At 39.9% G+C, this 144,179-nt stretch overlaps 6 protein-coding genes across 7 annotated transcripts; 3 read left to right on the top strand and 3 right to left on the bottom strand.

Moving 5' to 3' along the window:
* Positions 1–2,465: 2,465 nt before the first annotated feature.
* Positions 2,466–22,879, bottom strand: LOC139301730 (putative cytochrome P450 120). The gene is made up of 11 exons (XM_070925196.1): positions 22,508–22,879; positions 20,994–21,071; positions 20,711–20,795; positions 20,540–20,575; positions 20,019–20,158; positions 19,672–19,795; positions 18,825–18,969; positions 18,459–18,563; positions 15,331–15,458; positions 7,110–7,197; positions 2,466–2,916 (listed from the first exon to the last, which is right to left on the bottom strand). The coding sequence occupies exons 1-11, from the start codon at positions 22,695–22,697 to the stop codon at positions 2,755–2,757; spliced, it is 1,281 nt and encodes a 426-aa protein (XP_070781297.1). The 5' UTR covers positions 22,698–22,879; the 3' UTR covers positions 2,466–2,754.
* A 15,338-nt stretch (positions 22,880–38,217) lies between these two features.
* LOC139301230 (5-hydroxytryptamine receptor 4) lies at positions 38,218–66,539 on the top strand. The gene is made up of 6 exons (XM_070924567.1): positions 38,218–38,303; positions 38,755–38,937; positions 39,669–39,869; positions 40,384–40,537; positions 42,256–42,920; positions 66,284–66,539. The coding sequence occupies exons 1-6, from the start codon at positions 38,281–38,283 to the stop codon at positions 66,375–66,377; spliced, it is 1,320 nt and encodes a 439-aa protein (XP_070780668.1). The 5' UTR covers positions 38,218–38,280; the 3' UTR covers positions 66,378–66,539.
* Positions 66,540–76,568: 10,029 nt separating this feature from the next.
* slc26a1 (solute carrier family 26 member 1) lies at positions 76,569–86,948 on the top strand. The gene is made up of 8 exons (XM_070924571.1): positions 76,569–76,626; positions 80,732–81,215; positions 81,741–81,947; positions 82,302–82,548; positions 82,860–83,091; positions 83,550–83,733; positions 84,202–84,489; positions 84,705–86,948. Exons 2-8 carry the CDS (start codon positions 80,808–80,810, stop codon positions 85,284–85,286), a joined length of 2,148 nt encoding a protein of 715 aa, XP_070780672.1. The 5' UTR covers positions 76,569–76,626; positions 80,732–80,807; the 3' UTR covers positions 85,287–86,948.
* A 4,276-nt stretch (positions 86,949–91,224) lies between these two features.
* Positions 91,225–94,483, bottom strand: LOC139301743 (progestin and adipoQ receptor family member 3-like). Of its 2 annotated transcripts, none has more exons than XM_070925210.1 (6): positions 94,287–94,483; positions 93,975–94,137; positions 92,965–93,120; positions 92,568–92,765; positions 92,189–92,279; positions 91,225–91,405 (listed from the first exon to the last, which is right to left on the bottom strand). In XM_070925210.1, the coding sequence occupies exons 1-6, from the start codon at positions 94,481–94,483 to the stop codon at positions 91,263–91,265; spliced, it is 948 nt and encodes a 315-aa protein (XP_070781311.1). In that variant the 3' UTR covers positions 91,225–91,262. The 2 variants fall into 2 exon arrangements, with proteins under 2 accessions (XP_070781311.1, XP_070781310.1); XM_070925209.1 differs by having other exon boundaries at positions 92,965–93,128; positions 93,959–94,137.
* A 3,561-nt stretch (positions 94,484–98,044) lies between these two features.
* LOC139301742 (anthrax toxin receptor 2-like) lies at positions 98,045–109,843 on the top strand. Its single transcript, XM_070925208.1, has 17 exons — positions 98,045–98,335; positions 99,154–99,225; positions 100,209–100,280; positions 100,480–100,561; positions 100,894–100,998; positions 101,548–101,616; positions 102,785–102,865; positions 102,997–103,057; positions 103,710–103,805; positions 104,733–104,802; positions 106,289–106,367; positions 106,610–106,705; positions 106,892–106,942; positions 108,141–108,236; positions 108,458–108,628; positions 108,825–108,905; positions 109,680–109,843. The coding sequence occupies exons 1-17, from the start codon at positions 98,211–98,213 to the stop codon at positions 109,716–109,718; spliced, it is 1,446 nt and encodes a 481-aa protein (XP_070781309.1). The 5' UTR covers positions 98,045–98,210; the 3' UTR covers positions 109,719–109,843.
* A 1,478-nt stretch (positions 109,844–111,321) lies between these two features.
* On the bottom strand, positions 111,322–124,944 carry LOC139301741 (ras-GEF domain-containing family member 1B-B-like). The gene is made up of 15 exons (XM_070925207.1): positions 124,836–124,944; positions 117,692–118,219; positions 117,434–117,556; positions 116,827–116,964; positions 116,130–116,345; positions 115,373–115,447; positions 113,689–113,781; positions 113,226–113,328; positions 112,667–112,746; positions 112,417–112,512; positions 112,216–112,311; positions 111,765–111,888; positions 111,577–111,649; positions 111,425–111,495; positions 111,322–111,339 (listed from the first exon to the last, which is right to left on the bottom strand). Exons 2-14 carry the CDS (start codon positions 118,211–118,213, stop codon positions 111,462–111,464), a joined length of 1,773 nt encoding a protein of 590 aa, XP_070781308.1. The 5' UTR covers positions 118,214–118,219; positions 124,836–124,944; the 3' UTR covers positions 111,322–111,339; positions 111,425–111,461.
* Positions 124,945–144,179: the final 19,235 nt, after the last annotated feature.

Raw genomic sequence — 144,179 nt, forward strand, 5'->3', positions numbered from 1 at the left:
TTTTTACTTTTTATAGTTTTTTTATTGACTAAACAAACAAGGTGTAACATGTTAATTAGTGAGCTTTAAAAGGTGCTGGTAAGCAGAATTTACATTTGGACAGAGCCATGCTACCTGTTTCCCTCAATTTCGAGTTTATATGCTAAGCTAAGCTAACACACTGTTGGCTATAGCATCATATTTAACAAAAAACACATGGAAAACCATGAGTATGGTAAGTCAACTGTTTAGTCTGCTAGTGTCCTGTCAGTGTTTGAACAGAATAAAGAGAACAGTTAAATAGCTCTACGAAGTAAATTACACGAAAAAAGCTAAAATAAATAAAACATAAGAGGATTCACAGTAAGTTGCGTTGCCTGTTGTAAATTGTTGTGAGTAGGAGCATAAGCTAATGGACACGTGCAGCAGTGAGTCATCCCTCTCTGTTCACAAGAACCCCGCTTTCTGCCAGACCCTGTGTGATGTATGTCTGCAAGTGTGTGTGTGTGTGAGAGAGAGAGAGGGAGAGGGAGGGAGAGGGAGAGAGAGACAGAGAGAGAGAGAGAGAGAGAGACAGAGAGAGAGACAGAGAGAGAGACAGAGAGAGAGACAGAGAGAGAGACAGAGAGAGAGAGAGAGAGAGAGAGAGAGAGAGAGGGAGAGAGAGAGAGAGACACAATGACTGAGTGAGTAAGAAATATGCATGTCGGCAGCACAATTCAGTGTGTATAGAAGGGAGTATAGTTGTGTGTGTGTGAGAGGAACACAGTAGGTTTGTTGAGCAGCTCTCTGCAGGACAAAAGCATCTTTCTGAGATTCACATGCCTATAGCTGATTCTGCAGACTGTGTTAACAGCATAGCTCACATTTCATATATGCTGCACACTCAGGCTTTATTCACACTGTAGCTGAACATGTTCAGATTGAATATTCTTACTGCTGGGATATGTTAAAAACAGCATTAATGTTGCACGTTTATTTCTAAAAGGTCCTGAAACTGTATTTTTTGTCTATTTTTATCCCTTTGTATTTCATTTTATTGTACTTGAATTGGATTTTACTGGAGAACAGCAATTTCTTGTATTTTAGGATTAACTTGCTATCTTCTTGTTTGGATACAAAGCAATGAGAGAACATGTTATTCTTTATTTTAGCTGGCTTGTGAAACCTTAAAATGAATCACTTGTGAGTCCTCATCATAAGTTGTGCACATAAGTTGTGACCAGTTAAACCAAAGAGGGATTTTTTCTTTCTTAGATGGTGTCATTTGAAGGACTTTTGCAGGTCTTAAGAGGTAAAAGTATCAGTATTTCAAAAGAAAACATTTTGCGTAACATTTAAAAAATTTTTTTTCCTAGAATCATCTGATGACCCCTCAGATTTAGTTTGCGAACCCTGGCTCCGATGTTGGGGACCACAGCCTGGTGGCACCAGAAATCTTAACAAAGCTCAAAGTGAAAACGAGGCCAGGACACCTTAAGAAAAGAAATCAGCAGCGTTTAAAATGACTATGAATATTTCACCTGTAAATTTGACAGCAACAGAAGCAACTACAGTGAAATACTAAGAGATTACTTTTTTACTAAATGTTATGTAGCACACAGGCTCAGAACATAACAATGTAGCGTGATAGTTGAGATGTTGTACATTTACATTACATGAAGTTAGACACTGTCTCATACGTCAGACCATGAGACATTATAAAAAAAAGATATTTAACAATTACAGCACTAAATGAAAGACAAATGCAAACATACACAACATGTAACATAATACAAAGAAAGCATACTACACTTTAATATCAATAAATTATAAGCTAAAACAAATTTCTTACCAATGCAGCAGACAGAATAAGTCTAGTTTGGTTTATGATTCAGGTGCTACGGTTATTTAAAATTTAGGCGTGCACTCTGAAACGCCTTCAGGCATCGTTTCATGAGATTCAGTTGGTGTGTGTATCGCTGCCAACTGCTTTCAAAAATAACCAGGTTAGTGTGTGTGTGTGTGTGTGTGTGTGTGTGTGTGTGAGACTTGCATACTAAAAGGAAGCAAGTCAGTGTCGGTATGACGAACTGTTGCTAAGCAGTGGTGGTTGCTAGGGGGTGCAGGGGGGAGGGGAGACAGGTTTGCAGTCAGTGATGGAATCTGAGGGCTTACCTCTGCGTGCGTGTGTGCACGTGTGTGTGTTCCCTTGGATTTGCTTGGTTTAAATATTGATACTGCAGTGAAGGAGGAAAAAAAAATGCAATTTCTACCATATCACAGCAGCAGTTTTGGAGGTGATTTCAATTTCTGCTCACAACAAACACCACCATAAAAAACGAATATAGGAAGGCGTAACTCAATTCAACCTAGAGGCGACGTCTGATGTATAAGACTTCATGGTGAATCTAATTTTAATAAATGACTCATTAAAAAACAGACCAAAGAAATGCTGTCTAGCAGTGTCAGATTCGACAATGGAAGAATGATTATGAGTCATTTATTTTGTCCTCCATTGCAGATTCATCAAGCAAAGCTGCAGAATATCTGGCAGAGGAACACAGAGTGAAACCAGCACACTCCCCGGCTTTCCCCAGGACAATTACTGTATTATACGCAGCAGGGGAAAGCCTCGCAGTTTGCTGGCTTCCCTCTGTGCGTGTTCACGTTTTCCAGCTCTTTCTGCATATTCTAGACAGGCATATTTGGCCTCCACAGTTTTTAGCGCTCATTTCTTTTTCTTTTTTTCCTCCAACTTATCAGCAGGTATATCACTAAACATACTGTGAATCCCTAGCCGGTGTCGCTCCTGTCAGATCCGGTGCGATCCAGTCGGGTGAAGGAGACGGTGGGGGGGTTGGCGGGGCGAGACACAGGCAGCCATTTGTACTCAAGGTCCTGCGAAGGAGGGTCCAAACACCAGTCGTACTGCTTTAACAGGTACATGCACGCTTCCTGACAGCAAAACAAACACAAAAATAACGTTTTCTGAATGTGTGAGTACTTTGGGTACTTTCTGCCTGATGATATTTAGAGTTGAGAGGTGTAAGTGACAATTTACTATTTTTTTACAGCAGTCCAAGACAAAATGTTAAACGAGAAGGCACTTGGCAGAGCAAGAGCCTCCGCCAACGCTGAGTAAGTCTCCAACTTGTAAAGCTTCAGCCTCCATACCACTTTATGTCTGTTTGTATGTTGTTTTCCAGGTTTGAAAATAGCAACGCAACACCTTCAAGCAGCCAAGTTGAAACAGAACATTAGGTCCAAAGGACTTTTGTTGGCGGCAGAAATGACTCAAATCATAAACACTATTTATATCTGCGCTCATTTGAAAAACTAGCAGAGCTCAATAAGAGCTTTTTAACTGTGTACAATTCTCATTTTACGACAAAATGTCACAAAATTGCACTCCTTCCATCTCCAGTCTTTTGTGGAAAAGTTGAAACTACGGTACCACAAGACAGGAAAAACCTAAATGGTCTGTTCTATTTTATTCCACATACTAAGTGCACTCAGAGCTCCACAGCTGGTGATATCATAGCCAGCATTCCCCATTGGCTGACACTCTGCCACAGAACCGACCAATCGAATCCATCTGTCACAGTCGGTTGCCCCGCCTCCCTCCACTTTATGAATGAAGATTTTCCTGATAGAGGGGGAGGAGTAAGATGAATGAACAGTGATGGAGGAAGGGAGGAAAGAAGTGAGGGAACAGAGGAAGGATGATGAGGGTTGGGGGTGGGAGGAAGGAGGAAAGGGGGAAGGATGAAGCAAGGAGGAGATGAGTCACATCTCTGACCTAGATCCCTGCGGTCTACTTTTTACTCTGGTCACGCCCTCCCGTGTGTGTGGTGGTATGTGCAAGTGGTCAGTCTGCTGAGAACCAATCAGACACACTTTAAACAGCCAAATGCTCTGGTGTTTTAGCCACGACGGAGCATGTTAGAGTGAGAGATGAGGTTCGACGTGAGCATCATTAATGCAAAATGAACCTGAACAAGGTGGCGGATGGACTGTATGTTTCTTATTATTTTATTATATTATCACACAGCAGTGTGGCTGAGGGACTGAGAGAACTCCTCAGCTAAAAGAAAGAGCGGGGTTGACCCTGTTGCTATGGATGACATCACCTTTCAGAATTAATTTAGTCTACAGTGATTGGTTGACCGGCCTGCATCAGTGAATGTGAAATAAAATATTCATCAATGCAAAGGAGTGTGAAAAGGAACGAGACTGGATAGATTAGATTTAAATAGATGAGATCAAAAAATGTTAAATGTGAATAATTATAATTTAATGTAATTAAAATAAAATAGAAATAAAATGAAACATTCAATCATATCAAAAAAGTAATTTAGTTAAAAATGTAATTACATTTCATTCATTTAAATTTAAAAAATAATTAAAATAAAAATTTCTGAATCAAATGAAATCACATTCATATCAGAATTCACCACTACACTTCAGCTGTTTTTCTGTGCAAAGAGGGATTATTAACAACATCACAGGTGTTCTCACTTTTGGTTTTATCTCCAAATAAAGTTGGATAATCTGGATAAACTGTTTGTTAACAACCTGTCTGAGCGTCTGACTGATCATGTTTGTTGCCCGCTTGGACCATTGTTGCCCACCATTTTAGTTCCAAGATCAAATCCACCAGATCTTTCTCATATCTACAGTATAACCTGCTGGGTATTGATTACTTAATATGTGCCCACTATTGACTAAAGCATGACCATGAATTGCTATAATAGTGGTACAACATGGGTTAATGAATCTCAACCTCAATTACAGCTTCCCTATATATTTACATATGCAAAGGGAAGATCATTACCCATTGTCCATTTGGAGAGCAATGTTCTGCCTACATTATCCCATTCATGCCACTTGCTTAAGCAATAAAAACAAGCAGCCTCTGGTTATCTAGAATAAGTAATCCAATTCTAAATAATGAGATGTGATTGTCCTGCTGAATGCGGAGAGAGCAGATCATTAAACCGCTTTGGACATTTCACCTGAGCTCCATTCAATCAGGCCCAACATTTACAATGACTCATGAGTGTGTGCGTGTATGTGTGTGTGTAGGATTGAGTCATCCCTCACTGTTGCATTTTGGATAGCTTGCAGTAACACCCTCCATCCATATTATGTTTGTGTGCATGTGTTGCTGTTTTTGCTCTTTAATAATCTGAGAAGAAAAACCTATAAATGCCGTCCTAGTGACTGTAATATACCAGCCAAGGTTAAATAACATGCACACTAAGTGTGTTAGTTAACAGTCTGACTCAACGGATGTGAACTGCTGAGATAAGCCCCTCATTGGCTGACTGGTGCAATCTGCTTCCCTCCCTCTGCTCTCTAGTCTGGTCTTTCTTGCCGTGTTCATTGAGAAACAGCAACGATAAGCAGTTGAACTGGCAATGAATGAAGTCATGAAAAAAAGGCAGTGTAGCCCATTGACTCAAAATACAACAGAACTACATTTTCTTTTGTACAAATCAAGCCGTTGGAGGTGAAAAACCAGAATAACTGGTTGAATCAGGTTAGCATTACAACATAAAATACATGCTCTGTGTCCTACCACCTCCACACTGCAGTACAAGAACAATGATTCTTCCACATGGATCATCAGCTTGTGAGGATGCCGACTTTTTGCCTTAGACGTCCAGCTTTAGCTCTAGCCTTTTAGCAAGATGTCATCTATGTAGCTATCAAGAACATATTTAAGATGTTTTTAAAGGGTTCTTGTTTCAAAAGGAGTCACCTCACCGGAGTTAGCTTAATTAGCTGGCTAGCTGCAGCTGATAAAAACTGCTAGCAAAACCTTCAGTCAGTCAAATTGACAGCCACTGGCTAGAAATGAGAAGTCTGCTTTTATCTACTGCTGTCTGAAATCAGGAAACGCTTCAAAAAACATTTGCTCCTGTTATCATTGTAAACTGCATATGTGCTTTGCGAGAACAGAATGCTTGCAACAGTTACTGAGTCCATTAAGTTTCACTTTGGTGCTTGTAACAAAGAAAATGAAATATTCAATCATTTCATCACAGCTGTTTAACCGACAAGAGGTTTGGCTGTGATTACTGATAATCAGAGGGGATGCTTACGACCCAGTTTAAGAAGTTTCCAGTTAAAGCCTTGGCAATCCACTGACTCACAGTGGTTGTTTTCTAGTTGGTGTTACCCCCCCCCCCCCCCCCCCCAGAGTCAAGGCTCACAACACACAGCTGTTTCTAGAGGGAACATCCTCACAAGGGAAATAAATCTCCCACCTTCCTGTTGTCACACCTGTGACACACCTGTCTTATTCTGGTGCCTTCCATAGGCCTTGTATGCGTGTATGTGTGTGTATGGTGGCTATGGTGAGTGCTGCCGTGGGGACCAGCAGGTGGTTTAAACAAGACAGTCTGTACCTGGGTACTCTGGCTCTCCGTCTGATATCTCTAATAAACACACACACACAGCCAAGTATTTCATCATTCCCATGAGTAGTACTCTCTTCCTAATTTTCACTTCCCTCCGCCAGCGTCCTCTTTGTTGCAATTTCCCATTTTTATCCCTTTGGTGAAAACATTCACAATTATTAATCATTAAAAATACAGTGTGTATTATCTCCCATACTAATAATGGCATCCTTAAATCACACTATTTTTTTTATGTACACAGCTACAGTAAGCAGTATCAGAAGAGTTTAGTTGTACTGGTCTAATTACTGTGGACAAATGGGAACAACCTAAGTGGTACAATTTCTACAAATTTAGACTATATTTTACATCAGCTTTGTTGCACCCTCTCCTCCATCTCTAAAGAGGATAAACACATTGGAAGTAAATTTTCCATCAGTCCAGTAGACTTCCCCCCAAATGTGACCAAGAAGCTCAAAATGAAAAATGCAGAGCTGAGGCTGCTAAACCACAAATGTCTCAACATCTCAGCATTTTAACTTCTTCTTTGTGTCTGTTTCTGTGGCTTAAGAACATTAATTAAATGCAACAGAAAGTCAGAAAGGAAGTGGAAAGGACAATCTTTTACCTCCCTCGTTCAAGAAGAAGACAATGTCTCAGACTAAATGAGAAATGGCACTAATGAGAAAGTGTATTTATGGGTGTTTCTGCATGGCAGTGTTGTGAGCAAAGAAATGGAGTCACCTTAAGGAAGACATCTGTAAGTTTAACTCCAATGCAGCCTCTGGGCCCGCTGCCGAAGGAACACAGGAAGTGCTCCTGGCCTGCATTCCTGCACATACAAAAACATCATTACATGGTTACACACTAACGCAAAATGTGTGCAAAGAAATCAATACTGACAAAGCTTCAAGAGTTAGAGGAACACAAAACTTAAAAAAAATGATTATCTTCAAATCAGAGCTCAATTGTATTGTTCAACAGGACTTGATTTGAATTCCATTCATAGTCGGCCCCTCAGCAGAATAATGACCACTTCATGACTCTGTTTCGTGCTTCTAACAAAACTGTCAAAGAAGGCGCTGTTATCCTCAGGATGACCATCAGATGTGACATCATAGAGAGACGTCTCTCAACCAATGAAAGGACCCGAATAGTGGCCAGTTATACATGAATGCAGATGTGATCAAATCTGGCACTGTGGAGAAGGAGACTGAAACAAAAGCGCTCTGCTTTGGCTGTTCAAATATTTCACTTGTCATCTGGAATACAGTGCAATATTGTCTGGGTCTGTTTGTCTATTCATTTCTTCACTGATTTACTTACATCTTATACTGACTTTTGCTAGCGTCATGGCTCTAGGCAGTGATGGTTTGGTCCAGACTGAAATATCTCAACAACTGTTGGATGTACAGACATTCATGGTTCCCAGAGGATTAATTTTAATAACCTTGGTGATCATTTAACTTTTCATGTGGCGCCACCATCAGGTCAAAATTAAATCTGTCCAATACTTAATGACCAAATGCCAGCAAATGTAATTACATCCCCATCAGCCTCAGCTGTATTTTGTGTTTATTGCTAATTAGCATGCTAACATTTGCTAATTGCCTAAACTAAGATGGTGAAAATGGTAAATATTATACCCAGTCAATATCAAGCACATTGTCACTGAGCTGCTGGCAAAGCTGTATACTCTTAGTCTTGTTTTAAGATTAACATGTTTACATTTTATACTTGATACTTATTTTACATTTTGTGTTTCCTAAAAAATACTAATCTCCTACATTTGTTCATCTAAAGGCTTCATAAACTACTTTTTAAAATTGGTTTTGTGTTTTATGCTGACCTTTAGTAGCAGTCCATCAAGTTCGTGGCACATGTGAAAAGTCAAAATTGCCTAAACTCCGGATAGAATGAAGTCATAAGGTGCACGACAACACAACATGGGCCTGAATCATTGTCACAACTTCACACATGTTGCCTGTCTGACTCTCTCTGCCATACCTGCTGTCACTTTCCAATGCAACTCCTCTAAAAATATACTTAAAATAAAGAGATGCTGGTTGCTTCCAGCCGACAGGTTTGTCAACAGCCTCCTAATGCAGGCCATCTCTCCCCTCTCACCACTAATGCATCCTGTCTTCCTGAAACCTGAGCTCTGATTAAAGGCAAGCAGGAAGCATTAGTGGTGTGTATAGTCTGGGTCCAGTGTGTGTGAGAGGCTTTGTGTGTGTGAGAGTTGGGGACAGACAGAGAAGGTAGAATATTAGTGTTCTCTGCAGCATCTGTCTAATGGTTTAATGTACTATTAGGCCCATCCTGAAACAGTAAGACGTGTAGTGTACAATACAAATCTGTAATACTGAGACACGGAGAGAGGGAAAGTCTTACCAGTCCAGCAAAAGGCTATATCAAATGTGCTGAATGGATGGGAAGTAAATTTAAGAAGTATAATCTATTGTACAGTATAATTAATTTTTCTACTGTTAAGTGTAATGAGAGAGCAGTCTGAAATGCCATGATTGAGCTCTCAGGCCAAGAAGACATTTAATACATCAAATAAAGTATTAGTTTGAAAAGAAGGGCCTCTGAAATAAGAAAAACAGCACTGAAATATTCTATGTCTGGGTTTATGCTGTTGTTTAGTGGTGTATTTCCTTATATCTTCATATTCCAATACATAACTTGCTGAACGTGGATGCATCACATTGACATTTATTTAAGTTTTACCCGTGGAGTTCGATAACAGAAAATGTTTCAGTGATCTAAAACATCAATGGTAAATGGCAGATTTTTTTTATGTCAGGTTTTGGTGTCACTCAGCAGCACAGCTTCAAAACAAGTTGTTTTGAACACTTATCAATGTTCAAAACAAGGTCTGATGTTGTGCCCATTGATGGATTTTGCCCCCAGTTAGCGAAACAGTTGGCCAATCAGAGCTTAGTAGGCAGCTAGCCAGCTACCTAGCTACATTCATGAAAAAAAAGAAAAACTGAAAAGGGGGTGAAAGTGCGGATGAGATCAACGCAGCTGTTTAAGTTGTTGTAAGTCAACTTGCTGAAGTAACAACTCATACATAAAAGATATTTTTGCCAATTAGTTCATGCGTTTTCGCACAAATTGAGCATTTTAAAAACAGTTTTTCATTTTACCAGAAAACCTTTTTCTCTCCAGCCGTGGGTTTTAATACAACCAGTAATGCAGTAATTTTAAGACTTCCACAAATTCCTAGATTTACACATAATTTCTGAGGAACCTTGTAATTTGAAATTATAAAGGATAAAATAGAGAGTCATCAGCTAGTAGTCTTCCAATAATTAATTCCAAATGCTAAACTATTACTAGTGCACAGCAGGTCAGGAAACATGCAACACTTCCAGTTATAAATGAATAATGAAGACATGTTTACAAGGGTTTAAATGGAGCAGCTCTTTCAAGGAAATCAATTCTAAAATCAACAAACTAATTGAACTAACTAAAATAACTTGCACTGTACCAAATTACATTCTTGTTTCCAGGAAACCATCAGGAAATCATAGGGAATAACTGATAAAATAAAGTTACCAAAACATTCAATCTGCTATCAAGACTTTAGTGTGAATGAATTGAACAAGTCCATTAACACACAGACCATGACAAACAGACCTGAAGTTATCTTCAGGGACTTCTGTTGACTAATATGATTTCTCAACAGTGGTTGATGTGTTGAAATAGGGAATATAATACTGATCTCGAAGCTGCATTCTAATCTGCAATTTAACACTTCAAATGAAAACAGACGCATGTCAGTATTTCTTGTAGACAAGCAGGAAACTCCCTGTTCTCAGATTTATCTAAAACTAGCAACATAACCCGCTGCAGTAGTGTGGATTTTTATCTGTGTTTGGTAGCATTTCCGATTCATTTATCTACGGCCGGAGCCTGCGTGGGCTGATAGGATGTTAACTTGCCAGCTCTGCTATTTGTTTCCAACTGGAAAAGCACACACACACACACATACACGCACACACAGGCTATACAGTATGTACAAGGACACACACAGCGGACAATATACGCAACTATCGCACACACACACACACACACACATAAACAGACAATGTGGTTAAACTGTCATTATTGTAGGTGGGCTTGTTATGTAACACGACTGCAGTCATTACATTAAACAGCCAGGTGGCAAGGAAAGGAGCCAGGCAACTATCAAGGCAGACAGGAAAATAGTCTCCAGGAAGAATGACAGATGGAGAAGCAGAGAAAGAAGCAGGTAGGAGGAAAGAGAAACAGAGCGGAAGATAAATGGAGGGCTCGAAGAGTAGATACAGCAAACACACACACACACACACACACACACACACACACACATCGACAGATAGCTCATTTATTCATCCTGGGGATAATTCACTAGTTTGAACAGCAGTTAACACACATAACTAATACACATATATAGATAAATCCAAACATCGAATCTCCTGCAGCTACAATTGTCTCTCAGCAGAAAGCCAATTGGTTCCTACTGAAGAAGTAAATCTTTAGAATCGTGTCACAAGCACAGTATATAGTTTCATCTTAAAAAAAGGCTAAATAATTTCCTAAAACAGCTGGGCACTGTAGTTTTCAGTAAAAGATACTCCAACAGAAGTAAATAGTGCATTTTTTGGTCACTAAGCCACTATGAAGCATGTCTCAGTGCATGAGAGCTACTGCGTGGCATGATGAATAAGATATATCAGGGTTAGCTAGTCAGACAATACTTATCAGTAGGAGCAATTAATTGTTAGTTTTAGTCTTCATTGGGATTTGTTGACTGTAAGAAAAATATTAACAGATTACCAGACTTATCCTTTAAGGCTCAGAATCCATGTATACATTAGACGCATACATTTCATACTTTATCTTTCTTTGTCTATTTTCAGAATATGTTTGCTAGATTTTACATCATATTGTCTCAAGGAAAATCTCCTCTGACTCATTCCTTAACCCCATCCCATCCTGCAGTGGATGTACACACACACACACACAAAGTGCACAGGGAATCCCCATTGGTAAAAACGGGTGTGACGGGTAGCCAGTTACCATGGCAGCAGCTACCTGTCTATTCATTCATAGAATAGTGTTCTGTTGCTTTTACGCACTTTTCAGTCAATTTTAAATGGCAGCCAGTACTAAGTTAAAATTGTGTTGTGTATAAGTAGACCATCAAAAACATGCAACTATTTAATTTAATTTAATTATGTAATTATTTTTACTTTGTTAATAACAATCTAATTTGATCTCCTTTTGGCATTGTAGTGTTTCCTTGAAGTGAATTAATGGTTTGACCATTGAGATTTCTTTGAATGAGGTAAGAGAATATAGTTTTAACCTTGATAAATCCACAAGGTTGCCCAGTGGATGTTTCTGCTGTCGCAAAAATAAAATAATATATAGGTATGCACATCTAAATCCTCCCATCAAGACAAAATATACTGAGACACTGAGAGTTTGTCTATGAAAATGAATAATGTCTTGACCTTGAAAAATGTTCCTCGTCACCAAGCAGTGCAAGATGATCAGAGACTGCTTTATGATCATGTTTGCAGCAGCAAACAAAAAAGGACAGAAAAAGGGGGTAATCCGTCCGGTAAAATTGCTTAAACTGATGCAGTTAAACGTGTGTGTGCTTGAGTGTCTATTTTATTTATCTTCACTGATTCAAACTGTCCGTTCCATTAAAAAGGGGTTTCATTATGGTGGTTATATTTAACTGATAGAGGGAAGCCCCAAACTAAAAGAGGACATTTTAGAGGAATCACCCTCTTTTTGTTCTGACACACACACACACACACACACACACACACACACACACACACACACACACACACACACACACACACAAAGCAGGATAGGATCTTCTCTGACTCATTTTTCTGAATCCCATCCCACTCCACAGGGCATTTCTCCCCCACCCTGCACACACACGCACACACACGCACACACACACACACACACACACACACACACACACACACACAGAGGGAATCCCGATTGGTAAAGACGGTGTCAGGTGACCGGTTTCCATGGCAGCAGCTACCTACATACATACATTCATAGATTTTTTTCCCTGCTCTGCTCTGCCTGACTGAATGAAGAAGCATGAATGAGAATAAACAGGTGAATGGAGGAAGTGGATGAATAGAAAAACAGTTGACAGAGAGAGTGAATTAGTGAAGGAGGAAGATCAGGTTTCATTTTACCAGAACAGGTAGCAGACAGAGAGGGGGGGGTGCCGACCGACGGATGGCGACCCACAGCACTTCTTCAACAGTTTCTTTGTGGATCTCTTTTGCGTTCAGAAGCCAAAAAGTCTGTTTTTTTTGTCTCTGTCTGTGCTGGACAGTATACGTGAAAGTGATCAGGTTAGATTTGTGTCCTCAGGCGTTGTTAATCTGTCTGCATCGGTTGCTATGGTAACAATGTAGGAGTATGTATGTGCGGTGCTAAGCAGCGTGATTTTCCAAAACAGAATCATATAGTAAGCTGCAGTCTAGACCCCCAGACAAAGTTGATTACTAATCTGCAGTGTATGGAAGGATTAATAAGACAAAATATATCTATTTTTTTAGTAATAGTTAGTAATAGTTAATAGCTTTATTTATTTATTTAGAGAAAAGCACAAGAGAACATATTTATTTAGAGAAAGCACAACTCTGCAAAAGGATCTCATGATTAGGTCTGTTTCAGCACAGCTGGATCAGACTGCACCAGCTACTCGTGAATCCATCACTAGATCTGAGTGTGAAGTACTTCCTTAGTTCTTGGTAACTACTAGCAAGTCAAAACCAATCAACAGCATAAACAGGAAGTCAGTGTAGCATCACAAGCTTTAGCATAATTTATACCAAGCAGTCTAAACGGCTCTTACTATATTAGCAAGCTAACGTTGGCTTTGTCATCAGTTACACCTGGCAGTTAGAAGGAGTGAAGATTTAGTCTCTATGTAAGAACTAATGTCTGTGCAACCTGTTTTAATTTAGTGAACAGTTTAAATCTCCACTTAATAACACTTGTTACTAAAGCAGTATTACTGTTGCTACGGTTACTTGCAGTTTAATACATACTTTTGACTCCTGCAAGTCAATTCAAAAAGAAGTACCCTATTTTCTGTGGCGATGGTATAACTGTGGTTCACGGCTACCACTCTTAGCTGTTCAAAGGTTCTCCTTCCGGGTGGAATATTGTTAATGTTAATTCAGGTTTCAATTTAAGTAGCACACTGCACCACGTACATTTTGTGGTTATTCTTCCTGTCTAATGTTGGAAAATGCTGTAGGTCTAGACTGTCACCTTCTCCTGTGGTGAAAACTGCATTTCAAACCACCATTGAATGTGTATTGTTGTGTACTGTATTGTCATCCATCCCTATGCATCAATATAAATTAATCCATCATCCATTTGTTCATCCTTCTCTGTGTTTTCTCTTCTCTCCAGCTTAATTCCTTTTCTTTTTAAATGTTATCCAGTCTTTAAAAAAACACTATGCACTATAATGGATATTGATTAAAAAAAATGCTATATTTGTCTTCTTTTTTTCTTTCTGGTTTTTATGAAAATGGCTTTTGTGACGCATTTCCTGGACCCTTAATGTGTCAGGCCACTGAAAGCTTCCTCCCACTTACTCCTTCTAATGGTCAGTGTGTTTGTGTGTGTGTGTGTGTGAGATACCACAGTTAGCCGGAGTGAAAGGTAGGGTGTGGGAACAGAGCTGCACACACTGCACTAGATGTGTAGGTGAACACAACAGCGTCAATAGTAAGAAGCAAAACTTTTTCCAGTTTTGAGACAAAGTTGAACGACTTACTCAAAAATCATTATTTCCTGAATTTCATTCTGGTGTATTTTCTGTTCCTGAAGGTGTTGAAATTCGTCTCTCTGCCTCTTCTTTAATATTTGTTTCTTGTTTTGTGATGATTATCTATGTAAAATGGCAGCTCTAGACAGAAGCAATTCGTCATTTTAAAAGGACTGAAACCAAAACCTGAAGTCACCAGTGATGAGTTGAAATTGCGGCAAAGTTTTTGACTTGCTGTGACTCCATGAATGACCAAAAAAACATGACATGTTAGCAAGCCAGGAAAATGCAAGTGCTAGTCAGCCACAACGGCTCTCAGTGCTTCTTTCTTTTCTTTGTACTGTGTCGTTTAGCATTGTACAGCTACGATAGCTTCCTCCATTTAGGACTCTCTGGCTTTCCATCAAAGGTCAGCACTGTCAAGACAGCCTGCTATTGGTAAAGGTGCAAATTTGCGTGTCGAATTCCACCAAAGTTGGACAAAAGTGCACAAAAAATGTGCACATATTTACTTCCCCTCCACAAGCAAATCGACTGAAAGTGACGATTTCATTGAAATGAATTGATTTCACTGAAATGAATTGATTTCACCATGAAATTTCACAATTTAAAGTGCCTTTTTGGCCATGGTGCACTGAACACGCAAATCCAGCATACAGCAAACATCAATTTCAGACGGCTATAAAAAGGAGAAGGAAACGATGACTACCTAAAACCCAGTTGAGTTGGGTTGTGGTAACACAACAGACAGACAAAACAAACAAAACAAAACAGAGAGACAAGTTTTTTTTTTCATGGGTCAGAGGGTTCACTGGCTGTTAGAAATGGAGTTTATATGCAAAGCATTGCCATGTGTGGGGACACAGCCTCAGCATGAATACATGAACAAAACCACACATACAAACCCACATTATACTGTACACATAAATACACCTTGTTTTCCTAATTCCTTTTGAATTTCTCCCCACTTTTTTCTTCCTTTTCATATACTTTTCATATATATTTTCATTCGAGAATACAACTTGTGTATGTTCTGCTTCTTATTCATTTTCTGAACCTCTTTACTATAAGAGGGAAGCACACAGTACACTTAAGTATATTTCTGCAACAACATCTAAACTGAATAAAGATCCTCACCTTCCGCTCCATCTCTCCGGCAGGAAGCTGTCCGGCTGCTGGAACACCTCCGGGTCGCGGTGGACAGAGTGGCTAATATAGATCACACCATAACCCTTTGGGACATGAAACCCTGCGAGGTTGGAGTCCTACACACACAAACACACAGAAAGAGACATCACAAACATTTAGTTGACATTCACTTTCTCTTTCTCTGCGTTTCTTTAATATTGGATATCTGGATTGTAAAGTCAGAGAAAGTCCTAGTCATGATCATTTTTGTGATAATCTCCATCAATGTTATGCAACTTTCATTTTTTCATGCATGTCACCCTGTCCCAAATATGTTCTTTGGGGCTTTGAAGCATCAATTTAAATGATGACTGAATATGCAATTAATAAATAACAATAATAAATCAATTTTCAAACTGGAAAATCATGCAAATGCTAAAATCCTGCTTCACATTTACAACATCAAACACCTATCTGCAAACTGTTGATCAGGAGGTTCAGGATTTTAAAGCAGATTTGTGAGCAGTGTCATTGCACACAACTGGGAACAGTGAAATACGCAACTTTGAGAACATGCTATTAATAACCCCTTTGAACCAAAATGAATGGGAGACTTATTCAACCCTGATGTTTGGCTCAAATGAAAATTGCGATTCCATTTTGAACAAAATTTCCTGAGTTGGTTTTTCACTAAGCTCTGGTGAAAGGAGCCACCTTGGGGCAAAAAGACCACTTATCCAATTGTTGCCCTTTTAATTCATCTTTTCACTACATCCATTACTCGCTGCACTAATGGGCTGCCAGAGAGCATGATCACTGTTTCTCTTTCCTCCACCCTCTTTGTCATTTTTCTCTCTGCCTCTCTCTGCTGGAGAGGAAAATCTTTTACAAATCTCTTTCTTCCTCACTGAGAGATGTCTCTGCCCTCGCTGAGTTAATTCTCTCTCTCTCACACACACACACACACCAACACATTCAAGTTGCTCAAACCATTGCATATCTTAGTTCCACCTGGATGGAGCTTCTACTTTTTCCACCTGATCGTGAATACTAATAATCTCTCTCTTTCTGACACCCCCACCTGCACACGTAAACATCTCATCAACTCTTTTCACTTCAGATGCAGCACTTCCCCCTTGCTTATTTTTATTAGCAACTTTTCCCTCTTCCTGGTTGTGTTCCTCGTTAATTATCAAATATTAAAACATCACAGAAGTGTCATGATTTGATACATTTCTTCAATAAAGCAAAAGAAAGGACTGCATGAGATAGTGCCATACATTTCTACATTGAACTCATCATAACATTCAACTTAAAGAGTATATTATATGCGACTTCAGAATGAAACATAGGAGTTTAGTACTCATTTTGATGTAGTTACAGTCAGGATGCCAGTGGATATATGTCACTAATTAAGTACTTGAGTATATTTTAACACAAATAATTTGGTCTGCTTGAGTCAGAAAACATATTTTATTATCCTCTGCATTTTGTTTCTTTGTTTCATGACCTTTGTGGATTTTATGGCTTCAAATGAAACAAATCTATTCTTTGAATTCTTTTCTGAAGTTCTCCCACACGTCATGACCCCGTGTCCCACTGAGGCTAACAGCAATCGAAGTCTGCTGGTGCGTTTCCTAGAAGTGACGAATGACTTTCCACTCGGCTTCACAGTGTCACCAGAACACATCACTCCCACCGCTAACCCCCCCCCCCCCCCCCAAACTCCCTTCCTTCCTTCCTTCCGGGGGAGCGGAGCCGATCAATCGCAGAGACGGATCAATGCCTCTGATTGGGCTGTTGCATAAGGCTGGTTGATGAGGTCACAGTGATCAGTTGGTGTACGAGGAGGCGGAGACGCTGTTACCGCCCCGCCCGCGGAGTAAGCAGCCAATCGAGAGTTGGGACTTCGAGTAAATGCGGGATTCTATTGGCTGACAGTGCTGATGTCAAACCGGCAATCTTTTTAATGAATGACAATCGATGTTGTAACAAATACGGTTGACCTACAGGATATAAGATGATTATGTGAATGGAACACAGATTTACACAACAATAAAGGTTATAGACTATTTAACAAACCTGCCTAGATAACAAGTCACCAGTAAATGGAGCATGTGGAAATGATGCCTGCAAGGGGTGTACGATATAACATGTAATAAAACAGTCCTGCTGTAAATACCGGTTCAATGAATGTCAGTTGAATGCCTCTGTAACTGGTCTAATGACATTTCATGTGTCATGTTGCCGTTAGTAATAGGACTCACTAGCTGTCTTTGTCTTACTGGAGTTCTGTCTCACCTGCAACACTGCTCAAAGTCTCAAAAACAAAGACTTTGTTACAGGACACCCACCAACAGTAGCTGTAAGACACTTGATGCAAAATGACCATCAACACAAACTGAACATTACAGGATTGACCAAACTGGTATTTAGTGCAGGGCTAATATAATGCACTGTAAGGTGTCTGTGACTCTTAGTACTGTACAGTGCACACCAGAGAGAGGACCATCTACAGTGATATGTCGCCATCTAGAGGAGAGAAGTGGTAGAGGATAGGAAAAACAAAATCCTGGTCTGTTATCTCTAAATAACCCTGAGCTAAAGAAAATACTTTTTGTCATATTTCTTTCTGTAAAATGTTTTCCATACACCTAACATGCTATAATAGATAGGTTGTACTATAGTTTGCTCTTGTCTTGCTCTTATTTTTGCTCTTTATGTCGCTTAAAATGTTAATAATCCTGGGACTGGTAGCTTATTCTACTTTTGCACTGACTGTTACGATGTTCTACTATGTGCCAGAAATGTGAAGCATGAAATGCTTGGAGTCCTATTTCATTTGGCCCTCTACACAACAGCTCAGTGTTTTCTATTAGCTGGAAACACTTTTTCAAACTTTTTAAAACCCTGATCTTCTGTTAAAACAACTCAGCATCACATATATAATGTCTGACTTTTTCAGATTAGATTACTCTCTGGACATTTTTGTCAGAAACCAGTTCATATTTGTCCATATTGGAGACCTTTAGAAAGGACCCTGTGACGCTGACTGATCTCTCAAAATCAGAACACAGGACGAGAAACACGGAATACTCACTCAGGATTCAAACCAGTCCCCAGGTGAACAGTCCTACCTGATCAGCTATTCTGCGTCCACCGATGAAAGGAGGCCAAAGTCTCTGAACCTCCAGCAGAACTCTGTGCAGGTAATCAGGGTCTTCCATCGCTCGCTGGCGTGTCTTCTCATGGACATGTAGAAAGATTTTGGTTTGCTTATTTCATCAAAGCAGTAAGAACTGGGCAGGAAATGTTATAGTACATAGTTATAGTTATTACAGACGCCTCATTGTTGCTCAGGAAGAAAAGAAACACAATGTATAGCGCTGCTGTATTAACCCACATTTACATCACAGGGTTTTCTGCAGGATAAGTGTTGATTGATTGAGTTGTTGAATGTTACTTACAACCCAAAGAGCCACAAGCGAGCAGTGTTTGTGTACCTGTTTGTTTCCACCGAGTGCCAGTGTGAAGGAGGTGAGCAGCGACGCCAGAGCTTTGGGGATCAGAGCTGAGATGAACAGCAGGAGGTGCTGGGAGGCAGAGCTGGAGTCGGGCAGTGGCAAAGAAGCAAGAGAGCCGACAAAACTACAGAGAGCCGACGACGCGGAGAGAGAGAGAGAGCACCATCGAGATTAGGCTGCCAAGTTCAACAGATCATTAATAATTAACAGCATGGTTACTATAAACAACAAATCAGCACATAACCAGAGATCAACAGCCTCTATCATGATTTTCAGTGGGTAATGCTGCTGCATTCCAAAGGTATGTCTCAAAGGTATCTGGCCTGACCAACAGGGGTTGAGAGAGTAGCAAGTGTCGCATCATGACGTTGTGATAACCGCATTTATGCTATGCTCCCACATACCGTTACATGCCTCTACTAAATAATTATAGATTTGGAAAAAGGTAGTTGACGGAGACACATTTTATTTTGAAGAACTTCCAGAAATGTACTTAAAACTTAATGGAGACATAACTAGTGGCAATCTTCAGCAAGCAGAAACGAGAGGGAGAAGCTGAAGAGCCCAGATGTGCTCCCGCTTCGAACAACAGAGCAAGTTAGAAAGAAAAAAGGGCGGATGCAAGAGACTGAGGGGGGAGGAAGAGAAAGAGTGGGGTGGTTCCTTCTGTCTATGCTAGGAACTGTGTGTGTGTGTGTGTGTGAGTGTGAGTGTGTGTGTATGTGTGTGTGTGTGTGTGTGTGTGTGTGTGTGTGTGTGTCTGCCTATGATGACACAGAAAAAGACAGAGAGACACACAGGAACAGAGAGACATACTCATCCTCACCCCTGTGTGTCATTCTCCAGTTTGTCTTTGATGATGTCCATCAGTTTGTCTCTGGCATCCAGAGCGGTGGAGAAACCCGACGACCACAGAGGAACCTTCACGTTCACCGGAGCAGAGATCAGACCTGGAGGTGTTGAAACATGCAAAGATGGTCACAACCACTCAAAAGGTAGTATTCATTCACTTGAAGTGAAAGAGGAAGTGGGAGATTTTGCAATACTGTATTGCAGAACAACAAAAGTGACTTACTTAGAGAGTGTCTTACAATATACACATTTACATGTTTTTGGAGCAGTTCATTTGAACTGAAAGGAGTGTGTGTTTTTACCATATGTGTGTGTTCCTACCGTGCCAATGCTGGGTGCAAAGCTGCACGATCTCCTGGTAAAGTTCAGGCTGCTCCTCCGCTCGTACGTTCAGGAAAAGGCCCAACACCAACTCTGTCCCCAGACGCTTAAAGGCAGAGTACACACACTCTGGCTGGCCACTACACACACACAGGTCACACATTGATTAGCTGCATACATTACCTTTGCTGTCCCATAACAATTAGTCTGTAATGTAAATATGAAGAGACCTGAATTGAATGCTATCAACAATCCCACAATGGGCTGAAAATATAAAAACATACATCATGAAGCTGTATGAACATATAACTGTTGTGTGGCTGCTGTAACTTTTCTTCATTGTGTACGCACTCAGTGAAACACATCCTCTCCAACCTTGCTTTTGTGTCACTACTTGTAATTGTTTTTCCAAATGTCTTTTATATTTAGTTGTATTGCTTGTGAAACAACTTGTAATCCTGCTTTGTAAGAAAGAAGAAATGTAAATAGTTTGAGTGTTGCAGTTTTATGTGAAGTGTTACCTGAGTGAGAGGTCCTTGAGACAGCGCTCACATACACTGTGGAGAGAAAGAGGCAGACAAACACACACACACACTTTAGGCTCAAGATGAAGTAATTCAAAAAATCCACAACAACAAAATATAATATGAATGAATGCGGGGAAACTATTGTGATAACATCACTTTGCCCACCTGGTGATATAATCACTCGATGATTCCAAACAACTTCCTGTGAACAGGCTGGTGAGAGACAGACGCAGGAGACACGCCTCCTCACCTAAAACACACAAATACAAGTTAGTCCCGTTTATATTTGCAGAGCTGACTTTAAGCACATTTACAGTTAATATCTTGTATTACACAAGCGTAGGGTTCATACTGTAGCAATCACCGGTGGCTGCAAGTGTTAGCGTTGTTTACTTTAATATATTTGTTGTTATGGATATCTTTTGTTTCTGTGGGTGCGTGTGTTTACCGTTAGTGGTGACGACAGTGTCACCATACACGTTGGTCATCAGGTCAGTCGGATCCTTCAGAAACAAGTTGGACTTCTCTGAAACACACAACGTAAACTTTATTACAAACCACACACATATATATATATATATATACATACTGTTCACACACACTCCGTACACAATCAAACACACAATGTCCATCGTCTGGGTTTGATTCAGTCTGCAGGGATGTGGGTGCTAAAAACAAAGCAGGCTAGCAGGAGGGAAAGAGATACTGATGATGCTTCGCTGGAGGTGTAACAAGTTATCCAGTTACAACGTAACAAAATACCACGATTCAATAGTGAAAATAAATCCTCTTATCAAATCCACAGGGTAAACAACACATCACTACAAAATGACACAGGGAAACTATGAAATCAGGGTTGGAAATATTTGTATCTATCAGTGTATGTTCAAGACTCCCGCAGTATATTCCGAAGTCTATTTCCCCCATGTGACATCTGCTAGAAAAATAAAAAGTATTTAAAGTCTAGTTCATTGTCTGAATGCTTTTTCATATCTCAATATAGTGTTGACCATTTCTTTAATTTGGGTATTTCATCAAGCTATATGTGCAGAATTCTTACATGAGATTGTCTTTTTTGGCATATTCTGTTAAATGAAACATGTTTATATTCCTCAGACTATGGTACAGGTAAGCAAATAACGTTTTGGTTTCGGTACCGAAAGTCAGGTATAGTATTAGCACCGATATCTAAAACTTCATCCTTCTTTAAAGGCTGTGTCCAGTGACAATCAGTATAATACTACTTATAATAAGTTACATTGTACTTTAAAGGTGAGTTTATAGCAACTTTATTGACATTGAATCTCTTATTTCCCCCTTATATTCCTAGACGCTTTTCTACAGCCTCTATTATATTACAACTTCTGTTGACTTCACAATTAGGAAAATAATTAATATATCATACAGTTATTATATTCCAAAAGTGTTAATAGTGCAACTGTTGGTGTTTCAAGGGGTAGCAGATTATAATTAGACTATAATAAAACTTCATCTCAGTAACATCCTCCCTTCCCCCTCTCCAGCAACATCACGAGTCTTTCCCATGACTGATCATACTAATCCCGGGGTGGTTTTTTTACTCCATACAGAGGAAAATTTGCTTTTGTTCCTTTGCCTGAGAGCAAAATCTGACTCATTACCCTGATGCAAAGTAGACAAGGTCACTATGAGATCACTAGAAACTACAGATAGGCCTACACTTATTCCACTGTAAAAATATACCTGTGTATTGACATACATGATTAAAACAAAAGTATCACATCTAATAAAGTCACCAATAATTCAATTAACCACCACAGACTATTACATTTGTCACCACAAGAATATTAATGACCTTGTGTGGGTTTTTTTCCTCACTGGGAATAAAACATGGCCTTTGAGCTGAACTGTGAGATGCTGGTGCTCACCTGTGCACATACACACTAATACACACACACACACACACACACACACACAACATACCACACAGCAGCTCTCTCGTGCCCTGCACGGAGCAGATGAATGCGGTCGGTCTGTTCAGCAGGCGGCACTGAAACACTCTGCTCCGGTGTTTCTCGATCCTCTGCCGGCAAAAGCTCACCGGGTCCCGGTAAAACTCCAGCGACTTGTCCCCGAGCACCGACACACCTGCATTTCCTGGTAGTTTAGACATTCAGGGCCGAGGCTGGAGACGCAATTTCGCCGGGTTTTTTTTTTTTAAGTTGAAGGGGGATTCAATCAATCGATGTGACTCTAAACTTTATTAAGACTCGATCCAGGTTCAGAATAAATCCTGCTTTCACCGCCTGTTAATTCGTTTAATCCGCGTGGCTCTGCAGGAGCGACCTGTGTCAAATTACTGCTATCTCACTGCTGCCACTGTGTTCTCTGAGGGGAACACAGAGAGTGACGCGTTCAGGTGCTGCCCGTAATTTAGGTCTACGTCTGTTCTGTCTTCGCAAATGCAGTGTTACGTATGCCGCTACGTCTGGTACTGCACTACAACAGCTATAAGCCACTGGCACTACCATGGCTGGATCGCCTCTTTAATGGGCACCGATGTGTTCTGGTTTATCTTAAAGGTGCAGAAGGATTTTAAAATTGATCAATAGATTTTATTATTTAAGATGCTTTAAAAGGCTGCATAAGTAAGAATTGGGAATTACATGAATTTGAGTGTTAATTATATTTAAAGAGTATCTTCCCCAACACTTGCACCTGTTAGCAGAACTACAACTACAATACTGCTGCGACTATTACTGCTACTGCTGTTGCCAACACTGCTCTTATTGTAACTGTACTGCTGCCAAGGCTCCTGGCAGTGCTACGCCTAACTGTGCTGCTGCTACTACCTCTATTACTGCTGCTGGTCCAAAACAGATGACAGATGGTAATACTGAAGCCTTGAAATGCAAACACAAAAAAGGAAACAAATAAATAAAATGTTTTTTTGTCCTTTGAGCGAGTCTCATTTCCTTCTTTTCATCTAATTCTAATGACTCAGCAACATTAGGAAAGAGTCTGAATTAGGACAGTATATTGTGCCCTTACACTGGCTGTGCCATGTTGGGATGAGGGCGGACAAAGAAAAGTCTTGCAGCTGGTCTGGATGCTTTGGGCACTGCTGTCTCTGGACAGGCAGCTTCAGAGGCACAGCTGATGGGGTCTTTGCCTGGGCTCCTGTGCTCTGTGGCAGGTGATAAACATGCTGAATGCCAGCTGGTTGAGGGGCAACAGCCGAATGCAAGATCCTGCCTCTTGACCTGTTATACCACTGCATAGGTGTAGTTTAGTTCTCAGGACACTTATCCTGCAGAGCCCAACAAAAAAAACCCTGGCAGAGGAACATAGGACATAGTTCTTCAGGCTCTAATAATTTGCTCATTTCAATATTTAATATATAGTAATATAATATTAATATTTGCAGTACACAGAAGCTCATGACAATAATTAACATCTACAGCAATCTAGTAATAAGTCATGGCTAATGGGCATTTAAAATCTGAAAAAAAAGTTTAGATGAAACAATGGCAACCATTACAAAGATACATTTTATTTGACAATTTTGATATTGAACAAACATTTAAATAATTGAATAAAGAACTAATAAATTACCAATAACAAATTTGACAGAAGTTCGTATTAATTTGAATAACACAACACTGAAACAGTAAAACAAAGAAGTACACATTCACTCCTCGATGTTTCAGTTACAGCCGTCAAACTGTAGCTTCATAGCTGTCTCGTTTGTGTCATTGCATTATAAGGCCACACGGTGGCAGCATCGATTACTCTCTCTCTCTCTCTCTCTCTCTCTCTCTCTCTCTCTCTCTCTCTCTCTCAATGGCACGAGGCAGGCTGTCGCCCAGTGTCACTCCTCCACAGCTCGTGCACACCGGGCACACAGCATTTGTTTTTCCTTTTCTTCATGAGAGCCACCAGTCCGCACTGGGGCGTCTGGGTCGGAGGTGCGGAGGCGAGGAGCCCGGCACAGGTGAGCATGTTACATGAAATGTTGTTTTTTATTTTTTAAAGTTTGAAATATTTGTAAGAGGAATTATATTGTATTATTATCATTTTTTTGCTGTGTCGAGTTCTCCAAATGATAATGGCAGTTTAACTAAGTAAAATGTAAAGAACTGAAAACTCTAAGTAGACACATTTCTCTGAACACTTGCTTGTAAGAGTCAGCTCCCTGTGTTTTGTCGCCAACCAAGAGTTCTGCATTTTTTTTTTAAATCGTCATCGTCACATTCAGTTGTTGACACTTATACGGCAGCAGGTGAGTTCATCTTATCTCCATCCTTCTCCCTGCTTAATCTGCAGTCACCAAATGCACTGCACTTCATTTTGGCTGTTTGAATTATCATTCACTGCTTGACTCATTCATAGCCCCAAATACCATTTGTTGTCATACTGGTTCGTGAATGATCATTGATGTATGTCAACCCACTTGTAAACAAAGCGTAATTACCTTTAAACTACATTTGATGGTCATTATAAGTACTAGGTTTTTCCCTCTACAGGGTAGGGTTAGGGTTAGTAAGTTTTTGCCACTTGTAGTTACTTCTATTTGTTATTTTATTTAAGCCACAAAAAATGATGAAAATGTACATGTGCCGAGACCTTTATACAGACAGAAATATAGGCTGTAGGACTCTTCTAGAAATGGTATACATGTAGATACATTTAGGTGAGGTTTTATGAAGAAGAAGTTGATTGGTGCACAGGAGCAGAGGTTAATGAGCAGCAGGCAGAGAACTTTGCATTAAGACAGATAGGGTTTTTGTTTTATTTTTAGTACATATTGAAAGAAACCTGGCCTCAGAATAAGTGCTTAAACTGTAGTTGAACTTTAGGTCCTATCACTTGTTTTATGAAGGGTGTCCGTCTGAGAGTATGGATGGGTAAACATACAGTAGATGTGCATAAAAGGGGGACAAGAGGAGGAGGGTTCATAGGCATCTGTTCAGTCGTTCCTGGGTCTGTTGGTCTGCTGAGACATCCATGGAAGGATTAGCAAGAGTTTGTTTCACGTCAACGTCTCCCAAAATGCTTTCAGGCTGACAGGACACATGAAAAGGTCTGCTGTTGTTCAATTATCCCGAACACAGTGAACTGATTGCTGACATTTCATCGCAGACGTGCTGCAATTTCTCCGTCCTTGTTATTTTATTACAGTATAGTTTGTATATTAGGAACAAGAACCACACACACACACACACACACACACACACACACACACTTACTGTATCCACACAGAAGCTCATGTGCACCCACACTCCACCCCGCCTCTTCAGCAGGAGTAGGCGGCTGCTGCTACTGTATATTTGGCTGCTTTTCAATTGATTCAACTTTTAATTGACTGCAAACATTGTAATAGCACTGTACAACAAGATAACTGCTCTGATACACTGTAGATTGTAGACTGGAGTTCACCTCCCGTCACAGACCTGCAGTTCGTGTTCACTTTAGTATTAACCATAACCACAACCTTTCCCTAACCTTAACCAACTGCTTCAGTTGCCTAACCCTAACCATATTGTAACCATATTTTATTTGTCATGACCATGATCTTTCCCTAACCTTAAAAAAAACATAGTTGCCATGGGCAGATGCTTTAGAAAGTGATCACTCTTAAGCATTGGCATTGAACATAATCTTGGGTTTTTCAGGATCGTACAGCATTGATGTTTTTGTCTGATGATGGGGTTGGAAGACAACACATTTCTACAAAATTACACTTAGAACCACTAAAACCACTTAAGGTTGGACAAAGATTTCCTCCGTTTTCTCACCTCTTTTCTCCATTCTCTAAATCACTGTGTAACTACAGTGTGAAAAGTTCTATATACATAAAACTAACCTCCTTACTTACCATAGTTCAGTGCCAAAATACTGTGAACATATATTGTTTGAATATTGTTTATGTGCCTTTTTATGGTGGTAAATGTATTTCTTCTTGTCAATGGAGAATGTTAATTACATTATTGGAGATCATTTCGTGAGATTTCGTCCAGAATGTTGGTTTCAAGTTCGGATAAAATCGGTCTTTGGCTAGTGAAATGGCAGCAGTGGACAATGGATTTAGGATCTCATTCACTGATCTCACTTGAAATATTTCCCATTTCAGTGATGTAATCAAACATCATCAAAATGAAATGGCAGCTCAACAAGACAACCATGACAACCCACAGCCCACTCTGTCTGTTGTGATTGTTTGCCTGCAGTCTTCACTAACGCATGAAGTATTACAGATATTAAGAAGGGATGACTTATATTTAGTTAGACTGGAACATGTCTAAGCTTTCACACAGGATGCAGCATTTTCAAACAAAGCTGATGCAGTGGTGTCACCCAATAATAATTCCCCAGGCCATTGTTTAAGTCCCCTCTCTGGTAATAAATCACTTTCATTGCTTTCCCTTGACATGGCTCCTATTCTCAGTAAATCTCGTCCAAACCAGCGTTAGCTTGCCAACATCTTTTGGCTCGTCCACATGTACAAAACATATTACATGGAGTCCACGCTGTGTAATCTGTTAAACACACAGCATTGGTCCTGTTCACCCACCAATAGATCCCCATCACTCATCTTCCCAAGTTGTTTCCCAGGAATAAATAGTCCCATTTCTGTAACCTTGGGCAACATCTGGGAAGAAGACGAAATAACTAAAAAGCAGTTTGTGAAAGCAAGCGGTCATGGTGATTCACCGTTATTAGACAATTTATTGTATCTCAAATTGAATCTGGATTTAATTTAAATCTGATTTTGATGATCTTCTGCCCCATCCAAAAATTTAAACCCTAAGCAAGGCACAAATCCAACACTGGCTTGCAGCCATAAGCAGACTGGGAGCCCTGTATGAGCATCGGTAAATGAATCAGGCAGGTGAAACAAATGTGGTGTTGAGAGACTGAACGAATGAACTCAAGGTCACTTGCCCCTGGCAAATTAAGATGTGTTAATGTATTAGTCACAGAAAAAGGGATTTTGGGGGATCAGCCCCGGTCTCAGCCTTTACCAGAAACAGTTAACTTCTTGTCCCTGCTATCGCCTACTGTGCTGTCCTTATTAGCCACTCCCTGTAGAGAGCCACCGCCTTCAGGCTAATTTTAGGCCATCTGTACCAACACCAACTCATTAGCCTGATTCCCAGGGCTAGCCAGGCCATATTCATTATCAATGTCACCTCACCCAAAGCAACATATCCGTCTATACTTTTTGAGTATAAATTGTGATGGGCATTTTTCACTATTTCCTAACATTTTATAAATGACTTAATAAAAAAAAAAGTGGATCACCATTAGTTGTAGCCTTAGTGCAAGGTATACAGTGAAATTAGTGATTTCATAATCCCTCTCTGCATTGTACCTGCTTAATTAAACAGGGGTTTCCCACTGAATTAATAAAAAGCAATGCACTTGTGTTGTGTCAAGAAGTGAGTAGACATGTCTGTGATTGACATTGCAGACAGCCAATGAGTGGACCCTTCGAATTCTCAAGGTGAACATTTGCTTAATGGTCAGTAAGTGTCAGACCACCTGAAGCTGAAACTGAGCCAGCATTCACTGAACCCCTCTCCAGTTGTTTCATGTGTCTTTGACATTCTCTGACTTCCTTGTATATGAGCACACGTTGGGTTTCCCTTATACAAGGCTATTGGGGCTCAGCGGTCTATAAATGCCTAAATGTATCTAAGCAGCGAGCATGGCAAAACATATCCCACATACCAATGAACAAACACAACGTTAAGTGTCCAAAGCAGATAATAATCAGCAGTCGTCATGTGCAGAAGTGAAACCCAAACTTGGCTACCAGCCCACCACACTGATTTAGCTGTTTTATGTTTATCTCTTAATGCAGCTGGAGTTCAATTTCAAGCTTGTGTTGGAAATCCCTGAATCATTGTTGACCATCTATTTCTGCTACAAGTCACTTAATGAAAGAAGCAGGTGAAAGTGAGACAGGTGAGGCCTTTTTTTCTACAGGAACAAGGAAGATTTCCCTTTTTCTTTTCTTTTTTTTTTTGGCTTGTACATGAATGGATTGATATCTTTTATTCTGTGAGTTGAGGTGGCGTTTCTCAGACAAAGTTTCTTTGTTTGTTTGTCCATCTCTTCACTGGTGCAAGACAACTTGTAGATAACAATTTTAACAAGAATGCTATGCGTAGATAGAGTTTCATTTGAATAATTGGACCTTATGTATGTTGGAAAGGATGCCATGCAAAACATCAAGTTAACCATTATACATCTGTGAACAAATTAATGAAGAGGGACAGGCAACATTTGAAATAGCTGTTGCTTTTAGCATTTATAATGTTTGATTTGAAGTAAAATCTTTATGGGAAGAAGCTGTTAGTTGTTTTTTTTTATTGGTTGGCATATAATTGTTTCCTTAAACGTATTTTAAGCACAATTTCCCAGCAGCACGTGTGCAGAAGGAGATATTGATGTGGACAGTGGTGCCATGAGAAAGTGGAAAACTGATCAGTCCTAACTAAATCCATGGGGAGGCACACAGTGGGTGATGGCCTTGAGTAGATGCTTTATTTCCACAGCCTGCCTGTCTTTGTGTGTATGTGCTTCCATGCACATGTGTGTTATTCACTTTATTCTGAAGTCATTCTCCGTTTGCCCCCTTCAACCCGTGAGCTGGCACCCTTATTGTGACGAGCCCAGCACGCTCAATTACCCGCTCACAACCCATTACCCTCACCCACACAGCTTTATTCAGAGGACACGCTCCGTCCGCTCAGAGTTGCATCTCGCTTCATGCGTGCAACAGGCGAGTGTGTGATTGAGTGCATCCCCGTGAGCGCATGGAAAAGGCAGCGCCTACTCACCAAGGGAGAAAATTAGGAAGTTTTTTTTTTTTTGTGGGTGACACTATTGATTTGAGGATGTGTTGGAGGTTTTGTTCAACCTTGCTGGAGCAGCAGATTCATTTTGCTGCACAGCGGGTGTACTGACAATTTCTGGGTACAAAAAGTTGACTCGTGGCTTTTAGAGAATATTGTTCATTTGGATTCCCCTTAGGTGTTACCTTGGCAACAACTTATCTTCCTGGGGGTCCATATTAAGAAAATACAGTATAATCACATGCAATTATGTTCACACAGGAAAATATTGCAGATGATAGAAAATAATTTCTGTAGTTCAAAAATTCAGAATAGTTTTGCTCTGATGCTTAAAACTGTAACAGTTTTATAATGAATAATGGAAGGCTTATTGTCAGTATTAATATTCTCAGTCCAAGTAGTGTTCAAGCCTTCAAACATATTCAATTTAAGAAAAGACAATGTCCTCAGTCAAATTAAATGAAATTCAAGAAAGCAAGAATTAGGGGTTTTGTGGCTCTTTTCTGACATTCATGACCGAGCTATAAGTATTTGTTACAGTAAACGCTCTTGGGAATAACTTGGGAAAACTGAATCTGTTCTTCAGCCACGCTGTATGTTCCAAAAATTCACCAATCTCCTTTCTTTTAGCTGCCGACTATGGTCTTTAAACTGGAAAAAGTGTCTCCAGATGTTGCCTGGTTATTCAGCTGCCGCACATACAAGTAGTTTATTCAAACCCACCAGATTAATGCCACATCTGCAGAGGTTATGTGGACCCACAAATTCTCAATACAATGATCTCTAATCTGGTTTGAGATAACGAGTTAATGCTCAGCAGACTTTGTCCAACAGGATCTGTCATTACAGCAACTATTCCAGGCTGATGGCCCAGAAGGTTTTGAGTTCAAGGTGCGCTGCTGTCACTGCAGAAACATCCTCTTGTCCTGCACCTACAGATAAATTATTCCCCACAGGGGTGCTGGGGTACTCCATTCTTGTGTCATGTGTATTTTTAGTGACTCATATAACAACAGTAATTTAAAGAGTACACAGAGTCTCTGTGTTCAGTAGATAGACTGGTCCAGGACGAGTTAGCCTGGTGCAGGGTCTGGAGGTGTGGGGAAGCAGGTAGCTTCTACCAAAAGAGGAGAAATGCGACGCCTGGTAGCAAGTTGTATACACAGTATGTTCTTTGCTGGCTTGCCAGCGTTAGCCACTGGTAAGATCGTTGGCTTACCAAAGGCAGAAAACATTTATTTGACTGACATGTGATCCCTGGGCATTGCAGTGAAGAAAACACAGCAACATTAACAAGTGCCGAGCAACAAAGATGGAGACATAAAAACAAGGATCAGAGAGATTAACACTTAAAGTTGTTTTTCCCCAGAGGGTTTTAGTGGCATTCAGCACAATCTAAATGCTCTTTCCACCGCAGGTTTAAGAATTTAATGTGTACGGGTTGCAGTGGAGAGTTTAGCGTTACATGGTTCTACTGAAGAGGCCTTTCCAACCCAACCAGAGAAAGTGTGTGTGTGTGAGAGAGAGAGAGAGTATGTGTGTGTGTGTGTGTGTGTGTGTGCTGTATGTTGGTGTGCTGGCTGCTGCTGCTGCTGGTGGGGAGTCATTTCATGGTTTTGATTGGCGTCCCAAAGCAATTGGTTCTTGAGCAAACTTTACACGTTTGTCATTTCTCCAGTTCCTCTGTGTCCTGCTGCTGGTTTCAGTTAACATAATACTGTAGAATCATACCTCCCTGGCTCAGTGTGTGTGTGTGTGTGTGTGTGTGTGTGTGTGTGTGTGTGTGTGTGTGTGTAAGAGAGAGAGAGAGACCAGACAGTGTTTTTTGCCGTTGGCTGATCATTGCTGAGTTAAACTGACAGGGGTTCTGCGTTCTGTTTTGTTCTCTTTAAGCTCTGCAGCTGTTAAAAAAAATAGTGGCCAAACATATTTGTCATCTTTCCACAAGCTCCAAGTCAATCGAGGTGAAGAGCCTCTGAACTTGAGAGTGTGTGTTGAATTTGTCGTCATTTATAATGCAATGTTGGTATCAGTTTTAAAAACGTCCCAGGATCAGATTCTGTTGTCACTGAAGTGTAGAAGAGTAGACGTGGTGATGTTTTGATCCCAGTAAGCATCAACAGGGAGCTGGGAAGAAGTTTTGTTTTTATTGTAAACAAATGTTTTGAAATGTATGGTCCTGGTTGATTTGGTGTCACCTTTTTTTTTTCATCACCATTGTGGACCAGTTAGCAGAAACCTGATGAGCAAGAAGTGAACTTGTGCAGGTTGTGTGGATGCGTCTTTAAAGACAAACATAATTCTTATGCACAGACAGACTGTCCTTCTGTGGGAGGCTCCAAGTGCATTTGGAAAAAGGAGCTTGGCGTTCAGCGTTGTTTGCACATCTTAACATGTGAGTAAACAACACCTCCACCAGAGAGTCCTAATCAAACCACCCATTAACATTTGGCAAATGTTTAAAGACACTCTCCAAAAATATTGACAGACCTAAAAGGAAAAAAAAGAATGGACCTTTTTTTGCAGTACAATTTACAAGATTCATTGTAGAAAATGTACTCACTCACAACAGCAGCAAAGTAGACCAAAACGCAAAGCAGCTCTACAGAGCAGCTTGAGGAGTGCTTATTTTCCTGACTGTCTTGCTCCTACTGTGCTGTTGCTATCACTCTCTTCACCTGCACAAACTACAGCCGGACATGTAGGAATCACCAAATGAAGGAGAAGAATAAAGTCCATTGATCCCTACTCGAGATGTAAATCTGTAAAAGCGTGTCATGTTACTTTCATTTGTAAAATAGGATAAATAATTTCCCAAAACAGCACTGTAGTTTTTAATATTATTTGCTTCAACTCACGTGAAAATTATGCGTGTTGCTTCGCAACTTGCGATTGGTCGTTTTCAGTTGACTCTGCCACCACGTTTCGGCTGTTCACTTTCCGAGATGTTTCCAGACATTAATGCTTGTTCCAGCTTCTTGCGGTTAATATACATCAATTTATATGTCTATTTTCCCCACAATAATCAAAGGTATGGCAGTTTTATTTAATGTGCACTTATTTCCCTTGTAGGGATGGGAAACCTGGTATTAAATGGTCCGCGGGGCTAAATTGTTAAAGACCGTAGTATTGATAAGCTCCGACATTACCGTATCTTTTCTCACCAGCACCCATGCCTTCTAATATATATCAACACTGATCAGCAGCTGCTTTACAGACACTACACACACATTACAGCACAGCTTCTGCTGAGAGCATCTGTCCCGGCAGTAGTTTGTTTAAGAGCCAGCCTTCCTTGCTCAAACATTTAAAATTACAGGAGGATAGTCTGCAAAGCATGATACCTCTCAGTCTCCTTGGCAACAGGACCATAGACTCCTCCTCCACATACACACAAACAAATGTGCATATGAGCACGCACACACGCACACACACACACACACACATGCGGTTCAACCCTCTCACAATCTGAGGTGTGAGATTATGTGTGAAGTATTTACTTCCCACCTGACAAGAAAACAAGTGAGCGAAGAGTTAAAGAGTATTTAATTTGCTGCATTTGTTGTGTTAACAGCGGTACAATGGTCACAACATACTACTGTTAAACAACTTTGCAACTTTTAGACTTCTGTTACATTACAAATGATCTCAGCACGCACTAGTGGGCACGTCGTCAAGAGTCAGCACATTGCAAATTGTTCTTGTTTAGATTTCGCTACGCTTGCTGGAAATCATTGTTTATGTAGTGTGGAATTTTGCTTGTGTGTGTGCAGGTTTGTGTGTGTGTGATGCAATAACTATTCATTTTTTTGTAAGTCACATTTCACAGTCAGTGCTAAATGCAGTGCCAGAAAATGATTAGAATCAGGGTTACAGAACAAGAACAAAATGGATGAAATCAGTAAATGTTATTTAACAAAATCCTATTTCAGATAGGAGTGTCTCACAGGAGGAGGAAACACTCAAAAGCAAAAATAGCTTCATAGAGTGATTCCAAGTAAAAGTATCCAAATGGTAGCAAAGAACGAAGTGTCCTCTGGTATCTTAAGGATTGTCTAACATCTCACACTTGGTGAGAGTTGGAGGCTGATATGCTGTATATGAAATAGTCCTTTGACAAACACAATTCAAAAGATGTGACTATGGTGGTCACGTCTTTGATGCTCCCACATACCATTTTTTGAGTCATTATAAAGTGTGCATTATTTTAAGGTGTGCATTTTCAATAACACACTCTTACATCTTTTAACAGCAGCTGTTGCCACTGACTGTCAGCAGAAACACAGTGATGTGGTAGTTGTTGAAGGCAAGGCGAATCTGATGATGTTGTGATAGCATCAAGAGAAATCTACGTCTGTCCAGGGACATCTTTCACAGGAACATGAACTTGAATCAAGTAGAGTCAGGTTTTCAGACATGCATCAGGTGGGCAGTTTGCGCAGCTCAGCACTGCAGATGGCGAGTGAGCATCTTCTAATTACAGCTCACATCAGATGAGTCAGTCAGTCCTCCCACATCGTCTGTCTGCCTGTTTGTTTTTGTTTATCAGTCAATCTCAGTCCGCATCTATCGATTGATCGATCGATTGATCTATCTATCTATCTATCTGAAGTATTACTTTTCAACAGTATGTTATAAACCAATTTACATATAGACAGTATCTAATGACAGATTATTTCCTCTCCCAGAGCACACTGGAGCCACAGTGGCGTGGCTCTAGGGATACCAATGTCAGTGTGTCAGTTGGTTGGTCCACCGCTTTCGTCCAGATTGAAATACCTCAACAATTTTTGGATGATTTGCCTGAAAGTTTGGTGCCCAGAAGATGCATCCTAATGATCCAGGTGATTCCCTGACTTTTCATCTAGCAAGACCAGCAGGTTAAAGTTTTATCCAGTGAAATATCTCAACGCCAATTCGATGGACTACATTTTGTACAGACATTCATGAGGATGAATCCCACTGACTTTGGTGATTCCCTGCCTCGTATTTGTGGTTTTAGATCAAATGTCTCAACAACTATTGGATGGATTACCATGAAATAAGAATGAACAGTAATAAATTTGGCGACCCCCTGCCTTTTCATCTAGTTCCATCATCAGGTCAGCATTTTGACTTGTCCAATACTTTTTTATAGCCTTATGACCAAATGCCTACAAAACTGCTTCAACTGTACTGTGTCTTTAGTGCTAATTAACAAATGCTAGCATGCTAACATGTAGTAAACATTACACCTTCTAAATATCATGTTAGCATTGTCATTGTGAGCATGTCAGCATACTGACATTAATGTTTAGCTCAAAGCACCCCTGTGCTTAAGTAGTCTCACAGAGCTGCTAACTCTCCTTCCATTTACAGTAATGCTATTCAATCAGCTTCACTGACATGAGGCATCATTTAGTTTTAGTGTATACTGTAGAGTTTTGATCATAGTCAGAAATGATGACAGTAAGGATGATTCTGAATGAAATAATAATGAATAGAATCAAAAGAAAATTTGAATGGTAATAATTATAATAACAATGCCTCTGGGCTATACAGGACATAAAGATAGACATAAGACAAAAAGCAACCGAGTCTCTTCCTGCGCCCTGCTCTCCAGAGTTCATCATTCTGTTCAGTTCAACTCCGTGTCAGTCAGATGTGAAATGGACACGGTGAGCTGTGAAAACACGCCTCCCTGGACGCACATCACACAAGAGCACCGCAGCAACATGTCAGAAATACAGCTCTTCTCCCTTCTCGCTCTCACTTTCTATCTCTTTTCTTTTTTTCCTATCGTTGAAATTCAGATTGAGCAAATATTTTCTCATTCCTTAGATTCCGATGTATGAGTAACTGAGTGAACAACGGGTACAATAGTGGGTAGTGTTAGTTTTGTTGTCCAGTAATTATTTCGATGTGTGTGTGTGTGTGTGTGTGTGAGAGAGAGAGATAGAGGATATGCAGTTTACAGTTTCCTCCACGGACCATTCGAGATGCAAACAGTAATCAGTCATTTTTCAGTGTACTATTGAAAACTGGGTGTTGCAATGAGAATGCAAAGCTGAGCATCGTCCAATCTGTGCACCATTGTTGAGCTGAATTATTCCACCAGCAACTTGACATTTAATTATTTTTACTGTGTATAATCAGTGTTTTTGTGTCCTAATCACAGTTGCAGATGCAGGCCCAAATGCCCAAGGGGTCAGGGCCCCCTAAAGGCCTCAGTGTGCTTCAAATTAAGATGCTTGTTAGGTCTTATAGCCCTTGTTTATTGGCCAGGTGTGTGGAGGTGTGAAAGTAAGCAGGATTTACTTTCTCAAGCTCTCGTTGTTCATCCTTCACAAAAACTACTTCAGTCACTTTTCACATGTATCATTGAAATTGTGCGCCGTTATCCCCATTTCTACAATTCATTGCGACTCTCTCTATGATGCAGGCACTTTCCTCCTGTGTGGTCTTCCAGAACAGGTGTAAACACTTTTAAACGTGTTCAGAGGACATGTAATATGGCCACGTTTGTTTAAAGCATACTGAAGCCTTAAGTCAGAGCCTCAGTGTCAAGTGAGTTGATGAAGATTATGTATGATCTTTCCCCTAACCCTCTGGAAACTCCAGAAGTACCTGGTTGGGAATCACTAGATTAAGAAATCATAAAACGTCTGTGTTGGTACTTGACCACCAAAAGATGGTGGTGCTGGGTGGTGTTAGAATCTGTCCATGGTCCTCATGGGTTCAGAAAAAGAACAAAATGTCTTCCCTTCAGATGATATGTACGCTCTTCAGCCAAGAATAGTGAGGTTTTGGTGTAATCTATCTGGTTTGTGTTATCTCACTGCTATCCTTGAGGAAGTAGATAGAAAACACCCTGAACTTTTCTTGTCACCTCTGTTTTGATTTCAATTTCAGCTCGATTAACGAGACGTTTGGAAAAAAAAGCACCACATATTTTCACAACCCGGGGGATGTTATGTATATGTCTAAAACACAAAGACTGGACAAGTCAGAACTGGAAAAGCCATTGACTATATCAGGGGTTCTCAGCCTTTTTGTCTCCGCGGACCAGCAAGCAAATGAAGACCAGGCAAAGTCAAGTCAAATAATTCTGTGCCAAGATTCAGTCCAGTGAATGATGGATGCTTACATAGGAACATGAACAGAACAGTGTCAAGATAAAATAAAGTGATTAGTCAAACTTACATCACAGCCTTACAGCCAACACTACACCAACACCAGGTCAGAGAATTGAGAATTACTGGATTACATGATACGCAGACTTGACAAACTGTAAATGGTGATCTGCCTGCAGGAAGTAGGTGCTGTTGGCAGGATCGCCGGCTGTCACAGTGTGATGATATTGACCCTCGAGTGCGATAAGACCAGACAGTTGTCATAAAAAGGCAGAGATGCAGCAGATGTTGTAATAGGTGCTTAAAGCTGATAAGGCATCTACAACTGTACCAATGAAAGGCTCTCCGCTGTACAATATTTACCGTTAAATGACTCTGAGTGCTTTATGGTCATTTCCTGTTACACTGGTCAGTTTTTACATAATCCTCTCGGTTATTATAAATATAGAGAGAAACAGTATTGGTGCAATACATTTCTGTATATATTTTATAATAAAACAATTTTTAACTATCCTAGCAGCGGCTCTAGGGATGGCAGTTCTGTAGGTCAGTATGTCTGTCGGTTGGTCCACCACTTTGGTCCAGACTAAAATATCTCAACAACTACTGGATAGATTGCTGTGAAATTTGGTACAGACATTCATTGCATCTACTTTGAGATTTTAACATTTATTCTAGTGCCATCATCAGGTCAAAATCAGCTTAATTTCATTTGTCCAATACTTCATTTTTGGTTTATAACCAAATACCTGCAGAACGAACGATATTCCCATCAGCTTTAGCTGCACTTCATTTCTACTAATTAGCAAATGTTAGCATGCACTCTAAAATAAGTTGGTAAACTGCTGCTGAGCATCAACATGCTTATATTGTCATTGTAAGCATGTTAACATGCTAACGTAAGCATTTAGCTCAAAGCACCGCTGTGCCCAAGTATAGCCTTACTGAGTCATTAGCATGGCTGTTTTGTATCTTTTTAAGAGACAAAATCACTAAACATCATGTTTAAAAAGTGATGGTAAAGCAAGCGTAATATAACTATATATGTAAATTATAATAACAATATTCATATACACCTTTTTATCCACACAAGATATGGCTTGGTTCTCTTTCATTTCTGGAGCGTCCACTGATGTTCTTGGACTAAATTAGAGATCTGTATTTAGCCAAGCAAAAACAACAATGAACCTCCTCTGTTTGTAAACTAATTGTCCTCTCTGTTAAAATCAATATGTTTACCTTATTTACCAGGTTAAATAAGGTTAAATAAGGGCTGCAGGGTCAGACAGGCTGTCCCTCAACAGGGAGAACCAGGATCTGCTGAATCTCTGCCAGCCCCAGAAGTGCTGTTCAGGAGCTGATATCTGACCTTTGACCTCCCTTGACAGGGGAATGAAAAAGGAGAATTTCCCTTGTGGTACTCCCTGAAGCATGCTATTATTATTGCATTACAAAGACAAACTAACATGCTGATGGAATCTGGCAGAGACAGCTGCTGCCTGTTGCAGCCTGTTTATCTTATAAATATCACACGCTTTCAAGCAGTTACGTATTTGCAGTACAAATATCACATTTTTTGGCGTCTTAATGCTGCCACAAGATGGGCAAACATGAAGAAATCCATCCCCTTTGTACACACAAGCTGGCTACTATTTTCGGAAAAATGCAGACTCATTGCAAGAGCCAGCACAATGACATCATGAGTGTGTGTGTGTCAACAGGGCCAGAGCATGGGGTGATGAGGACTATCCTCTGCTGACCTCAATGCAGATGACCAGTGATGGCCACAGCATCACCTCGACAGTAAGTCATAAATTCAAACTCTGTTGCATAAAAAAAAAAACTAACCAACCTAAATTATTGACCAGCTTACAAATTACAAATAATAAAACCAGTTTAAATCTTAAATCTCAGACTAAACGTAAAACTCATTTTGTAACTAGTCTTGTTTCATTTAAAGTGCTAATTGCTTCTAGTTGCTAACTATGCTGTGGCTTTCTAATTAAGTAAAGAGTTTGTCCTCACCAGAAATATGACACCATTGGGGTTATTTGTGCAAAACATGTACAAACCATGTTCATGTTCAGTTGAGAATTATAAGGTTGATGTCTTGACCACATGCCATTCCCTCCTCTATCTCTACCTTGTTTCCTCTCTATCTTTCCTCTCTAATCAATATTACCTGCCCCACATAATCTAATATATGAGGAGCTTCAAAATACTAACTGACGAAGTTGTGTTTGTTTTCTCGCAGTGTGTTGGATGGTATAATAGACGTAGGACAACAACAACAACAAGAGGAACAACAGCAGCAGCAGGAATTCCTGAGCTCGCTGGAGACGATTGTTCTCACCATCTTTCTCTCCATCATTATCATCATGACAGTGTTTGGAAACCTACTGGTCATGGTGGCACTCTGCAAGGACAGACATCTACGGTGAGCCTGTTGTCTTTTTCAATGCTGGAAGCAGTAACAGAGGTCCAATCTGGGTCTAAAGTCACAGTGAAATGAGAAGGGTCTGTCTGCGGCCAGCAGGATCCGTACAAAACACACCCAGCCTCAAGGTTTCCTCTTTAACATGAACAAAATATAAGACTAAGAAGGAAAATTGTTGGCATTAAAATCAGATGTAACTTTAATGAGACAAGCACAGCAAAAACAAAGAGACAAAGCCCATTTGTTTCCTGCTATTTGTATTGAAAACACACATGTTCCTGTAAGGCATTCTGGGAAACAGTGTTCAAAAATGCCACATGCAACAATAATTAACAATAACTAGCATTGTCTCTGTCATAAAAGTATCAAAAAACTGCCAGTAGTACTGGAAAATCAGGTTGGGCATGATATTGAGTTTCAGTGTTTTTCCAAGTTTAAATGAAACTTGTTTTTGAAATCACATTACAGGGATTTCTATGGTTTTTTTTTGAGAGTATGTAGTTCAAACCCATCAAATGCCAAAGCACTCACATTACAGAAATTCCTGAAAGTAGATTGTAATTGTTACCTGTGACATTTCAAATCTAAATCAGCTACAAGAAACATTGTATTTTAAGTGAAAAAGTCTTTAAAAGGTACTTAATAGCTCTTATTTAATCATTAACACGTGCCAGTGATTGAGCTGCAGCATGTTAACTTGTTTCTTATTGTCTCCTCTCCTCTCCTCTTAGAAAGAAGAAGACCAACTACTTCATTGTGTCGCTGGCATTTGCTGACTTGCTGGTTGCGCTGGTGGTTATGCCCTTCGCTGCGATCGAGCTGACCACCGGCCAGTGGCGGTACGGAGAGATCTTCTGCCTGGTCCGAACGTCTCTGGACGTCCTGTTGACGACAGCATCCATCCTACACCTCTGCTGCATTGCACTGGACAGGTTTGTGTGTGGGCTTTGAACCTCCTTCTTAAGCTTTGACAAATTACATTCCTTTCAGAGATGCATATCATACTCTGAGATGTATACTTGAAACCTAAAAACAGTCATTTAATACACAGATTGTAGAAATTGCAAATGAAAACACAATCCTGTGCAAACATTGAGAACCACTGATAAAAGGAGAAGCACTTCAAAGAGAGACTCCCCAAACATGTCCAATAAAAAGTTGAATTAAACAAATCTAAATAAGAATTATAAATTAATAATAATAAACGATGAATTCTGCTGTGTTTCCCACCCAAAAGAGAAAATATCATTTTGGATGGGTCATCCAAATAAATTCTTTGTATAAGATATCGTGTATGACAAATGAAACTGAAAAAGATTATCATCTGACGCCATTTGAAGGCTGAATTTGTAAGATGAGGTATGCTTCATTTTGCATCAAACCAGTGTTGACGTGGTTTTGTGTTTACGGTTTATCACTGTAAAGTATATGTGTGTACTATTCCAGGTATTATGCGATTTGCTGCCAGCCGCTGGTCTACAGACACAAGATGACCCCGGTCCGAGTGGCAGTGATGCTCAGCGGCTGCTGGCTCATCCCCACGTTCATCTCCTTCCTACCCATCATGCAAAGCTGGAACGCCATAGGCATCGAGGACATTGTGAGTCCTCAGTAGCTGAGATCAGAAATCAAGAAAGGGGCGAGAGGTGACACAGTAATGAGCTCAAAAAGCAACTGCTGGTTACATTATTATCATTATTAAAAACTGTATTACTATCATGCAACAACAAAAAATACTTTATATTTTAACAAAGTATCACGCTGAAGAGTTCATATACCTCCCTCAAACGCCTAAAGAGAGAGATGTTCTTTCTGTGAAGGCAAATGCAGTGTAAACCTTTCCAGCCTAATATTCTCTGTTTCTAATAACGTTTCCAATCCCTTGAACAATGACAAGGTAATGCAGTGATCACAAAACAATTCCAGTCCCTGTGGAGGTTCTCTTGCTGCGAGCAAAGACAGCACTTCAACAAGCATTTTCTGCTGGTTTAGATATGTTTTGGCGTGAGGTTATTTCAGAGCTGCCTTGAAATGAGCTGCTGGACTCCCAGAGGCAGACGGGGATAGATGAATTTATTCAGCCGGAGTTAATGAAATACATGGCTCTTTTCTCTGTCTTTCAGTCAGGCAGCATCCAAACAACAATCTTCTGTTTTTAAAAGCTGGCTAGGTGTCTTTGAGTAATATGTCACAGACAAGATTGCATAAGACTTGAAATGACTTATGTCTGCACATTAAGGCCAGTTTTTAGTTGATTTTTTTATATGTTGTGTCTGCGTTTGTCTCTTCTTTGGTCCCTCGTCTTTCTCTCAAAAATTCAGAACATTACCATTTCATTCCTGTTCTGCCCCAAAAAGGAATTGTTTGAAACTGAAACTTCTTCATATTCCAGCTGTCGGAAAGCCACAAGAACTGATTCAATAATTGTGACACAAGTTAAACGATACGGTACAGTATGTCTGGTTGGTTTGAACTGTGTCTGTTCTCACAATCGTTTTCACAAAAGAAAGAATGAGGCTCTCTACTCCTGGTGGCATGGTGATTTGCAACTGAGAAGTCTTTGCTCTCTCTTAGCCTTGAAACCAGACTTGATGTGTGTATTATGTGAAAGATACCTTTTAAATGCTTGTAGCGAAGCATTTTATTGCCCCCTTGAACAAAATGACCAATTTATGACCATGCAGAGCTCAGAGGGTAGTTCATCAGCCCAACTACTGCACAAGGGGATGAGATAAAACTCACTTTTCAGTTTGAGGTACTTCTCTACTTGCAGGATTTTCAATTTACTCTGACCTACTCATATTTTCAATTGAGGACAAAGATATGGGCCGCTGGCCAGATGAGGCCAAACCTGTTTTTTTGTAGAAAAATAATTACAAAGCACTATTATATATATATTATTACAGTATTTAGCATATTACCTCTCCAAAGTTCAAAAACACTCCTACCAACACCTCTAAAGCTTATTAATGAACACATACTGTATGTTCTTTGTTTAATACATGCACAAAGAGAAAAGTAAAAATAATTTTTGAAAAACTTGGGTTAGCTGGGCTAGCTGTTTCCCCTTGCTCCCAGTCTTTATGCTAAGCTAGGCTAATCGCCTCCAGCTCTATGCACATGACTGACAGAAAAACTTTTTTTTAATAATTTATACCCTTAACTTCATAGTGATGGAATTGTTATTTATTGATATATATTGATATTTTTTGATACCTATAAAGCTACTACTGGTCACCAGCGTAGGTCAATTGAATCATAGATGACAAACTGCTTCTTCTGCATGTTTGTTATTTTTGTGTTTCCTCTCCATTCCAGATTGAGGAAAGGCGAGCCTTGGCAGGAGGCTCCAACGACACAAGCTGTGTGTTTCTGGTCAACCGGCCATACGCCCTGATCTGCTCTGCTGTGGCCTTCTACGTCCCGTTAGCCCTCATGGTCCTGGCCTACCAGCGCATCTACGTCACGGCCATGACCCATGTGCGGCAGATCGAGACATTACAGCGGGCCGGCTCCGCCCCCGTCACCGGGACGGCTCCGGTGATCACTGTGAGGTCCTCCACCTCCTCAGATCCATCAGAGCACTACCGCCTTAGGACAACAATGGGCTCCTCCTCCTCAGAGCACGCTCCCATAGCCAATAGCCGCATGCGTGTTGAGACTAAAGCGGCAAAGACGCTGGCGATTATAATGGGTTGTTTCTGCCTATGCTGGGCGCCGTTCTTCATCACCAACGTGGTGGACCCCTTCATCCATTACTCAGTGCCCTGGCAGCTATGGACAGCCTGGCTGTGGCTCGGGTACATTAACTCAGGATTGAACCCCTTCCTGTACGCCTTTCTGAACCGTGCGTTTCGGAGGGCATTTCTGGTGATTCTCTGCTGTGGGGATGAGCGGTACGCACGGCAGGGGAGCTTCTCCTATGGACACACCCACAGAGTGTGCTCGGCTGCGTCGGTCAATGGGACGTCTATGGCACTGAGGTAAACACACAGTAAAGGCACATCAACATTTGCACTAGTTTCTGTGAATATTTGCTCAATATTTTATTCAATACAACCAATCAAAGGTTGCTGATGAAATCCAGGTGAGTTCCACTTGGTGTTTGTCAGACTCACACGTCAAAGTAATCTTTTTTCAACTTTGACCAGAAAGTGCATGGTTGGCCCATAGAAACAGTGTTGTGCCATATTAGACTTCAACTACAAAATGTCATATGTGACCTGACCTTAATTAGTGTTAGTGTATGCAGTGTGTATGTGTGTGTTGTCCTGCTGTGAGGAGAAGAAATCAAGGCCTCAGACAGGGAACCAGATGCATCTGTCTCTTCTTTCAAAGAGAGACGGATGTGTATCACCTTCCTGACAGTGACGACCAAGTGCCAGTGCCCACACTCTTCTGTTTTCTGTGTATGTCTTTGGTCGACTTCACTGAAATTGAGAAGAGGATGATAGATTGGACTCTAATTTGTTCCTTTGTCTATTTGACCCGATTCAAAGTGCTGCTGCATTGTACCATTGCTCTGTTGAACTGCGAAAGTCTAATGGATGCAACGAGGACACTGCATTTAAATATCTATACAAGGTGAGTGTAAATTACTGATTAGGTTACATTAGATTACTGCCTTTTTTAAGACATTTAAAATAACAGAAATAATTTGTTTTAGTTTCAGTCATCTCTGTAAATCATATATTGGTGGTACATCAACACCAGCGGCAAGACTAAATATCATGGTGCAACTGTCATCTTATTTGAATTACGTCATTATTTTTCATTTTGGCCATCTGTCATACCCTAATGTGTAAATAATTGATGTGAACGTGCTATGCCTTCTCTAGAAATAAATGTCCATGTGTTCATAATCAAAGCAACTGTGGGATTCTGCAGATGGAACATTTTACCAGAAAAAAGAAAGCTGTCCTGGACTGTCTAAAATGAATGTAATAGCCGAATCAGTCAATTTTGGAGCGTAGGGTGTAGTGTGTTGTGGATAAGAAGTCTGAAATGCTTTTCTTTCCGTCATGTCCTACCAGGAAATCTAAGCTACGATTTAAAGATCAAATTCCAGCTTTAGTCCAGTATGTTCTCTGCATGTAGATGTAAATACATACACAGTTTTTGAACTTCCTTTAACTTATAAGGATATACAGTAATAAGGAACTGGAACAGTAGAAGCTGGGGAGGTGGATGGAGAAATTAACCAACACGGACAGTAACAAAAGCACTAAGCAGTGAGGAGTAACAAACCAGCAGCAGCAACATTACCATCAGAGAGCTGGTCACATTATGAGGATTGTCTTGTTTGAGTGAGATATTTATTTTGGTTAGCAATGTAGCTAGCCTTCTGATGAAAAGTACTGACTATATTAGACATATTTTATTAAGTCTTTTGTTATGTTGATAAATATTCCAATATACACTTAGGTGGTAGTGTGCCTTTGCAATGTCAGTGCCAGTGTTTTAGCCACACTAGCATTGTGCCTCTAGCGCTGGCAATGTCATTCTGTTGGTCCACCACTTTGGTCCAGACTGAAATATCTCAACAACTATTGAATAACTATGGTGGTCCCCTGACTTTTCTCCCAACGCCATCATCATCATGTATCTGATACTTTATCACTTTATCACAAAAATATTAACATTCCCATTAGTCTTACAGTAGCTGTACCTATTGCTAATTAGCAAATGCTAGCATGCTAACATGCTAGGCTAACATGGTGAACATGGTAAACATTACCTATAAACATTACCTGTAAACATTGATGTTAGCATTTAGCCCAATGGCTGGTTCTTGAATAGTGAAATTGTTATTGGCTGAATAGTCAGACCATTCCCATTGTTTAAAATAGTTATTTGAAAATGGAATATTACATTTTACACAAAAGCTGTTTTTAATAACTGAACGTAAAAACGTTTAACTTTATTGAACTGTAATTATCTCTTGTGTTATGTTAACACAATAAGGTCTCAGGTACTTTTCTAAAAGTATTATCCCTGACTTTAAACTTTATTGCCTTTGTGTTTATTGCATTTAAAAAGCCCTCAGTGAAAAACTGACACCCACTGTTACAAATTGCTTGGCTTGAAAGTAAACCTCATGTTGCGGGTTAAAGATATGAGTAATCTTAAATCATTTGTCCATGGAGCAGTAGAGGGCTTTTTTTTTTTCGTCATCTAAGGTGTTGAAACAGTAATGGACTTCAGGAGGGATGGATTTAGTTTTTCCAAATGTTCCAATTTTTTTACAGATCGGAATCTTTAATTGAGTGATGATGTATGATATCACAATAATACTTCAGCAGCAGGGTTTCTGTTGACATTAATGGTGGTGATTTAGTTGACGTCTGTGTTTGTGCTCTCAGCTCCTTCGAGTGGGGATGATGAAGGAGGTGACCTGCTTGTGTCTGCACTGTTTAACTTAACACAAGTACTTCAGTGCCACAGAGAAACAGAGGCAATTGCACTCAAACACACACACACACACACACACACACACACACACACACACAAGCTGACAAATGACTTTATACAAAATATGTAAAAGCACAGGCATGCGAGTGAGACCCACTGATATTGTATGCTCGTGTTGTTTTTTATTGTCTGTTAATCAGTACTGAGTGATTTCTACTAAGCAGTTAGTTCTTCTCTCATTGTTCTATGTTGCTATGTGAACGCAAGTGCATGTGTGTGTCCGCAGTTTGTAGTAAAGAAACCTGCTGACCTTATATCTCTACAACACAACCCACTACGACTGGAGCAATGTGTGTGTGTGTGTGTGTGTGTGTGTGTTTCCGTGGTGTCTGTGTGCATATTTTGGGCTTTCTGACTTTGTGTGTAGGAAACAGAAAGGCAAACAGTGTTAACTCCAATCTTATGTCCTCTCTTAAAATCTGTCTTGGACAGAAAACAGACTCAGACAATCAGATTACAGCTGGCAGGATACTGGAAACTGAAATTACTGGAGGAATCCTCTCAAATGATTTTGTCTAGGCGTTTAGCCACAGTCTGTGGGCGGATGGTGCATGTGTTCATGTGGGTGTTTCTCTGTAGTAGTTTTTAATCACAAGTGTCTTCTGTTTTGTGTATGCGCTTGTGTGCACACATGCAGAAAATCGGTCAGTTTGTAAGATTTGGACCTGATAAAAGGCAGAATTGTTCAATACTAATATTGCTGTGGACCGTTCTCAAAAGTATATGTTTTTAGCATTATTTCATTGCTTTTAATCAGCCATTGATTTTTTTCTTCACTACTAACCTGTGCTGGTTAGAGCACCGTTTTTTCGTAGATTTCGAACAGACTGCACCTTTTAAAACAGCTGTTCGTCTACTTTATTCTGAGGTCAGCAATAGTCTTTTAGTTTCTACTGAAGCCTGGCTACAGATGAATAACATTAGTTTCTTGGTCATTTTCAGCCAGTATCATGGCAGAGGAGGATTTTCACTTGGTGTTTGACATATTTTTGGTATTGTTGGATTAAACGCACAGTATGTCATTTCTGCCGCTAGGGGTCTCTCAATCAAAGCAGTTACAGAAGACGTAGCTTGATGATGTTGGGAAATAGCGTGGGAAGTAGCTCTGGGTTTAAAAGTTGTTGGGAACATTTGTTCAAATGTTACGTATTATATTTTAAAATGTGATTTTGCTTCAACCAGTCATTTTTGCATTAGTTTTGTTTAAAAGACGATATTGTAGCAATGGTTGTGTTTTTAACTCAAACTGTTACTGCCTACAGGGAGGAAAAACAACATAAAACCTCAGAATACTTTGGAAACAGCTATAATGTTGAGTGTACAGGATTTTAATCAATCACTTTTGGGAAAAAATACAAAACCACCAGTATGGTCCTATGGGATGAAAAACACAAAGCTCCAAAGAAAAATGATTGCATCTTTAAATTAATCTTATCTTACTTCTGATGTCTTTTCATTGACAAATAAGTACATTATTTGCAGGTTTTTTAATCAAAAATGTGCTTCACTGCACATTCCTGCTCTACTAATAAAACGTGTTCATGGAAGAAACAGCATTAATGTAATCATTTTCCACTATGAAAATCCTGAGGCCGTTTTCCTGAGTGGTCCTAACAACAAACAGACCAACACACACAGACACACTGTAGCCACTCACAGCCCCAGCAGTGGATAGTAGACACTTGTTTGTGATTAGAGTCATAACAAAGATCTTGTGTTGTGCCCACTAGTAGAGAAAGTAGAAAAGACATCTAGACCATCTGAAACAGGTTAAAGCTGTTGAGTAAATACAGTTGCGCAGTCCCTTGGGTCCTTGTGTAGCTCTTTACAGTATTAAAATCTTTGTTCACCGTTGCCACATTTACAAGCTGATGAGCAGACACACAAGTGGTAATTGCATCTTTAAATAAGGACAGGTGTTTGTCAAATTTAATTTGTGTCAAATATGCAAGAAATTAGTTAGATAATATTGTTGTTATGTTGTGTATTATCTGTTATATTTGCTGAATTATCTGCCATTAAAATGTGTAAGAAACATTCTTGTTATTCAGCTCAGCTTTGAAAGTTTCACTTCGCACCTGTGGGAAGAGATGGAAAGCAAATGGTGAGGACTTATGCACTGATTTCTGTGCATAATAGTGCACAATTTTATTGGTCGTCACAATTATCCATACAGTAACCATCTTGAATGGTGGATGGAACCAATGGAACCAATTAAATACCACCATAGTGGCATAAATAAAATGAAAGGAGAAATTTAAAAGTATGTAATTCAGTTGCATTTGAAAAATAACAACCTTTTGTTGTACAAAATGTACCCCGAACAGTCTCTACCACATCATTAGCCAAACCCCTGGAAGCCCAACCAAGAAAAACTTGTTTTTACACTTTTTTTTGCAGAATAAATAAACAAGATATGACATGTTAAGCTTTAGAGTTGATGGTAGGCTTACCTTTAGAGCCAGGCAAGCTGTTTCCCCATCTCCAGTCTGCTAAACTAATCGCCTGCTAGCTTTAGCTTTATACTTAGCATACAAACACCAGAGTGATATCAATCTTCTCACCCAACTCTCCACAAGAAAATGCTGAGCGACTCCTTTAACTTCTTTTTTTTTCTACCAATGGTGCAACATAAAACGTATAAGTAATGCAGCTGTCCTTTAAGCTAATACTGAGACAGTGACCAGACTCAAGACAAAAACAAAACAATGCAGCATCACAATGACTGTGACTGTAAAATCTAATCACGTTTTACAGGTTTAATCTCACTTCTCCTCTGGTCCTCTGTAGTTTCTCTGTGCTTCTCTCAGCTCTGTCATCTTACCTCCTTCAGAGCAGCTGACATCAGTACCTAAAACAGTGTGGGCTGAATGTGTGAGCTTGAACTAAAAAATTAGTATGGGAGTGAGTCAAACAAGAGTGAAAGGTGTAATATAAGAGGTTGATACAGTCTGGCACAGTCTTCAGTTTTTTCAGATCATATCTCGAAGGAAGAGCCTATGCTGTTGCCATTGGAGACCATAAATCTGAGCAGATCACCATGACACGTGAAGCCCCCCAGGGTTCGATTCTTGGGCTGCAATTATTCAACCTGTACAAGCTTCCTCTTGGTCAAATCATACATGGCAATAATGTTGCTTATCTCAGCAACGCAGACGACACTCAGATTTACTTAGCTCTCTCATCAATGGTCTCTTAGACTCTCTATCAATGCTTAGAGCAAGTAAATAGCTGGAGGCAACTGATTCCATAGCTATAAAGAAGAATCTTGTGTTTTAATAGACTCAGATCTGAGCTTCAGCAGCCACATCAAGGCGATAACTAAATCAGCGTTTTATCATCTCAAACAAATAGAGAAACTCATTCATGCCTTCATTTCCAGCAGGGTGGACTATTGTAACACTCTCTTGTCTGGTCTTCCCAAAAACACTGTTAGGCAACTTCAGCTCATTCAGAACGCTGCCAGAGTGACCTGAGCACATTGCTCCTGTTCTTATATCTTTACACTGGCTTCCAGTTACTCATAGAATAGATTTTAAAGTGCATCCGCTTGTTTGTATATCACTCATTAATCTCTGATCTCCTTTAAGAGTTTAAACGCAGTAGGGCTCTTAAGCTGTCAGCTGGCCGAAGCTCGAGTCAGAACCAAACAGGGCGAAGCTGCTTTTAGCTACTATTATACAAACAGATGGAACTAACTTCGTGATGATCTCAAATGCGCCCCAACTATAGCCACTCTCAACTCTAAATTAAAATATCGCTTGTTCTAATGTGCCTTTGATTTATTGGTTTCTCTACTGCACTTTTATTTCCTTACTGCTTACTGTAACTGTATTTTATCTTCATTTTATTCCATCTTACTTCATTTTATTCAGTTTTTTATTGCTCATTGTTTTGAATGCATTCTCATGCTTTTCTTCGTTTGCCTATGTAAGGCACTTTGAGTTTCCTCTGTGTTTGAAATGTGCTATATAAATAAAGCTGCCTTGCTTTAATGTGCACAAATCAGACCCCAGATGACAAACTAGCTTCTTAGCTTTTACAAGAAAATCTGTACAGGTAAACAGGTATATATAGTACTCTATATAATAATGTAGCGTATAGTTAAACAACTTAGGGAAGCCAAAGTGCTATTATGAAAACATTTTCCCCGCAAGTGTCAAGTGTCCGGTGAGAACAATAACAAGCTACAAATCAGAATGTCCAACTCTTCCTGTATCAGTTAATCAGGTTCAGCGTGATCCGTCCTGAGTTCACCTTCAGCTCTGCATGGAGATCACAAGTCCTGTTGAATGTTAAATATAGCCAATCATCAGCCACTGTTATCAGCTGTGTACGATCAGTGTGATTCAACTATCGGGCAGTCAATGCCAAAGTAAAGTACAGCTGTTAAGTGATTTGAAAACTTGAAATAAAAGAAAAAAAATTTGAAATATCCCTGAGGGTCATGTGGGAGACGAGCAAGTTGACTCTTTGGTTGACTCAAGGCCCTGCCGCCATGCTCAGCCAATGCTGTTTTTCCATCCTGAATGTTTCTGTGTTTTGATTATTAAGATGACATTCAGCTCCATGTAGGGAAATCAGGCCTTTGCAGAAGGATTCAGCAGGAAGAAGACAAATGAGCTATGAGTAATGATGAAATACTAAAATGATGAAACCAGAAAGGTTTTAGACACAATGTTAATGGTTTATATTAAAGGGGCATTCCACTGATTGTTATACACACAGGATCAATTTGCTAGTCAGGAGGAGTACTACTCAGTCCAGGTTCCAGGGTTTGGGTGGAGCTTAATATGCATGCTGCCCCTTGGCCAGGTTATTAAAAATTATGATGTGATTAACCATTTTTATGCTGAAGACACCCATTTATACAGTTATACCTGACGTTAAAACCCACAGATCCTAGCAGCCTAGCAAATATCACAACTTGCCTCTCTGATATTAAATCCTGGTTGTCCGAAGATTTCCTTAAATAAATCTGAGGTCATTCTGTTCGGTCACCCAAATTCCATCAGCTCTTTTGATGCTAATCTTAGCGGTCTGTCAAATAATATTAAGCAGGCTGCTAGGGATCTAGGGGTAATGTTTGATGCTAACCTCTGCTTTGATGATCAAGTCAGAAATGTTTCTTCCAGATAATCTCCAAAATTAGGTCATTTTTAAGAGTTGCTGGGGAAAAAAGTGTCTATTCTCTGCTTGATTATTGCAACGCACATTACTCTGGTATCGTCTCCAGTTGGTACAAAACACTGCTGCTCGACTCGACAAAGGCATGATCACATCACCCCTGTGTTTGCCTCCCTACACTGGCTCCATGTTAGATTTATTTTGCTTTCTATTGCTCACTTTTAAATGGCCTTTCTCCTAAATACATCTCTGATTTATTGACTTGATACGTGCCTCTCGACCACTACGATCTGCAGACGGAGCCTTGTTGGTTTCTTCCAGGTTTCTTCCTCTTTGTGACAAAGGGTGATCAGGCCTTTGCTATTATAGCCACACTATGGTACTCTCTGCCTACTGAACTCAGCCACACTAAGTCTCTAGCTTCAATTAAATCTCTTCTTAAAACTTTTCTCAATGTGAAAGCTGTAGAAATGTTTGATATATGTTTTTATTTATGTTGTTCTTATTCCTATTTATTTGATATTATTCATGATGTTTAGTGTCTTTACTTCCTGTGGTGTGCTCATGTCCCTTGGCCTTATTCTCATTTTATCTGCCTCTGGTTTTATTTCCCTTTGTAAGGCACTTCGTAACATTTTTAAGAAAAGTGCTACATAAATAAAGTTTATTGTTGTTATTATTATAATAGCACATCTGCAGGTGTGTATGAATGAGAAGCAGGTAACTGGTAAAAAAGGAGCATGTTTAGTCGACCTCAGACACTGAGTTTAGACAGACAGGCCGGAGAAGTGTAAACACCCCAGTCTGTGATTTATTATGAGACTTGTAGGATTTATTATTGTTTGATTGAAACCCCAAATCCTCCAGCTGCTCCTCTCTACATCTCACTGTTCTCTGTCTTTTTCTTACTTCTTTTTTTGTTGAACATTGGTGTGAAATGTTTTTCTTGTTTCTATGAGGACCTTCCTTCTCTGACCATTTTTAGCCTGCTGCTTGCCATCTTTTTCTTCCTCTTGATTTTTAGGATTATCTTTAAAAAAAAGAATTCTGATTGAAAGATTTTTCTGGCATTTTGCTTTAAATCGAGAGTAAAGAGTGAGAGAAAACATGGGAAGAGAAACAGAGAGATTATGTGCAATTAAGGTTTCCACTGGCCACTGGCTTACCAGGGCGTGTCTCTGTTTTGTTTACTAGATCAAGAAGATAAAGGAAAGAAAGTAGGACAGGAAACATGAAAAACTCTAAATCTAAATAATACAAAATAAGCAACATAAAAATCTAAAATAAAAATACCAAAACCCATATCACTGTTGCTTCCTGTTCCACTTTGGGTTGAGGACATCAGCTGCTGTTGCGTCTCTTCCGCCTCAGTTTTAGACTCGGTTTGGACGTTCTGAACTCATCTGTGATTCTAAATGAAACTCAACCCTCCCTCAGTCTCTCCATCCATCTCTGCTTCTGCTCTCCTCTGTAATAGAAATGTAGTTTCCTTGGTGACAAATTGGACCGTAGAATGAACCCACATGGGCAAATCAGCTCTTTGAAATTCAATTAAGGGAGTCTATTTTTCTGTGTGAGACAAAAAGGCTTACTTTGTTTTTTTTCTTTAAAAATGATTTTGGGTGCGGAAGACCTTCTGGGTATTATTCAGACACTCTTGTCCTGTTTTACTCAGTCAAGATACAACCTCTGCATGTTGACAGTTTGATGAGAGTTGATCTATTATTTTTAAATCCCCAGGGACTGGCCTCAAATCAATGAATGATATCACATGTTGTTTGACTGTAATGATATAAATCCATAGCGCTTCCTAAATTCTCCTTTAGATTACTTATAATTGTTTTGTCCAAAGAAAGTTATCGTCAGCCGAAACTCCTACAGGACTTCAGCTGACTATCGGCCTGACAGAAATATACTGCTGAACTCAATCCTGAGCAGGAAAATAAATCTAACTGACTTCATTTCAGCACGTTGAAACATTGTGATTGACCATCAGACTCTTGCCAGACTTCTGATGGGGCTTCTGAGGACTTACATTATCGCTCTGTGAGCAGACTCAGTCCCTCAGTGTTACTTTTACAAACACTGGTCTACTGTACATCTTTTCCAGCTGATGTCACCACCAACACAAGGAAGATAAGTGGATAAATACTGCATGTGAGGATGAGTAAGGGTGTGATCACACCGGCAAACAGTCCAAACAATTCTGGAAATGTCAGCTTTGTTGAATTTTGTTTAGTTTGGTTTCTTTAGGTGCTTACGGCCTAAATTTCTTCTTTCTTTTTTTTTGTAGCAGATTTGGACGTGTAAGCCTCACAAGCTGTTTATTTACTGGAGAAAGTTTTGATAACCTGTCATCCTGCCAGGTTGGACATTTTAGCAACAAATCTGATGATTCATTGTATTTCTGCCTAACTTTCAAAGCATAAGCACCTGCTGATAATCACATAAATGCATTGATCTTCTGCTACCCACAATCCCTTGTGTTTTGGGGTAATTTCTTGTAGTTGGTGTGAATCACATGTTCATTCCTGTTATTTTTGTTTTTACTGTTGTGAACCTCAGGGACGTGTATGGACGTGTATTACTCACGTTGTGGGGACATAAATCCATTTACACTGATACATTGTGGGGACACCTTTGGGGACAAAATGCAAGTCCCCATAACGTAAATATATAGTTTAATAACGTTTTAGGGTGAAGACTAGGCAAGCAGTGGTTCGGGTTAGGGTAAGTCTTCAGGAAATGAAATGAAAGTCACTGTAATGTCTTCTGAGGTGATGGAGACGCGACTGCGTGCACATATATAGAAAGAAACTGTTTAGTCTTGTGTCCGACTCCCATATGTCGTTATACAATGTATGTTCAACTTTACAACAGTACAATTGAGTTGTTGTAATGTTGTAAATGCCAGAAGTCTCTGTCAATCTTTACCTGCTGACCTTGTTTTAGCTTCAGGTGAATCACATACTTTACATTTCTCTGTCTGCTCAAAAGAGAGAGAAATAATGGACTCATGTCTGATACAGACGATATAATGGCTCAGTTTAAATCTGACATAAACACTGGCAGTCAGCATGTGCATTGTACAGAGCTGATATTAAATTTTGGGGATGAGGTTCAGACATTCTTAGGATTTGTTTGTTCATTTGTTTTCATTGTTCTGGTCATGTGTTTTATACTTTAAACTCTGTCTGCAGAGCAAATTTCCCCCAGCAGAGCGATGGAGATATAATTCAGTCCAATTCAGTTGAGTTCAGTTGTTTTCTAGAGAACGGTTTGGACGTTGTGTTCTCAGTTAGAGCTTCAGTAGCCTCTCCCTGCATACCAAACATTAAATATGACTTAACTGCCCCTCGTTGGCTGATGAACTGTGTGTGTGTGTGTGTGTGTGTGTTAGTGTTGGAGATATCTGGTAGCCTGTTGCTGTAAGTGTTTTGTGGGTTGTAAAATGTACAGTTGGATAAATGGCAGAAGAAATTGTTCTGAGAAAGAGTGAGAACTCAATCTGAGGGGGCACAGGAATAAAAAAAAAGGACACAGTAAGAAAACACAGATTTAAGAAAGACAGGAAGAGAGGATGGCAGGGATAGAGGCCGAAATGATCTCTGTCAAACAAAGACACCTGTAACTGCTTACAGTACACGTCCAGTTGCCATCTTTGTGCCAAATAGAGTTGAATGTTTTCCTGCATGTGTGAAACCTTTTGCTAGATTTCTCCCCATAAATAAATGAACTTTATTTTTATTATTTTTTGGTTATAAGGGAGTGTATAGCCCTGACCTTTCCCGTAGCACCACAAGTTTGACATTTTTGGCTTTTAGTAACATGTCTTGACAACTATTTGATGGACTGCCAGGACATTTTCTACATTCATCGTCCCAAGAAGATGCAGCCTAATGATTTTGGCAATCCCTTGACTTTTCTTCTAGCGCCACCATGAGGTTTAAACTATTGGATGGATTGCCATGAAATTTGGTTCAGACATTCATTCATGTCTGGATGAATTGTAACAACTTTGGGGATCAGCATTTTAGCCTTTGCCATTTTGAGTAAATGTTAGCATGCTGACATTAGAATTTAGCTCTAATTGCCACTGTGCCTAAATACAGCCTCACAGAGCCACTAGCATGGCTGTACACTCTCAGTCTTGTTTTCACGAAAAGGGAGTTTATTTGCCCGAGACCTCCAGTAAGTACCGGGATCTCAATTACTGGTATTCATCCATGACATTCATATGCAACAACTCTGTATTAGCATTTAGCTTTTGGGCAAAGAAATATGAAATTATGAAATAATGATCATACAAGTCAGTGAAAAGTTAGGGTGTAGAGGTCCGGGTGGTGGATAGAATATAACCATTCGTCATCAGCGGCTTAGAAACTAATAATCTGCTGCATAGTCCTCATTACCTCAATGAATGAATGGTTCTATTTAATTATGTGGTTTTATTTGCCTAACCCTACCTTAACGTTGGCCATATGTTTTTTGGCACACACAATTACAGACATGTCTTCAAATACGCCATGTTGTTTTTTAGACGACCTGCCGTTTCTCATGTTAACTTTTTGAATTGATTTTGATAAAAGCCGCTGCTTATTACTGTGTTTTAAATGTAACCGTCAGGCCTACACACAAGGCAAGGACTTCGTGCAGTTAGACTGCAGCTGAGGCCAAACAGGGTCACCTCTCCTTACAAATCTGATCAGCATGTGTCATGCGTCTTTCATCACACTACCTCAATATCAGCAGCACACACTCACTGTGTAGTGGTTATTCTCCTGTTTTGTGTATGTGGACATTTGATGGTGTGTTTTAGCAACAGCCAGTTTTTCACACAGCTCAGTTCAGCCCTCTGCTGCTGGTCGCTGAGCTGCTCCACTCGTGGTCATGCACTTTGCTAAAATCTGTGTGGCCACTGAGGAGAGAAAGAGCACTTCTTATACACTTTCTTCCTCCAGATTCTTTCCTGCCTTTCTGTGATTTTCTTTGTGCTGCAAGCCCTCCAATGAACCAGACATTCAAAGAGTTTTTGTAAAAATTGTTTTGCCTTGAGTGTTTTTCTACTATTTGTTTCCTTAGCAACAGCAAGCAAGTAGGAGAAAACAGTTTTTCTTAACTCTTGGGTTAGTCATCAAAATGGGTCACAGACAGATTTCACTCATTCAGTGTACTTGACAGATAAGACGGCCTTTAATTATAAAAAGATATATGTCTTTGGGTAAAACGTGAGACATCTGAAATGTAAAGAGCTAATTGCTTAAAGGATAAAGATCATGCCATCTGTCTTTTTTGTTCATAATAGACCGTGGTGTCAGATGATGTTAACTCAATATATAGCATAATAGAATCAAATGTATTCAGTTATGGCTGTCTTATTTAAAACATCAGTAAATGTTTTTTATGTATTAGCTTTTATTCCATCATTTTCCAATAAGGCAAGAGAGAGAAAACTGTGTACCTGGCGTCTTGCGAAATATGCCAAATGCCCTTTTTTCCGTTTTTTCCCTCCTGTGGAAAAGTTTCAGTAATTTGGGGCAAAAATGCATTGTAAGGTGAAAAAATTGTGCAGAAGTGCAGTCCATCTGGAAAAGCTTTGGTGCATGCCTGTGGATTTTGATAGGACAAAGATTTGTTTTCCTTTGTGACAATGCTCTCCATTGGCATTTAATTTTGAACAATTAGTACATGATCTGGCTGCAACATTCAGACATTTTTTAAGAAGCAGATGCTCCAAGAAACCGTGCAATGGAAAAAATTTGTTAAAAAGAAAATGTGACAAACTCTTTCATTGCTGCGGCCACCTGCAGAAACTTGGATAGATTTGGGTGCCATCAGAAATTAGTGGCAGGCAACCCGTCTGTAGAGAGTGTGGATGCATCCTAAGACAGGACAATGGAAGATGATGGGCAGCTTGAAGTGAGGCGTCTCCTCCGCTGTCAGATCTGTAGTAATCCGTCGGCGCTCAGGTTCTTCTGCTGCTGCTTTCCAGATGGATTTTGGCTGCAGCTTTTGCCAAAAGATTGAATCTGAATAGTCGTGTTTTTCAAACTTAAGTTACAGTGACTGACAAGGCTGTGTGTGTGTTTGATTGACAGAAAGATAGTAAGCGTGTTTTTTGTCTGAGGTGCACAGTTGTGATTGGCCAGTAGTTGTGGTGCAGCCAGATAAAACTCTTGCATGTCGATCACTTTATTTTATTTTAATTGAGTTTTATTAAATAAAAACATCCATCACTCTCGGGTATAGATTGATATAACGATTAGATTTCTGAATCAAAGACTGACTGAATCTCAGCTGGAGAAGATTCATGGTGAAGACACAATGGCTACACACACACACACACACACCTAGACTTCCATTTGTAAGAGTTTTTAGATTGATTTCCTTCATTAGAGGCAGCCAATGGTTTCTGTTCATATCACTATTATATGAACACGAGACAGAAAATGTGACAAAAATATTGGGCGGAACATGTATGCTAAACTAAACGCCACATAGCTCCTCCGTAGCATTATTTTTTTACTTCAGGTACTCGAACATGTAACATCGGCGTCGTTCTCCGTTATCGGGCTTTGCTGAACATGCTTTGCTCACACGACTTCGTACATGTTGTGCGTCAGTGCTAGTTCCTGCCAAAAAAATGCAGAATATGTAATTTTAGAAAAACTAAATTGATTCAGTGCTTGGTTTCATAGTAAAAGCCTGCCATTGTCATTTAAATTAATTTATTGTGACGTACACACAGGAAGTGATGAGTAACAACAGTAACTTAATGCATAATTTTAGTAGAAACATTTGGTAAAAATCCTTGAATGCAAACAAATAAAGCCCACATGATGTTGAGTGAGACGGTTCAATCAAGCAGGTTTGAACTCTCTGCAAATCTTTTTTTCAAGATTATTTTCTTGTGGAAATCAGTCTAACCATTAATATTAAACTCAGGGTATAGTTCAGGTGACACAATGTGTCGTTGATGGAGTATAAAAGCACAGGTACCTGCTTTGAGGAGTTCATCCAAATTGGCTGCACATTTACCTCAACTTGTGAAATAAGAATGTGAAAGTGATTTAACTACAGTGAGGTACTGTGAATGAAGTGCATATTGTTGCAGCATTGTATTTGGAACTGTGTAGACAGCGTTACCAGAAATGTTTAATTGTTAGTTTGTTAGTAAGCAGGTTTGAAACATATAATCATTTTCTTTGGAGCTGCCTCCACTCTGTTGAGAATACAAAAGCAAACTGTACTCGACATTGCATAACAACTCTCTAATTGCTGGGATCACAAACAACATCTCTAAAAGAAAAGGCCAGAAGAGAATTAATAATTTGCTATGAGTCACAAGATGAAGTTAGGTTTAATGATTGGGCAAGATTTGAGGGATAAAAAGCATAAAATGTAAAAAAAATAAGAGACAAATGAGATCATCTTTCACTTTGATGGACACACACACACACACACAGACACATATGCAAACACACAGACATACAGAGTCTAAAATAAACGCAGCACCTCTCTATCAGGTCGTCCATCTCTGAACAGGAAGTGCCTTGGTTTAACTTCAATGGGATGGGGGGAGATCAAGTCCAAAACTCAGTCAGATTAAATAATTTTCATTCTTCTCTAAAAAAAACAAGCTCTGTTTGCAGAGAGGAAGGGATTTTCTTTGTTTTCTTAAAGCCAGCGCTCACTATATGATGGGAGTCAGCACAGAGACTGCACCGAAGCTGAGCGACGTCGACAAAATTAATATCACATCCCTTATAAGAAATTCAGTGTTGATATATAACATATGCAGAACCACGCTACATAAATAAGCTCATTCCAGTGAACTGCATAGCCCTATAAAGAATTATTTAAACTATTTTTCTAATAATCTCATCTTTGTTCATATTTAAAAATATCAGATTTAGCTGTGGACACTCCTGTGGATTTCTAACAAAATGACTACGGTCCAGATTTAGAGGAAAGAAGGTCTATTTAACCGGAGTGATTAAAAATGAAAGTCAACATAAAACACTTGCCAGTATGATGCTAATAAAAATGACATCTTATATATTAATCAAGACTGTGAACTTATTTTTTTGTAAGATCTGTTGGGAGTTGGTGTCAGGTCAGTGCATGAAAATGCAAAATACCAGGAAACCAAACATGAAACACAGAGGATTTTCTGTCCTAGAAACCCAGATCAGGCTCAAAAAAGGGGGCTGCAGGACACCAGTGTGGATTGATGCTAAAGTATGCAGTGTGTGGTTCAGTCGGTCAGTGTCAAAGTTTGTTTTCAAAGGCTCATTTGTGATTCAACTTTAACTCTGAAGGCATCTTTTGGGCCTCTGAATGCAGTTGTTGTAGTGATCCTGGACCATAGACTTCAACATACGTGTGTACGTTTGTCACTGTGTGGTCAGTATTTTTAAGCTTCTGGGAAGCAAAGACTCTCCAGTTGAGCATCTCGGGTTTCTCAGAACATGTTTTGATGTTAGAGGAGGAATGAATTTGGACCCTCATCATCCTCTATCAATTTCTATCCTTTCAATGTTTTCATTCGGTTCGGTCTCAGGAGGAGAGACGAGAATCTTCAAGTTGAAATGATTTGAGGTTTTTGGAAAAAGAAACTGCCTCCGAAATGATGTGGGCTTGGACGAGAGGAGCAGATATCTTATGCATTTACCAGCAGAAAAGAAATACATTACAGGGAGGAATTTACATTGTTTATACTGTAGAAAGCAATAGAAGTAAAAATCTGGGACTCTAAAAGCCTGTAATGTATTATTAATATGGCAGAGTGTCCTGTGTTCATTCTAACATGTCAAAACAAAAACAAATCAAACTCCTGTGATATATGGCAGGGTGATGCCTGGTAAAATGTATTTTTGTATATCACGTGAAGAGCTGATATGTCAAACAGAGTGATTCCACTTCTGCTTCCTGTTTTTTGTTCACGTGTCAACAGTTCAGGTGCTCCTAATTTATAAAAACTACATCCCAGCATGCTCGGATTTTGGGTCCCAAGTCTCATCCTTCGACTCCCAGTTGATCTGTCCAACATATTTGTTGTACTGGAAACACTGAAGCCTTACTGGCCCAGATTCCAGGGTATCAGAATGAATCCGTGCTGCCAATTAGCCGATGAATTTCCCTCGAGTGCTGGAGCTGTCCAAGCAATGCTTCAGTCTGTACTTGTCGTTCTATTTATGTGTGGCATTTTTGCTTCAGCGGTCACGGTAATGTTAAGTACACACAGTTTGTGATTAAAGTGAAAACATGTGAAACCTGCAGCGCAGACTCGCAGGTGGAAATCAGCAGATTGTTTAGAAAGAGCAAGTATCTCCTCCAGTAACATCTGCCCAACTGGTCGAGGCTGACAGCCGCCGCTACATCCTGCCACCCTGCTCCTGAGTGTTCCTGCGGGAAAACACGCCTTATCTTCCCTCTCCATCAGCGCTCCCTCCTCAGTACTTCTGCTCCCAAAGCGGGAGATAAGAGTGAAATGTGATTATTTAATGTCCCTGAAAGATATTAGTGCAAAATTAAAGGAATACAAACGTCTCCTCTAAGGTCACGTTACGGATCAGATGATGTTTTCACACAAGTGACTTGGTGTCTGTTGTACGGGACAGCGATGTTGTTTTGTAACTGAGAAGGAGACAGGGATTTTTTTTTGCAATTAGAGTGGCGTACCAAGTAGAAATAGACAAAAAAAAAAAGGACATGCAAGCACGCTGAAGGTAAAAACTGGTTGGATAAAGTTGCTTTGCAGATCATTTCAGCTTCTGTTTTTAAATACACCTGACCTGAACGATGCATGAATCCTAAACAAGGACAGGTACTGAATGCCGCTTTGATACAATTATAAAAATATTGGTTCTTAGTCTTGAAAGAGCTTCCTTAAAGGATTATTGAATTCCTGTAAAACTGAAGGACTAGCCTCTGTTAATTAAAGCTTGTATTTTTTCCATGTTTGTTGAAAACCTTATATCCACGTTGTAGTAAGAGCAGTACATTTACAGGGAAAAATGAAACAGTTTCCCATCTAAAAACAATCAGTAGCCTGAAGTAGAAACTGTTGACACCACACAGTCGGGAGTGGAGAAAACGGCCAACACACATAAACAACTGCGTAAACAATAAATAAAACCATAAATAGAGTTTCAAAATCCTCATCTAAAATGCCTGCTGTCAGTTAAAATCCCCTCTTCCCCCTAAAAGACCTAAAATCCCAATGAGATCAAGGAGTCCAACTCTCCTCCTTTCTCACGATCTTTTTCTGAGCGAGTAGCTTTTTGATGTGTTTTGATCTACTGTTTCAATTTGTCAGACTGGAATTCAGCCACAGATCAAACTAACAGCAGATCTGGCAGCATATAGGCGCCAGATGCAGTTATGAACAGTTAGTTGGATACATGACCTGTACTGGGCTGTTTTTAACTTTCTGAGAGCTGCTTCTCAGGAACTCAGGCACGTTTCCACTGAAAGGTCTCGAGTTTGTGGATTGAAATAAATTAATTCATTAACGCCTTAAATGTATTTAATAGTTATTGGATGGCATTGAAAGTACTGTTCATTTGAATAGCTTACGTCTCTGTTTTTGAATGCATAACATCCTAATGATAGAGGTTTGTGTTAATCCAGCAACAGATTTTTTTTTTCATGGGAATCAAATGGAAATCAGCTCAGAAATATATTATTCAAAAATTATCAGATAAAATAATTAGTTTCGTCAAAGTCATTTCATTTCTTTGATTCATTTCCACAATCAGGACTAAACAAATGAAACCTTTGTGATGTCTTATTTGAACCACCGTCATATCTTAATAAAGTCGTAATCTTTAAGATTTCAGTCCTGGTTGATTTGGCGACACCTGCGGTTACCATGGTAACAGCGAGTGAGGTTTAATACTACAGCTATCAGCCCTTGAGCAGCTGCTTTGTTAAAAGTACACCAGAAGAGCAGCTGGTGTATCTGTTTACAGCGCAGCCAAACAATCTCATGTTGTTTTAGTAAGGAAGTCAGTCAGTAATAATTGCAACTGAGATCTGATTTCATGCTGCACACAAGTAATTTTCCACACAACAGCAGACAGTTAACTTGGTTACCTTGCTGAGGAGATGGAGGTGTGCAGATGTGCCTTCTTGTCTCCCTGCAATATTTAAAAATGATCTACTATCAAATAATGACCAAAATGACCATGTCCTGTTTTGTAAACACATTTTTAATGCTAACCATGGTGACAAATACATTGTGTTTACTGTGGCTGCTTCACAATAAGCGCCACCCCATGTTTCACCAGTTTTAATGCTTTTAATGTGAAGCAATAGAAAGTGTTAGCATTAGCAGTAACTTAATACGGCTGTAGGAGAGTGAACAAGCTGATATCAATGAGAATAAGGCTTGCATTATTTCCTGTGAATCCCTCGTGTGAGTGAAGGCAATTTGAATCTAGCATGGGAATGGCGGACTCTGCCACTCAGTCACAATGAAAACTACTATATATAAAGGTAATGAAAAAAAACGCAGACTAAATAGTGTCAAAAAAGGGGGGTTTGTGTCTTTTTACACAAACAGTTTAACAGTTCAGTGTACATCAGCTCTGCTGTCGTCGCCCCTGCGGTTCAGTTCAGGTTCAGTTGCTGCTCATAGTATCAGAATAGAAACGGAAACATATCAGTAGATCCCATGGGAGGAATGAGTAAAATACCACAAGTTGTTTCTCTCCTTCTGACCATGCAGGAGGTTTCACTGTTTCCCTACATGTTTTTATTTTTTTATTATAATTGACAGCTGACACAGCTTCACGTTTCACTGCGCTCAAACTAAACAAAATGATGGAAAAATTAAGAGGACATGCTTTGCAAGAGAAATCCCTCTCACCTTTTCCTGTTTTTTTTTTCACTTGGACAGTGAAAAAGCAGAAAGCGAGGCAAATTAGAGTAGACACAGGAGGGAAAGCTCTGCTGGGAGTTAACCACTAAACTATCTCTGGACAAAGCATTAGCCCTGCGGTTCCTTCATGAAACTGATGTTATATGATTTGATTTAACTTGTGGGAAAGTTCCTACCCCCCTTTTTAAATTTGGGAATGTTCTGTTGTGGAGGGAAAAAATAGCTATGACACTTTCCAAATTTTCGGTTAAAAGCTGCTATACACTGAACGTCTGAGGGAAGATGTGTGCTGTGCATTAGACAAGTATATTTAATGTGTGTGTGTTTAAGGGTCATATATCATCTGATATGTGCAGTCAAAACATCTGCTTCGGCCTCACGGATAAGATTTAAGGATAACATGCTTATGAACAGTACCATATATGTAAGTCCAGCACAGTGACCTGTATCTCAACTGAATGTGAATTCATTTGCAGTGATAAGAAGTATAAACAACATCTTTACTCTATCAGTGGTATATTAGTGTTTTGGTCAAACTGTACATGTGAATTTAAGTGGGAATCAATCTTAAGCTGCAGGATGAAACTGAATCCCCAAACGCCCCCAGATGCTGAGGAAAGTATTTATTTAATAATGCTAAATGTAAGCATGAATTTGTTTATGATTGAATTAATGCGGTTTTGATCTTCATCCCTGTGAAGAAGTTGCACATACTGCCGTACGGGGTCAGATCTCTGGGAGCAGCAGGGTTTTTGTTTTGCCTCGTAAAGAGCATTTTGCAGGAGGGTCTATTTAAGGATTCCTGCATGACAATTCAATTCAAATAAACTCAATAAACTTCTAATCTTCCTCAAGGCAGGAGGGACGGCTGTTGCTGGCAGAGGTTTGTTGTTGTGGTTCCAGAGAGAAGCTGCAATTATCCTTTTTCAGCCTACTTAGTTACTCAGGTTGAGAGAGTGGTTAAGCAGAGAGTGTGCAGTTCAAACCCAGAATACTCTGGACAGTCGGGTTGAAAACAAATACAAATACATTATTCGAGTACGCACAGATAATGTGCTCTGATACGAAAACCATCTCTTGATTGACACAGTGTACCACAAACGTAACACAGCTTCTTCAGTCATAACTGAGTCAAATCTAAACACACCAACATCATACACACCTTGTTACAATCAGTCACTCTTTATGGTGGTGTTTAGCTAATACTGTATGTTTTGTAGGAAACCTAGTGCTGCCCAGGATTGTTCTCCCTTCTAGATTCCCTCCTGGCAACTCAAAGCACTTAGAAAAGGTCAAGGAAAGACCCGATCGTGGTCTCGGTTCAGTATCGAAGTCAGCTTCAGTTAACTCCAACTTGAAGCTTTTTCACTACTGATTTTACTTTTCTCTTGGGGTAAGAATGTCACACTTCCTGCAATGGAACAAAATGTTGCAATTACATTTCCTCCAAAACACGGTTGCCGTTGCAAATTAGTTGTGTATGAATGTAATTTGTAGAGGACAGGCTCACATTTTTGTGGGGAGACTCTCATTCCATGTTTATTTGTAATCTGGAAGCCTGTTTCCCTGAATTTCCTCCACAATATTTCAGGGTGTTGTTGTCTAATACTGATCCCTCCGCTGGTGGCTGGTCTCATCCAAGACAGTGTGACAGACAGACAGAGCTGTGTTTGGACAGTAAACAAACTCACTGTACAGAAAACACACAAGACAGAGGAGCAGAAGTTACAGAACATTTCTGTTTATGTTTCCCCCGTCGCCTCCTCACCCTGGGCATGCCTCCACATGGGACTGTGTGTGTGTGTGTGTGTGTGGTCATTGTAGTGAATGGTCTGATAACAACTAGCTAATCGTGGGGACTTACCAGAAGGAATCCACCCGGACGTCCGTTCAGGTGTGTGTTTGCTCGTGTGTGTGTTTAGTAGTAGTAGGACTAGTAGTCCCGTGCTCATGAAGTCCTACAGTTACACAGAAGAAGAGATGACTAATTTCCCCCTCAGGAAAGGACTTTCTGCCACACTAGATTAGGGTTTTGATTTGTACTGGGATAGAGTGTAAATTTGAGTCAAAGTTAATTTATGGTTTAACCAAAGACACACTGGTGAAAAGACACGTTACTGTTCACTCTCTGTGAGGAAAGCTCTACTAAGTAAACACTGAAAAACATGTTGGAGTGAATGTGGAATTTTAACCGCAGTATTTTTTTTAAACCTTCAATGCGCTTGTCACTCTGGTACTAATTCTTCTTCCATTCTGTAAATAACCATCACTGTCTCATCAGCACTGAAGGTCTGTTAGTTTCACAATAGTTAGCTAACAGCAACAAATGGAAGTAACATTTCGTCACTACGCACATCATGTATCTCCAAATATCAACTTTTCCTGTACTGTATTTTTTCAGATAGTCAATTGGGTTTTTAGATGTTTTATTTTGCTTAAGAAGCGGGAACATTTTCTCAGCCCATAAAGGATCATTTAATAGTTTTTACTAAGAAATTCAAAAATCTCCAAATGTGGAGGTGCCTGGGTTTCACTGGAAAGTGACGAATTGCTAAATTAATTTTGCTCTAATATATGTTTGGAAGAGACACAAAAAAAAATGTGTATCAGAGGGCAGAAAAGTATACAAATGACTTACGGCCAATGGTAGATTGTCACAAAATCACTGTTTATGACTATTTACTCAAAATTCTAAAGTACTATAGCTTGCTTTTGTGTAATCTGCAAAATTTGCTGACATACAGCCAATATCTTATCTAGTAAAATAGCAGTACTTGGAAACACTAAAACTGTCACGGCTGTAAAACTACCAGAATATCTTGCACAAAGACCCTTTCGGATTATAAACAAATACACTTTTGCTGCTTTTTTATTGAGCTCAGTCGACCAGGCCATTGAAAACATACAGTACACACTAAATCACTAAATATTTTCCTTTTTGCTAAGTATTTTTATATTAAAAAAAAAACAAATGCTGAAATGCCCTTTTGCCATTATTAATTATTATTTTCTGCTTGTATGCTTCATCTTTTTTTCCTTGTCTCCCTCCTCTTCCTCCCTCTTAGCTGAGGACTTTGCTGCCTGGTTTGAGAAGAATGTTGACGATGGTTCCCAGTCGCTCTTTCCTCATTTCCCATGCCTCTTCCTCTCCTGTTCCCACTGACTTTGTCACAGTAACTCTGCCAACAGAGCCATTAGACAACTGTCAACCTTAACCTTTCCTCCTAACCTTTTCTTACAATACCAATCAAATCTTTTTTCTTCCAGAGTTTTTATTATCTTTTCTTTTAATTTGTTTTTATTTAATTAGTTTTTTTCTTATTGTGCCCATTCTTCTGATGATAGATGTCCTGACATCAGAGTCATTACAGTTTAAAGTCAGCAGGAAAACCTACAGGATGGCCTGGTTTATGTGTTACACGCTGTCGCTTGTTGCACTATGAGATAAAACTAAATCAGCAAAAATACGTTATTCATGAATCATGTTTAAAAAAAATCAATGAGGCTTTTAAAATACGTATAGTGTGTCCCAAACCTAAGTTGACATTTCCATTTTCTCTGTCTGAAAATGTACAACATACAAGAATAACATGACTGTGGTGATCTGGGATAATATTATGCCAGTATGAGCATGCATAAAGGCACACTTATGAATTGTTTGGTTTAAAGTTGTAATCTTTAAGATTTCAGCCCTGGTGGGAATGGCGGACTCTGCCACTAACATTTATAACTGCTATAAAGAGAGGAAATTAAAGAGTGTAAATACATCAAATGGTACTGCTGAATAAAAATGCTAAAAGATTTTGAATGAAAAAAAAACTTTATTAAAGTTAACTAAAGAAGTCTCCGTCTCTTTTTCAGATTGTCCTTCCTCCCAAACCGGAGCTACAGCGACAATGGACGGACGATACTGGCCAACGAGCAGGAGTCCCAGGACTCTCTCGGACCACTATGAGGATAACTTGACAGAGCTGTGACATCGTCAGCTGGTGTGGGGGACCTTTGTGTTGGTTTAGAGACGAAGACTTCTTGGCCTTGATCTCAACAGTCTACAGTGAGCTGACCTTTTAATGAGGACGTCATCTTACCTGAATATTCACTCTATGATCCAGCATCATCATTGTGTGACTTTTTTTTTTTTTTTTTTACACGTATGTTGATGCTGTCCAGGGTAATCTAAAGGTTAGAGGCACTATTGCTGGGCATCAGAATCTGACTCTCTGTGACTCGAAATGAGACAAAATGTGTGCAGAATTCAAGTATTGGTTGTACTTGTGTCTGTGGACTGAAACACATACAGTATGTTTCCTGGTCTCGTTCTAATTCTAAAACCCAAAGAACTGTTCTTCTCAGTTGAACATCAGGATCACAGGATGAAAAGATTAAGTCAGATGTTTAGCGGATCTACAGGCCAAACTCTGGCCAACATGATGAGAGAAGCAATAGGCCTCTTCTCTTATGCTGACATGCCATCATAGCTAAAAACTGGCATCATTTAGTGCCATGTTGTGAAGGAGAAACAAGTTGGAACAGAGTTAACTACCAGCTGGTCACACATGTGTTACTAGAGTTCAATTTATTGTACTGCAGTTTGTATTCTTTAACCAGCATGGACGTCACTCTGAAACTGCTGCATGTAATGTCAAAAGTTTTTATTCCTATCCTTCAATTCATATTCAGTTTTGAGACACCAAAGGCCGAAGATGTGATGAAATACAGCATCATAAAAACTGTTCTATCTTTCACCATTGTGATGAAACACTCGCCTAACCCTTTCATGGCACATAAAATATTGTTGCACTTACCTCTGTGGGTTTGAAGTTTCACATCTGTTGCACCTCTGTCCACACCCAACAGGGACGTCGTGTTGGTTTTGTAGTCACTGCAGCAAGGTGGAAACTTTAATTTCCAGTGTTAAAATCACTCTTTATGGACATCGTCATCATCCTGCAAGAAGCGACAGTGACAGACGTAGGAATGTACTCTTCACTTTTTTTGTAAATGAATAAGACATGGTTTCAAAGCACTGAACTGTCCGGTCTGATTAAAATGAGTATGAAATGAGCCCACTTTCTTTAAATGCAGACAATGTGTGCTGTGCATATGATTGTTTTATATTCCCACCATGAAAATGAATTATATGAAGGAGACACCTTGAAAAAGGAAATATAGTTTTACATACAACACATGGATTGAATTTTACTGACTAACAGTGACATGTGGCCTGTTTTCCAAATGTATGTTAAAGCTCAGTTGGTGCAGATCAAATGTTTCTGTCTCTTGTTGGTCCCTCAGTTTGCCATATGAACACTAAACCTGCAGCTGGATGGAAGCAGCTAGAAACCACCATGACAAGTCTGAAGAATCAAGTATTTCTCGATAACATACTCTGATTAAATAAGCAACAATCAGCTAAAGTTAAAGTCTGGGAAAAAACTAAACTATAATAATAATATAATATATCCATATTTATTAAGAATTTAAAACTCAAAAACTGGAGTTGATATAGCACATGTTCTTCATCATAAGTACTATTTGTTGTTCTCTTGAAAATTAAAAATCTGAACATTTTGACAAACAATATGAATATTTTTCTCATTAGACATGATAAGCACATTCAGGCCAAGGTGAATATTAAAGTCTGATGCCACTCAAAAATAAAATATTTGTCTGTCTTTGAGTTGGTTGATGGTTGGACTGTGTTTTAAAGCTGCGTTAAGTGATTTTTGACCACTAGAGGACAGAAAGATTCTGTTTCTGGCCACCTGATTAAGAAAAGTCAGATATTCACTCTCCTTTTAGCTTTGATTTGGTCTCTAGTTTCTCAACCAGCCACTCGCTTTGGCTCTCTGCCGTTTTGTGTTGGGCACGTAGCATATTCTCAGAATGTTTGAGCTAGCTTGAGAGCTGTGGCTTGGAAAGTAACCATGATTAGCCAAAATCAGCTAAATATAACTAAAATTAACATAGAGCTGTAGAATTGGTTGTTTTTCTAAGTGGGTTTGGCAGCAGGAGTGACCCGTTAACATTACTCATTTGATTCAAAGGTAGATTCAAGAATGCCTCTATAACACATGTTTAACTATGCTCTGATATTTGATGCTCAGATCTGGTCTCCGTCCGCCTCACACTCGCTCCGTCTATCACAACACATTCATTTGATCGACACACAGAAGTGTGAAACCAACTCAGCCGCCCACTTTCTATCATCTGCATTTATACATTTTAATTTCAGTTTCTTTCTGCATTTCTGCCTCAGAAAACAACAGTTAACTCATCATCTTTCCTTTTTACTTTCAATGAAAAACCTCAAAGTCCAGCTTCAAATATGATGAGCTAAATGAATGTCTTATTACAATGTGACAACAGTCCACTGTGCCCTGTATTACATCTTTGTTGAGTGTGATGAGATTGTGAATAAACAGAGAAGTTGACAATTATTTGGCATAAACTGGTTTAATGTCCAGTGATTGAACCAAAACAGAAAAGTTGCTGGCCAGAAATCCAAAACAATGATGCCTAAAACGTTCAAAAGAGCTGAGGCGAACTGCAGAGTCGGGTGATAATTCTCTGTGGGTTCACACTACGAGCGACCCGTCTCACATTACACACAGTCACTTCATCCATTATTTATATAAAAAATATTGATAAGAGTAACTTTAAGGCTTCTTTAGAGGGGGACAGTTCACCCAAAAAGAATAAAAGTTCAGCTTTAAGGTGCTATCTTGACCATTCTTGAAAAGCAGTTTGACAAAGACATCTCCATGGCAACTGAAACCAAACTATAACCAGCTATGAATGTGGTAAGATTTTCTTTCATAAAACAAACCTTGAGAAGATGTCAGTTGTATTTTACTTGCATACAACAGTCCGTGAACACCGTCTTCCTTCTATAGGAGATAGTCAATGGGAATGCTTTGTCTGAAAGTAGTTCTTTAACTGCACACGTCTAGATTGCTGGATTAGTATACCGTCTGGAAAAGAAGTGTTAATCATGACTTTACACTCCCACAAGTTACGCAAACATGTCAATAAATTTGCACTGTGTCCTTTACTACTTATGTATCATATCAAGTCACTTTGTGGCCACCTGGAGGGGCCCAATCTCTATTTTGAGAACCCCTGCTCAGCACTTGTCAAATATGGTGAATGCTCACATCTCGTCAACTGATCTTTTTTAAGCGAATACATTTTTCGCCATTTTAGGCAGGTAGCTTTTAGTTTTTGCACATCTTCTGTTGATTATTTACACATCATCACTTGAGCTCAACATGAGCATCAAGCACGGACTAATATTATTCTGTGTGGGCCTGAAACACATTTAAACAAGCCTTTATTACTGTTGGCGGTGGCAGGCAACAATTACACACAAAGCCCCTCGTCAGGAAGCCTGTTCAGTAACAGCAAATATGATTATCCCCAATCATTCCCTCCGCTGCTGAGAACAATCTTTGGTCTGCTTTGATGGGTTGATTGGTGCTGACCCCCGAGTCTGCTGGCCATTAACCAATCAGGGAAGATCCAGAAGAGGAATTCATTATTCTGTGAGCCCTCTCAAAACTCACTGACTCCAATACAATCTCTCTGGGCTTACATGCTGTCTAAAGCACGAAGATCTCCAGGCTTTGTCTCAAAGCACAGCAGTGCCAGACCTGGACCTGGGTTTTCTAAAAGCATCTTGGCTCTCAGTTTTTAACACAGGAACACAATTATTTTTAACCCCATGAGACACAGATCCAGTATTTTATCCTTCTATGGGCCACTAGAAATTAGCCATGTTAGTTTTTGTTCCTGTGTGAATCCAACTTAATCCACTTTTCTAACAGATATGTCCATTGAAAAAACAATTTGCTCTAGGGTTTAAAAAGTGATTTTTTAATAAAACCCTAAGGGGGATTTATTACTTATCTCCTTCCATGTGGAGGTTAGAGGTCAGCCTCAACATCAAAGCAGTGAACCTGAGCCTCGCCACCTTCAGGATGGTTCACACAGAGAAGCTCAGGGAAGTGGCTGTGTGCTGCTCTCTATTGGAGGTGGGAAAGTTAACCAGACGTACATTTTCCAAACCAACCAGTCAGTCTTCATCTTCAAAGTCTTTTCTCTTGTGAAACTGAAAAACACCCAGCAACACTTCTGATAAAACATATATCTGACCTTTGTGTCACTTACCAACTAGGTTTTCAAGTGTGGTGTCTTCTTTAACACATTGTGGTGCACTAAGCTGCAATGGAGTCATTACTGCCCCCTGAGGCAAGACAGTGGAAAACACAGCCAATCATATACATCCACACACATCATATGTGGATATATGTTTGTTTTTGTTTTGTATATATATATATTTTTTTACATTTTTTTAAAACATGTTCCTGCTTCATACATACCCTATTTAAATGTTCCTTATAATGTATTTTTATGATGACCCTGATGAAGGCAGCAATCTGAAACGTGTCAACATTAAAGTGGTTCTACATACTACAAGTGTCGCTGGAGTTTTGACCTCTTCAGGCTTTTTCCCTCCTCCATGCACCTTGGAAGTATGTGAAGTTGTGCCAGAAACTCCTACTTTAGACTTTATTTGGAAAGTTGAAAGAAAATGTCTAGGTGTATCCATGAGAACAATAACCTGGCAACCTGTAGCTACAAGGAGATGTTGTGTGTTGCTTCCATTTATTTACATTTACACCAGGCACAACCAAGCCAACACAATAAGCCATATGGAATTAGCACTCAGACCCACACCCTGCTTGCAAATACTGTGTAACCATCCACACTGTCAGAAGCCTGAAGCCCAAAAATATTGTCATTAGCACACAACACTGCCAGCACGGACACTGAGAGCGTTTGTTCAGCTATCAGAGAGAAAGCAAGCAGCAGCAGTTGCTGTAATGTCAGCTCTAACATGCTTCTCTCCTTACTACCACTAGATGTAGCTACAGTACTAGCAACTAAAATTGGCTTTTGAACTCCTCCGCAGGTGTGTTCAGACTGTGACTTCTTATTGTGGAGAAAGGTCCTTTATTAATGAAATGAATGATGACTTGAATGAATTCCTTTTAGCTGCTTCAGTTTCAGGGTCCTGGTATTTTACATGCTGTCACACTGTCATGGCTTACTGAGACACTTGAATAGAACAAAGCCATTGTTAAAGTTATTAATAACACCTGTGCTTTTACAAGACACAATGTCGGCTGTGAAAAAGCCTTGTTAAATAACTATGGAAATATTACAATTATATGACACATTCTGCTAGGACAAAACCTAAACTGCCATTCATTGTTTTGCTTTTATTGTAACATTGTTCTGTCATTTCTGCAGATTTTGTTGGTGATTTTATACGGTGGGTGCTCTATCCTGCCCCTTTCCCCACTGGATCATTTATCCACTCAAATATATATCCTTGCAGCTTCCTTGCATAGTGCAAAAAGAGCATTATCAGTGCACCTATGCACACATATCAACAGCAAACATCCCAGTCCTCAGACGTTCATCAGTGCTTACACACTCCTGGTTTCCAGGTCCCTTAAATACACCAGACACAGCTGCAATCAATGAGCCATCAAGTCCATTGAGTAGAAAGAGCTGCTACAACAGCACACTCATTAACAATGGAAATAAAAAAAGAAAAGATTTCTAACATTTTTGTTTGGTGTTTTAATTGAGGATTCAGATTTTGTTGCAGCTGTGATTTGTTAACGGCATGTTACATACTGTACAAGACGCTTTAGCCAAAGACTTCCTGAGTTATACAGTAAGAGGGTTGAATCAGACTATAATTTTATTTTTGAAAATTTGTGAAAACAAATAATCTTGTATTTTGTTTTCCTGCTTGACCAGCAAACAGCAAAAGTTTACATTTGTTCATGCTGCTGGTAACTTTTTAACAAAAACATAATTATTACTCTACGCCTTTCGGACGTAGAGTAATAATTATATTTTAAAGAGCCTGTGAGTTATATCTCACAGTCTCTGCTGAGTCAACAGATGCTTTTTTATACATTAAACCTTACTCAAACGCTAGGGTGACTGAAGCGAGCAACGACTTGACAGCAGGCATTTTGTCTGCATTACTTCTCCGGTGTCAGAGCTAATCTTCCTTAAACATTTACATTCCTGGCAGACAAGTGGTTTACTCTTAACTCAAGGAGTTAATGAGTAGAATGAATGAACTCTTGTGCTCAGCGTCGGCTGTAGGACCCTTGTGACCCCTTGAGAAATGTTGGAGGAGAAGAGAAGGTTAAGAGGTGGCATGTCACGGGGTCATCGGGACGTAACTTTGGATCTCGGATAGGTCCTATCTGTGTTCAGAGAAGGTCTGACAAATTCTTAAGCTTTCACAGCTTATGACAGGTTGTTTTCTTTTCATCGCTCAACACCTGCTACACCCTTGATATGTGCAACATGTCTATGAAATGTGATGGTTTAAAACAGGCCAAATACAAACTTAATTCATAGAAATCTCTTGGAGTTACAGTGTAAGCTCTTTTTTCATCGGTTACCTCTCGGAACCATTTAAATTTTTATCAGAAAAGGTCATTTTATCATTTATAATTCATGTAATTGAATGGAATGCATAAGAGTGGCACTGACAATGAGTAGCGCCCTCCATGCAACACGAGAACATGGACGTTTCTTGGTTGGAGTGTAATCCAGAAGAATTGCTTTTTTTGTGCAACAGACAAATTCTAAATCTAAAGATCCAAAGAGGATTTGAAACAATCACTTCTCAGTTATCATGCTTGTTAACCAGCTATCAGAGCTTTCTAATCTACATCAGCTCTCGCCCAGAAAATAGTAACGTATGGAGTTCAGAGAACATGTTCTGGATCATAATGTTCATCAATCTAATTCAAGTATATTCGATTTGGCTCAGCCAAACATTCAATAATGCTACATATATAAATGTAGTATTATTGTAGAATGTGTTGTTACTGTAGCTTTGAGGGAAACTCACGTTAATACATTACCAACAGGCAGGATCTGATGTAACTTCTGTGTTTATAGAGTGACAAAAAACAGATGTGAGTGAGTGGAAAGTATTAACCAGTTCTCAACTCCATCCGCTTCTCGAGGACAACCGACACTCGGAAGTCCAAAAGCACTCGAAATTTACTACACATGGACCAAGAATTAACGTACTATAGAGGCATTGTAAGAATTTTAAAAAGGCAGTATCAAGTGTTTTTATGTACTCTTAGTGTACTGTAAATAAAACAGTATGTTAGTGACAACACATCTTTATTGTACAAAGCTGAATAATTCACACACACACACAGCGAGGTGCAGAACAATGTTGGCTTCAACACAAGTCCATCAAAATTGAACTGAAGTCGCAAAACACTATTTATTTAGTTTTGATGGACTTCTGTAGGTAGAGCCTTTTGCTTAAACATGAAAATGAATTCTTTCTGCATGTTGTCAACTTCTCCAGCAGCAATATAACTGAAATGATGTACCAACTATATTCTATACGATACTCTATATTTATTCTTATTGTAAATAAATCCAATGCAAAGATCAAACAATCTAAGTCCATCTCTTAATACTGTTTGACTTCTCTCAACCAAAACTTAAAAATTAGTCAGGAATATCTGGTTTCATTCTAAAAATAAACTTTATAATTTCCTGAAACTGCAGGGCACTGTAGTTTTTAGCAAACGTTACTCAAACAGGAGGGAAAGGAATTGGGGATTAGGTGTTCTAGTGAGTATATCTGGGAGTGAGTATTTGAGGGAACATGTCACCCAGTGCAACAGTGATGTGTTTTTAATGGATGATAATGGAGCTCTACAACACAGATATATCACACAGACAATAGCTGTTGTTCTTGCTTATTTCATGAGATTTGTTGATAATTAGACCAATATGGAATACACACACACACACACACACACACACACACACACATCAGCAGGAGATTAGTCACCATGGTAACCATCATCCACTGCCAACAATCCCTCCATCTCTTCTCCTCTCTCCCCTCCCCCCTCTGCCCGGCTCCAATCCGCGGACAGGAACGATCCCGGGAGCGGGGGGTGCAGCTCCCATCATGCTTTGCAGAAGGAAGCAGGAAGAGAAGCCAGAAGCAGTCAGTGAGCAGCAGAGTGGACGGTGGTAGAGGAAAGCAGACTGATGGTGGATGCAGAGGCACCAGTGAGGGAGGTATGGCCGATGTTGCCTCCCGTTTGCATTCGAGCTGCTCCTTCTCTCTGGGTGAGTCCTCCCTCGTTTGACTTGTCTCTTACCAGAATAACAAACAAGCTGTGTCCAAAAATCACGATGTGATGAAGCTGACATGCAGACAGATGGATGCTGCCGGTGCATTTAAAGGGGCAGCGCAGTAATCCTCTCAGGTTAAGTGCTTTTTTGCTTTGCAGTGAGGGGTCGACAAAGGGGACAAGACAGGCGGAAACTCCTTACATCTTATACGTGGATATTGTCATGTTAACACACAAACACACATATACTACTATACCCCCTCTCTCTCTTGATGTTTCTGTGGTCTGTTACAAATGTTTCTCCAATCTTAACTGTGACTGACCATATTAACAGAACATAAAGAAGTAAACTGCCATGACTTCACACTGACAATGATGCCATTCAGACTAGCATGCACACAGGGATACACCCCCACACACACACACACAGACCCACTTTTGTTTCATACAGTGAAAATCAGAAACTTCTAATTTCTTATTAATGACATACATGCCATTGCCAGCATGTATCCTCAGAATTATTATATTACATACCCTCCATGATATCAGCTACAAAAACACTGAAATATAACACTTATAACCCCCACTAGAGGGGGAAATTCTGGAAATGATTTAATTATTTTTTTTCACTGTTCAAATGCACTTCAGTACGTTCATCAGTAAGTAAATGCATTACTATTCACACCAATACCAAAGCACTGTTTATAAGATTAATAGCTCAACATATGGCTTTCACAGTATTTCAGTAAGCTTTTGACCGGGAAGTAATCACTGCTGAGCTGACAATGGTGCTCTCAGTCACCAGTGAGGGGAGCTCCACTGCTAAAAACTACAGATTCATTCAGTGCCAATGGTGATCTAGTGCAGTCAGTTCAGCTTAAAGATTACATTTATTTGTACTGAACACCTCCAAGCCAACACGCCCCCAACAAGGCATAAAAGCAAAGGCTGATGTTCAACAGCTTCCCCACCCCCCAAATGCTCAGACTTTGAACTGAAAGTGCCAGACAGATTGTACCAGCGTTCATACACATTTATCCCATTTACTCCAAGTCGTGTAGAAATAATTTGTATTACTGCCGAATACTGAAGCATTTTAGATTGTTGAAATTTTCCTTTCTTAATCAGACTTGTTTGAAGTTTTCTCGAAGCAGGTAATCTACAGTGACCATCATTGATAACTTGTATTAATTACAGTACCTTTTCTTTAAAAAAGTAGATTAGTAGGTCAGATTTTAACGCTTCTGATTATGAGTATTACACACCTTTTACCTGTGTGCTATTTGCAAACCTGCATGTGTGTTAGTTTGAGAGCTACAGCAGCTACAAATCATTGTCAATCCCACCTCTGATGCACACCCACACTTAACTCATGTCTGATATGAGTGTGTTTAACACAGATATATAGGTTGTTTCTCGCACGGGTCACACAGATAACAGCACCGCTTCTTTGCTTGTTGCACCTCAGGTACAGTTTATCTTCTGTTTGCTTTGTGATCCACTCTGTCTGTCTGTATTTAAACAGTATCTGACGTACAATTTCTGTGCTCATTTTCACCACAGTCGCAGTTTGCAGGGCCTCCTGCAGGGCAGATAAACTCTGTGATCAAGTAAAAAATTGACTTGATTTGACCTCTTACCTCTTCTACACACACACACACACACACACACACACACACACACACACACACACACACACACACGCTTTTCCATTGGAACAATGGAACAGGAGGGGACACGAGCCCCACCCACTCTTGGTGATGAAGCCAATAGGGAACAGTGTGACGGTGAGCAAAGGGCTGCTCTTATCTTACTATTTATTCAGCAGCGATCACATTCACATCTCCTGCTGTCTGACTGCTCGGATGACATCAGACAGAGAGAGAGAGAGAGACAGACATATAGCGAGTGGAAGAGAGACAGACAGGAGATTGAGAAGAAGTTAAGGCAGTCAACATCAGAGGCTTGTGGTGCTGTTTGTCCTTGCAGGTGAGTACTTTATCACACATTACTGACTGGAACTGTGTGTCATTATAATCTGGATTTAGATGTGAAGAAGTGACCACTGATGTGTTCAAAGCTGGTTTTCATTCCACCTGGAAAGCATCTGAAGAATAGTTATATATTATATGACCTATTAACGTTTGTTCATGTACTTTTTTTCATGTCTCTACAATCATTAATTGTCCTTTACGTGAGTATTTGGACAGGGAAGAATTACAAGGTCTCCTACAGTTCTGCTGTAGTTTGATTCAGGTTTTCAGTCCGTGAGAGAGTTTTTGATAAAAAAAAAAAGATGGTCTCATTTTGGAGAGCATTACTGAGTTGAGAGGTGTTGGTTTGTCTGCGTGAGACCTTTCATGTGGAACTTAGTAACTGTTCCTCAGAGTGGTCTTCAAAGGAGCAAGTTTTGTATTTTTACTTGAAGTAGTCATTCATGACTACTTCATTAAAGTCAAGTACTAGAGTACTGTAGGACATTTTAGTAGAAATCACTCCAGCCCTGAATGTTTCCTTTATGAGTCTCTTCAATGTCAAATCTTTTGAAAACTTAACTGTTGGCTTTGCATGCTCAGTTAAGAATGAAGGTTTGGACAATGATTTGCGTCTTTCTGAAACCACCTGTTCTCTAAATCAATCAGCCTCAAAGCAAACTTAAAGGCAGAAGAGTGTTGGGCTCTTGTTGACTTTATATTTTTCTTTTTATGTCAAGTAGTGAAACTACCAGCTTTCGTGATGTCATGTTCTATCTTCATTGTTTTACTGTTGAAAGTCTACCAGGGACAATAGTCCTGGATTCAGTAGTTTAGCATTGTTTTTGAAGACTCGGCATGTGACTCTAAAGGTTTTTAAAAGTCATGATATTTGTCATGAAATTAGGATTCATGATTTAAAAAAATTGGAATATCATATATCTCGATACTTTTGGCCAACACAATCATACTTTTTTATCTGCACATGCCTACAGTAAATAATAATTCATAAAATGTCTGTTGTTTATTTCATTTATATCAAGATAAAATCAAGAAAATATACTTTTGGGCTAATTCACTGCAGTCGAGTGGGAAGAAAAAGGTGATATTGTTGCTGTGATGTTGAAGACCTTACATGACTTGATATAAATTGGTGAAACCCCCACACCAAATATCAGCTAGATGTGGTTTGATTAGTCATCTCACTGCTTTCTGTCACAGTACTGTTTTAGCTGTGAAGTCAGTTATTTTCACCCCTTTAGACTGTTAACATGACTGAAGGAAGCTTTCTGGTCACTTCTAAGCAGTGGTGGGAGGCTTTTATATCACAAGATTAAAGGCGGAGAACATTGATTAGAAATGGCTTACAAAAACAGCTTTAATCAATTGTTTTCAGTGCTGACACTGAAGTAAAATTTATTTTTTGGTTCCAAAAGGTCCTCAGTGTGACTCCTGTCGTGTTAAGCAGTTAATCAGGTGTCTGTGTTTCTGTACTTGAAATAAAGCCTCGCTTAGATGGACAACTTTTATCTGTTTGGTGGAATGTGAGGTAATTCTTGGGTTCTTTTACTTTATCTATTGTACCGCAAAGCTACACAGGCTTATTTATCTCCTGTGTCTTTATCTGTTAAAGAAGTCAGATTGGATTTATAAGACCAATATGAACACTGACTGGGCTCTGTATAAGTTTATTTAAGGGGTAATTTCCATGCAAAGTGAACAGCTGTTGTCCTGCAAAGTAAAACTGCCTTGAAATAGTGAGTAGAAAAATCAACAAAGAAGAAGAAAAGACACGATGAAACTTAAATCTGATTAAAACAACTGCACAAATCTGATGTAGGTAAACATAAAAACATCATTCCTCTATTCTTTATCCCCCTGTCATATCAGTCCATGAGAGTTGCCAGCGCTGCCACAGGAAGTCTAAATCACAGCACATACCAGCGTTGCCGTGATGGCAGAGGCTGATAACACGTAATTTAGAGTGTTTTATGGTTTCTGAGACATGGTTATCTGAGCTGAGACGCAGCTGCTACTGAAAAACAACTAACCTTGTTTGAAAGGCCTTCTGTGACCGGCTGAACATAAGCTTTATTCATGAATGTGTAATGAATGTGTTGATCTCTTGCTTTCATTTCATCATGTGTAAGTTAGATAGCGTTCATAGGTAGCGTCAGTTCTGGGTTTTAAAAGCCAATTGTTTTGTGGCATAATTTTCTGTGGAAGCCCACTGAAACAGAATTTGGACCATCATGTCGCACTAAAACTCTTTACAACTGTAGAGTGATACATTATTGCATTCAAATTTAATTCACATAAAAAAACGAATGCTTGGCTAATTGAACACTTGAAACAGTGTCGATATTTTGTGTCAATGAATGTTAATGTCTACAGTTGCTAAGATTGTAAGAAGTTAATAGCAGAGCACAGTTCAAGAGAAATAAAAATGGCCACTAACTGTACTTGCAACAAGAACACGGGCCAGGTCATGCTAGAAAAGAACTAGGCTAGTTTGTACGACTTATCGTCCCACCACATTGGAACATGTGTTTATAGTTGTGCTGAACTGAGACATGATAATCACAAGCTAACATGCTCAAAATGACAATCATATTAAAATGCTGATGTCAAACAGGTATAATTTTGTTATATTTTGTTAATAAATTTTGGTTTCAGTCTGGACCAAAGTGGTGGACTGACCACTAGCGTGGCTAAAAATGTCACATAATATAGCACCCATTTCCATTTTTAGAGATTTCTATTTTCCATAAGCAGCACCAAGATTGATTCCATGGCGGCAGTGGTCATGGGCATTCTTGCTGTCCATATATAGACATTTTCTCCCATCGCTCTGGCATTCTTTTATAATAACCCTGTCCTTACTCAACCCACATATCAGACCACCACACAACAGCACAAGGGTATAGATAACCAACAAGGAGTGCTGCACTGGTATCAGTATAGTGAATTGTAAAAAATGTCAAAACATATAATAGCAGCTCAGCTGAAGGACTGACATCGATATGGACTTAAAGAGAGAAGAATCTGAGGCCTTTTTCCTTCACACCAGGGCTAATTGTAATTCATATTTTTAAGAAAGAAAGCTTTTAGCCCACTGACTTAAGTCTAGGGTTTTCTATACTGTATTTACATCTAATTGAATTGTAATATTGTATGGAACAGGCCATAATACTGAGACAGACAAAATACTGAATGTTTATTAAAACTGTATATATAAAGTGTAGATGACTACAGTGAACTTTTCCCTATGAGTGGACCTGTTCCTAGAAAATGTGGAGGTTTAACTGAGGGGTCTGAACAGCACGTCTTAGTCACTGACTAACAGGTGCTCTGGGAAAAGGAGGAAAAGTAACAACATGCCAACTGTTTGTCCATTACCTTTACCAAGAACGAAATGTACGGTCTGTATATGTTGCATAACTATTCATTGAAGTTTAACAGAACAGTTGTGTTGAGTAAACAGTTTTAACACTGGGTTTTTTTTGGAAATGAGAAAGTCATTTACCGTAACACTTAATTTGTAATCCTGACACACAAAGAGCTGATTCAGAAGTTTAAAGGATGATGTACCAACCCACAGATGATCTGTACAAAGGAAATTATGTGTGTAATGTAAATATTCAAAATTGGCTTTTTTTTCTTTTCCTCAAGCATACACACAATGTATTTTGGTCAAGAATCACTGAGAGTAAACAACTTATTTGTTTGCAAGAATACTCCACAGGGCACCTTTAATCAGAGCATCAGTCAAGACTTAATGTTATTCTGCTCCACCTTCACATGTTAAAATCAGCCCCAGGCCATTACCCCTTGTGATTGGGGTTGTTTGTGGGTTCTCACTTGTTCTCTGATTTCTTGATCCAGCTCAATAGCACTGTTCCTACAAAGTGAAATAAATCTGTAAATTCCCCAGAATTTATATATACCACAGCAAATATGGTAAGCATGAAAGTGACCAAACAGGAAGACACAGTATTTTATCTACCTATTTATTGCTCTGTCTGGTCCACTAATATTAACTGTTTCCATTTCCCTGTCTGTCCTGTATATCTCCGTCTACTCTCTCCCTCCCTCATTTTTCCTTGATGATGATCTCCCAGGAGCAAAGCTGACCACTTTATCCACTTCCCCTCCTTCTTCCTCTCACCGAGCTGCCTCCTCTTCCTTCCTAAGACCATGGAGGAGGTCACCAAGGTCACAGAAACCCCACCGGCCCTGCCGCCTCTCTTGGAACGGCGAGTTCGCCAGCGACAGCCCACAGTTTCAGTCCTCAAATCCAAGCTGAAGCAGGGTGTGACCTGCTCCATCCCCAGAGTCCGATCCACCCTGACCGGGTTCTTCCCTGTGGTGCGCTGGCTGCCTAAATACAAGCTCCGAGAGTACGTCTGGGGCGATGTTATGTCCGGGCTGATCATTGGTATCATCTTGGTACCGCAGGCCATCGCCTACTGCCTGCTGGCAGGAGTGCAGCCCATCTATGGTTTATACACCTCATTTTACGCCAACATCATCTACTTCTTTATGGGGACCTCCAGACATGTCTCTGTGGGGATCTTCAGCCTCATGAGCCTCATGGTCGGACAGGTAATGGATCAAAAGTGGCAAGCAATGATCATACAATTTGGGTCTGTAATGAAATGTTGAGGGTTTTTCTCACATTGTTTAGCATACAGTTTCCTTTGTGGGCTAAAATTATTCATTAGGACAACTTCTTCTTGTTTTGTTTAAAATGTACATCTAAAGGATTTAGATTAATTAAACGTAACATTTATGATTACCATGAAAGGATAATTGTAAATTATTCAGCATGCATTGGAAGGAAATCTTGATTTTCAATATTCACATAGCAATTTGCATGAAATAACCACTGTTTTTCAATATTTGCAGATTAAATAGGTAATAATTGATTTAAATCACTTCATTAACAATTACTTTTCAAATATTATTAGAAAGATCTTTGCTGCATTTACATAGTTGCAATTCCTGCCGATACTGGTCACTGGGAAGAGTTCCATTAAGATCATTGATCACTTAATACAGTTGTATTTCTTAGGTTTCATTTAATTGATTAATTAAGATTTGTGGCCGGTGATTTCTACTTGCCCACAGGTGGTGGATAAGCAGATATTCCTGGCAGGTTTTGACCTCAATGAGGACTCCACAGCATCTGGCCCTGATGTGTTCAATGCCACACTGGGCACTAATCTCACAGCTGGTGAACTTCACAGTGTGGAGCTAATGGGTCGGCAGTGCGGGAGGGAGTGTTACGCCATCAGCATCGCTGCTGCCCTTACATTCCTGGCTGGCATTTACCAGGTAAAGAAACAGCTGTATTCTGACCTTACTGTCCCAAAGCTCTACAGTAAGACATAAAACACTGTATATCTGAATTAAAGGCACCCTGTGCAGTTTTTGACCACTAGTGGTGCTATGGAGCTATGGCTTTTTAAGGGTGGATCCTCATGTATGTGTGTGCACACCTGGATGACGTGATAACACAGTGCTGCAGACGCTTTCACGTTACTCTATTGATCAACGGTTGGTGGTGTTAAGACTGCTAGCAAGCAAACAGCAATGTAGGTTTCAGTGACTCACTTTTCCCATCCATCTTCTATTTCTCCCCTCCTCCACCTCTTCCTCTCCTGCTCTACCTCCTGATCCCCTCACCAGGTCCTGATGGCCGTGTTTCGGCTAGGCTTCGTCTCTGTATACCTCTCGGCTCCTATGCTCGATGGTTTTGCCACGGGAGCCTCTTTCACCATCCTGACCGTGCAGGCTAAATACCTGTTGGGTCTAAAGATTGCCCGTCACCAGGGCTATGGCACAGTTGTCGTCACCTGGATCAACATCTTCGCCAATATTCATAAGACCAACCTGTGTGACCTCATCACTAGCGCTATCTGTATCTCTGTATTAGGTAAAGACCTCTGTTTTACATATTCCCCATCAGATTCTCAGTCACACTTAACATAAACTGCCTCACCTACTTCTGCTTTAATGAATGCTACATTACGCTTCCCAGAATGACATGGGAGGGGACATCCAAGTACTGCCAATACATTTTTGATAGCATAAAAAAGCACCAATATGACCAATATTCATTATGAAATTCTGCAAGCACTTTAGATTTGCTTTGATGTTGGTTGTTTAGTGATGGCCTTGAGTATAGACTGAATTCAAATTCTTAATTTTCTTAAATGTAGAATAACACTGAATTTTTAATCATAGTGGCAGGAAAAGAGATCCAGGAGCGCTACAAGGATCGTCTAAAGATCCCTCTGCCGACTGAGCTGATAGTAGTGGCAGGAGCTACACTGGCCAGCCATTTTGGGGAACTGAACAGCCGTTACAGCTCCAGTGTTTCCGGTCACATCCCCACAGGGTTCATTCCTCCCCAGGTGCCCAGCTTTAGTCTGATGCCACGGGTGGCACTGGATGCCATTCCTCTGGCTGTCATTAGGTAATGTACTACAAGTTTAACACCGTGTTTGCTGGGCATCAACACGTGTCTCTTATCTGGGTTGTTACAGTTGCAATTCAGTAGCTGGATTATGGTCTGGCAGGGAAACGTGCCTTCATTGTCCAGACTGAGATCTGATTGCACTTACTCAAATAAAATACACACTATAGACATTTATGAAAAAAAGGAAAGTGGCTTATTTGAATGTTGGTAACCACTCGTCAAGTAGCTTTTTAATACTTCTTGAAACAGATTCGATTCTTGAAAGAGATATTCTTGCATACGACAATTGAGTCTTAATTTCAAAAGATTTATGGATGCAGAAATAAAGCTATCTTCTAATGATCACCCTAAATGCATGTTTATATCAGGTTTAAAAGGGTCTTCACATGCTTTTATGAGGGAAAAGATTCATTCACAGGGTCTATTGGTAAAGAAAATGTAATTTTATCTTGTAGTTTTGCCTTCACGGTGTCGCTGTCTGAGATGTTTGCTAAGAAAAACGGCTACACGGTTCGTCCCAACCAGGAGATGCTGGCTATCGGCTTCTGTAACATCATCCCCTCCTTCTTCCACTGTTTCACCACCAGTGCAGCACTGGCAAAAACCTTGGTGAAGGACTCAACAGGCTGCCAGACTCAGGTGAATTTCTTTTGAAAATACTTTTGAAAATGGTCAAACCCATTTTTTAATGATTGGTCCAATCATTTCATTGTTTTGAGGATTCAGATGGATGGCATGCTTTCTTTGAAGCATTAATGTGACATTTTCACACACATACATTTTTATTGAGCTACATTTTGCTGCAAAATTATGTAAACAACTATAGATTTTGGTTGTTTCCAGTTTGCAATAGACTTATTATATATTCACAGTTCTGTCTCATACTTACAAAGCTCTAGAAAAAATGTTTTCACTACCTTTATTTGCTTAACAAGGATGAGCCAGGTGGTGAATTGCCCATTAACAACAAATGAGACGCTCCAGGGATCATGCTTCAAAAATGTTTCATTCTGTTCATGTTAACTTTATGGAAGGTATTCATTATAGAATCTCTCTCTTTCTTCCCCTGTTTCTCTGTTTCTCCCTATTTCACTGCTCCCCCATCAGGTATCGAGTCTGATCAGCGCCCTGGTCGTCCTTCTCGTCCTACTCTTCTTCGCACCTTTCTTCTACGCTCTCCAGAAATGTGTTCTTGCCTGTATCATCATTGTCAGCCTTCGGGGGGCACTGAGGAAGTTCAAGGACGTCCCAAGGAAGTGGCGTGACAGCCGAAATGACGCCATTGTTTGGTTGGTCACCATGTCAGCCACGGCTCTGATCAGTGTGGAGCTGGGCCTACTGGGCGGAATACTTTTTTCCATGATCTGCATCATCTTTAAGACCCAGAACCCTAAGGTGAGTAATGGACTTGATGCTGATAATGGATGCTGATACAAATGAAAATAAGTACAGAATGTGAAGTGAATGTGAAGTATTGAAAATTGATTGAAAAGCTCCACCATATCAGCCATGACTTACTGATATTTTTGATGTTACTGATAATATTTCGTAGAAGACATGTTGGCCTTCAGTAATCTCATAGTCTAATCTAATATGATGTCTGATGCCAGGTCTCTCTCCTGGGCCGGGCCAATGACACTGATCTTTACGAGGACATGGAGGAGTACAAGAACCTCATGCCACCACCTCGGGTTCAGGTCTTCCGGTTCCAGGCTCCCCTGTACTACGCCAACAAGGACTCATTCCTCAAGTCCCTCTACAAAGCTGTTGGAGTTGAACCTTTCTTGGAGATGACTAAGAGGAGAAAGGCTGAGAAGAAGGCCAAAGAAATGTCCTTGAAGCAGGCCAAGGCAAATGGAGATAAAAACAATGGAGAGGTTGTTGTTGGACTAGTCCAAAGAGAACTGGACTTCCACACAATAGTTTTGGACTGCTCTTCCATCCCCTTCATAGACTCGACAGGCATGGCCACATTTAAAGGGCTAGTCAAGGAATATAAAGAGATCAGGGTGAGCGTGCTCCTCGCCAACTGTAACACCTCAGTCATTGATACCCTGCAGAAGGGACAATTCTTTGGGAAGAATGACAAAGACATGAGCGGCCTGCTGTTTCATACAGTTCATGCTGCAGTTCTTCATGCAAACCATACGTTTGCAGCGGCAGAAAGCAGGTCAGAAGACTCTGAGGTGTAGAGCAGCTGGAAAAAGAGGAGAATAGAGGAAATGTTGTGGTGTGTTCCATTTCTCCTTCTCCTTTCCTTTGTTAACCACTTTTTGATGCTTTGCCCCCTTAAATAACCAGACCATAACCAGTTTTCAAAGATTTAAAATGCAATTTCACTGATGGAAAGAAGGTAATTTTATAAAACTAGGCTGTCTATGTAGTTAAAAAAAATTCACACTGGTGCCCTATGACTGGAGAAAACTGAGAAAAAAGGGTGTCAATTTACCTATTTCTCTAAAGGGAAAAATCCTCCAACCAGGATCCATTGCTCACAGTGCCTTTCAAGGCTCCTCTTAGGCCACTCCTTTATGGGTGCAGATGCTGCAGAGGCCTCTTTCTCCTCCATACGTTGCCAAACTCCACCAGGCGTGTGCAAGTAGCCCTTAACATCTGTTTTTTGACATTATATCATAAAACTAGTTTTCATCCAAACACACTGATATTTTAATATCCTTTTTGCTATCCTGTGTGCCTGTGACATCTACAGTAACATCAGCAGAGATGAGCACCCTATCTGCAAAGGTTAGCTATGGGTGACTAGAGGTTAAGCTAGTTGGCTAGGCTAGGCTTGAAGCTAAGCTAACAGGGCAGTAACAGAGGCTAACACTATGATCGTTTCAAAAATAAAAAGCAGCAAGTCTTGGAAATGAGCAATAGGAAAGACCAATGAAACTTTTTCCATATAACACACCTGTGTCACTCTATCAAAAGTAACTTTTATTGCAATGAAAGCTGAACTTTTTATATCACTTCAAGCCTTTGGTCAAAGTCCATAATGACTCTAATCCAGGAGTCCAGAGTTCAGACATGGAGAGTCAGACACTATCAGCGGTATTTCCTGAGGTGGTAACTATTACCTTGGACCTCAAAATGCTTTCTAAAAGGCCAGTTAAATTCTTCCTGACTTAAAGAAGAAGCACTCGTTCGTAGTGGGAACCGAAGCTTTACATGACTCATGAGGACTGAGTGCTTTTTCAGACTCAGTCTCACACAGAGACCTCTGCCTTCTAGGGCTCGTTACATCATACTTGTACTCTTGCACTGTTGGCCGCCTTTTGTATGAATAAAGGATTTACACACATCTGAGATCTCTCATCAGATGCGGAATGAAAGGAAGTCATCATATGGTGCTTCTGAAATGTAATTTACTGTACTGGCAGTATATACTGATGGCAGCAGGTGATGCCATATCTTAATTAGTCAAGATGGTTTGTTGAATCAAATGTTTTGTGACTTGCAAAACAAGAGCAGATTTTGTCTCTGTTAAATGTTTCCATTTGTCTTTCATCCAGTGTGAAAGGGTGAACTTTTAATTAAAACAGTAACATTTTTACTTCAAAAATGATTTTAACTTTCATGTGAACATGTTCATGACAAAAAGACAAATGTTGATGAGCTGGCATTGTAATAAGATGTAGACATTCTTGTTTGTAAATTTAGAAATATATCATTTTGTATTTTCATACACTTATTTTGTCATCAAACCTTTTTCCATGTATTAATTTAACTCAAATTGTGATGGTGATGAAGTCTGTTTGACGTTCTGTTTTGACATAGTGTTGACATTCAACACCTATATACAAACACTGCCTTCATGTTCAATACTTGAATTAAACTTTTTAAATTTTTTAGTGAAGAGCTTGTCTTGTCTTGTCAACTGAATTATTGCCATTAATAACAGACATTTATCATATTAAGGGAATATTAATGAGAAATGTTACTTATTTTGCCAAAGGAAGGAATATTAAAGCTGCACTAATCAATATTTTTATATTAGCAATGGTTCAAATAACTACATGTAATGTGAATGGGGTTCCTCACTATGAGGATTCTGCAGTTCCCCTCACCTCTACGAAGTGTTTCAGCATCTTTCAGCTAATTGTTTTGGTTTTATGGACCACATCTTTGTATTGTATGTATTTGTTTCAAATTACTTTTGAAAAACTGAATAGCTATCAGTCTTTCCAGAAATAATGTTGTGGTTATTATGAACAATAATAATCTGCTGACCTCGATGTAAACAGTTTTCAGTTAATGGTGACAGTGACATTAACAGCCAACTGCCAGAAAACGGAAATATTTTAAAAGTAAATGTAAATGTTTCCCAACATGATTATTAGTGCAGACAACCTGAGCAGCAGTAACACTGCGCTGCTGTGTCAGGCTCCACACAACTATCCATTAGTCCATGAGGTAATATACTCATACCTGTTATTTGCTAATTATCATACTTTCAAACACTTACATTATGTCTTGTTATGGTCACAATCATTCTGAATAACAGCACTGCTACAGCATTTCATCTGACTGCCTCTGCTATACGTAAGCATATGTATTACATATAATCCATGTAATCATCCATAGCATAGTTACACATTCAGTTATATATTTAATTCAGTCTTTTACTTATTAACTGTAAACATGCAAGAGTAAGCTGTTTGGCTGCACCAAGATCGTCAATCATTAAATAGGTTTACATATATGAAAATTCACTACTGCAAAACAACTGAAATCACTAAACCGATCAACAATCTATCAACTATCCTGTTGATTTAAAAAGAAAGCATCCTTCAAGGAATAGTTTTTGGGGAATTACGCTTATCTGCTTTCTGGTGGAGAGTTAGATGAGAAGATCGATATCACTCTCCTCTCAGATATTAGAGTGGATCGATCTTCTCATCTAACTCTCTGCAAGAAAGTGAATGAATGTACTTCATTGAACTGCTGCTTTAACAAAGTTATTATTTCATTTGAGGATAGCTTGTGTTTTTATAGGACACTAACCTTTATGGTTCTTGAAGTCTTGTCTCAGAGCTTGTACAGGTTCTGAAAGGTTGTGCTTTTGTGGTCAAAACCGGTCATACAGTATTTCAGCTCCCATAGTCTCCGTCCAGTTTATGAGAAAAATTAAATAATATATAAAAACATATGAAGTTTAGTTTTTTCTCTGTACTGAAATGTCCACGAAAACCCAGTGAAAATCAACTCAAAACTGACTGTAAGATCACAATGATTTCTCATCATTACTGTGTCAGCCATCCTTTGCACAAATATTCATTACTGCATGAAGTGCTTTAGTGAGGGTCAGTCATTTTCAAACATAATTATCATATTCACAAAGTCACTGGGGAAGAATCAGCAGAATCAGTCTGGATGACAGCATTGCCATCAGACAGGAATTAAAAAAACAAGCTGAAGACAAACAGCTTTTCCCTCTTTGTGCACAACAGTGAAGTAAGGCAGAGGAGGATTTACAGTATATTTCAGGCTTCAAAACGACACGTGATTTGATAAATGACCTGTTGAGTCACCAGGAGGTTCCTGTGTTTAACAAGCATCTAACTTTCAAATAACTCAACACAGGGTGAAGAGAAAACCCTCCACTCTCAAAGACTTTCACCTGCATAGAAGACAATGGATGGCTGAATTGGTCAAATGGGGCAACAAAAGATGTGTGTGACGACAAAAATCTGAAAATGTTCATCCATTCATTTTCTTTTAACTAGGCTTTTGTATCAATGCTGCCCTCTATTGTTCAATAATATGAACAGCAGAAACACGCACGTGCTTCTTCAGCAACAGAGGCTACCCTCTAACACTATGATCGTTTCAAAAATAAAAAGCAGCAATATATGATAATATGATATGGACTCAGCACACAGAGAGAGTGACAGAGTAGATACGTAGGAAAGTGAAGTGATTAGAACAGGAAAAGGGAGAAAAAAAATCAACTACAAACTAAATCAGGAGTAATTCTGAGCTATCGAAAAACAAAGACTCAGCAACATGTCTTTTTCCAGCATTCTTTATTCATTCAAAATGTTTAAAAATATATTTTCACATAGGCACTGAAATAAATATTATACATCTCGTAAGTCAGTGCTTTATCATACAAATGATATTCAAGAGAACCCAAACACAGGATAAAACAATCTTGAGATCATTCCAAAAAGGATCAAGCAGTTTATGATAATCAAAGGGTCATGTTTAAAAATAAAAACACATTCAAAAAAGGCAAAATAAAGACACCTCTTCCAGCAGCTGGGCAGTGCATTTTCCAGCTCTGCAGTCTGCAGCAGTAAGTTCTCCCAACTAAAAATCGTAACTTGTTCTAAGCATTACTACATTAAAAAAAGAAGAAAAAAAAACATACTGGCTTTGTGGTGTAACAGTAAAGATGATATTGGTCTGAGTTTGATCTTTTTTTTCTGGTTTACGGTCACTTCTGGACCAAAAACAGATTGTAACAGTAAGTGTGTATACAGCACAAATACTCAAAGATAATAAGGCAAATCAAGTACAAACATGATTGAAATTATGTAAAAATAAACACAAAACATTAATGACTGTCCCAAAGTGTACTGTGGTAAAAAAAACATGTAACACTTCACACTGGCCTTATTTAAACAACAGAAGCCTTTATGACAGACGTTATGATAGAGGTGATATCTGATAACTGATAACCACCTCGGCTGATTCGGTCAGCGAGAGCTTGAGTGCTACCACTCACTGACCTGCCAGCAGAAATGTGATTTCAAGGCCCTTATCTCACAACTCAAAGCTGTTGTTAAAGGGCCATTTCATTCAATTCACCACCCCTTTTTAACAAAGACATACAGCAATGTTGTAAGCTCTAAAAACAAAATCCCATTCACCTCCATTGTGTCAAAGTGGTGGCATAGATATAAGATCACATAAACAATGTGCATACCAGTGAAGGTAAGTGAAAAGAATCTGTTGCTGTAATTTGGATGAGCCATCCATATATAAACACAGCACTGTTGGTGTTGGCCTCATTGGAAATCTCCGTCAATTTCGTACTTACCACTGCCCAGAACTGTATTCTGTTTAATCACATTTAAGTAAATATCCCCTTAATGTTATTGTGTGTTTAAACGTATTTTCTACAAGTGAAAGCTGCAATGGGCAAATTGGGAAAACAAAACAGATTGGTTACTCCAAATATGACACCCCAAATAGTGTCATATGACTGAATTGGGGTGAAGATAGTGAACAGATTAACTGACAACATTAAATCCATCACTCTCATAAGGACAATTATAGCAAAGGGGTTGATTGTTTAGTCTGATATGATATCTTGCCAAGTGTAGCCCGAACATACTGGCGTTGGCTACTGTAAAGAGTTTTTTTTTTTTTTTTCAAAAACTGCCACTTTATTTGTTCCAAACACAAAACAGTACACACAAAACATTGACCTTTAACTATTTGGTCAAAAGCTTCAAATACTCGAGGCGTTGAGACATTGTTTCTCCCAGAGACACAATTCACAGTGTCCAAATGTTGAATTTCTAGTGTTCATGTTTTGTTTTTTCTGTGCTTTCCACCTTTATCAAGACATTTCATACAATCTAATCTTGTAGGAACTGATAAAACAAAATTAGATGCAAAACAAAGTAATTGTTCACAAAGGCTATGATGTTTGATTCAAAAGAATCCTTATAGATATTTTTTCAATATTCCGTACAAATAAAATCACAATCTAAACCAACCATGAGAAAACATGATCGCCAATTAAAAACACCAAACCTTTGTCTGTTTCCACAAATAAATTTAAATTCCTGTTTCATGCATCGATCTTAATGGTTATGGTGCAACATCGAGGGTTTACACTTTATTTTTGTTAAGATAATTTAAGATTTACGGTCGCTCCTACTATCCACTGTTAGCTGATATCTACTGATTGAGACAGCAGACTTTAGATACTGGCCTAAAGTCACAGTGAAAGCTCATTTCCACCATCATATTTACACATTAGCAGCTAACAGTCAGGAGCTTCTGGTAGTTAGTGGTTGAAAAACCTTTATGTAGTAACTTCTAACCAGCAGCTAACTGGTAAGAAGTCCTTGAATATTAACATAGTGGGTTTAAGTGATATCTAGCCCGCAACTGATTGCCTTTCCATAACACTATTTGACCAGTTTAACTTAGCTGCTGCTGGTCCAGGTCGGGCAGGCCTGACTGTGCCTGAAGTGCATGATGTGTGTCGCTGTCTGATGCCACCAGTAAAACATCACCACTACCAGTATGTGCCACACCTGGTGGCTGGCGCCCAGGTAGTTCAGCTGGCCTAGGAGAGAAGAGGAAAAGATCTAAAAACTGTACATATTGTTTTTGTTAATTGTCTTCACGATGTATGAGAATGAAAATATATTTCAGGAGGAAAACACAAAGAATGAATTGTTACTGAGGGTTGAGTTTCAAAGTCTATTCTTTTAAGCCAACGTGGAAAGGGGTCCTTGAAGTAAAAGAAATGAACAGTGCATGTGTCTCACCTCTCTACATTACTGACATGTCCTTACTGCAACTTACTTACACTACCTTACAGATACTGGGTGTTTGTTAACACACTGACCTCTTCAGTCTGTCAGATTTTCTGGATTCAAAAATAAATTGAAGCAGCTGTGACACTGGGTCAATACACAGTTACATTATTTTGACACTCATGGTAGCGTTGCCTTCATAAGATAATACATGACGAAAGATTTTTACTTCAAGTTTTCACATCTGTAAACCTCAGATATGATGACCTCTAGTGGCGTTTAGGTTATTTCTACAGAACAACTGGGTTAAGATTAAACCACAGAAATGCAGCTTCTGAGGACAGAGCAGGTTCAACAGACCATGTGATTTGGTCATTTGTTCCACACAACACAGGTTTGAACCCATCTTAAACCTTGAACTGCAGCTAAGCTAATGCTGACACAACAAAGCACAATTAACACTGAAAAACACATTTTCACTTCTCTTATTAACAGTCACACAGTAACCTCAATTACTGATTTTTTTTCTTGTTCAGTTGACCAAATGTCTCACTGTCTCACACACGAAGCAACAGAGGAGAAGGACTCACCAGGGAAATAGCGTTCAGGGATCTTGGTGACGTAGAACAGGAAGGCAGATCCAGCTATCAGGTACATCACTATCACACGAGGCAGAAAAAGCTGCACATACAACGACAACCAAAGTTTGTATAACTAAACATTATACAGTCGGAGAAAGAAAGTGCTGAGATTCATGAGTAAAACTTATTGTTTTGGCTGATCAACACTGAAATCAGGAGATAAATAAAAGCAACAGTAAAAATCATGACCACCTGAGGAACACTTCTCTTAATAAAGCTGCAAAATAGTAGTAGTCTATAAAAAGTGTTTATGGAGGTGTAAAAAGTCCAAGCATACATAAGCGTGCTCTCACTTTACTTGTTTTCTAATATTACTGTAAATCCTGACCTGTACAGCATCGGAGGTGAATCCTCCATTGAGCCAGACCCAGTGGCAGGCAGGAATCACACTAATGCCGGCCACACAGCAGAAGATTGTCATCCGTATCCGTCGCCAGTCGTTGCTGAGGTAACGAGGGTGGATCTGAGCACAGAAGACGGCCAGGATCAGGGACAGCACTGTCAGCAGGTAGACCTGTCGCCAAAACTGCGAGACGGGGAGAGTAACTGATTAGATACAGTCTAATCAGAGCTGGAGCATCAGTTTTTTTATTAGTATAATACCTCTTCACATATGCACATATCTTTGCCTAAACACGTTCAGACAGTACATATACATTGCGAATTCCTCTACAAAAGCCATGTTATGAAGGTTGATCTTCTATCTGCATCACTGTGATACTTACAGCATTACAGTAGAAAGCGTAGAAGATCCCAGGTACGTAACAGCCCAGGATGCCAACAGAGATGCCTGCGTAGTCCAACGCCAGCCAGCGTCGGCAAGTCTTCTCTGACCGGTGGCACGAAAACAGGTGATACCCCACAGAACACAGCATGCACACCTGGGAGGAAAGCACACAGTACCATTACAGACTGGAGGATATTGTGATTATTATCGGTTGTCACTATGGGTTTCATCAAATAAATCTTTGTTTTGTTTTACCATTTTTGATTATAAGTAAACAAAATCCTTCTGCAGCTTTAATACATAAACTTATCTCAAGAAATTATGATTTGTAAGGACGGTCCAGATACTCATGACAGGCACTTCTATGAACAGAGAAAGGGGTTTTAGGAGGAGGGTGGGAGGGTAACATATACTACACTATATACTTACTGTGATTGTGAATCACACTGACTTGTCGTTTATTACATTAACAAGTTTCCAATCCCATTATCAGCTGCTACACAACATACGACACAAACAGTTAACACTGCATCTACATTCAACAATTCATCAGCTGCCAACAGGGACTCTGAACTACAACACTATTCCTATTGAAGCTCTTTATAACACAATACACTGTGCCCCACCTTTGCAACAGTTACACCTGCACATAGCTTACACACCTGGGTGGGTAGAGGTGAACTGATTGAACCTGTAGCAGGAAACGTGAACCTTCATGAATCAGTTTGTTAAGCCATACAAATATACTGCAACTCAGGACACTGTGTACATTATTATTCATGTACAGCACAAATACTCAGCTAATGAAGATGTTCATAATAAACTAATACTTGAAAATAACTGTAAAAAATTAAAAGGCCAACAGTAATTACTGTTTAAGTAGTACAATTAAAGACTAAGAAAGGCTTATTTTAATAAGCCTGGAGCACACTGCATCATCAGACTTTCTCTGATATCACTAGGAAATTAAAATCACAGCTTTTCTCCACCCAGCCAAACAAGTTTTACCTGGAAGCAGAACAGTCCTATAGCGTAGATGACGTAGTCCTCTCTGTTGGCTCCGGAGGCTGGCAGCACTGAGGACAGGTCGTTGACCCCCAGAGAAAAGAAGAGCAGGAAACCCAGAAGGTGGCTCCAGATATTCACCGTCTCGTTGGACAGAATAAAAATACTGCAACAGACAAGAAGAAACAGAAGGTGCACATCATTAACACCACATGCCAGAAATCCATTCCGATAAGTAGAAAAAGAAATACTGGAATGTTGAGAATAAGTGTTAAACTCTGATATTAAAGTGTATATTTCCAACATAACTCCCACCTCCTCAGGCAGAGTTTGGAGGGCAGGTGAGCCCTGTAGCCATCAGTGATGTAGGGGTTTTCCTTGAGGAAGAGGGGGATTTGTTCGTAGGTGTACAGTCTTATCCTCTGGGGTATCAACACCGGCCAGTGCTGGTAGCTGCCCAGCTCTATGTAGTGGGCAGTCTTCAGCAGCTTCTGGGGCATCTTCAGCAGCATCTTGTCCTCTGCTCCTCTGGTCCGAGGCAAGCTGGGGAGGTCAAGGCTGAGTGCGGAGGGAGGAAAAGAGAAACCACTAGCTCCATTTAATTCAGATCATATTGGTAAAACAGGTTTGTCAAGTGACAGAATAGAGATTCAAGATCAGAAATCAGTGCTAACATGCAGTGTTGACACAACTGCCCTTGTTAATTAACCCCATTTAATGTGTTTACCTGTACGGTAGCTCAAGCTAACGTTGGTATTCGTGTTTACCGACTCCTTCATCCTCTCATTTGTTTACTACTCTGTGCCACATCCGCAACATGTTGACTCTTCAACTCTATCTCTCTCACTTTGAGATGAAGCTTTATAAATAGCAAAACAAACACAATGACATATTCGACCTATATGTTCAGACCGTTTTAGTTATTGTCAAGCCATGTTAGCATTCCGGCTAGCTAACGTTAACCTTGACAGGCATTATTTTGGCCAGCTAAACTGATTGAAAACAGAGTGACAAAGCTCACCATTAGTCGCAGTGCGACTGTCGAAGTCCTTGTTCAGGCAATTCAGCCATGTCCGAATGGCTATCAATAGAGCATTGTTAAAAAAAAATCACATTTTAGTAAAACAGAAACACATATATATCCTCAGCAACTGGATAACAAAAGCAAACCTATCTTCTTCTTTTTGATGTTGACAGTAAAGGATGAAATAGCGCGTTACTGCCACCACCTGGTAAGTGTGGAGTATTGCACCTGTAGCCATTTATTCAACTTCAAAACAAAGGAATATCCTGAGCTTTCCTGAAAAATATCTCTTAAATCCTATTTTAAATACATTTCTCAAGGGCTTAGAATTAAGCATCTCCTGTCTATAAAACCAGTGCATGTTCTAAAGTATCTTTTGCTGATGTGGTTTGAGCAGTTCCTAGCGGATATCTGAGATGCAAATCACGCCCTTGCTGTTGGCGACAGTTTAATTACAATGCAGATTGTTTACTGACAGTATAAGTGCCTTTTCATTTAATAAGCCAAACTTGTGGCCTCACCCTAAACAATTTCATCTGTTTTGGCTTTGATGGAGGGATTGACTGTGGTCACTGCACTGTTCAAACTTCACCAGCAGTGGTATGAAGACACACTATCTCTGTTTTGTTTTTCAACTGAGGTCAAAGCAGAGCATCTGATTATCCCTCATTTCTGACATCCGTCCCTTTAGCCTGAAAGAAACAAGAACATTCCTCCCTCTGGCTTACAGGTATCCATCCACCTGCAACATTTCCAATTTAAAATTAAGGTCTAAACATCCTGTTTCCTTTCATTTCGGCTTTAAGTGGCTTTAAGATTGGAAAAGCACTTGTGTTCCACATTGTCTGAACATTGTCATATATGCTTCTTCAGTTATTCCAAAACGGTCTGCTAGATAGTTGGATTGAAAAGGTTAAACTAACTCAGACTGCATCTTAAATCTACATTGAGTACCATCCTTATAACTAGTTTAATGAGTACTTGTGTTTTTTTTCACTCTGTAGTTGTTTTAAATAACTTTTTTTTATTAGAATAGAGAAGAAAGAGCAACGACTGGAGGGGACATGTAACAAGAGTCCCTGTCTTCTAGTCGACTACTGCACCCAAACATAATCACATAATCCATAACAGCCATCCATGAAATATCCAGGGGGATCCCTGGCTAGCACATGATTAAACAGCAGAGAGGCCTTTTGCTGACACCATGACTTTGGTATGTTATTATTTGAGTTGTTTACTGTCATGACTTCATCCTCCTTAAAAGTTGAAATTAAACCTACTGGGAAGCCACAGGCAGCCGGTGCATTGCCTCCCTGCAAACACAATGAAATATGTAATTACAGCACTGCACCACAAAAGAACTCCAGGAATGTGTTGAACATCTTAAATTGATAATATACATGTAAAGGGTTTGTGACATGATAAAGTGTGCATTTGAGGCCACGGTCATGTTCTGGTGTTGAAGAGACACGCCTGGACAAATCAAAAAGTCCAGTCTCTTCTCTTGAGACAAAGGGTTAGGTTTAATTTCCGCTGGGAAATCACATTTTGGATCAGACTCATGCGAGGCAGCAAATCACTCTGACATACCAAGGGCGTTGTGTTAGCATAGTCAATACTGCTTTCCATCTGCAATAGATTTACAGGAACATGATGCACTTGTTTGTACTGAAAAGGAAAAAAGATCAGGTATCCAGTAACATGGACGATAATTGGGAGAGTGATTTATGAGTCAGTGAGAATTGTATTGTAGTGATCAGAGACTGAGGGGCAAACATGGCACCCTTTTAAAAACACTTACAAATACTAAGGGATTTATTGTTTTATAGGAGGAAAATGGCTCCCTTCACTTCTGTTTTAAGATACAGAAATATATATGGGTCAACTATTTTCTGTATTTCTATTTCAATGAACCACCAGTCATTCTTTCCTTATCTCAGTCAGTCTCTATTTATGCCAGCTGCTCTGGCAACTAAAAGTCAAGTCGGAGATCTACCATACAGGAAGATAAGGGATTTGCCTTCAAAATAAAAATCATAATGGAGTAAGCTATAGCATATAGGCATAAAATTTGATTGAATTCTTTCTTATTTTGTTGTACTTCGCAACATAACATACAATACATTATATTACTTTTTTGTTTGCACAATATGAATTCAAATTTACTTAATATTGATTTACTTTATATTGTTTCTTTGTGCTTTATAAAGACGTATTCACTTTATATTTATATAAATGTGCCTGAAAATGTAGGCTAGACTGTCCCCAGAGAAAAACAGGGCTTTTAAAATAGCAAAATGTATGTATATTTGTTTTGCTATTTAATTAAATCTATATAGTAGGCTATCTGACATCGCAGCATTATGATTTTCTGTAAATTTTTACTAGTTTAATTGTATATCATCTTTGGGTGATGTAACATCTGTTCAGGAACTATAGAGAAAGAATAGACTTTTCTGGCGCATAGCCCTGTGGATTAATGTGCAGTGCCCCTTTTATATAATTAGTTATATATATAAACACATCAAAGCTAGCCTACATAAAAACAAATGAGAATTGTAAAGGCAAATAAAAGCGAGGAAAATAATTTATTTTAAAGATCCCCTCCAGACAAGTTTCAAGTTTCCACATCACACTTGTATGAGTTGAATATTGGACCAGGATTGGCTTCCAAACTATTTGTGGTGTCACAAAACATGCTTGTAGTCCCGCCCCTTAAAATCAGATTTTCAGTGAGCACAGAGAAACTTTCCACGTTCAGCAGATGAACATGAAAACATCCTTCTTGTGTCAAACTCTGCACAAACATCATTCTGCACAGTGACTGTAGGAACAAGAAGGAAAAAACATTTTTGAGTGGAGGGGGGCTTTAAATATATTGATTTATTACAGTTGTAGTATAGTAGTGTTTTTCTACTTTATTCTGAAGAATCCTGGGGGAAGTTGTGTTCTGTTGTTATTGCTGCTGGTCAGAGTGCAGTAGTGTGCAGCAGCTGTGTGCCCTGCCCCGTTTATTTCATTATGAGCGTGCCGTCAGGGAACCCACATGTACTGTGCTTCCTCTCAGCAGTGATTCAACATGTGAACCGCCGGGATGAAGCTGTGAAGGTGATGAGGGACTCATACTGTAGCTGCATCGGCTGATTCTGGGATTTTTTTTAAAAAACACAAACACAAAAAAAACAAACTCACTCCTGATATGAAACGCATGGATTATGGATGGAATATGGATATGTTGCAAAATCCTACTACTTCTAAGTGTTTGTGTGGATTCATCATCGCATGATGGAGACGACGCTTCTTGTGATGGAGCGTTTGATATTTATTTTGTTTTAGACAGGTGAGTGAATACAGATTGTGTGTATGTGTGTGTGTGTGTGTGTCTTCTATCTGTCTGCATGCTTTGCTTGAAGGGATGAAGGAGCCAGCAGGGAACAACAGACCAGTATATTCATTTACTATTTGTTACCTAAGTGCAGAGACACTTGACTCAGTCCTCTCCATGTAAGGCTGTGTTTAGTTTTCCATGTCCCCTCTGCTGCTTCACTGCAGGTTTGACACAGTTTACTTTAATCTTTTCTGTTCTGACCATCACTGTTTGAGATGTATACTTGGAGAAAGTTCACTGTTACAGCCTCTAGAGTTCCTCTCACTGTATTATGTTGTTGTTAAGAGCAAGCCCTTAACAGACTTTCTAATAACAGAATGATATCTGTTCTGTTTATTCTATGAAACAACAGAATAAACTGCCCAACACTCATTCTCTTTATTTTGTCCTTATGCATGTATAATATTTTTCTGTTTGGACGGACCCTAACAAGAGAGATGCATGGAAGTTTTGTGAAACCTGGTAAAATGTGAGCTTTCTACCATTTACACGTATTTCTGTTTGCATTTATTTCCTTTTGAATTGCAGTTCTTCTGTTCAGTGAACCACACAGTTAGTACAGCATCCAAACTTAATTTATGCAGCTTAAACAGAAAATGTAAGCTTTGATTGATTCATTTCTGAACTGTCTTGTGTTTTTTTCACCGCTGTTGCATTCCTCAGGGTTGCGAATGCTTGGCCTTAAATCATATTATATTTATGTATTATTTTTGATATTCTTAGTTTGGGTGCGTATGATTTATCGCTCTGGCGCTGCCTGTTTTTTGCAGGTCAGGCAGTGTGTCGGGACACTGGGATGAGATCTATGGATTTGTGGAGCAGCTCACCAACAGGTTTGTCAGGTAAGTAAAGAGGCTGTTGTGTGCTTTTGAGTTTTGTGATTGTTATCCCTCCCTTCTCTCTCCTGCCTCTCCTCTCACCTCCCCTCCTTAGCTTTTATTTATATCAGAAACAGCCAGAAACATGGAATAATGCAAAACTTTATATGTCACAGTTCAAAACCACATGAAAAAAGTGCTTTACTGACAACCACCAGGCATATTAAACTTGAACTTGAGTCATATAGCAGAAATTAAACAAATGCAAAAAGGCTATTTAAAGCATGAGGAGTTGTTATGGGTCTTTAAATGAGTAAAAACAGTAGTAGTGAGTAGAAAAGTAGGGCATGTCTATTTTGGGCAGCAGACATCATACAAGGCCACCAACTGCTCCAAACCCCCTCTGGGTAATGGTGCAGAGGGTGTGTGTGATATCTTTAGGTTTAATAGCAGGCTGCTAAATATGAGAGCAAAACATCCCTCCAGATGTTGAAGGTGGTGCTGACCACAACAGACAGTCCTGTCCCCCTTCACCAAGGAAGTAACACTGACGGGGGGGTGGGGGGGTTAGGGGGTTAGGGGTTCAATTCCCAATCTGTGATTCAGTAAAAGAAGACATTTCATGAATTGAAATGAAAAGCTGCTTGATGGATTGTCCTGTTCACTTCATGTTTTTTTCATTTAAGTCATTTCATGTTGTGGCATGTATTATTGTTTGTCATGTAAGTATCAGAACAACAAAATACATTATTATATTATTATTATGTCATGTTTTGCTTCAGTACATTATATATCATGTATTATCATATCGTTTCATGTAATCCTATTGGCATTGATGTTTTGATGTTTTTTTTTCTTTCTCAGTCTTTTTTATTGACTTTAGTTTCAAACCCACAAAACCTGGTTTCTGCTGTTGTTTGCTTGTGCAGATTTGTGGATTCACGGGCTGTGTGTGTGTGTGTGTATGTGTGTGTGTGTGTGTGTGTGTGTGCGTGTGCATGTTTCAGTCCCAGGATGAGGGTTTCCTACATAGTCTTCTCAGCCAAAGCCGTTGTAATACTGCCACTGACTGGAGACAGGTACGGGCCTCAGTTTTTAAAGCCTCCCTCCCTTCTCTTTCTCTCCTTCTCTGCCTCACTCCCTAGCCAACCCTCCTCTTCTTCTTCCTCACTGAAAAACAAACAACATAACACTGATAACCAGATCAGACAGAAACTGAGCTCTTATCTGTCTTTATTTACACTGTGTTGTCTGTGTTGATGTGATCTGGCTGCGCAGGTCTATGATAGACGAAGGTTTGAAGAAGCTGAGCCAAATCAAACCTGCTGGTGAAACGTACATGCACGAAGGCATGAAATCGGTAGGTACGCTCATCAAACATTGTGATTTTTGACACTAGTGTTTTCAATTCGCCTTGAATATCTTGGTCCATTCTGTCATACTGTACACTGGTATATTCTTATAGATAAATTAGTAAAGTAGATGATATGTTGTCAGATATTTCAAGCAGCTCCAGTGGGGTCTGGCAACAGAAAATATTTCAGCCATCCAAAACATATAGAGTAAACACGTCATGATCCTTTTAGAGCTACACATGTGCACAGTGTGTGTGTGTGTGTGTGTGTGTGTGTGTGTGTGTGTAGGCTGTGCTGAGTATTGCTGTTTAGACTGAAGAGTTTCCTCACTCTTCAGGTGTCTGAGCAGATGAAGACTCAAACTTTGCCGTCATCCAGCATCATCATTGTTCTGACTGATGGCAAGCTGGAGGTCTATCCCTATGAACTGAGTGTACAGGAGGTATCAAACACACACACACACACACACACACACACTTTACTGAAGATCTAATGGTAGCGATAGTAATAATGTAATTGATGTCATGATAAGTAGGATGAAGAGTGAAAATGATACTGTGTGAAAATAATGGTAGAAGATCATGATGAGCATCCCATCTCTCCATCACACCAACAGTTCTATTGTTTTCTAACTCTTTCAAAGCAGCCTTTGGTGTCCATTGAGGAGACACACTGACACATGCCTCCAATCCCTCTGCTGTGTTACAGAATTACAACACTCTAATAACAGTTTCAAGGGTCTGCGTGTTTTTGTATCATGTATCATGCATGAACTGAGCCAGTTGTTGCTCGGAGGAAGCAACACATTTATTTATTTAGTATGTATTTAAAAATACATACTTAAGCCATCTTTAATATTAAATAAAGGAGGATTTGACATAAATGAATTGTAACAAGGTAAACCACTCATATGATCTTTTATCAATGACTGAACATGTTTTACTGTATGTCAGTAGAAGCAGGACTTCACTCTTTGTGTTGTGTTTCCCAGGCGGACAAAGCCAGAGGGTTTGGAGCCAGAGTGTACTGTGTCGGGGTCATGGACTTTGACCACAAACAGGTAGGAGGACTTTCTCTTTGCTTTGACTTGTTGGCCTGTGAGAAAGAACACTTCTCTCTGTTACTGATCCTGTTGGTTGTTTAAACACTGAGGTTTTGTTTGTCTTTCTGTGTGTGTGTGTGTGTGTGTGTGTCAGGGTTGTGGTCACAGCTTCAATAGGCTGCTGTTTTTGGCCCACATTTATTAACACACCTTGCCCTCGTAGCTTAGTCTGTTTGAGTTCAACAGAGACCTCCTGAGGACAGAACAGCGAGCAGCTGGCAGGGATTTAGAGTATGTGGTTTATGCTGCATTTGGTTTGTGTAAAAATACGGAATACATTTAGTAAGGAAACATGTTTTGAAAGACTCTGGTTTCTCCTTGTGCAGGTATCAGGTTATTGAAAGGGAGCATTGTGTTTGTAATGAAAACACTGACCTCAGGAAGGATGAAACCTAATGTGTCCTCAAAGTTGTTTTTCAGGCTGAATAAGAATGAACCCAAATGTCTTCTGCTGACTGTGTGAACACCAACATGATTAAGAGCCAGTGGTCAGCAGTGTTTGTAGCAATGCGGTGATATGTGATCTTTTCTACAGTCAACATCAGGTCATAAGTTTTCCTTAATACAATTTGCAGTGCAAAGAAAAAAACTGTATTACATTTGTTGAGAAATATGATACTACAATATTTCATTTAAAGTGGCATCCGTGGTTTCACAGCCCCCCCCCCCCGCCCTGACTCATTCCTGCTTTAGTGTTGTTTGTTTTGCTGTTGCAGCAGCTTTAATCACATTATAGTGACAGTATTGTTCTGTATAATAAGTATTAATAAGCATATCTGAATGGCTAAAAGTCTTCAGAAGTCAACGGGTGCGAGTGTTCTTCTGCCCGGTTACTGGCCGAGTGTACTTTGTGGTCTGAGGAGGAAATAATTACATCACTCTCTAATTAGATAATGCCAGACGAGCTTCCTGTTCTGCTGTCATTACAGCAGGAGATGAAAGCTCCAGCCAGACGTCCACAGCTTTCATCTCCTAGAAACTGACTTTTCCTCCCTAAACACTGCCGAAGCACTGAACTGCAGCGAGCAGCAGACCTCCCAGAGAGACGGCAAGAAGTGAACACTGAAATGTAAAGTTATTCATAAATGAGATCTTAAAATAAAATGAGTTTAAACTCTTTTCACAGCTTGCTGAAATAGCAGATGGCACAGAACAAGTCTTCCCAGTGCTGTCCGGGTTTCATGCCCTCAAAGACATCGTCAACTCGGTGAGGTCACATCACGTAGCCTATAACGATGCACAGAAACGTTCATTGGCTCACAGTTTGAGAGTGATGTCACGCTGTGTGAATACAGACTTACAACCTGAGCTGTTACTGTTATCTGTATCTCCACACAGATCCTGAAGCAGTCATGCACAGACGTGTTCACAATAGAGCCGTCGAGTGTTTGTGTGAATGGTAAGTTAGCGGGAAGTGATGGAAATATTGGTGTGTCCGTTGGTCTGAAATATCGCAACAAAAATTGGATGGATTGCCATCACATTCATGGTCCCCAGAGGATGAAGCCTCATGACTTTGGGGATTCACTGACTTCCTTTTAGCGCCACTATGAGGTTGACATTTGTGGTGTAGTGAAAATGTCTCAATGGCTATTGGATGGATTGCTATGAAAATTGGTACACACATTCATGTCCCCCTCAGGGTGAACTTTAATAACTTAGATTATCCCGTAACTTTCTATCTAGCGCCATCATCAGGTGAACATTTTAATTTGTCCAATAATTGGGTTCATGACCAGATACTTGCAAAACTAATGACCTTCCCATCAGCCTCATGTTAGCATGCTAAATGGTGAACATGGTAATTATACCTGCTAAACATTAACATGTTAGCATTATCATCGCGAGCATGTTAGCATACTGACGTCAGCATTTAGCCCAAAGCACTACTGTGCCTAAGAAGCTTCACAGAGCTGCTAGCGTGACTGTAGACTCTAATCTTGTTTACTTTAATTTGCTCAATCACCGTATTTGCTGTTTAATGATTGCTGTTTCTGTTTGACATTTAAAGTACAGTGTCATAGTTGTGTAACGTGTCTGATGTTTCCCAGAGTCTTTCAATGTGGTGCTGAGGGGCAGCGGCTTCAGCGGATCCCGGAGGACAGACAACGTACTCTGCTCCCTCACTGTCAATCAAAACACATACAGTCAGTAAATGACACACACTCCACACACTCATGACTTACACACTAACAACTGGCTTTTGGATGCTAATGCTAAGGATGCACTTTGCAACCTAAGTGCACTGAAGCAATGTTTACTTACCAGTGATGCTGAAACTTGTACCCACATACTGCAGGGCACTTTGGGATAACATCATCTATGAAGTGAAATGTGATACAATGTGCAGATCTCTGTGCTGCAGTGGAAAGTCAGAGTCACAACATCCAGAAGCAAACAGTGGCTGCTTTTTATTGACTTCAGCCGTAGAACAGAGGAGACATTATGAGACGGAGCAGAAGGAGGGAGGAGATGTTCTCTGTCTCGTTAGTCTATTAAAAGAGTCGGTGTCACTGAGAGGGCATGAAGGGATAACGCATAACTGTATTTTATCTTCCGTTTCTTCTTCTAACCGGCTTGTTTGTATCTATGTCATACTTTCTTTTTGATATCGCTCTGTTTCTTTGAATTTTGTGATGTTTATAATATTTCTGACTATATATTTCAATTAAAATTGTCAAACAAGTTTAAGAAGCATCTTTTGTTTGTTATATCCACCAACTCATTATGCACACACAGGAAATGAACATCATGACAGCAAGGTACATAGCATGTCCTCTCTGCTAATATGCAGTGTGTAAATTTATTATTAGATGTGTACCAATGCTACGACTGCACGCATCCATGATCGATTGCCCTTCAGGAGTTAAAACACCAAAGCAGCATTTCCATTGGCCGGCCAGAGTGCATGAAGAGGCAAATTTAGTTTTGCAAGCCAAAATGATGTGTTTTTACTTCCATTTGCAACTGAATTATTTGTATCTTTTGTGTATTTTTAATGTTTTTGAAAGCAAACTGTTTCTTTATAGGCAGTGAACAGGTCTCTGAGTTTGTTTGTCTCTGTTTCCTCTCAGACCAGAAGCCAACAGCAGTCAAAGACGGCTATCTGCTGTGTCCAGCTCCTGTTCTGCACGAGGTCGGACAGTAAGTCAAGGCACACGCACATACACCACTTGTTTGTAACCCTGTGTCAAACTGTGAACAAGCTGCAAGTAAAAACTGAGCTTGATGTCAGCACAAAAACTGCAATTAAACATTACAATTACATTTTTGTATAGTTAGATTAGCATTCCAGTCATTGTTATTTAAAGTAAATGATGTATTGTTGCAGTTACCCACAAAATAAACAGTAGCCACAAGGATTTCTTAATCAACAGCTGAGAAGCCAGAAAACCGTTTCTTCGTCCTTTCTGTCCTTGTTTCTAATTTCTTTGTTGTGCAGTAAAATTGATTATCGCCAAAGGCTGTGAGTTCGTTGAAAATATTTGGAGATATCAGAGTCCTGAGCATCTCTGTGTCCCATCGGCCTTTTCTCTCACTGTCAAGCAAATACTGATTACTGGTGTTTACCATAAATAGAAAAAGAAAGAAAAGAAAAAGAAAAATCCAATTCTGGAGAGATATTCGGCATGACATCATTGTATAACATCACTACCTTGGCATTTCCCTGACAACGCCAGCTCGACCCAGGCTTATAAAGACAGTTCATCATCGGCCCAGTGGTGAACAGTGGTGTCACATCAGGAAAACACTGAAAACACAGCTGATTTCAACATTGAAATGATATTTGTAGCTCAACATACCCCAATCAGTTTTAACCTACCAACTTTTCTTCTGAATAATAACACTAGGCCTGTGCAAACACAGCAGGTTGAAATTAGAAACTATAAATGTGTTGTGTGCGTAACAGAAACCAGGACAATGTTTACAGTAGAACTATCTGCGAACAGCTCAAAGTGTTGGATGAACTGGAGCCAGTCCGACCAGAATATCTCTGTGGCATTTAGAGAGCAAGCCAAAGCTGATTAAACTTCACCCACACAACCAGCGCTTGCTCCCTCCCTCTCTCTCTCTCCTTCTGTTGGTCCCCAGTCACCTCTCACTTTCCATCAAGTCTTACCCGCTCTGTAACACTCCCTCCTCACTGCAACATTCACGCATAGTTTGAACAATCTCCCAGGGACGAAGCTGAAACAATCTCAGTCGAGTCCAACCTCAAAAGTTGGAACCAAACAGTATTTAACTGCAAGCTGTAATGGCAAAAAAGGAAATCTGGCCAAAAAATGATAAGAATATGAATGGCAATGACTTCCTTTCTCAGTGAGTCAATGTTCTTGGCACTAATGATGTTGAAGGTCAACAGGGAGCCTGACAAGGTTCCCAAGAAACAAAACTACATGGCAGTGCTTCTCAAACTTTGTAGCTGATGAGCCCTAAAGACAAAAGACAATCGCTCCTTTTTACCTCATTAAGAGGCCGGACAAGATAAGAACAATAAACAAGAGGCTGAATATTCACTGCTTCACCAGAAAATCTTAAACAAAAATAAGTACATGTATCTGTTAATAGGTGTGCAGAAACTGCTTCTTCTTCAGATGTTGTTTTTAGTGATTCTGTCTAATAATTGCAGATCAGTTGAGGTGCTGGTTAGCCTGAACAATGGACAATCCTACATCTCTAGTCCCATCACCATCTACGCCACAACATGTGTGAGTGTCAATCAAATAGTACCAAAAAAACAATTTTACAATTCTGCAGTTTGCCTTGTGTAGCAAAACAGTCAACCTTTACCCATCATGTCTCCCGTACCTCTTTAAAATGGGACAATAAGTATCTCTGAGTGAAGACACATGACTCAGTGGTATTTTTGCCAGTGTGATGATAACTCTAAGATATATATAAAAGCATCTCCAGGTGCGTGGAATGATGTGTGTCGCTGTGTTTATTGCAGTCAGATGGGACCTGGGTGCTCTGGTTGCTGTTGGCTCTGTTGCTGTTACTGGCTTTGGCTTTACTCTGGTGGTTCTGGCCTCTTTGCTGCACTGTGGTGAGTTTACAGACTCCAATTCAGGCCTTGTGGAGGAAGCATGCACCATAATTCAGCGCTATTGTTATTTATGGAAGTAGCCCACAAGTCTTGCAGTTTGGCCTGTAGTAACACTCCTATTCATTCTGTCCACAGACAATGTTAAGTGACTGTCATTTACTACTTTTTTCATATTGTTTCTCACAGGTAATCAGAGACCCGCCCCCCTCTCGCCCACCTCCTCCACCTCCTGTCATTGTGAGTAGACCACAGGCTGTTGAAAAACATATTTCTCTGACATGAGCAGTAGCTTTCTGAAGGGACATTTTGAGCCTGAAGTTTGGGTTTTACCACATGTTGCCATTTTGGTGGTGACTGGAGTGACTCTAGCAGCAGAGTAGAGATTTCTGGCAAAACCCAGCGTACTTCCAAGACGCATGGAGAAGAGGAAAAAGCATCTGAACAGGTCAAAAATCCAGCAACACCATTGTCCATTGTGTTTCGGCTTGTAGCCTTCATTAGAGTCATCATCTGGGCTTTCTATTGTGTTATTATTTTTTGTAATATTTATGATTCTCAGCACAAATTGTTCCTTGTTTACAGATTAAGGAAAGATGGTCTGTTGATGTTTGGTACAAGTTACGAGCATATTGCCTCATGAAAAGCAGCCTCAGTGTAGAGCCTTATGTGAAGCATAATTGAACCAAAAGTCAAACACTGCATGTGAATATTCAAGCTCAGGCAGGTTTCATGGTCTGCCTGAAGAGAAAAAGATAATGTTTGTTAAGTGGTTTATGTGAGATTGAAGGCAAAGTCCATCTCATTTTTTAGTACTCATTATATGATGATTTATGGGCTACACTTTATAGTAAAATGTCCTGCATTTCTGATGTTGTATATTTATAAAAAACCTTGAGTTGTGCTTTAGACGGGGAATCTTTTTTCGTGGCAGATTTGATTTGTAGAACTTGGAGGAGACAAAGTTTGCACTGTAGTTTTATGTATAAGACGTTATGTTCCTGTCTGATAAGTGTTATAAGTCCATGTGGGCTGGGCACTTGTATGTGCATGATACAATAAGTACTGTCTAACTAACCGCAGCTGTGTCTGATAGGCTGCAACACCTGTCAATCATACAGACACACTTCTAAACATACCTCTTGATAAGCCTCATTGTCTTTTGACCTTAGTTATTTAGACCATAATGTAGAAAAATCATTTGAAGAGAGAAGCTGGTACTTGAGACTTTGTGGAGGCAGCTGTTAGTGGTACTGCATCACATTGGCTTCAGCTTTCAGCCACGGTGGTTCCTGTTTGGTGTTGATTCATTTAAAAATGTTAGTCAGGGCATTAAATGTTCATAATTTTCTCAAATGTAAATCATGATTTAAATGTTGGATAGTATAAAATGTTGTGTTATTATTTAAAAGTTATTTCACTTTACGTTGTTTTCAAGAAACCAGAAGACGATCCTTTGCCCAAACACAGGTGGCCTACAGTGGATGCTTCATACTATGGAGGAAGAGGTCCTGGAGGAATCAAACGCATGGAGGTCAATAAAAATACACAATCAATAATCTTATGAAATATCCATAGGGTTTTGCATTGATGGGGCACTTCTACTTTTTTTAAATGTAGGAAAACTTTAATGAAGTGTTGACAAACACACACATTGGTTACTGAGGAGATCACATCTGTGTTGGTTCAGTGTCTCCGACTCTTTGGCTGCCATACAGCTCTGTGATGTCTGTCATTTGTACTCAATGTCTGCAGGTGCGTTGGGGGGAGAAGGGCTCCACAGAGGAAGGCTCACGGCTAACGAAAGCCAAAAATGCCGTTATCAGTATGCCGGAGGAAGTGGAGGAGCCCATCATACGCCGACCCCCACCACGACCTCCTCCAGTCTACAACCCCCCACAGTCCAAATGGTACACTCCCATCAAGGTGAGACAATGGCCTCATTAATCAGCAGCCATTACTGTTCACTTTGCATTAGATGATGTTTAGTGTGTGAATCTCTGATTCTGAATCTATCACTGCTGTTCCTTCCTGTTATGATGTGCATGTTGCAAACCATTCTTTATATGTATTTTTATCTTGTGCTTTTGATTGAATCAACCTGTTTTGACGTGACTTCCAGGGGCGTTTTGATGCGTTGCTGGCATTACTGAGGAGACAGTATGACAGAGTGGCAATCATGAGGCCGACATCGCAGGACAAGGTCAGACACATCTGCAGTATTTCCCTCCAAAAACGATTCAACTAAATTTGATTAGAAAATGGATCCACCCTCTTGACTCCACATTGATTTGATAACAGAAAATAATACAACCCAATCTCACCCCTCTCATTATCGACCCAACAGACAAATAACAGCTCACTGCATCACCTCAGCTGTAAAAACAGTCTAAATGTCAACACTTGCACAGTGTGTCACCAAACACAGCTCCAATAGGCTGCAGGTCCTCCAGTGATTTTGGATAGTTTTCTTCATATTTTGTCCCTCTGTATGTTATAAAGTTTTACATTGATTGAGCCGATGTCGCTCTAATTAAAAGCATTTTAAAACATTTTTAATGTAAAACTTGGAAGGATGCTGCATTTTCACACTCCAGTCAAGTGTTTAAATACTCATTCTGAATGGCCTCATGGGCCCACAGTGTAAAAAAGCAGCAGCCTTTTAAAGTAAGAAATTGGCTTGATGCAGATCGATGCTTAAAAGTAAACAGGTTCCTTCATATGTGGATGCAACATTTTACTTGTTTTGAAGGCTGTTTCTCTCTTCATTGGTATATGATGTTGACATTTTGGCAGGTAATGGACCATGATGGTTTGTATTTGTACAAATTCAGATACATTAACACATAACATGCATCCCCTCTGGTTTGCTTGTGTTGTTTGATATCATCCTTTTTCAAAACTCTATTTTGGGTTGATATTTAACTGCAGGTAGTGTCTCCATGTGACTATAGTGTCTGTCTTTTGCTGTCTCCAGGGCCGCTGCATTAACTTCACCAGAGTTCAGAGTCACTGATGGTTAAACAGGAGGATCAACACTTTTCACTAAATTCCAGTTTTTGGCCAAAGACGACTGACATGTACACTCAGAAATAAACATTAGGATTCAGTGTGTGTTGTAAATAAATGTGTTTCCTTACATTCTGGTGTTGTTAATGTATTTACCTTTTTAATTACTTCTATGTTTGTGCATCAGTTAAAATCAAACCACAGAACACATTATTCAGTTATTCTGTTTATTTGCAAGAAAAAATATAATTCTCTTTTCACAAAGACCTTCAGTACAAGTACCCTGACTGGTAACACAAATGATACACACAAAAAAAGATTGAAAAAAGCATACATGAGAAAAAAAACACTTATAAAATGAAACAGAAAAGGAGATTTTTTTAACATCACGTTCACTCACAGGCAGATTTTAAAGGATCACATCACGCTCACATCATCACAGACGAGATGAAGAGGAGGGTGAGGCTCCTGTTTGTGTTCAAGCTGCACATACACACATTAGTTTGTGCTTCATTCACACCCAAAACACTTCTTTGTCATACACGAACTGGTGTTGTCTTAACAAAATAGCTTACCAACACAGAGCCAGCCAACCAGCAACAAGCTCACAGGGAAACTTCAAAGAAAGTACATAATAGAAAAACACATTTTTTCTTTTTCTGATACAAAATACAACGTAATACTGTGTAGAAAGACACCTTAAAATAGGAGTCACCAAATCCTATAATACAACACACAAAACCCACTGAAGTGCATTTGATTTAACTTGCATGATTAGCATAATGTTGCCGACACTCAAATTTTGCATCACCAATACGCAGTCAAAGTGCACACGTAACAGAATATTTACAACCAAATGAAATAGCATGACTGATAAAAAACTGTCTCTAAAATGTGTTTGGAAATATAAAGCTGATGTATTGACTTGCATTATGTGTTTAAATTAGATAAGAGGTTTGAATGGCTGTGAAATTGCCGGAAATTGGTGCTGTGTGGATTGGATGTTAAAATCATGCACTCAACAAGACAACAATGCAGACAACACCACTTCTAAAGCAGTTGTTAGCCTGTTACTTATAATACAAATCGATGCTGATCAACTCTTCCTGTCGGAGTGGATCTCTCCTCTCTCTGTGGTTTGTGACTGAACTCAGCCAGCACATCCGCAGAGACGCAGTGCTAATGTTGCAATGTAACCAAATCGGGGTCCATATCTGTCTCATTCAGAGACAAAACCAGCCCTTCGTGCTTCCATAGTACGAGTCCGTCCACAACATGAGGCTGTTGGCGCTGTGATGGAGGTCCACTGGAGATATAAACAAGATCCATACATGTCCTGCAGTCATCTGAAATCCTCTTAAGTGCCTCAGACAGAGCTGATGTTGAAGAAGCTGGTGTAAGTAATCCGAGCTCTTCTTGGGAATCATTACAAAATTGATTTCAGTCAATGAACGCTTGCAAGGCAGAGGGTTATAACTGCAGCACTGAGGTCCTTTGGCACTGGATGGTCATCAAGGATTGTTACAGTATCTGAATTATAAATCATGTATGCTCCTTGTGAGCCTCAAAGCCGACATATTGTCCTTCTGTTGATCTGAGAGAATATGGGCCCAGTTGCGTTTGTCCTCCTGTAGATGAGTATTTGTCTTAAAACATGGCCATGGGGATGTAAAAATGTGTCCAAAAGATAATATGAAAGAACCTTTAAAACACCTTGTTCACAAACAGTCTGTAGAGCAGAGTCAGTCTCTTAGGACCGATTCTCTCGATGCAGAAGAGAAGATCTGTAAAACAGAACATATATAATCAGCATTATTTTGTTAACTGATTTATTATGTTATGGTTGAGGTGGTGTGCATACCCACCTAAGAGACCTGCGACTGTCTTTCTCCATGTTGTTCTCGGGTCCTTCACTCTCATACGAGGCCAGATGCAGCTCTGCAGCGATAAAACAAAGACAAAGCCTGAGTTTAATTTGTTCTCCCCGGGCTACATGTGACAGTCGTGCGACTTATATTCGACTGGATAAACGCAGAGAAGATCGTATACTGACCGTCTTCGCTGAAGACAGGTGTGGTGACGAGGTACTGGAGGATCCGGCGGTCTCTGTCAAATGGACAAACCACCTGACGCCAAACCAGGAACTCGCTCACCTGCTTCGCAAGCTCCCACAGTTTCTGTCAGGACACAGTGACAACAGCAATTTAACAAAATGCATCTAGCTGGCTCTTGCAGACCCAGGAAATGCACAAAAACTATCAAGATCATAATGCACAACAAGGAGAACATCTCAGTAAAACAGTTTCTTAATTTCATCAGCACAGAGGGAAAATGTAATGCTCTTTTTAGCCACAGGGGGGCGTCATTACGTCATATGTTAAAGCCTCTTCTCAAAGCCTTAACTATTGCTGTGTAGCAGTTACATAATATCACGGTGAATGATCAAATCTTACTGTACTGATAATACGTGTCATTTTAAAACATCTCTTGAGCTGTGGACTGACCTCAAAGTTGATGTGTCCGTTGGACAGCCGGCTGGCGCAACCTTCATTCAGGAAGTAGATGTCTTTAATGAGGAGACTGAAGAAAGGAATCACAATCTGGAGGAAAGAGACGACCGCAGGTTTATATTGGCATACATACATACATACATTTGGGGCATCAGGTTTTCTTTCTGTGTTGAAGAATCCCTTCTGCTCTCTTACCTTCTCCTGGCTGCTGTGTGCGGTCTCAGACCTCTGGGTGGCGCCACGGAGCGCAGTGCGGTAGTTGCTGAAGTTACTGGACGGGTCCATCTGGTGCTGCAAGAGGTCAGACAGAGCGGAAATTGATCAAACACAAACACATGTATACGTGCACAAACTTTGCCCGCACTGAGACATGTTAACAAAAAGATTGCAATTACAACATCAAATCTTCAATCCACTGATCACTCATGTATGAACGTTTTCTCACCTCTAGGATTTCAAACTTGTCAGTGTTGACTTTACTCCAGGTTTTCCTCAGTCTGGCAACAGGACTCATGTTCATCCCAGCTGAAAGACAGAGAACGTATGAGTATACAGAGTATTGACAGAGGCACACCTAAGAAAAAGAGCAGGCTGAACTGCTTTGAGCCTCCACTGACTCAGTTTGTGCTTCTTAAACTGTGTCTAAACTCCAGCTGGCACTATATTTGTTGACTTTATTGAATTTGATTATTGGCTATTGGACATAGAAATTGTGGGAACTACAATTTAAATGTAGGGTCCCCTACTTCAAAAACAAGCTGTGACAAAGTGGTTTGCAAAATCAAGAATATCGCTGATTACTGATTTAAGCGGAGGCCATTTAAATCATTTCTTGCATATCAAGCACCTGTAGCAGTATGTGAACTGTGTTGCTGCGAGATTGCTACTTTCTTTAATGAGTGCTGACACAGGTTTAAGCACTGTGGTGATTCTGCACTTCATTCCCCAGAAACCACCTGTCATTCAAACAGTGTGGATTGAATGACAGTATGTCCAACACTCACTGATGATGGCCATGAGGGAGTTGAAGTTGCCAATGTTGAAACACTCCTGAGCCACGTCAATGAAGAACTCTATGATCCGTGCTCGGTGTTTCTTCTTTACTGGCTGTAATGAGAGAACACAACAGGAAGTGAATCAAATCATCCCCAAATCGCTGGCCATTAAACATATACACAACTTTAACCTCAATTACTTTTCATGTTTTTGGAGAATAATAGCACACAAGTAGCAACCAGATATTGTTCATGCTGAAATTTGATAAGGTTTTGATGGATGTTTTGTTCTATTAAGTTTTGTTAAGCATTGTGAAGTCCAAAATGATTTATGTTAAACTCTAAATGGCCGACTGGAGCTGTGTGTGTCAGAATGGATGAAAAGTGAAACTGAAACCTGCCAAATGAACAACGAGAGCTGTGGTGTGTGTACGACAGGGATAGACTTTTCTGAACTTTAAACACAACGTACCATACAGATCTCAGTGGCCACCATGTAACTCAGTCTGTTGAACCAGTTGACGTAGGCCTCCAGGTTACTGGTTTTACGCTTCCGGAAGAAACCCTACAAAAACAAAAGGAGGGAGATGACATGGTCAACACACAACACAGTTTTTTAGTGTTTTTATCAGTAGTTCTATATCATGTTTCTGTCAGTATTTCATTGTTTTAAGGACAAAAGTCTTTTAATAGAACGGTGGTGCTGTTTGTTAAGAGTGAGGACATAAAGTGAGCCACCGGGGAAAAAAATACAATATCAAGGGATTATGGGTAGAAGGAGACTGAAGCAACGCCAAGATCTGAATCCAAGTCTTTTTTTTTTAAATCTTTGAATACATTCATCTGTGTAATAAATGGAAGAAAATTACTCAAGGTACCCTTACTAGCCTTTTCTGGGGCTTTCAACTGCATCTCATGGTTTTCCTCAGCAGATGGAGTTTGGTCAGAGTACTGAGAAAAGTACTGTGTATTAACACACAACAAATACAAATACTGCTAATTCCATACAGAGAAGAAGAATACAAGATGCAGATGAAAGCTCTGGAAAAAGCTAGTAAGTGCACTTTGAGTTGAGATTGTTTTTGTTATGATCATTATTTTGGGCTCAGTGTAATTTTCATCTTTCTATAACAAAACCTGACAAACGCTGATGAGCTCTATGAAATTCTGCATCACATTTTTAAGAATATCCAATAAATCATCCTATTAAAAAGAAACATGAGGAAACGGACGGCTGCTCCTGTGATTTCCTTAGCAAATGGATCCTGACAGCCCTCACACCCACACAACCTGTGGACCTGCACAGAAGAGCCTGTGACGTGTCCGTTGTTATTTTCATCTCATTTCCATCTGCTTTTGGTTTTCTGAGACACTCGGCGGTGAACCTGTTTGCCGGAGGAACTTTTATATAAATAAACATTATAAAAGCGCTGTATAAATAACCTTGACTCGGCCTGATGATGTAATCCCGCAGATTCATGGCTCTATTAAATGCTTACACAACACTGGCAGCCCACTCCACACCTCAGGACCCCTTATGCTGACTCAATTGCTCTTTTATACAAAGTGGGTCTTATGTAAGTATCGGTGAGGACCGAGACGCAGAGCGGTCACATACAGCGGCTGAAAGCTTGTTCTCTGCAGCGCTGATTGAAAGCAACCCTTCAGCTGACTCACAGCACCACTTAGGAGGGAGAGAGCCCTTCGGATACACATTGACGCACGCAGAATGGCTCTTTCATACTGTGTTTGATGCATTTTCAAAAAGAAAAAACAAAAAAAAGCTGTACAATTGCCCATCTATCTCCCAGTGGGATCTTGCATGTGGCTTCAAAAGCAAATTAACTTGAACTGAAGCAGACCCAAAATGAAGACACTTGAAATCAAAATAATAAAGGATGACTTAAAAATGAATACAATCTGGGCTTTTCTGTATCGTTCCTTTGTTGATAATTATAAACAGGTCATTTTGCTGTATTCTCAAGCCGTCTTTAAAAGCTATATGCAGCAAGCCATAGCTGTTAGACCCAACAATCTGCTAATTCTGACTGGAATAAGTTAGTTTAATTTGAATGATTATGTTTAATGTCTCACAGGGTTCTGATCGGGATAATGCAAAACTGAAATATCGTGTGCTATGATGTCCCAAATGATACCTTATGGTTCTCCAGAGGATCCTTCATGGCGAATGTTTGGATGAACTCCTCGGGACCGATAAAACTCAGTCTGTCCTGAAGGCAGAGAACAGGGAGAGAAAACCATCAGGACGTCAATGATCAAGAAGAAAAGGGGATGAATAAAAGATGATGATGTAGAAGAAGATTTAATTTGTGTGGAAGGAGAACTGTAACTTTAATAAAGGCTCATTACAAAAAAGTCAAAAATCAATAAAAGTCAGTGAAAATGGTTTCAAAATTAAGACTGTCAGAAAAAAAGCACATAACTGGAAGCAATTTGTCTTTATATAAAAAGACTATTAATAAACTGTCTTTATATGTATAATATATATAACAGACCACACAAAGGGGTTTGTGGGAATACAGTAAAACCAAGAAATAACAGTCGTAAAACAAAAACTCAATAAGTCAACACACAAGCATTAAAGGCAACTTAGCAGTTTAACAATTTCATTAAGTCTATAAATGTGTGTTCTTACACACACCAAAATAATAAATTCACTAAATTTAGATGAGTAAAAAAGCCTGTACAGTAATAACCACATGTCGAGATATAAAAAACAAGTGTGAGAACACACACACACACACACACACACACACACACACACACACACACACACACACACACACACACAGAGATCTGTCTCCAAATCTCACAACAGATGGTTTCACAGGAGACTCGTGACACATCACTCCAAATAAAGAGTCCCAAATCTTAGCCCATCTAACTTCTTACCAGTTCAATGTGTGTGAGCTGCTGGGCGAGGATGAAGGGGTCGTCACACACACTCATCACGTCGCTTCGCTGACCCGAGGCCTGCTTGCTTTTCAGAGAAGCGGGCCGCTCCATAGCCACGGCATTGAGCGCCGCAACGGCCTCCTCGTACTGGCCGAGGGCAGACAGGCGTTTAATCAGCCGCTGGGTCATCTGCTGCATGGCTCGCCAAGAGTACTGGAAGCATGACAAATATTTTTATCTTTAAATTTGACGTCAAGAGATCACCAAAGTAATTTCAATTCATTCTGAGGGGGACATGAATGTTCCAAATTTCAGTTCAGTTTTATGGATATTTCAGTCTGGACCAAAGTGGTGGAACGACTGACATCGCACCGCTAGCATGGCTAAAAATTGTAAAACGAGCATGATGGCTGCGAGGTTACCCTGATAGTCAGCTGAGTGGGGCTGAATTTGACTATTTTCTGGCACTTTTGGACCAAATGTAAACCAGCTCTGGCCAAACTAAGACTGCAGTTACCTTTGGGCTAGTGTGTTAGTGTGTGTTATTCATCAAGAGTCTGGTAACCAGGCAAGTCACACACTTGTCATCACCATCATCACCCACCACTCTTTCTTGCCACGAAACCCTCTCTACACATTAGCCCATGTCATGTTTAAAATATTTTTTTTTTACTACAGTAGATCTGACACTAACCTCATCCCCTCGGGCCACATGGTGCGTCATGTCCTTGAGGCAGCGCATCATCCTCTCATCCCTAAAGTCGTACGGAAAAGTCTCCGTCCACTCGGTCAGCAGCTGCACCAGCTTAGGTGCCACCTCACGGAAACGGATCTAAAAAACAGCATGGCATGTTAAGTGTCACTGAAGTAGACCTGATATATAATTCAACAGCATTTATGGGAGTAATCTGTCTCGAGTCAGAAACTAAACCTCATGACCTTTATGTCTCAAACAGCACAAAAGTGGCTGCTATAGTTTGTCTTTCTGAGACAATATGCTGCCATTATTTGTTTGTTCGTTTCATGGGAACTTCATTGTTCCCATTAAACGTGCTCCTATCACTTTTATTTCCCTTGTGTCAATTTGAACCCTCTGTGTCTGTCTGGGGTTTCTATGCTTATGAAATAGTCGATAAATATTTTCTCCAAAAGAATTACAGAGATGTGTGTGTGTGTGTGTGGGTGAGAGAGTGTGACAACGTTAAGGGGGTGTGAGTTTGTGTGGGAGAGAGAGAGAGTGAAATGGAGAGAAATAATTATAGCTGTGTGTATGTGTGTGTTTATGTGTGTAATCCACCCACCTTATCCAGCAGGGTGTCTCCAGACCGCTGCTGCTCCACACACAGGTGACAAACCCTCGTCATGAGCTCGTACGGGTGCAGGAAGAGGCGTGAACTCAGCAGGAAGGTGAACACATACGACCTCTGAGGATGAGGAAACAAAAACAGCTCTCAGAGAAACGACAGAGGACAAGATAGAAGCCTCTAACCGAACCCGTCTGTTTACAATAAAAAACAAAATGTAACGCGTTTCATTTAGTGTAGTTTCCTGGTACTTACGTCAGGGTAGTAATCAACTGTGGGAACCAGATGCTGGATCAGCGCCTCGAGGGATGCTGAAACCAAACTGTTGTCATGGTAACACATCTCCCCATAGCTAGCAGTGACGCCGTGCCCGAAAAGTCTGCCTTTTGCCGTAATCGAGTTGTTGCGACAGGACTGCTCGCTGCTGCCGCTGCTGCTGCTGCCGGTGGTGTGTCGGTATGCACGTCCAGGACAGGAAGTGCTGTGCTGTTGCGGGCTGTGGGGCTGCGGTGAGGAGTACGGGTTCTCCGACACCGCACAGCTGCTGTTGTAGTGGTGCTCCTTCGCGGTCGCAGAGGAGACAGAGGAGCTGCGATACGAGCTGCGAGGCTGCGGTACGTCGTAGGGGTTTTCTGAGGAAGAGTAGGCGCCGTTGTAGACGTTTTCCTTTGCGGGCTTCGGGGCGGTGCCGCTGCGATACGGGCTGTGAGGCTGAGGGCGGTTGTTGTTGTTGCCATAGGAGCTGAACTTTCCGGCATATGGGGTTGTGGGAGGCATGATGACCTGTAGAAACAACACAAGGAGGAGGTTAGGAGTGGGCAGTATGGATAAAATCCCCTATCATGGTATATGAATTTTTACATATATTATATATAACATATTGCTAATCCATCAAATGAACATCACAAAAATCATGCAAAAACCCATCCTGCCATAAAGCAGTTCTGCTCATTGATTTGCAACATTGCCCACAGTGATCTAAGGTAGTGGTTCCCAACTTTTTGACTTGTGTCCCCTGCCTGAAGGGATGAAACCATCTAGTATTTCACAAGAAAATAGCAGTAATTACAAAGAGAATAAGGAAATAAACATAATTTTGTGTAGCAGAATATCTTTCTGATTCTTTCCTATCCCATTAATCATCTCATGACCCGCTCAGATTCATCTTGAAACCCCTCTGGGAACCACTGACCTGATACACCCAGAGAAATTGAAGGCTTATTCACCAAGGTGTGGACAAATTCAGATTGTCTCATAGTACATTTCGTCATATCGCCCAGCCCTAGGGTAGCAGTAGTACGGCTGTTCCCTGAATCAATTAAGACTAATGTATTTTATTCTTTTTCCTTTCAGAGCCCAAGAGACTTTTTTTTCCTGTCACTTTTTCTGTCCAATCAACAGTCCAAACCCCAAATTTATACTGATTAAAAAGCAGAAAATCCACACATCGAAGAAGCTGGAACTAGATAACACATAATAATAAATGGTTTTGTGGATTAAAAATGTGAATAAAAACAGCATGCTTTATGGTTAAAATGATACTTTCTCTCTGTTAGGTATTCAAACATGAATGTTCACTGCTGTTGAAAATGCCATAGTGGACTGACCATCTGTCAGTCAACATCTCCTGTATCTGAATCAAAAATCCTGATTACAATTGTCACCTGTATTTCCTGCTGTTATACTATGACACAACCCCCGTCCCCCTCCTTCACTTCATGGGAATGGGGTTGATGTTTTTTTTGCTGCGTTCACATGTTGTGAAAATGTCTGCTTAAGCAACTCAATCACACAAAGCAGAGACTTAGTCGTGTCTGTGAAAGTAATTACACTTAATTACACTACTTAATTACACTTTTTTCTCCTGCTTTATCTTTCGTCACATTCTCAAAGCAGTTTTTTTTTTTGGCATCAGAGCTGCATAGGGAAAAAAATAGGCCAACAGATGGATGATCTCAAGACAGGAATCATTTTTTTGGTCTTAATGGTGTAGATAATTGGATCTGAGGTAGGTAAGCTGATCCCAGATCATCACCAAGGCGTGCTTTAACCCTGGAGCCATCTTTATCCTGCTACTGTTGTCTGTCTAGGAACCACATGCCAGCGTAAATCAAGCTGCACACACACACACACACACACACACACATATACATACCCCACACGGCGATGTACACACATGCATGTAGACTGTGCCAGAAAACAAAACCCTGCAGGAATCAAGCAGACTTTTGTTTGTCCATCACAGTGCCGACAGAGGAGTGTCTGCCTGAGCCAACATCTTACACACACACTTGTCCACCCATGGCGCCTAGCCCCATGCCGGTATAATCCAAACACACACACATGTCACACATAAACAAATGACGGCGAGACACACACACACACACACACACACACACACACACACACACACACACACACACACACACACACACACACACACACACACACACACACACACACACACACACACACACACACACACAAACACACACACACACACACACAGCACCTGGACTCATGCCAGTGTAAGCCAGTCCAGTGCCAGCCCGTCTTCTGAACTCTGTGATCTCGGCCTGCTGTTTTCCTTCTAACTCGGTTAAAGATTACAGCAGCTATACCTTCTCAAAGTTACAATATGAAATCTGGAAAAGCGCAGCCCTGGTGGTTCAGATAAGAATCTACTGAGCGATATTTACTCCAGTCTGGATGCTGTGTCCTCCTCCAAGCTTCTGTTTGCATTGAAAGGTGACCTTACACAAAGTGGAAAACACGTCTAAAAATTTAAGACCAATCTTTGTTTTTCCAGACTGACTTCCTGAAGTTTTGACCCTTTAGATAGTTGCGGCTTCCATGCTGCAGCACTGAAATTTTACTCTCTCTAAATCATAGGTTGGACTCTCTACGGACGACTTAATGACGGCGTTGGGAGCATAATTTCATATTGAAAGCATTGTTTAAATTCTCTTGTTTGTAAACTTTTAAAGAACTGCAGCCTTACAAAAAGGGGTTTGATGTGGTTACAAAAATACAGGAAAAGGCAGTCGGGTACAGTTTTGTACCATCGAAACCACAAGAATACAGTTTCATGTGTACAGGGTTTGCTCCTATACTGAACTTTTTAAAAACACTATATAAGCCTTGCACGCTTTAAAGTTCATTTTGTAATGTGACACACAACAGACAATGTCTCCTGTGTTGACAGATGGCGCAGACTGTGAAGTGCGGTGCATAAAATGTCATAACCTGGTTCACCAAAAGGTTGAAACTAATTGAACGTTTGATGGAGCTGCTCGCAAATATCATCTGCTAATGGATTTAGACCAGAGAAATTTGTCCAAACTGCTTCAAAGAGACAACATAACTCGTGGTTATGAACGTGACAGCTGCCAAATATCCTACTATATGAGGGTTTTTGACTCTGACATGAATAAATTGATTAGGGGTTGCTGGCGTTCATCCATTTGTTTTGCAGCTGGGCTTACTTCCTCCTTAGATCCCTGCAGATTAACCGGAGCACCGATGGCTTGAGACTAACTTCACTCCAGTTGGTTCCAGAGCTGAAAACAACCTTAATCTTTCAACCTTAGGCAGACTATTTTTTTCTAAATCACATAATGTGGTTTTAAATAAAGGTACACTGAGTCCAGTTATAACAGGAGGGGGAGAACGAGGGGGAGGTCTTCAACAATAGAGGTATTATCTATCCTGTCATGGCATTAACAGCCACACAAAGACCCCCAGGAGGAGATCAGAGCAGATCACAGCAGATCAGACGCACACAGCAGCTTTCACACACTCCGCTTGCCACCGTCGGGCCCGTGTGACGCCCTGCCTCTGCATGAACCGAGGCCGGGATCATTTTCACATCAGTCAAACCAGCAAAGCTGACTCTTTTCTCATTCTTCTGCGAGGTGTGAGCTCTCATTATGCTTCAACAGGCATCATCCACTGTGAGGTCATGCGTCATAAAGCCACACTTTTATTTGCCAAGTGCAGTAAAGGTGAAGGAACCTATCTTTGTGACTTTGGTTAAGGAGTATATTAAAACTCGCATACTGATATAAGCAGATCTAACGCCACGTGGCTCAAGGACCTCAAGGACAGCAGCGGCTCTCATTTAGCACAAGGGAGAACGCATGTACAGTTCATTATAAGACATAACAGTATAATCATGCATCGTGGTGTGGAAGCACTCAGCAGCTAACTTGGTCAGTCTAAATTGTCCTTATTCAAAGCCAATTGACCCCAGTGAGCATCTACGTACTAATAATAGTCAGTGCTGAAACCCCCTGATGCTTTACCACAACAGGAGCTGAAAGGAACAAGAGAAGATTTGTTTGCAAAGACTCCTGCTTTTTGTGACGTTTAATCAAATTTGAGGCCTTTAAGCAGGGCCAATAGCTGGAAAACAATTCAACATTAGTGTCTTCCAACAGTTATGCAGCAGTGAAATTAGCTTAAGTAGCTGTGAAGCACTGTTTATTTGAAAGTAGTTTAATCAATTCCAATGGGGATCGTAACACGTGCCATCATCTGTGTTCACAGTAGGGATGCCAAAGCCCCTTTAAATGTACTAACTTGAGTAAAGCATGTAGATTAACACAATGTGGACACATGGTGTGAGAGAAAAGTTGTCAAGAGAAGCAGAAGGAACAGCCAACAGCACCTGATAAGAAACAATTTATCAGAGTGGTAAAAGGCCAATGTAATGCAATGCTATCTCTGTTCCACTTTGCACCTCATGTACTTTGACACTAATAAGCTGCAGCGGGTAAGGAGCGTCAGCAAGACAGGCACGTAAGTCTGAGGGAAACCCTTCACTCCGCCCTATTGGTAACAATAAATGAGGTTAAAGTCCAGGCTGTGCTCATATCACTTACTCGTGGTTTTGTCGAAGCTGCACACTCAACAGTTTTACACGTAGAAGAGTTAACCCTTTAAACAGCACACTGCCACACACAGTAACCTGCACAGAGCACTTATACCACAGAAAAACAAAGAAAGTGAGGGAAAAGATCTTATATTATTCAGTCCTTTTTTTTCTCTGGAAGGGGGGCTTCACTCCCTGCTGTTCACTCTCCAACTTTGATTTGTTGCTTCCTGTGAGAGGAGAAGTGACAATACTTGACTTCAGAGTGTCATTTAGGCCAAATAAGATAAATCTATGAATCCTCAGTTAACGGAGTGGTCTTGTCTTCATTTTGTGATGAAGAGCCTCAAACGTGGCCAACTGAAACTTTGAAATACTTATATCAGACCTGACAATTCACCACAGCTTGTTGGTAACTTTGAATTATGTAGGGATCTAAAATGAAATCTGTGATATAATCTTTTTCCTTAGCGTGAGTCTCAGAAATAAGCCAACAAATCAGACTTACTCCTAGAGCTGAAACGATTAGTTGATTGACAGAAAATAAAATTTTCAAGCAAAAATACTTTTTCTTGAAGAGTTCTAACTCTTCAAATGCGAAGATTTGCAGCTTTCTTTTTACTCATGTGACTGGACTTTGTGTTGTGACTGGATATTTTTGTGTTCTTTTCCGTCTCCTCTTCTGTATTTAAGAACATATGAACAAACAGCTGAACAAAAGCATTAGTTGAGACGTTATTTTGTTCTACCTGGCTGTCCAAGCATACAAACCTGCATACCCATAGTCCTTTGGGTTTTGGGGTTGTTTTCCTTCACTTTGTTTGAATTATATTCTTACTTGTTATAATCTGTACCACAGTTCTCATGTTTAAGGTCTGAGACTCAAACTTCCACCATTACTCTGCACCACTACCACCAGACTGTAAGCATCAGCATCACCTGACTAAAACGAGCCAAAGCAAAGCAGGAGGAAGCAGCGCAGAGCTCCAACAACTCCACTCCACTCACACTTGAGTAAGTGCTCGGGGTCAGACGAGGCCTGCAGCCGCTGTCAAAACACCAAACGCTGGGAGCCGCTGACCACTATAAAAAACCTGCACCTGCGACTAAATCTGATAGGCAGGCAAACAGAGCCGGACACAGACACCACGCTCCGATTGGCTGGAGAGATATGTGGAATACAATTCACCCACTGCTGCTCCTGTTTTTCATCTTTTCATCATCCATCCAAGCACGCATTTCCTTTACAGGGTTAGAAGTGCACGGAGGCACACACACACACACGCACACACACACACACACACACACACACACACACACACACACACACACCTGTCCCGTGTATGATCTGGTAGGCTAGTACAGTATTAACCTAGAGTCAGAAAGGATAAAGACACATTATCTCCTCTGCTGCTGGGATATAATAAACCTAAGCTTGTTCTCTCTCTCTCTCACACACACACACACATTTTGTATTGTCTATAAACCCTCAGATCTCACAAACCACTGCCTCACAGCTGAGGCAGATATCAAGATTTAAGTTGGAAAACAACTGGATTTGACTGTTTTCAGACCAGTTGAAGCCCTGAATGTTGCTTGTGCTCCACAGACTGCCTTTGTGTTAATTATTAAATAAGTTAAACCATTTAATTTGAGGTTTATTCAAGCAGCTTGCCACACAAGCTTGCAAAGTAAGGGGAAACTGAGGCATTCATTTCAGCAAGTTAAGGCACCATTGGTTTATAAAGAGGTGTGGAGGGAATAAAGCCTTTTAAAGTCTGTTTGGCCAGAAGTACACACACTTTCTCTCTCTTTTTTCTTTTCCCCACAGACACATACACAATCTGTTATTCTCTCTCTCTCTCTCTCTCTCTCACACACACACACACACACACACACACGCACACACCAGGCCACCATGCCTGGTCTACATTATGGGCTTCTGTCTGAGTCATAACACAGGAAAAGTAAGAGCTGACTGTGAAAAAGCCACGCTGTGTAACCACAGTCCCATCACAGGTGCTGGTGAGTAAGGTCTGTTTGTGTCTGACAGCCAGGCTAATTATAAACTCACATGGGTGGTAAACAATAACAACAACAACACATGTAGCTATGAGGAAGAAAATAGACATTAGGGAGGATAATCATAATGTTAGCATTGCTTTTTCAAATATCACATAAGACTTTTGAGTCAACATGATTTTCTGACTATAAAGTTTCATTTTAGGAAATTAATTTTGTTTCAGCCATGAGGTAAACCTTGATTATAAAGATCCTGGGCAATTTAGTGATGCTTAATACCTACATGCAACGAAATAAAACCTTGTAAATAATTATTTTGAGACTATAAACGTTGCTTTTGTAAGTAAAATGACTTATTATCACCCTATTAAACGTCTCCAGGAGTTACATTACCAGATTTTAATCAAGTAAAAACAATTTTCTGACCATGAAGCTTACTTCCAACAATAATACGGTGTATTGTTTCCATAAATAACCCCATCATCCACACCCTGAACAACTTACCTCTTCTGTGATGCAGCTCAATGACCGAATTCAATCTCTAGCAGCGGCAGAAACAGTTGAAAAAGAAAAGAAACAAGACTATCCAAACTATCTGTAATCTCCGACCCGGATAAAGCTGCACGGTGTGCAACACACAGATAAGTCTTTCAGCGGTGTGTCTGCGCCGTGCTCTCCTCCATTGTGTCTCCGCTCCTGATAGTTCAGTCAATTTGAACCAGCAGCGCTGTAATGAGCCTCACAGCGAGGCGTATTCAAATGACTTCCATAGAGCCGGGAAAACCGGCCAATCGCAGTGCGGGGGCGGGTGCCTCCAGGGGCGACGCAGGCCAATCGCAGAGGAGGGGTCGAAAAATCGAAATCTCCGGAGATTCTGATTGGCTGGCTCGCCATCCCGTCGAGTTCTTTCTTTTCAACCGCAGCCAGGAGCAGTGACTGTTTTTGTTGGAGAGCAGAAATATGGAAGGTGTAAGGTTTCCCCCCGGAATGTGTTTGAGCGTGTGGCTGTAAGTTGGTCTGAGTGACTTATAAACCAAGAGTTTGTAAGAGTTTAAGCATCGAAACGGTCATATTTTGAGTTTGTAAAGTTTTATGTTGTTAATGAGTTCATTAAGCACTGTTGGAGAGAGTTGCTGGTGGGATTCAGGAATGCAACACACTCATGTAACCCTGCATCTGAGAAGAACATTAGCTAGCTGTTCTACATCTATTAGCTATTCTATTGTTAGAAAGATGATAAACTGATAGAAAGAATAGTCATGAAGCACAGCATTGTATATTGCATGTTACAAATCATTACTGCTCACCTGCCTCAGGTTGACATTCATTTCAGTACTGGAAATCAGATTGCAGTGGGCGGATGGCTGCTTGAAATGGGCTCCAAAGTAGGTAATTCTTGACAGTGAACATTTTGTTGTCTTAAAGCTGCATTCCTTAATTTATTTATTTGGACACTTAGGGGCAGCGGAACAAACTGAAAACACATCTGACATATATATCACGAACACGTTAGTAAACAAGTGTCTATTTACACATCCAGCCGACACAGAGCAACGTTTGCATTAAGTCGCATTTTTGGTCACCTGACTATATTTATATCATATTCCTTTTTCAGCTCTCCTGAGAAGAATATCTAGCTTTTTAGCAGCTAAATGATCCGCTACGTTCACCATCCAGTCGCTAACTTTGTCTGTTATCTGATTCTGGGCAAGTAGCATTCAGTGGCCTTATCAGAGATTTTTGGTTGAAAACAGCTGTCTGTTGCCGTGGAAAATGATTTGGTGAGAGTTTGTGGGCTAGAGCAGTGGTTCTCAAACTCAAACCCCTAAACTGACACAAATTAGGCCATGGACCCCCATTTGATAAGGTTTTGTCCCAGCGCCCCCCATCTGATAGAATTTTTGCTTTAAAATGTTTTATTACAGAAAGTATATGAAGCCCATGACCAAAGTAGTCATAGTGTTACTTACAGATGTAATTATAGTGAAAATAAATGATTCCCCCTTTTGCTGGGGACCCCCTGGAACTCCCTCAAAGACCCCAGGGGGTCCTCGGATCCCACTTTGAGAACCACTGGGCTAGAGAACCAAAACAATGAGCTGAAAGTCGCAGAGTTGAGTAATTTGGTCGATTGTTAATATAAAATATATTGATTAGTGCAGCTTTAATTTTTCTGTCACTGTTGTGTGGTAATGCAGTTGAAAGCAGGATTAATCGAGTGTTGTTTTTTTGGTAGTAAACTCCAACATGCAAGATTTCAGAGTTAATTTATAGTAGATTTAGTTCATTGTAGGGGTGCAGTATAATGACGGGTTAGGGTTACACTCCCAAACTGCATTTGGTCATTCAAACCAGACTGTTACTCACAGATAATTATACCTGGTCATAGCCGCTCTCGCAAGACCTCGATCTGTAAGATCTGGAACTGCATATTTCTAAACCATTACACTGAATTTGAGTAAATCTATAAACACAGTTATTGACTCTCAGCGGTATTGTGGACACTATTAAACACAGCAGTAAAGGCAAAGTGGTGATTTACAGGATTTATTTATTTACAGGAACTACATTAATTGCAGGTTGTTGTATTATTTTTTTTCTTCCAGGAATTAAGAAATACAGTCGCGATGACAATGATTTACTTGATATCCGATGGGGTTTTGAAAGGATTTCACAAGCCCACAAGAAATTGCTCAACCCATAACACAAAGTTATCCTTAAACTGACGCGAAACAAGAAGATTATCTAAATTAGGTTTTCATGTAACAACAGGAATATGTACGGTGAATCCTGCTCTACCTGCATGCAGCTCTTTCTTTTTGTGTGCCTCTTTTTAGGCACTGGCAGGGTTAAAACAGACTGTGAACAGTTTTACTTTTCAGAGTATAAAAACACACCTCATCTCTTTCTCTAAATGTTTAGATTATACTCTAAATATATATACTCTGCTCCCTCCAACAGTCTAATTTCCTATGAAATATGGTAATTAAAGCAAGGTGGGTGCACACCATGCCCACCCCCTCAACTGCCATTGCACCGCTGCCATCCACCTCAGCACAGCCCAGTCCTTTTCATTGCATAAACATCAAATTACATAAACACAGCGTTAGATTTACACTACAGCCGGGCCCTGAGGTAGTGGGCGGTGCTCAATTTTTTTGATCACTGACGCCTCTTACATTCTGACACACCACCGTTTGGGCGAGAATAGCTGATCTCTGAGTCTCTCAGGCTGCAGGGTTTTCTCATTTCAATAACCCAACTCCTACACCGAGCAACCGAGCGCACAGCTTCCGGCTGCGCTCAGTCGTGTGTGTGTGTGTGTGGATCACAAATGCACTCAAAGAAAAGTATGCTCATACATACACACACACGCATCTCCTTCCGGTGGTACTTGACCGTGGCGACGCTCAGTGAGGGCCCTCATGAGATTTGGCTTTTCGATTGGCTGCCTGATGCCCACAGCGGCCAGAGTGCTGTTGAGGAAGACTTCCTGTCAGTGGCATATGAAATCAAGCATGTCAATGTAAATAAGATCAACCTCAACTAATGGTCACCATGACGTAACCACCACCACCACCATTACCTAAATATTGTTTTGGATGGACGTGTGTACAGCTACTTTTGTTTTTATGCTCTTTAGAATTCCTTCCTCAATGCAGTTGACAGCCATGTACCGCCATATATGCCGTCGTCATGTGATGTTGTGAATCCCACCATTGTCACGTTGTCAACAACCTCTGTTCATAATAACATCTGTCTCTTTTAGTTGAAAACTTCAAATGTAGCCAAAATGTTCAAGAAGTAATGAATAAAAAGAGTTCTTATTTTTTGAAACACATGTTATGTTAGACCTTTAGAAACCATTTATCATTGTATGGTAGCGTGACAGCACATTTTCTCAGGCTAAACACAACAAAAGAGAGAATTCACTGTTTTTTTTTGTCTGACTTTAATGACTTTAATTGTCTTCTAACAAGAGAGAATGTAATAAGGGAGAGACAGGAGGGGAACATTCAGCAGGATTCAAACCTAGGCCGCATGGTTTCCGAGGCTTAATTGGTTAAATGAAAAGGTGGTTTAATTGAGTTTAGGTTGTTCCTGCTTCTCCTCTGCACACATTGTCACGCTAGAAAATGGTCAGACTGTTAATGAAGAGAGGATAGTCACAAAAAACGAATCAATTGATGTGCAGGCGTTTAGTATAAAGGTCACTTTGTTTAAGTTCAGTATTTACGGAAACTTACACCAGAGAACCACTCGTCATCTTGCCTTCATGTCTCACACACAGATAATGCTACAGGTGTTCCTCATTTTCACATCATTCAACAAAACTACTCAAGCAGATACTAAAAGCATCATCAGGAGAAACAATGAAAGTAGTAGTCTTGTCCTTGATTCTTAGTCGCCATGCCAACATACACTGTCAGTCAAAGGTTTCTTGGTAAAATCTGATGCAATGCAAGCTTAAATTCACTGTAAACACCCTAAAATTAGAAAATAAATAAGAAAAAGATGGGAGAAATGTTTATGCATCTTTAAGCTCATTGTTTTGGTTTTATGGCCTGCAGCTTTGCCACTTTGGTTCAGTCACTGCTCATCATGTCATTTTCGGCCACAGCAGGCAACTGTTATTATTAGTGAAACCTACAAATGCTCTAATGCTACCTGCTCAGACAGACAAAGTTAGAAACTAGCTAGTGGAGCATTGAGCAGATATTTCTCAAAGAGCAAAAACAGCAAAAAAGTGAGTGAATACTGGGCTTACATTAATCACATGGCCAGACACACAACCAAATGAATACTAATGTTGCTCTGTGTCTGCTGGATGTGTAAATAAGAAAGTGATCGCTAACAAGTTCAACATAAAAGGTGATATAATGTCAGTGTAGTGTTTCCGCTGCCCCCAAGAGGCCAAGAAAATAAATTATTGCAGATTTAAGTTTTTGTTGAGATCATCAGAGAGGATTTAACTCAATTAATGTTGTCTTGTGCTGCATTATATTGGTTCTAATATTTTGTCCATATTTGTCCCATGTATCTAGTTCAGTTTGTCTGTTGGATCAATAAGATTTCTACTTGCTATTTTGAACCCCAGTTGCACAACACATCCTGTTTATTTCCAACTCTACAGCATAGAATAAAAAGGTCACAAAGCTATTCCTTTTACCCGTCTCCAGATGTTAGAGCATTTACAATGAGTACATAACTTAAAGTTAAACATTGTTCAAAAGCTGGTGACTGGCAGTGTGTTTTGGATTTCAGGGAAACGGTGACACGGACAACACAAATGATGTCAGCCGCCAGCAGCAGCAGCAGCAGACTTAAATGCTGTAGTGAGCGTGGGTGGGATTACACAGTGACAGCTGGGTGAGATCATTACGATTCGGGAAAGGGGGGATAAGAAGGGGGAGAACCCCCTCGAGAATCGGGGGAGGGGACGGGGACGGGGTATAATGGGTGCTGGGGCAGAGAGGTGGGAGGCTTTTATGATGACATTCTTTTCTCTGAGGAATGCATGTGCTTATATATTGGAAAAGTTAAAGAGAGGAAATAATCCAGCTCCACCAACCTGCTTCAGATCCCAACATGCTCTAGGTGTCCTTTTGCTTTAATGTGTATGTACATGGAGGACCTGACGGGAGAGACGCATGGGGACCGTTCCGGTTGAGAGGAGTAGTTGATATGTGGGATATATGGGTTGGGGTGGGGGGGGGGGGGATTAGGGGGGAGAGGAAGATGGGTGACTCACAGGCTTCCAGTAAGAGGTCTGACTCAGCTACTGGAAGCCCCCTGACCCTGCCTGGAGACAATATGTGCCCAATAATCTGTGTTCTTTATTTTTCTGGAGAAGCGGTTGTAAAAAATACTCACCAACAGGGTTAGGGGTGAAAATGTGTGTAGGTCCCTGAAAACTGTAGAGATCATGAATGATGCACAATATATGTTTTATCCATTTTTCTGTCACTGGAGAGACGACAAAGAAAGAGATCCTCAGACGGATTTGACTCTTTTTGTCAGCCGAGTCATCAGGCCTCAGATCAGTGTTAAAGATGCTCTGACTTCACTTCAACGTAACAGTCTTACCGCTCATCATTGCCCTCCCTATCAAAAGAACAGAAACAAAACACATGCACTCTGTCCCCCATTCACTTGTGGGCTCATTGTTTCATTCAGTCACTCATACCGCTCTGCTGTTTCTTTTGAGTGATCCATCTTTCTGTTAAACCATGTGACCTGTGAATTGTGTTCCCATAGCAATGATAAAATGGGTGAAAGGGGATCACTTTCACCCACAGCAACAGCAGCCATGTAATGACAGGAACTGCTGGTCAGATGCTAGATTATGAGTCAGGTTGGCAGACGGCTGATCTGTAGACGCATGTAACCTTTTATAGCATTTAAAATGTTTTTTTTTGCTGTTTATTCTTGTTGTCTCCTTGAAACAACAGGGGAAATTCAGGTGTTTGATTACATAATTGATGACTATGGTGTGAATCTTCATCTGTGTGTGCTTTCTCCTGCTGTTAAGAACGGATATGAACACATGAAGAGGCATCAAACCAAGCGAGAGGAACTGTCAGATATAAACGATCATCCTCTTATACCCATAATCCTTTGTGCTTTTGTGGTTGCTGGTTATATTCCCTAAACTAACAGAGGAAACAAACCAGAATTCAGTTGGTGTAATCCCTTAGTGTGAATCAACTTTCCACTTGACTCAAGTTACTTGAACTTGAAAATAACTGATGAACTAAGTGAACTGCTCTCTAAGTGAAGCCACAAAGACACCAACTCCCGTTCCTCATCCTCTCTTCTTCCTCCAGTTTTGAGCCCTCCGCCTCATTGTGTGGGACTCCTGTGATGGTTTCTGGTGACGGATGATAGTCAGACAGAGGGCCTGTTTCCTGGATGTACCCTTAACTTCCATGTCACACACACAGATATCCTCTGAGGATGGGAGGTACACACACACACACACATTAACATACACACACTATATCTTACATTTTCTTTGGATAGAAAAACCTTACATAACTTACACTGACCTCCATCTGCTTTAAGAGACAAAACTACACTTTTTTGAGTATTTAAAGGTCAAATGTCAATTAATCAGAACTTCTTTTTCTTTCCACGCTAGAGACTTTTTCAGTGCCCGGCGCCTCTGTGCATACGTTTACAATATGTGAAGTCATATTGCAGCACAGTGAGCATATAAAATATGATGAGTACCTGTGAAAAGAAGTGGAGCAGGTGAACCCTTTCACCCAACCCTCCTCAGACTAAATGTTCTGCCAAAAACTACAAACTTGCTTCCAACAATTCCATGAAAAACATGTGAATCACAGCTCAGAAAATTCCAAAGGAGACCTAACCTCAGTTATACTGTTGTGCACTGACGGCCAACAGTTAAGCAACAGGCTTGTAGAGTGTGTTTTGTCACTCTAGAAGAAAGACACTTTGTTCAAATATGGTGACTTATTTTATTTTTGTTATGTAGGAGCTCCTTTTTTGAAATACCAATTTAGTTTCTTCTGTAAGGAAAATATAGAACACTGACAAAAAAAAGTTTTAGAAGTATTGTGAAGTAACTTTTTTTTTGATATTGTGTCATTGAGAACACAACAAAGCAACAAAAAACAAAACAACAAAAAAAACAAAACTGTATTTTCTTTGTTGCCATGTTGACAATGACGCTACTGCCATCACATGACTTGCACTTCTTTGAAAACTTGCACAACCTTGTGTGGGTGAAATTCCCTGTCTTGACAGAATCTTGAAATAACTGAGAAAAATTTGTTTTTAAAGATATTCATACCCATATACGTAGGCTTTATTGTTCACTTGTTGTGTAAAGGTCTGACTTTGGTTCACAGAGTCTGCACACCAGTTCACATCTCCTCCTCTCTCTCTGTCTCAATTATCTCTCCTCCTATTTACTGTCTAATTAAAGCTGACGACCCATGAAAAGTAAATATTTAAAAGGAGTAAGTGAAACACATATTCATGTAACAGTTGTTTTTAAAGACACAGCGTAGGCACTCTTGCTTTTCTTTCAGCTCTATATCCGTATGAAGTGCCCACTCTGCTGTTTCCCAATCCTCCCAATAAAGCGTTAAACCCAATAGATGTCTGAGGTGGGATGTGAGCGGCCCACGCTCTTACTAAAAACAAAAGTAAAGATACATCTGGGAGCGAGCGCAGTCTGTGAGTGTTTTGATTTACTTCTGTAATTTCACTGTAGCTCCGGTGGTTTTACTGTAAACCACTCCTACACTGTCTGCAGATGTGGCACTGGATTTAGTGGGAGGGAGTGTGTGTGTACTGTGTGTGTGTGTGTGTGTGTGTGTGTGTGTGTGTGTGTGTGTGTACTGCGTGTGTTCAGCTACACATCCAAACCAAATTGGATTCTTTCTAAGGAATTCTGTTGGTGTTTTCAATGCAAACTGACTTTCCTCTTGGTTGATCAATCACTCTGATTTTGACAGGACAACTGAAAATGCAGCTAGACTTGTTTCCCCCTTCGACTTCTTCACAATGGCTAAAATGCTGCACTCATTAGTGGTGTAAACAATATAATCTGAAGACATGCTTCAGGCGCACAAAGACTCATCAATCCTGTTCGCTGAGAGAAACCTGTAACAAGGCCTGATGCAAGAAACAGAAAGAAGCGAACTTCTGAGCACCAAACAGCTGAGAGACAAAGTTAGCAACTAGCTGGTGGAGCAGTGGAGCATTTAGCAGCTCAGGGAGTTGGGAGAGACCAAAAATAGAGCTAACAGCAGAGTGAATGTTGGACTTTTTTTGCCAGGTGGCCAGAAATAAACAAAATGGTGTGATGATGTGATGTGCTTCCAATTAAATGCCACAAAAACCATCTCAGACCTTCAATGAAGAATCAAATTTTCTATGATTGCTTGGTATGGTAACCTGATCATCAGGGACACCTTTCACCTTCCCAGCCACCTTCACAATATAGCTCAGGTGGCTGGGAAGGTGAAAGGTGTCCCACAGATGGCTATCCTTGACCAGCAGGTTCTCCATGAGGCCAGGTCTATATTAAATGCACACACCACTCTGTTCACTTTGAGTTTGAAACTCTTCCTTCAGGCCGTAGATTTTCATGTGCAATAAGAGGGAGAACTCCTTTTGTTGTCTGTGCAACAATCCTCCCAATAAAGCGTTAAACCCAATAGATGTCTGAGGTGGGATGTGAGCGGCCCACACTCTTACTAAAAACAAAAGTAAAGATACATCTGTAATTTTAGCATTTTAGAGATTGTTTGGTTGTATTAGTTTGTTCTATGTGTTATATGTTTGAACTGATTTTTATCTTGTACCCCTGACTGCAAGTTTCCCATCTGGGATAATAAAATGACTGAACTGAACACAGTGCAGGTTTAATGCAATAGGAACTCACACTCATCTATGATTCACATACAAGAGAAAATAATATTTTGTTTTTGCCAAGAAAGGAATATGTGACAACATCCTATAAATAGTACAACATTATTGTTTTGTTTGATCAGAAAAATTAAAGATGTTGCCACAAGTTAAAATGTTTTTCAAGACCATCTTGGTCATGTGAATTTTGGTTTCAGGCACAGTAAAATATGAAAACCTTTGCTGAAAATGTTAACCCCTCTATAGAATTTCACAAGGCCAATTGTAAAACAAAAACCTAATCATACACTGCTCTAAATCAGTGCCCATGATGTCATAAACTGTATGTAAACATAACCACTGCACAATTTAAACACATCCATGACCTAAAAAAGAGGAATTTTACCTCTGACTGAGCTGATTGACTACTTATTCTTGCATTATTTTTCTATAACCTCATGACTTGGTGTGGATTATCCCACATAATGGATTCAGCAAGGAGCAGAGTGGCATTCTTTGCAACACCTGGTCCTTTCATTTGTCAACATTTGTCTGTTATTGTGTCTATTATTTTGTTGTTATTATTTTTTTCACTCATGATGGTAAAGCTGAAGGCCATTTTCAACAATGTGGACAATAATGTTCCTAACTAGCAAATTAATTTCCTATATTGCAACACTTTTTTTTAAATGTATAATACATATTGTCAGTCACTGGATATGTATTATGATATCAATCAGTTTGAAGATATGGCTTATTAGTTATGTTTTTTTTCTTTAAAATTATCACATTTTCAAATAAACAAGAAAGTAAAACAAACAGATTTGCACGTGTTTTGAAAAGACCTTGACCAGTCACTGCTGTGTACTTTTCTTTCAACACATCCGTCACTGTGACCCAGAATCCCTGTTTTTTAACAAAGAGTAGAGCAGCTGGTCACATTCCTTTCATTCCTCTACATAATAAGATGGATATAACATCTATATTCATCCCAGTGACCAAATGTAAACAATCAACACCAAACGAGAGGAATGCAAAGGAATCTGAGGGCATCCTGGACTTTCTATTCATACTGTCAAGGATCAGGGGAAAACAAGCTTGTTTTCACTCAGGGGTTGTATTGTTTCTCCACATGTGTTGTTGTACGGCTGATGAATTCAGCGCCCAGTCGAGCGCCGAGCAGCTGAAATGTGTTTATGCTGGCCGTTAGGTGCAGGTGCACAATCGAACCCAAGGGAAGGAAATGGAGGGGAGGGGTTTGAATGTGACACAAACAGGAAACAAGCTCTGTGTTCCCTTCTGCTCAGTGGTGCACACCAAAGGTTTATTCCAAACTTTGCCCTTGTGCAAGCTATTTTGTATCTAACACAATGTGCTGTGCCAGGAGCTTACATAACAGACACTGTTGAAAGATATTAACCTACTTAATTCACCTCTATCATTCTGAAACCTTTTTAAGTCTCTCATTGATCACATTTTTATCTTCACACAGATCTGATTTAATGGGAGGTCTGGGCAAAATGCCATTGGAAGTTCAGGAAATGCCTCTTGAGTGCAAAACAAGTCCCTTTTTAGCATGTTCACATTTGTTTCTGGTCAAATATGGGACATTTGTCCTCTGTCCCACTGTTGGTGAGAGACCACACAAGTCTTTTTATTGTGTTCTGGCTGAGAAAAATTAAAGTCATTTGAACCCAAAACAAGCAAATACCGAGCCTGAAGCAGTAAAACTGTTAGCACCACGTAGCCTGCAGTAGAACAAAAACGCCAGCCAATGTAAACTGCTGGGTAACAGTAGATAAAAAAGCCAATATGACAAAATAGAAAATTATATGAGGTGTGAAAAAAATTGCCAACAGTCCTTTGGAAAAACATTTCCAACAAAGAGCAAGAAACAAACGCCAGAGCTACAAAGCTATGTCTTAGTTTAAAACTTCCCTTTTAAAAGGACCAAAACAGTTGCCCTCTGAAAAAAAGTTTTTATTTCTTTGGAAAAAATGTATTGCCAAAACATAATCTGTATTTCAAATGTTTAATGATAATGATTGCAATGATGATATCCTAAGATGTTTAGAATATACTGTACCATCCTTCAAACCTCAAAGTTTATTCTTTACATTAAGTATCTGGCCAGACTGCGACAGTATGTAGGTCTGTACATACAGGGAGCAGGGTGTGTTTTCCTTGTGTGTGTCCGAGGGATGTCCTACATGGTGTGGGAACAGGTCCTACCCCTGTACAGGAAAGACATTAGGAGGGGGAGGGGGCTTTTCAGGGAAAGGAGGAAACGAAAGGAGAACACCCTCGACTTTTCATTCTCACAACAAAACCCCTCCCTCTGTCCCTTCCCCACTCTCCCCCTCCTCCTCTCCCAACAAGTGCGAAGTGTCCCTCCTCAACAATAAGTGCACTGCAGCGTGGCACAACAACATATAGTGTGTCACTAACGAGTCACAGCAAACATTCCTGCCTGTCTGCGTTTGCATGTTGTCCACTTATTCCCGCCACTGCGTCCTGGACTTGAGAGATGTGTTTTGGGGCAGTTTGTTATGGGAGGGGTCGTCTGTGTGTTTAGCTCAAATTTTTTCTCCAAACAGTTTGGAGACTTTGCTGACTGACTTTTTGTTGTGATCTAGCTATCATAGGATCCCTTAAAATTACGAAATAAAAACAAAACAAAAAAATCTGCCCTCATTTCTGCTAAGACTTCCAATCATTTCTGGGTTTATCCAACTTGATTTGAAAGTGTTTCAGAAGATTGAAGATGGTCTCAGTTCTTAAATGGATTGGATCTAATGATTTTCACATGAATGTCAGCGTAATGGGACACCAGGTTTTCATAAAACATATAACAACGATTTATGACCTGAATCTGGGCCACAAAACAACTCCTCTGTAAACACCAGCGCCAAAAGGGAGGGAAGAGTTTGCTTGTTTTCAGAGTGAAGTGCCACTCCAGCCCCTCTCATGGGAGTGATTCATTCCTGTAGCAAAACAGACAGAGAAAGAGAGTGCAGGGAAACCAGGAATAAATAAATATACGGTAGTTATCGCAAGTTATTTCAGAGGTGAAAGAAAATCATATTACATAAGAGCAGTATTTGTTATTACTGGCTATAATAGTCTCTGGCATTTAATGCTGCAATAATAATTCTGATTATTTTGCAAAATCAGATGTTGTAAAATGTGAAGCGACTGTCCTCCCAAGAAAAAAGAAACAATCAGTCATTTCAGTTGTTTATGTTAAGCCCTCTAGTGCCCTTATTCCCTAACCTTAACTGAGTATTTATTATTGTAACCTTAACCTTAACTAAGTTCTTATTTTAACCCAAACTATGATCTTTCCCTAACCAAGTCATTTATATGCCTAAACCTATAACCAACCCTTAACCATAACCTTATTTTTCAACAGTTTTGGAAGGCACTGACAAATAATGTCATCCTGTTGATAGATGTGTCAGATCATAAAACACTTCTACGCTTCTACTTCTAAACGTATTTTGTTGTTTAATTTGTAAGACTGGTGAGAGCACTGTGCTTAAAAATTAAAAGAAATTCAATCCCCTGCAAGAATGGCGGAGTCAGGATCAGAAACAATAAGTTTGACATTGAGACACCGCAGTGATATTTTTAGTATTAACACTGAATCAAAGGACTCCCTGTAATGTGCAAGAAGATAGACTTCCTGATACTACAGATCCCACTGAGAATCAACCCTACTGTCTGCAGCGCCCTGTAGCTTTGAGATGATTTTAGCACACAGTTGTGGTCAGCCACTCTGTATGGTTGAGTCCCAATAGCTCTCACTCATTCCCACATATAAAACTGTAGGCAGCTGTAGTCGCTCCATGCTTTTGACCTCACACAAGCTAAATGTACACTGCCCAGTGGGAACAGACACAATAAATGAGTGGCTTCAGAAAGTCAGACATCCAGCGTCGAACATCCAGAAACAACAACAGCAAACACTAAATATCTTTCTCAGAATTTGATTGACCAAACCAGAGCTAGAAGCTATGTTTTGCAGACGTCCTGCCTCTTTACGGATAAAAACATTCTTCTATGCAACAAGTTCCACACATGGATTTGTTCGATAATCCTTCTGTGACAGAAGTAAAAAGTCTTGAAACACACATCTGAGTCTGTCCCATAAAATCTTGGCTGAGTTTGTAAACAAGAAGTAATGCTTTAAGAGGCAGCTGGCTTCACAACAGCATCTATAACCAGTAACTTTCAGTAAACTGTGGAAGAGATGTAATGAGAAGGAGGACAATTCACACAAAACTTCTGATTCATGTAGAGAGCCGGGATGCTTCCTGTGAATAAGTTCATGTAGTAAATGCTTCGAGTAAAATTAAATTATAAGCCTCCAAAAATTAGACAGTTAGGAAGACAACAATAGCTGATTCATATCTAACTCACTTAATGACCAGGTTGCAGTTTGACCTTCTGACCCTAGTTTTTGTCCATGGGTTTTTGTCAATCGAGGCCTCCTAATTAGTTCAACTTTACAATTGGCTCTTTCATATATCCCTCAGACTGCCTGTCTTCCCAGGGTCACTGTTGTTTTTTAGAAAGGCAAGATGGTATGGAGTTGTCACACTGGTTAGTTTAGTTGGGGACGAAGGAATGTCTGAAATCCAGGTTTAAAAACTATATGGGGGGGTGAAGTTTGTAGTCAAGATCTATCAGTTGTGAATAAGACCTAGGAATTAGTGATGAAAAATAGTAATTTTCTTTTTATTAAATGTTTACACACTGTGTCTTTTCAAATGCCGTCTCAGCACATTAAATATTATGATCATGTTTTTAGCAGCGGGTTCTCCACTCACTGAGTGAATCGTACATTTGTATCACCATAGATAATCCAGTTTGACGTAGCATGGGAAAAGATCACAGGGAGAGACCAGATATTAGCTTTGGGTACAGCACATGATTTGTAACGAATTTCCTGTTTTCCTCCACAAACAAGTCTCGACTGTTTTTAAGGCCCACTAGCGAGAACACTAGGCTCGAAGGTTTGAAATGGTTGAAAAGTAACCGACCGCAAAGTTGTGGCAGTATGTTGGCCAGTTAAACGACCGCGTCCTGCGGTTGTCATTGATCACATGTATGAATGATGTGCTGTACGGTAAATTTGTGTAACAAACATCTTAAAGTCCAGCTCAATGAGTGACATGATGAACCATGTCTATCATTTATTTGCTTATTATTATGACTAAGACAGAATCAGTGACTCAGACAAAGTTTTGCTTAGAAGTCTCTAACGATGTTAAGTTGTCTGATAAGCTGCAGGGTCAAATGGTTTGGCAGTGAGTCAGGCCACCAGCTGCTGGCAGCCATTGTGTTTTGGGACTGACCTTTGTCACAGTGATGGAGAGGAAGAGTTGAAATGAGAGCAAAACAATCCTCAGCTGAAAGCGTGATATTGTGTCAGGGGAACAGTGTGTATGTGTGTGTAAGAGAAAGCGAAATGGTACGTGTAACTTGTAAGGGATTCACGTGAATACTTGCATGCATGCATGTATTTGTATTTGAAAGTTTGTCCATATTCTTGTAAGCTTGTTTAAGTGTGTGTGTTCAAAGTGTTAAATGCTCTGAAAATGTAATTCAGGCAAAGACTAAGATATGATTTCCTCATAAACCTGTTTTGGAAAGGTTTCGGTTCACCACTCTCACATGTGTGTTTATAGAGCTGAACATTGCAAAAAGAAAGCACTGTAGACCAAGACCTCCTGACTTGTGACCAGACTTCTTCCATTTCTATAACTTTCTTTCCATTTAGAAAAAAAACAAAACACTGCAAGACAACCACAGGTCGTTTCCTCTCATCCCTTCCCATCCTTCCTTCTCTGCACTTTCCCTTCCTGTCACTCCTCACTGTAAGTGCTGATGTTGCCTTTGTCTTTGTTTTCTCACAACAATGTGTGTTATAGGTTGTTAAGGAGGAGAGGAAAATTAAAGTAATTGTAAAATGACAGTTATGATTTAAGCCGGGGGATTTTGGAAGTTTGCACACTTTTTCTTTCTAAATTTGAATGTCAAAACAATAATTGTGCATCAATACAGGGCACTGGAAATCAAGACAAAACACATTTTATTATCTTAAAGGTGTCCTTTTTCATAATAGACATTTGGACACATCAGGTGGAAAAGCATAGGTGTACCAATAATAACCAATAACATAAATAATGGCTGCATTCCATTTAGTCTTGTCTGTTTAAGGCCCTGGTATTGTGTACTCACAAGGACACTTCAATGGAGCTGAGCCATCGTTAATGTTATTAGTTCCAACTGTGCTGCTCCTGCAATGAAAAGTCAAAAGGTTTTCTGAGAAATGTTTATTGTCTTCACTGATGATGTGAATTCTACTATTTTACGTCTCTCTTTTACTACTTCGTGGTCTTTTGGTAGTCAAATTTGTATCCATGTCAGCCGCGTGGCTCCGGGGATGGCAGTGTTGACTGTCGTATCACATCAGCATGTTAGAATTGTCATTGGGAGTATGTTAGCACGCTGTAGTTAGTATTTAGCTCAAAGCACAACTACACATATCTGCTAGCATGTCTGTAAACTCTTAGTAGCTTGTTTTCCATAGTGTGTGAGAGTCTGCAACACCTGCAAACAGACACGATTAGATGCAAAACTAAGACTGCATCTGATGTTGGCAAGCAGGAGAGGATGGGGAGTTGGTCTGTTTTCTGCTGGGCAGTCAAGTGCCGGTCAGCTAAAGATATTGTAGCACAACTGTTTTTTGTTCTTTTTTCTTTTCTTTAGTGGATGATTTCATTTAACTACTTCTTGTCTTATGTTATATTTTCTTGTCCTGTCTTTGTGATGTTTATCACCTCTTCTCTTTTTGTGTCTTATCACATTTTCTCTTTCAACAAGTGAGCTAAATAAAGCAGCTATGACTCAAAGTGACTCACACCTCAATCACTTTCCTGTGCATGTGGGCACACACACACACACACACACACACACACACTCTCTCTCTCTCTCTCTCTCTCTCATACACACACACACATACACACACACACACACACACACAAACACACACACACACACACACACACACACACAAACAAAGACTCTAAGGTGTCCCCAAGCAAAGGTAGCAGCTGGCCCCAGCATCACGTTGCATGTTTTAAATATCAAATATCTGAAAAGTTCCCCTAAACATTTGAAGAAGTGCCTCTGGAGATGGGATACACAGAGAGACACACACACATCACACACAGACTGTGAATAGTCTGGTGTGTCTTGCGACTTAATACAACTTGTAGTTGCCAGGGATAGAGAGAGTACACCTAATGAATGACTGACCAAGCTCTGGCCTCCCTCACACACACACACACACACACACACACACACACACACACACACACAAACATACACTCCCCCCACTAGACAGGATCAAATGTCCTGAGCTGCTCTTTGTTGAGTTTTGTTAAAAATGTCATGATATTTAAGCTAAATGCTAAAAATGCCCAGAGCAAAGGAAAACAGCAGCTTGTTAATTATCTGTGTCCTTTCCGGTTTTGCATCTATCTATGGATCTCAACCTTCTAAATCTCTTTCTGACTAAATAACTTCTGCATCTCTTTCTCTCTGTCTGAGACTCTGGCCTTTCTCCACAGACCTTTTCTTTCTTTCTCTCTCAGTTCTTATGCAACCAGCTCATAAATAGAAAATGGATGTGTCACTCAATTACTGTATTTATACTGGAAATGGACTAAAGGCCAAGGTTTATACCGGAGCCCACACAGTGTTTTAAGCCTTCTTCCATTAACTTTATTTTTGCTCCAGTATCAAAACACGGTGAATCATTCATCTCGGCTGCTCAGGTGGATAATGTGTTGGGTTTTTTGTTCTTTTTTTAGAGAATATTGTTTAGCAACTCAAAAATGTATAGATCTGTATCAAACTGGATCTGACACGTGTGCAAGCATGAACAAATGTGCCAACACATGTCGGATACAAAGGTGAGGAAGGAGGGATCCATTATTTTTCCAACAGGGAAGCAGGTTTGGCATTCTGTTTTATTTTCTTAACATGTTCAGTTGAACACACAGCAAACTGTTGGTGACAGGGCAAGACGCAGGGACCTTTGAGGTTTGTCCATCCAGCTGTGTGTTGTGCTTTTGTTGTTTTAGCTGCTGCTGGAGTTAAATTGGTCCCAATCCTCCATCTCTTCCTGGTCCACGCTGTTTGCCTTTTCCTCAGCCAGGTGGTTCCTGCTCTCTACTTTGTATTAAACCACGTTCATAGCTCTGAAACTTTCTGAAGAAATTCAAAGGGCAGCAAACATCTCAAACAGCATCTAGAGGAGCATGTTTCATCTTCCATCTTTTACAAAGTGCATTTGTGTATAGAGAAATATCTACACACACACACACACACACACACACACACACACAGCTAAAAGTCTTTTGATTCATTGAATTGGTTGATTGTTCATGATTCGTCGTTTCATCTCAGTGCTGTTGTAGTTTTTACCGTCATCTGTTACTGTAACATTTTACTTATCAATTTGCTGAATTCTGTGGTTACAACAGTGTCCAAGAGGGCCAGCAAAAAGACCAGTCAGGCAAACAGGTGGTTTCAAATAAATCTCCAGTGTGACACAATTATTTAAACCGCTGTGAAAACTAATTGGACCTAAATTATGCTTCATATTTCACCATTACATTGTAAAACTGCATGCACGCACAGCTATGGTACTTCAAAGTGGAACCAGGAAGTAGCTCTGAAAAATCCAAAATAATTTGGGGAATCATTTAAATGTTCATTGCTTTTATTTCCAAGTAGGTATGATTGAACAAGTTAAACTGTAATACTTTATATTATAAAATTCTAAAACAGTAAAATATTATCATAGCCAATATAGTTTACACACACATATATATATATATATATAAGCATACATATATTTACAAAACTTTAAAATAAAAATAAAAAATATTAAATTTTCCTTCAAAAAATATGTGTGTGAGCAAGAGACTGTGGCCTTCATCACTTACAGTAGTTCCCAAATAGCACCAAATGCTAATAAAATATCTGCTGGAGTTTATAGGGCTGTTTAGCAATACCACTTTACTGACAACCTTGTATTAGTATGTAAATTAATTAATTTGTTTATATCAGTAAAGAAGAAAAATAATATGCATTTAGCATCAGAAATGTCCCCGCAAATGAGTCTTGATGCACGGAAAAGATTAATTCCTTTGCATGTGAACTCAAAATAAACATTCACTTGTCTGCTTGTCTAGCTCGAGAGTTAAAAAAAAAACACTTAAAAGACTTTTCCAGCCCAAAAGACAAGACGGTAATCCTCTCAGCGTGGGATCCAGGCTCATTAAAACACACCACCACTCTCATCATGAGAGGACCCGTCACCAGCTGAACTGTGACCCATTTTGGGTGTGACCTCTTCGTTTAAGAAACCCGGCTGTGGCGTCTATTATTCAACATCCTGGGAACTGAAGCTAAACCCAACCCACCTCTCATGAGCGAGCCAAGCGGAGTTTCTATCAGCAGCGGAATAAAAGACCTTATGTGTTCTTTCAACAGTTTAATGGACCAAACTCTCATACATTTCAGTGTATGTGTGTGTGAGTGTGTGTGTGTGTGTGTGTGTGTGTGTGTGTGTGTATGTAGGTAGAGGGTGGGAGGGATTCAGGATACAGACTTGGGAGTGTGTCCTGCAGTTTGAACAATCACACCCAAACTTCCACTTTACCTAAATCAGCAAGTGGCCATTTCCCTCCTTTAACCTCTCGTTCCCTTTTACTTCCCCTCTCTCTTCTGTTTTAGCAATTTTGTGCAATTTGTTCCTTCCCATTCTTCACATCAATGTTGTTTCTTTTTTTCTCTTCCTCTGTCTCTTATTTTCTCTCTCTTCTATCCCTCTCTGCAGGTCAATTCATTTCAATTCAGTGCAGTGGGTGCTTTACTGGCATCAGGGGTGGAAAGTCAATAATTACAGACACTGGTGTCACTGTAACTGAGTAGCTTTTTCAGGGGGTGCTTGTTCTTTTAAAATTGCTAATTGTACTTAAGTAGGTGAATTTGTGGTTAAAGCCACTAAGCGTTCAATTTGAAAATGTCAGACTGTGATGAGGGGATGTGTCCAAGTTGTGATCTGTGATAAACATTTCTAATAATAATAAAAAAAACATGTATCATTCATCATCAGGGAAATGCAGAGCGGTTGGTTTGCAGGAAGTAGTTGCAGCCAGGATGCCACATTGGCATTTCTCATAGTAGACATCAACAAATGCTTTCTTTTAGCATCCCAGTGACCAAGTGGTCCAAGTCACATGCCATGCAATTGCAACATCCCTCGTTCAAAAAGGACAAAACAAGGCTTGAGTATTTTTACTTGACTACCAAAATAAAATATTGAACAATGGCCCTCTGTCAATGCTGCTCATTTTTATGTTCATGTGTGACAGCAGTTGA

Source organism: Enoplosus armatus, chromosome 18 (assembly GCF_043641665.1).
Source record: "Enoplosus armatus isolate fEnoArm2 chromosome 18, fEnoArm2.hap1, whole genome shotgun sequence".
NCBI classification, from domain to species: domain Eukaryota; kingdom Metazoa; phylum Chordata; class Actinopteri; order Centrarchiformes; family Enoplosidae; genus Enoplosus; species Enoplosus armatus.

Bases quoted from the DNA above. Each gene is read 5' to 3' on its own strand.
- LOC139301730 (XM_070925196.1), bottom strand. From the start codon at position 22,697: ATGTCTAAACTACCAGGAAATGCAGGTGTGTCGGTGCTCGGGGACAAG. The intron at 21,072-22,507 runs GTATGTTGTGTG...TGTGTGTTTCAG, and splicing joins CACGAGAGAGCTGCTGTGTG to AGAAGTCCAACTTGTTTCTG. The intron at 20,796-20,993 runs GTAAACACACGC...TGTGTGTTTTAG, and splicing joins CACTGTCGTCACCACTAACG to GTGAGGAGGCGTGTCTCCTG.
- LOC139301741 (XM_070925207.1), bottom strand. From the start codon at position 118,213: ATGCCTCCCACAACCCCATATGCCGGAAAGTTCAGCTCCTATGGCAAC. The intron at 116,346-116,826 runs GTTAGTGTCAGA...TCATGCTTCCAG, and splicing joins ATGTGGCCCGAGGGGATGAG to TACTCTTGGCGAGCCATGCA. The intron at 113,782-115,372 runs GTATCATTTGGG...TTGTTTTTGTAG, and splicing joins ATCCTCTGGAGAACCATAAG to GGTTTCTTCCGGAAGCGTAA.
- LOC139301743 (XM_070925209.1), bottom strand. From the start codon at position 94,483: ATGCTGCTGAAGATGCCCCAGAAGCTGCTGAAGACTGCCCACTACATA. The intron at 92,766-92,964 runs GTAAGTATCACA...CCCGTCTCGCAG, and splicing joins ACGCTTTCTACTGTAATGCT to TTTTGGCGACAGGTCTACCT. The intron at 92,280-92,567 runs GTCAGGATTTAC...TTGTATGTGCAG, and splicing joins TCACCTCCGATGCTGTACAG to CTTTTTCTGCCTCGTGTGAT.
- slc26a1 (XM_070924571.1), top strand. From the start codon at position 80,808: ATGGAGGAGGTCACCAAGGTCACAGAAACCCCACCGGCCCTGCCGCCT. The intron at 82,549-82,859 runs GTAAAGACCTCT...TTTTAATCATAG, and splicing joins TATCTGTATCTCTGTATTAG to TGGCAGGAAAAGAGATCCAG. The intron at 83,092-83,549 runs GTAATGTACTAC...TTTATCTTGTAG, and splicing joins ATTCCTCTGGCTGTCATTAG to TTTTGCCTTCACGGTGTCGC.
- LOC139301742 (XM_070925208.1), top strand. From the start codon at position 98,211: ATGGATGGAATATGGATATGTTGCAAAATCCTACTACTTCTAAGTGTT. The intron at 99,226-100,208 runs GTAAGTAAAGAG...TGCATGTTTCAG, and splicing joins CTCACCAACAGGTTTGTCAG to TCCCAGGATGAGGGTTTCCT. The intron at 100,999-101,547 runs GTATCAAACACA...TGTGTTTCCCAG, and splicing joins ATGAACTGAGTGTACAGGAG to GCGGACAAAGCCAGAGGGTT.
- LOC139301230 (XM_070924567.1), top strand. From the start codon at position 38,281: ATGGCCACAGCATCACCTCGACA. The intron at 38,304-38,754 runs GTAAGTCATAAA...GTTTTCTCGCAG, and splicing joins GCCACAGCATCACCTCGACA to TGTGTTGGATGGTATAATAG. The intron at 42,921-66,283 runs GTAAACACACAG...TCTCTTTTTCAG, and splicing joins GGGACGTCTATGGCACTGAG to ATTGTCCTTCCTCCCAAACC.